Source organism: Phyllostomus hastatus, unplaced genomic scaffold, assembly GCF_019186645.2.
Source record: "Phyllostomus hastatus isolate PE091 unplaced genomic scaffold, TTU_PhHast_1.1 phas_contig_948, whole genome shotgun sequence".
NCBI classification, from domain to species: domain Eukaryota; kingdom Metazoa; phylum Chordata; class Mammalia; order Chiroptera; family Phyllostomidae; genus Phyllostomus; species Phyllostomus hastatus.
Window position 1 is genome coordinate 3243237 of NW_025333993.1, and position 120172 is coordinate 3363408.

The following is a 120172-nucleotide window of genomic DNA, read 5'->3' on the forward strand; positions in this document are numbered from 1 at the left end:
AGAGCACAAATACTGTGATCAGGAATGGCACTGCTCCTACTAAATAGTTTGAAAATATAGAATTAATGGGTCTTATAGAAACTAATGCCAGTGCAGAAACAAAAATGCATCCAAACACGGGTGCTAGATCATGGCAGTGGCTGCAGGCTGAGCTGAGACAGGGCGGCCAGGGCTCCAGACAGAGCTCCGGCTGCTGTGTGTGAGCTGGGGACGCCCCCAGCTCTGGGACTTCAGCTCTTGAGTCCGCACGGTGGGAGGATGACCCGCTGTGTGCGTCCCCGTCCTTGCCAGCGCGTCCTAATGGCATTGTCTCCCTCAGGACAGGTAGAAACAGCGTTTCTAGAACCATCCAGACTGTCCAGTAATAGATTCCGCCGCATGGATTTAAAACAATGAAACAAAAGCAACATCGCCTGAACGCAATCCCAGGAACAGCAAGAGCGAGGCAGGCCTTCCAGAGCCATCTTCCACGGTGACTGAGAGGTCAGACCCCTGGGCTTTTCCGTGAGCAGCCCAGCCCACGTTCTCCACCGGCCGCCCTAGGAAATCCTTGCCCGTGGTCTAACGCGTCTACTACAAGGTCTTCATCATCCCACCAGAAAAAGGGTGCCCTTTCCTGCTCGCGCCAGAGCACTGTTTTTGTCCTGAGGCCTTTCTTTACCGTGGCTAGAGAGTCCCAGGGTTCGGCTCGCCAGCCTCCGCAGGACCGAGGGGGAAAAGTGCCAGAGCATCCAGCCCTGGGGTGTCCAGGACCCCAGCCCAGACTCCGCCCTCTCTGCCTCCACCGGCCCGGCCTCAGCCAGCTGTCCACGCTGCATTTCTCTTCATGCTTCACAGGAGGAAAGGAGGCTTGCCCTGAAGAAGACTAGTGTGTATGCTTTGGGCTAAATGTTCGGTGTCCCCTCAAAGTTCATAGGTTAGAGCCCTGCTGCCCCCACCCCTCCCCCCCACACACAGTGTGATTATAGGAGGGGTAAGGAAGTTATTGAGGTTAAAGGAGGTCATAAGCTTGGAGCCCTGACCTGATAGGACTGGTGCTGTTATAAGAGGAGACACTAGAGCCCCCTCCTCTCTCTCTTGCTCTCTCTCGTCCCCTGGGGACTCAGAAAGAAGGAGGAGGCCCTATGGAGGATGAGAAGGACCCTCACCGGAAACTGACCATGCTAGCACCATGATCTTGGACTTCCTGCCTCCAGAACTGGGAGGAACACGTTTCTGTCGTTTAGGTCACACAGTAGGTGGCATTGTGTCATGGTGGCCCCAGCTGACCAGGACAGTGTAATTGGAGCTGGTGGCAGTAAGCACCCTGCACTATCTATCAGTCTTGCTGGTTTTGCAGACAAGGTCAGAGGTGAGCTCAGAGCCTCCTGGGTGACGGAGAAAGCTCCTGAGATCAAAGCCAGAGCCGGCCCCGCCAGACGCCTGGGCAGGGCTTCGCTCTGCAGACGAGTAGAACTAAATCGGGGCATGAGAAGGGGCTGTCCGGCCCCTGAGGACCCAGGTGGGTCTGTGTCACACCCACGGAGCTCTTCCTGCAAGCAGTGATCAAGGGCCCGCGTCCCAGGATGACACGGGATGACACAGGAAGCTGCTGGGGACGTGCGTGGGGTCCGAGCACAGGAGAAAGCCCCGTCACCACCTCTTGTTCAGGCAGAAGCGTGCCTTCTCGGGTGGGCAAGTCCAGCCCCGGTGGTTTCAGCTTCTGAAAAGGCTCAGACCTGGGGCAGGAAACAGGAAGTGAGGTGGAGGAGGGGTGGTGGGGGCGGGAGAACACAGAGAAGTCGCCGCTGAGGAAGAAGAATCAAAACAGAGAAGAAAGGAGAGGAAGAGAGAAAAATCATCAGCGCAAAACACATTTTTTTTTTTTGATGTCCAGACTTTTCCTTTCCGAGCTGTTTGCAGGGTCGGCTCTTGGCCGGCCCATTTGTCCATTCCGCATGCGCTCACACGGGCCTTCTGGGGCCTCGGCAGATGTCCCTTAGTTGGGGCAAGGTCTCGCTGGCCCTGAGTCCCATATGACTTGAATCCTTGTAAGAGGGCAGTCTGGGTACAGATGCACAGGGAGCGCAGGCCGTGTGAGGGGGAGACAGAGCCTGCAGAGCTAACAGCTGCCGGCCAAGGGCTGCCAAGGGGTGCTGGCCACCCCGGAAGGGACAGTGGCCCTGCGGACACCTGGATCTCAGACGTCTGGCCTCCAGCCTGTGAGAGAACACGTTTCTGTTGTTTTGAGCCCCCCAGAGCGCGGTACTTGGCCAGAGCAGCCCGAGGAATCGGACGGTGCCGTGGAGGAGGCTGGCGTTACCCCTCATCGCACAGCCGACGGTGGCATGACGATAGGGTCCGAGGACGGAGCTGAGACCTGCAGGCGGAGGGCACTGGGCCCGGAGCTCGGCTCCTCGACGGACTGGTGGCGGGGAGGGACCCCGAGGCTCAGAGGGGCCCCCGTGTGGCCATGCCCCATCACATCCCTCCGTTCCTCCAGCCACATCTCAGGTTGGCGGGTGCCTGAGGGCCAAGTCTCCCCTGAAACAGGCATCGGTGCAGGGCGCCAGTGAGGGTGGGCTGGGCCATCTCCTGCCCCCCACCCCTCAGGTGGGTGTGACGGGGCCTCCGTGTCACTCGGGGCCGGGGCCGCAGAGGTCGACTTCAATCGCAGCGGGAGCCATTTGGGTCAGATAGTAAGGGCTGTTAAGGGCCGGAATGCCTTATCTAGCGTGCCGTGACGAGGAGAAGCTGGCACTGGGTGAACCTGCTGGGGGCAGGTGGGGCTCCCCACCCACATCCCATCCAACCTCTGTGTCTGAGATCACAGCCTCAGAGCAAGGTACCCTTCACAGGTGGGTGGCTTCAGCGGAGAGTGAACAGGCTCTCAGCTCCCGAAACTCCTGGCCCTAGAAGGGTCATGCTAGGGGCCATTGTAGACGGGGCAGACCCTGAGCAGACCAGCACCACCAGAACACAAACGGAGACCAAGATGAGTGGAGGAGCTGAGTCCAGGGTCCAAACCAGCCTGAGGTCGAAGGCCAAGGTCACGTATCACCACTGGGGTTGGCCTGAGAGGCTAATGCTTAGGAAGGACATGAGGGCCATCCAGACAGAACTGGAACAACAGGGAAACAAACACTGGTCCAATCAGCACCGGCTCAAATGCTAAATTTATCCCCATCCTTCCCTGCCGTCACCAGCCCCATCCCTCTGCCCTTGACCTCTCTGGCCCCTTTATCCTTTATACCCTTTGGAGCGTGGGCTCCTCTTCCTTGATAGACACAGGCCAACCCAACAGGAGGAATGGGGGCTGAGCCACCCCTCCTGCTACCCAGCCCAGTGTCTGGCATACAGTAGCCGCTCAATAAGTGCTTGTTGACTGAATGGCCTGGGGCCAGCGCGCATGCACCTCAGGCTATCACCAAGCCAAGCGCACAGATGAGAGGCTCCACCCGCTGCCCGAGGACACCTCATTTTCAGGTAAACCAGCAGGCCTCCCAGAACGACAGCCACACCTCCCAGAACAGACACGAGCCGACAGGAAAACGCTCCGTTCTGGTGTGGAAGGCCGGGGCTGGGGGCGTCCTCTCTCCCACAGGTGTCACCAACAGGCGGAGTCACTTTCTCAGCCGAGTTCTCCACCGCCCTCTTGGAGAGGGAACCCGAGAGTGAGAGGAAGTCATGCCAGGGGAGAAATGGGTAGTGGTGGCACACTCGGTCCGGGCAGTGCATTTATGCTTAGCGTTGTTATGTGTTTAACATGCATAGACGGGCAGCGGTCCCCTCTCATTCAGACCACTTTCCAAATCACTGGCCAAGAAAGGACGGGGCGTCTCACCGCAGGGTGGAGGATGGCGGGCAGGCGGGCCTTTCCGCTTCATCGCCGGCCCTGCTGAGGTGCCAGGCGGCTGGCGTGGAGAGCAGTACGGGACGGGCTACGAGGGGGCGGTGCCTGGCGAGCAAGAGGACCCACTGGAGGACCTCGGCTGGGCACTCAGACCCGTGCCAGCCTTACCACGCAGCACTTGGAATGTCTCCCTGGCCGGTGGAGCCTCGGAGAACATTTTTCCATCCCAGAAGGAGAAAGGCGATGCAGTGTTTCCAGCGCCACTGCGGGGATCTGCTGAATGAGGCAGGGAGAAACCCTACCTGTGCATCGGCTGGGGCCGCCGCTTCCTGGGAGTGCCCCGAGAGTGTCAGGGGCACCCCGAAAAGGCAGAGGTGCGAGAAAGGATAGTGGTTGCGGCAGGTTAGACCGCATCTCCCCGGAATTCGTGCCCACCCAGAAATTCAGAATGTGCCTTTATCTGGAAGTAAGACCTTTGCAGATGTGATGGAGGTGAAGCTGCAGAATGCGATCATCCTGGACCAGGCGGAGCCCAGAGTCCTCAGAAGGAGGCAGACAACGCCCAGATGTGGTGGGCACTGGAGCGAGGCAGCCCCAACCCCGGGAAGGTCAAGGGCACTGGCACCCGCTGGAGCTGGAAGAGGCAGGAAGGATCGTTGCCTGGAACCTTCAGAGGGAGTGAGGCCCCGCCCACAGCTGGATTCCAGAATTCTGGCCTCCAAGACCACGAGGGAATCCAATCCTCCTGCTTTAAGCCACACATTTTGTGGTCATTTGTTAGCAGCAGCCACAGGACACCATTACACATGGAAAGGACAGAACGAATCACACAGGACTCGGGCAGGGGCCTCGCCCAGGCCTCGGCTTGTCCTTCCTCGGAAGACATCCGAATGCGGAGGCTGGCGTAATGTTCGCTGGAGGCCAACCGCAGAGAAGGAAATTATGCTCCTGCTGAGACCCATTTGCTCGCCGTGAAGACGAGCCCCGTGGATGCTAAATCTGGCACACAGTGTTTGAGGGGTTGGCTCTGAGACTTCCTGGGCTGTTTGGAGCAGATTAGGCGAGGAAACTCGAGCAGGCCAGAGGTATTCTGAAAGCAGCCCCTGTCCCGCGCTGCAGCGGCTCTGCCTCCCTGGCCCGCGAGCCCGACAGAGGAACAGCACCTGGTCAGGACGCGCCGGAGGACGGCAGCGTGGCCACTGGGACCCCGGAGCAACCGGGCCGGGTCTGGCTGTGCCACAGCCTGAAGGGACTTAGACCCAGACACTGCCAAACGGGACCTCTGGGTCAAATTGGCTTGTCCACCCAGGGAGTCGGCCACACCCTCCAGGGCCTGCCAGAGCAAAGCCCAGAGACACACAGTCATTTCAAATTCTCCTTTCTCAGCTTTTTTGGTTTGCATTGATATTACTTTCTTTTCTATCATCACTGTTATTTTATTACCGTTGTCCCCGTTTTTCCCCCTTTGCCCTCCTCCACCCATTTCAGGCCGCACCCCCCACGCAGCCCCACCCCACTCCCGCAGGCAGTCCCCACACCCGTTGTCCACAGCCGTGGGTCTTTCATTCACGTTCTTTGACTAGTCCCGTCTCCCTCTTTCTCAACTTTTATAAACTGGAAAGAATGTAACTTCTTCTTCTCCAATGTAGCCTCTTAGAAATACCCTTTCTTAGAAGAATAGAAGGGGGGAAAAGAAGAGAAGGGGGAGGGGAAAGAGAGGAGAGAGGGAGGGAGGGAAGAAGGGAGGGAGGGAGGGAGGGAGGCAGGGAGGCAGGGAGGGAAAGAGGGAGGGAGTCAGAGAGGATTCCCAGAGGGAAGGGCATGGCCTGGGGTTAGGGCCACATTCTTGCTCTTTCCCTCCATTCCTCAAGCCACCGCCCCCTTCGGTTAGCGAGTCCAGCTCTGGCCTTGGACCGGCAGCTCTTTCACGTCCTCGAGTGTCTGGAGTTCCAGCAAAGGGCATCTAAGACGTTTCGCTGGGGCCTTATCTCAGTAGCAGAATCCAGAATGAGACCCTCCCACCTGCGACCAGAAACTCCAGGGGTGAGGGAACGGCAGGGGGGCAAGGCTCCCTCGGCGCTGCCTCTGCCCCCTTGCCCTGCCCGGGGGTCCTGCACGCAGGCAGTTTCCCGTGAGGATTTTCTGCCCTGTGCCCATGGGCCGTCCAGGATGGTGCCCAGGTGCCCCAGGTAGGGCTGCAAGGCAGGCACTACAGTCTCACTCTACCCTTTCTTGAGGGCCCCCCCACCCCCGTTCCTAGCCCTCTGGGGTGTCCTCTTGCTCACACCCCTCACCCAAGGTGGGGGAGCCAGGCCTGCCCACGTGCAGACGTGATGTTGGGTGAGGGCACATCAAAGGGGGGCCCAACTTCTGCCGCCTGTCATGCCATCCCCCACCCTGCCCCGGACACCGTGCCGTCCCGGATGTCCACTCCACTCTGCCCAACACCAGCGGGAAGTGGGTTTCTCCCAGGCCCACAGGCCCCGCCTCCAGTTAGTTGACATACATTCAGGGGCTGAAAATATTGATGGACTGGGGACCACCTGGGCGGGGGAAGGGCCTGGGCAGAGCAGGTCTGGTGCCCACAACCGAGAAGAGTCCCCTTGGAGGACTCCTGCCAGGCAGGATGGCTGATGGCAAGTATTTGGAAGGTCTGTCACGGGGAAAAGGTGCATATTTATTTGGTAGAAAGCTGAAAGTTAGAACAAGGGACAATGACTGGAGGTTATCCCCAGGTGGGTTTCAGCTCAATAAGAAAGAGGTTTCTCACAGTTACAGCTGGGCAGTAATGGCCACCTTGTGTGGTAATGAGCTCCCTGACACTGGGAGTATTCAAGGTGACCAAAGGCCCATGTAAGGTCCTATGAGCTGGAGCATTGTGAAGGCATGCCTTGTGTGGCTGTGGACGAGCTGAAACCTTACTGGGGGTATAACAGTAGGAAATGGTAACCCCCCCCAACCATTCTTCTGACATTGTGTCTGTGTGGACTCTAATATGTGGTTTGCAGATAAGCAGCATGTTTGTATAAGAATCCTAGCTACTAACTTCAAAATATACAGACTCCGACCTTCAGGCGTCCCAGCTCCGGGAGGTTTGCTGACCTTCAACTATGGAGCCAGGATGACGTGGAGCCAGGATGAGTAACCCAGGGTGACGCACGCCGGCCCATCACTCGCTTATCGGAATGAACTGTGCTAATCTGCACGTAGAGAACTTCTCAACCCCTTCCCTTGATTTCTTTGTTCTGCTCCCCTCTCCCTCCTTACAAAAACCTCTCCCTCCACCGAGAGGGGGAGATGGGCTTTGAGACGTGAGTGCCCCACTTTTCAGGTGGCCGGTACCTGCAAACAAACCACGTTCCTTTGCATCAGCACCCGCCTCTCGAGTATTAGCTTTCGTAGCGGCGGGCAGCCGGCCCTGCGCTCAGTTACAAGGGCAGCAGGGCCAGACTGGTCCACGGGCGGAGACGCTGCCAGCCTGTCTCTGCAGCTCCATCAGATCTGGGAGTCTGTGAGTCAAAGCCACAAAGAATGCAAGAGGGCCAGGGGCCAGCGGGGCAAGAGTGGACACAGGGTGAGCTCTCTCTGCCTGAGCCTGCGTCCTCCACACCCCAGCCATAGGAGGGCTTCTGCCCGCAGGCTGCATGCCAGTGGGAAAAGCCAGGCTCGGGAGCCGGCCGGGGCTCAAGCCTTGGCGTGGCTGCACAGCACTCCCAAGACCTGGGCCTCCGTGTCCCTTTATGCCCAATGAAGAACTGAGGAAATTCTGCCCCAAGCAGAGGAGCGAGCCAGTGACAAAGCTCATTCACACCAGGTGATGGGAGCACCTGGTCCCTGACTCTTTCCTGGAAACAGTGGGGGGGATGACAGCCGACATCCGTGCCTAAAGGCAGACAAGTGCCAGCCAGGGGACCACGGCCGTGGTGCAGGTACATGTCAGAGTCTGCGCACAACTTCGGCCCTCGACCTACCAATCTGGACAAAGTTTCACAGGCCTTCGAAAATGGGTGGAGGCAAAACAGGCCTTGGGTTTTTTGAGAGGCCCTGGAAGTTGCTCCCCGGAGTGGCCGACATTTAGGAAAACGACACACAGCGCTGACAAGGACATGCAGGTCACACGCATCGTGGGCGGGAGCGTGGAAGGGGGCAGCCGCTTAGGAAAGGGGCTGGAAGATTCTCACCTAGCAGAACGTACACCTACCCTGGTCCCCACGATTCCAACCCTAGACACTTAACCCAAGGTGAATGAACATGAATGTCCTCAAAAAGCTGTGTTCTTTGATGTTCATAGCAGCTGCGTTCGCCATAGCCCAAACCGGAAAGAGCTCACGGGCCCGTTAGCGGGGCGGGGGGTGGATAAACAACCGTGCTGTGTCCTTGCAGCGGGGCACGACTCAGTAATAGGGAGGACACGAACCACCGCTGCATCACCAACAGCACGGGTGCCTCACAAAGGTGACACGCCGAAGGGAAGAAGCCGGAACGACGGAGTGCACACTGAGCGTTTGCATTTATAGAACGTTCTGGAATGGGCTAAGCCAACCTGAGGTGAGAAGAGCTCCGAGTATTGATCCTGAGGGATGCGCGTGGGTTCCGCTTGGGAAGGAGCATTCGGGGACTTTCTGGAGTTCCGGTAGCGTTCCTCTGTTCCTTGATGCAGGCTTACTTGTTCGTCAAAGCTCAGTGGGTGCACCCTGGCTGGTGTAGCTCAGTGCATTGAGCTCGGGCTGCAAACCAAAGTGTCGCAGGTTCGATTCCCAGTCAGGGCACATGCCTGGGTTGCAGGCCACGGCCCCCAGCAACCGCACATTGATGTTTCTCTCTCTCTCTCTTTCTCCCTCCCTTCCCTCTCTAAAAATAAATAAATAAATAAAATCAAAACAAAAACCACTCAGTGGGTGTACACGTAACACTTGTGTCTTTTCCCGTATGCAAATTTTATCCCGAAAAAGAAAAGAACACGAAGCGATGCTGAACTCTGAGGGATGTTCAGCATGGTGAAGTATTTATTTAGAGTGACAGGCACGGATGTCTGCAGGTGACTTTGAACTTCATCAAAAGCAAGAAAGCAGGGGCTAAAGGGTGCGGGCGGGGCCAACAGAGGGGCAGACATATGATAAAATCAACATAGAAAAGGTTCACTGTAGAATTCAGGGTGTTCACCTTCATGGGGTTTTTTTCTTTCAGCTTTCCTGTGGGTTTAAAATTTCTCATAATACATGAAAAAAAAGCTGGCCACTGGGGAGCCCTTGCCCGGGCGGCCTCTGCCGCTTACAAAAGGAACCCCAATTCCCGCCGAGGCGGGGCTTTACCGTGTTGACCGCAAAGATCCTGCTTTTATATCCGTGACGTCACGTGCCCTTGAAACAGCTGCCAAAGTCGAGCAAAAAAGCCGCCAATGCTCGCTTCCCGGTGGGAAGTGGGGTCTCAAACTCAGGTCATCTGAGTCCAGCCCCAGGTCCTGACTCAGCAAGAAGTGGGCTGCTTTACACAGGGACATCCGTCCACTCGAGCAGATGTCTTTTTGGGACCTGTCAGCTGTTAGTCAACGTCGTGACAGTGCCTGGGAGGTCAGGGCCACCGGCAGAAGGCCCTGCGGCCACTCCCCAGCTGCCCCAGAGCTCCTGCTGGAACTCATTTCCACCCACACAGCACCCGGGCAGCCCTCCGTGGCTGGTCCCACTGTGGGGACTCCTAAGGCAGTGGCCTCTGAAAGAGCCTGGCTCCGCCCCTTACCACCAAGTCCTCGTGTGCAAGCTTTCTGCAGGCCGTGAGCTTCTTCGTCCTCCGCTGCAAAGGGAACGGGTTTTCTAGAAACGTATATTATTTTTTAAAATATTTTATTTATTTACTTTTAGAGAGGGAAGGGAGGGAGAAAGAGAGAGAGAGAGAAATATCAATGTGCGGTTGCTGGGGGCCGTGGCCTGCGACCCAGGCATGTACCCTGACTGGGAATCGAACCTGCGATGCTTTGGTTGGCGCAGCCCGCGCTCAATCCACTGAGCTACACCAGCCAGGGCTCCAAACCTTTTCAGCGGAATAGAAACAGGCAGAGAGAACCTCCCTTATTCGTCCCAGGGGAGGAAATTGTGAGGATGACGGCAATGGGCCAGCCCACCGGCAGCCCTGACCCACCAGGAAGATGCCAGGGGGAACCTGTCCCGTGTCTTGCCACCCTGTTCCTGGGCACCGTCTGCCATCATGTTTTATTTGCTCGAGTGTGCTGATGGTGGACTTGATAACGGAACACGAGATATGGCAGTGTTGGCTCCTGGTTCTGATCAATGCACTCCGGCGATGGGAGAGAACGCAGTTCACGTGTGATGAAAATACATACACAGACAACTGTGCACATAGAAAAAACATATATACAGGCTTTGGCAGAAGGAAGGCCTGCTGGAGAGTGGTTGGTAGAGTAATAGCAGGGGTGCAACGATTTATAGCTTTAATTTGAACATTTCGCCTAAAATGTCACATGGTGCATTTGAGTGTGACACTGTTATGTTACCGAGTTACACACTTATGATTTCGTAATAAAAGATGTTGTAATAAAAAAGGGGCGTTGTTTGTGCCAGACCTGTATGCATGTGTGTATATCTCCGTATGAAAAAACAGAGAGAGAGAGAGACAGAGTGTCTTCGTCCATTTAGGCTGTGATAACAGCATGCCATAGACTGACTCACAGACAAAAGAAATTCATTTTCACAGTTCTGTTGGCTGGGAAGTCCAGATCGAGTCTCTGGCAGATTCGGCGTCTGGTGAGGACCCACTTTCTGGGTCGTAGGCAGCTAGCTGTCTTCTCACTGTGTCCTTGCACGGTGGCAGGGGAGGGAGCTCTGTGAGCTCCCTGTCCCCCTGGGCCTCACCTGTGCACAGCCCAGCACCCGGCTCACGGTGCGGGCTCAAAAAGCGCAACACTGTAGCCGGGGCGGCGGTTCCGCTCTAACTCTGCCCTTGGCAGCAGCCAGCCGGTGACCTCACACCTGGCTTCCGTCTGAGCTCTGTGGTAATGACTTAAAGCTGGAGTGCAGCGTCTCTGCCTCCGAGACGGGGCACATCGCTCAGAAAATAAAGCACGGCGGTGATGACTTCAGAATCTTAAAATACATTGCATTCGGCCACAGTCAAGTCCCTAAGGGGCTAGTCTTGCATATCCTGATACAACTTTCCTTCTAAGTTCTACGATGTGCGCGGGGGTATCTTCCGCGTGGATAAGAAATAGCGAGAATTTCTCCCCCCACCTACAACCCATCCCCCTGCACAGCCGCCCTGGCCTTAGCACAGTGAGGTCATCCGGTTCCCCGACAGACGTGGAAACCAGCGGCTCCCAAATGTTTGGACTTGAGATGCTTAAACCCAATGTTGGTTTCCCAGAATGCTTCCCCCTTCTCTCCCAGCACAGCGCTGGTAAACCCAAATAGTTTTCGTTTCACTGAGACATGTTTTGAATAAAGGCTGCCATCGAAGATTCCATCGTAGTTCAAATAAACATGGAAAAGCCCGTGGCTGATTCCTGCCTCATTGTTTCACAAACACATTTGAAAGGCGACGGTCCCCGACCCTGCCTTGCCCCGGAATCTGCTAAATGGCCCGTCTTTTTCCTTTGCCATTTGGGACACAGAGAGAAGACACGTTGTGCGTGCCGATCTCCGTCCTAAAACGATGCTGAGCCAGGGAAGCGGATGTTTCTTCTTCCCGTCCTGTCCGTGGTGGGGACTCGGGCGGATGCTGAGCAGAGGTCAGACTCCGGGCCAGGGGGACGGCAGGAAGCGCCTGAGATAAGCTCCCAGATGCGCCGGGCGACCAGCCTTGGGTGGCTTAGGCCAAAGTGGACGTGGGGACTGCAGTCGTGTAGGAATAAAAGGGTCCTGCCCCACCTGAAGTCGCCTGGCAACTCTGGGGCCTGGACTCTGGAGCCACCTGTGCATCCTTTGGGAAGCTGGGGCAGGAGTGGGGACTATAAATATAATCCCATTCTGTGCAGAAAGCAAACACCTCCAGTTCCTCCTGGTATTTTTGAGCTCGTGTCACTGTTATCTTTCCTACTTCCAAGAGGAAAGGGCTACTTCCAAGCCGTGCAGAAACCTGTGATGCCAGTCACTCATTCAGGAGTCTGCTGAGGTCGCCCTTCCCCAGCTGCTTCCAAGCTGGGTCGCGCCGCCCTGAGTCCCCAGGTGGCACACTGGGCAGATGCCATCCCCTCCTCCCTCTTGGGGGTGTTCGGGGAGGGAAAATCGGGGTCACCCCGGCCTAGGCTACGGGGGCAGGGGGAAAGCCTGCATTCAAACACAAACCCTGAGGATGCCCAGACTGTCCTCTCTGCTGGATTCCGAGAGTGAGGAAGGCGGCTGCATTTGCAGACGTCCATGTTCAAAGGTGACAAAGCCGACTTTGGACTCTCAGCCCCCCCACCTGCGAGGCAGACCCAAGCCCTGGTTGTGGGACCCCAGAGACCACACACACAGCAGGAAAAGGGCTTTTTTCTCAAGGTGGGCATGGGGGTGGGGGTCGGGGAGGGTGGTAAAAGCAAGGACACGTACGTGGGATCCACAGGTCTTAAAAGCCTGAAGGTGGGAAAAGACGCTTGCAGGCACCTGCTTCCCACCTCCCCACCTTCCCCGTTTCACTCACGTCAGATCTCACCGGCCGACTGGGAGGGAGGGAGGGGTCGGTCCTTGGCTGGAAGGTCAGGCTGTCTTCTGGGGCAGCCACAGCCCACCTGATGGGGCCTCACGAGGCTTTAAGACAGTCACCCTGCCCCGGGGTTCATCCCTGCTGATCGGTCCCCTCCTCCCCTTCACAGTCAGACAGGATGGCAGTAGGCAGCAATGTGTCAATTTCACAGGGCAAATGAACTTCGAAACAAGTTTGGAAACATCAGAAGAACCTGGTGCCAGATGCTCTGTTATTACCCAAAGACCATAATGAGTACGTTGGGCTCTGACAGAATGCACCATCTCATACAGCAGCACTCCCAGGATCCTATTTTTTCATGCTAAAAAAAAAGTTTCCTTATTGATTTTTCAATTACATGGACACAATACACCCTTTTCGTTTCCCAAGTAAATGGACACAGCGGACCTGGTGTGTCAGCAGGACTTGTCCAGTGCCTGCATCTGGCTTCCTCATGACAGACCGTGAGACGAGGAGGCTTCGTGTGTGAGTCATCGGTTTGGGGGGTGGTCCCCGCCTGCACAGGGGAGGGGGAGGACGGGGACCCTAACGAGAGGGCCAGTGTCTCTGGGGCCCACTGAGCGGCCAGGCAGAACACGCGGCGCAGCTGCCCCACGGAGTCAGGAGGGAGCTGCGGCATCTCTCCAGCCCCTGCCGGGGGAGCGTCCCTGCTGCCTGGGACCGTGACATCCCATCCTTTGGCCTGTCCCGTGAGTAAGACAGGCTCTTGCCTCAGTCCAGAGGATGTCCTCATCCTTGGCAGGCAGACACAGGCAACAGCCCACTGGCGTGCGCCGCACTCCCACGGAGCGCCAGGGATGTCAGGGGAGGGGACCCTGGGACGTGGCTGGGGTGCAGGCGGCCTCCGAGGGGAGGCGTGGTATTTGGCTTTGTCCTCTGCAAACTGGGGAGCTTCCGTCTGCGTGGAGGGTTACAGGACTTGGGCGCTGCTAACAGTCCCACCGGGGCTTTGCCTGCCCTCTGCCCCCTCCTTCCCACGCCCCCATCCCACCACGGGTGTGTGTGTCCACAGAGGGACCAGGCCTCCACGTCCCCTGAACTCCCCTCTTCTCTGAGCTCACTCCCCACCTTAAAGGACCCCACGGTGCCCCAGTTGTCCACGCCAGAGGTGGCGTCCCCCCGTGGTGCTCCCACGCCCACCTCCCCCATTTCCCGTCAGCCTCAGTCCAGGGAAGTTCCGCCTCCCGAACCCTCCCCTGCCCGGCCCGGCCTGGCCTCTCCTCTCCCTGCCGCCCTCTGTCCTAAGCTACCACCTTCTCTGCGCTCTGGACATGAGTGGCCACGTGCCAGTGTTCACGGTCCCCGTAGTCCGCACGGGGCACGGTGGCTCTAGATGCTTTGTCCTCTGACCTGGCGTCCATGGGTAGTTCCCGAGAGAAGAGACAGAGGAGTGAAGGAATGCTGTTCCTTTCTAGCATATGTGCGATCCGCCCCTTCCCCCACATGCATAGACACACCCCCCCCCCCGCCCACTGCCACTCGGCTTTCAGCCCTCGGCCTGAACGCCACTCAACTACAGTAGATGCTACTTGTGGCTCTGAGGCCAGAGGAGGTCCAGGCGTAACAGCCCAGATACTCTCATCACACTCCTTATCACGAAAGAGTCAAAGGTTTGTATCATTTCGTGTTTGGTAATCACTTGTCTCCTCCCGAGACTGGGAACCCCCTGGAGGCCAGAATGACCCCGGCGGGTGGTCTGCAGCACAGCCGGGGAGTGGCACGGGACCGAATCAGATCTGGTTTGAGGTGGCGATGCCCCTGTTTGTCTGGCACTCGCCGGACCTGGGCGTTCAGATGAGCCGAGAGCTCAAAGTCACGGTCAAGCGGGGAAAAAAGGACTCAGCCGTGTTGGCTTTGAAGCCGAAGGGATGGGTGTCTGCCGGAGGGGGCTGGGTGCAGGGCGCTTGGCTCCTGCTCCGCCACCCGCGGGCCGGGGAGGGCAGCTTGGTGGATCCGTCTGCTTAGGACACAGATGACCAAGTGGAGGCTCAGCTGAGAAAACGTCCATCCTCTTCACCAGGAAGCCAAAGGCCAGGAGAGTCGCCAGGGCCGGAGCCATGACTCCCCAGGAAGGAGTGGGGGTCCCATGCTCTGAGAACAGGGCTGGGAGGCACCTTCTCAGAACAGGTAGTGACGAGTCTGAGGATGCCAGCGAAGACTCAGAGAGACTGCCGTGTGCCCAAGGCCAGCCGCCTGGCCCAAGCTCCCATCTGGCCGTAGTTGGGCGAGACCGATCCCTCTGAAAGAATCGGGAACAAACTCCTTGGACAAGCTTTAACAAAAGACTCAGACACACAGCCGTGGACAGCAGACCTGGACAGCAGACCTGGGCCTGTTTATGCAGGGGAAGGCCAGGGTCCGCTAGAACGGGCAACTTTCAGGAATGTTCTTTTTTGTTCAGCCTCGCCTGGTTCCCTGCCTTGGCCCGTGGTAAAACCCGTGTATCAGCTTCCTGTCATCGCTGTGACAGTCACAGTGGACTGAGCTGGCAGCTTAACGCAACTCAAATGTATATTACCTTCAAGTGCTGGAGGCCAGCAGTTTAAAATCAAGGTGTTTGGTGGGGCTGCATGCCTCCCCGAGTCTCTAGGAGAGGATTCACTTCCCGCCTTTTCCAGCTTCCAGAGGCCGCCTGCTCCCCTGGATGGGGGCCCCTCCTCCGTCTCCACAGCCAGCGGCTCAGGCTCAGCGGCTCAGTGCTTCCCTGCTCTCTGACCTCTGCACCAGGGTCACCCACACACCCCTCAGCCAGTCCTCAGCAGGGTCTCTTTAACGGCCCCTCCCCAGCCCACCTCTTTAAAGGTCCCATCTCCAAGTAAGGCCACGTTTTGAGGTTAGGGAGGGGTCAGGACTTCAAAAAATACAGCTTTGGAGGGGAGGTGCATGACTCTGCCCATAACACCCCTCAAAGCCTGACGATTGTCGCCATTCTCTATTTAAGACGGTGTTGGTCATTTAATGGAACTATGCTTCAGTATTTCTACAAAACATTCCCTCTCCTCACTTCTAGCTCCCCAGCGCAGAGGTACGGTAATACCTGTCTCCAGTGATTGGTTCCTGAGAGTTGTCGTACCTGACTTCGGTACCTCGAAAGGGGGTTGTGTTCCACTACCAGGCTTTTGGTGGTTCTGGAAAAACTATTTTATCCTTAAAATAAGGACAAAATCTGTAATTTTCCTAGATGAATGAAGGAACCCCCATTTTGGGGCATGTCTCCTGGAAACCAGTTTATTCCTGACCTTGAGTTTCACCTTCGTCTTACCACTTTCAAACCAGCCCCAGCCCCAGCCCCAGCCCCAGCCCCAGCCCCAGCCCTAGCTCCAGCCCTAGCCCTATGCAGTTTGACTTTATCTTGTCTGCATTCCTCATGCAGAGCCAGCTGAGCAGGTGGACCTCAAGTTTACCAGAGTAGGGACACACCTGGGCAGGTCCTGCAGATCGGATTCCACGAGGCCACATGGAAGCCTGCTGCTGTTCCGTGCTCTGCAAACATTGGGAAGGACGTGACCAGGAGCAGCGTCGTCAGTAAAGGAGAATGCTCTCCACTCCACGACTTGGGGTAGGTGGCGCCCGGACCAGTGTCTGCAAAGACATCTGGAATGGGGGCGGGAGGAGGGAAAGCCGACTGCAGGACCAGGTAGTCCCACACCTGGAGTTTAGCTCCCCGTGTGAAGGCTTTGATCTTTCCAGCTGTTCCATCGCAGAGTAGAAGAAGACGTCTCCCAGAAGACTGGAGACCGGCAGGGGGCTCTCTCCTGGCTTCCCGACCCTTGGGGCCCAGAGCCCTGGAGTCCAAGGTCTGAGTCTGGACTCTGACCCAGCCCCTGGGCTGCGTACTCAGGTGTCCTTATCTGAGAAGGGGGTGCATTGAACTTGGAGACCTCCAGGTTCCTTCCCATCTCCGGAGACCCGTGACTTTCCTGGGAACCAAGAGGAACTGGTCTGCTAAGCAGTCTGTGGGATCCATCTGTGCCCTCTGACCTAGGAGTCCCACAGCCGGGGCTTTGTCCAGCGGGACTCTGTCCCTGTCCCACACCCCAGCCACAGGGAGGACTAAGACGCCTGGCTCTTGTCTCCGTTTGGCCAGACACAGCTTCTTTCCTTTGTCCTCAGCCGTCTGCAAACTGTTCTTTGTGATATATTAGCTCCCACGGGAGTTTTGGAAGAAGATACCTTTCTTTTCTCTTCTTCGAACATACATAAACTTAAACATGCTTGCTTTAAAAAAAAATCTTTCTTTAGCTATCTTGGTTCAAAAGAGACTAAGGAACACGTGTGCCTTGCACTTTTTGGTGGATTAAAGAACAGCTTGACCCAATAAATGGAAATTCGAAGGCACTTCCAGGGCCGAGAGAGAAGCCAGAAGCCAATTCAAGCACAAAATGAAAACACCATCTGGGTTTTGGTGACAATGAGTAACAACACTGGCTTTTCTGAGCTCAGACGCTTATTGTATGGAAAAAGGTTTGTTTTCTTTTTTTAAAAAAAAGCCTGCACAGTTAAAATGGTAAAAGATGTTGAACGATGACTAAAAAGACAAAAATAATCCCAGTAGTCATGCCTCGCACACCCTCAGACACGGGGCGCGTTCATCATGTCTGGAAACAGAAGCTCAGGACAGAGAATGCCGTGGAGGACACCTCGACCTGTGCAAGTGACGTCATCTCTGTGTGCAGAGTTCATGGTCGCCCCATACACCCAGGAATTGCAGAGGAGGTCGGCGGCGGGGGTGGGGGAGAGATGGGAAGAATTCCGTTAGCCAGTACTATGGCATTTTGTCCAAATATTTTAATTCAACTTAAACCAGCATGCATGAGGTGGGGGGGGCCTTTTGTTTTGTACCCCATGGCTTTGTTTTCCCTGAGACTCTGTCCTGTCCTTAAACTGGCCACAGGCCACTAACCTCCCCCACTTCTGGGACCTCTGGCTCCCCCAGCCCAGACCTAGACCAGCTCTGAAAGCACAAGCCGTTCTCTCTTCGAAAATAAAAGCCGCATTCCGTGGCTGGGGGCCACGGGAAAGGCTGCCACCCACGGTGAGTGAGCACGAAGCAGGCGTGTTGAGAAACACGGGCTACTCGGGGCTGCTGCGCTCTGTCTGCGGCACGCAAGCGAGAAAGGGGCACGGGCACCTTTGCCGGTGCGGCCGGAGTCGCACACAACAGCTCCCGTTCACTGAGCCTTTCTAGGGGCCAAGCACGTGTGGGAGCGTATTCACACCTCCTGGACACGTGCACTGCAGCGTTTCGGAGTCGGGCCCACGGCGTACGTGGTGTGCTCTCACGTGATTCAGGTCCACATACATGCACCTGCAGAGAGGGAGCGCACGCTCAGGCAAACAGGGCCAACTCGGTGGCAGGTGGACTGGGCTCGGAGGGTCGTGGGAATTATCACACGCTTCCTGTGACTGCGGCTTTTTGGCAAGCTTCGAGGGACTTCCATCTAAAGCAGGTGGGGGGAGGGCAAGGAGGAGGGATTGAGCATAAAGGGAAAAGGACCCATGAACATGAACAACAGTGTGGGGATTGCTGGAGAGGAGACTGTGTATAGGGGGACTAAATGGTCATGGGGAAAAGACAATAAACATATAAAATGCTCTTTGTAAAAAGCACCTAAAGGCAAAACTGCGCGAGGCCATTGTGAAGCCATCAGTGGCTGCTGGGGTTTGGAGGGGTGGGGAGGGAGGGAGGAACAAACAGGCAGCCACAGAGGGTGTTCTGGGCAGTGAGGCTGCTCCGTACGCAGCAAAGATGGTGAGCACGTGTCATGCATTGTACAAACCCACAGGGGGGGTGACCCGAGAAGCACACCCCGGACTTGCGTCCCTGACGTAAGCTGTAGACTTTGGGGGCTGATGACGTGTGGATGCCGTTCACTGACTATAGTGAGGGCACCACTCTCAGGGGGGCTGCTGACCGTCGGGGAGGCTGTGCCTGCGTGGGGGCAGGAGGTACACGGTGGGGGAGTCTCTGTACCTTCCCCTCAATGTTGCTGGGAACCCCAGACTGTTCTCAAAACAGTCCTTCCAATTTTAACATGCAGCAGCCTCTGAGCCTTTGTGACACCCAGGGAACCTGAAGAGCCCATCTTCCCGAAACCCCGAGTGGACAGCGGTTCAGGACCTTGTTCTCACCACGACCTGCCCCAGCAGATCAGCTCCTCAGCGGTGCAGGCATCCCTGCCAGACTCCTCGCCTCAGTGCCCCGACCCAGTGTGGGGGCCTTTGGGGCGGGGCCTCGCGGTCGGGAGGTGCTCTGATGGACGGGCACCAAAGACCACCCGTGTAGGTGGGAGCTGCGTGCAAGGAACCAGAGCCAAATGCCTCTGTGTCAACACTGGGAGAGACACCATTGGCAGCCCGTCCCCACGGGCAGGGTGCTCTGGGGAAAACTGGTCGGAGGCCACAGCTGAGGTCTGGAGGCCTGACTGGGACCGCCCACTTCCTCCCCAGACCCCCACCTCGGCTCCCAACATGTTCAAGTTCATCTGCAGGGAGAAGGAGCTGACCAGACCCCAAGATAGCACCTCCTGCCTAACCCAAGACAGCCTGACTCCACCTCCGAAGGAAAGATCCAGAAGGTGGCAAGACCCTGTTGGGGTCAGTATGACGGGACAAGCCCACACAATGTGAGCACTACCCAGAGCAGGCTCAAAGCTCTGGGCTGAACTCCGGGGCCTTGCACCCTGATTTCTCGAGGTGCCCGTGGCCCACGGCAGAGGCAGTTCTCCATGTGGGCCTGGGACTAGGGCTGCTGGGAAGAGTGTGGGCAAAGGAGCCAGCCCACCAGGGGAGGTGCTGGGGCCGGGCACCCGCTCGCCCCACAGGAGCACAACCAATTCATGTTCCCCCTTCTCAGGACTCAGCGCTAAACCTGGGCTCCCAAGGGATGAGCTTTCCCAATTACTGTTTTATTCCCGGGTGTATAAACGTCATAGCATCGGGCAAAGTTTTGACTCTTCACTTCAGAACTACTCACCAAAACTCCAGACTGATTTCACCATTTACATTCCTTCTGCTAATAGAAGTATCCCAAAGAAAACCATTCTCCACAAAAATGCTTGCCAAAAGTACTGTTTCCTAATGTCCTTGTTTATGGAAAAATAAGGTGCCCGGATTAAAGCATCAGCGAAGAGTTGGAGGGATGAAGGAAGCCAGCAAGGTTTTATTCCCTGTGACTGTTAGAGAGACTGTGTGGGTCGTGCTCCAACCAAAAACCCAGAAATAAGAAGATTCGGGGGGAATTGCTCTGAAATTCTGTCCTCTGGGCCTCACAGGAGGGCACAGCAGGGTGTCAGAAGACGTCAGAATCTTGTGAAGTTGAACTTGCAGACCTTGGGAAGGAGAGCTTGTTTCGCCTTCTTTGTGTTTCTCTCTCTAAGACAGATTTATTGAAGTGAAATGTACATGCGGTAAAATTCATCCCTCTTGGTGTGCAGTGCCGGAAATTCCTGTCACATCGGTCACCAGCACCACAGTCAAGATGTAGCACATTTGCCCTGGCTGGTGTGGCTCAGTGGACTGAGCACCGGCCTGCGAACCAAAGGGTTGCCGGTTTGATCCCCAGCCAGGGCAGATGCCTAGATTGCCAGCCTGGTCCCCATTGGGGGCATGTAAGAGGCAACCAATGGATGTTTCTCTCCCTCTCTTTCTTCCTCTTTTCTCCTCTCTCTAAAAATAAATAAATAAAAAAAATCATGTTTTAAAAAGATATAGAGCATCCTACTACCCAGCCCCCAAATCCCTTGTGTCCCTCTGTGATCACTCACCACCCCCTCATTCTCAGCACCCCTGACTTAAGTCCCTGTAGTTCTGCCCCTCCCAGAATGTCATATAAACAGAGTCGTACAGCATGTAGCCTTAGGGTCTGGCTTCTTTCACTCAACATGATGCTTTTGATGTCATCTACACTCTCGTGTAATTGCTTATGGCTGAGTTGTGTTCTGTGGGATGGACATGGCACTCTGTCTTTGTGCCAGCACGGGTTCATGGCCATCTGGGTTGTTTCTGGTTCGGGTGACAAAGCCACTGGATGTTACTTTTCTCTTGGAGAATGTCACTGCAGGAATGACATTGTTGCTACACACAAAACACACATACCCTGACTAATGTGCTATATTTATTATTTTTCATATAAAGTGGCAGATGTTTTATGGTTCACATGACATTGGCATTTTTTCCTTCCCTTCCCAGTGATTTTGAATTTAATTGGTGCCTGCATCACCCATGGGCACCATCCATCCTTATCTCTACGTCCAAAGAACAATGGGAGACCACGGTCCTGCCCACCCAGGGTGGGGATGGATAAGCACGGGGGAGCCCACAGGTCCAGCCACAGGCCAGACCCAAACAGGAACTCAACCACCCATGTCTCCTTCCTGGGTATGGGGATGAGGTTGTGGGAGGCCACCCTGATTTGGAATGGAAAATGGGAGACTTAGGGGAGAAAAAAGTTCAGGATGCACTTCAAGCCAGAGCTACAGGTGGACCAGGGTCAGGTGAAAATTTGGGAGAGGCACGGGGAAAAACAGCACCCACTGCTTGACACTGACCAGAAACTCCGAGGAGATGGTGGCAGGGTGGGGGCCAGGTCCACCTTCTCTTTCATGGATCTTAGGATGCAGCAAGTACTTGATGAATGAGCAAATGAATGATTAATTTCCATACAATCAAAATGCAGGCAGTTCCTATGCACATACAGGGGCTTTGCTCTCTCCACTCTCCCAGATCTGTTCGTGAAGCCTCGCCCAGCTGTGGCCGACGCTCGGAGACCGTTTTAACATCGCTTCAGTCGCCACTCAGTCCTCACTTGTGAAATACATTTTTAAAGAATCTGTTATTGGAAGTGCCTGCAATGAAAATACCTACCCACCACGTTTAGAGGTTTCCATAAGAGACACTGCTATGGGTTGAATGTATTCCCCAAAAAGATACATTGGAGTCTGACTCCCCCAAACCCATGACTGTGACCTTATTTGGAACTGGGGCCTTTGCAGATGTCACCAAGTTCATATGAGGTCACACTAGAGTAGGGTGGTCTCTAACCTAATGCCTGATGTCCTCATATGAAGACACAGAGGAGACACAGGGAGAAGGCCATGTGCAGGCAGGGGCAGAGACTGGAGCGATGCAGGCACAAGCCAAGGACACCAAGGGGCGCTGGCAGCCAGGGGAGCTGGAAGAGGCAGGAAGGAGTCTCACTTGGAGCCTTCGGAGCGAGGAGCCTCGCCCTGCGGACCCTGTGATTGGGAACTGCGGGCCTCCGGAACTGTGAGAGAATGAGCGCCCCTTGTGTAAGCCCCCAGCCTACGGCGCTATAGCAATGAGCACAGGTGAATGGCAGGGAATGAGGATCAGTGCTGAACGGGAAGCTTATGTTCTACAACATGCCACCTTGCACACACAGCTGGCGCTCCCGGTACCGCTACAGCACAGGACCACAAACCACATGGCTTAACGCCTTGGTTAGTTTTTACTGGTTAAAACAATGAATGGTTTGTATGATAGCATCATTGTCTCGGTAACCACTTAGCCTTTTTTTTTTTTGGCACCTGACCCCAAAACAGGTCACTCACTCTACTAGCCAGTAAAAAGTAATGCAAGCAGTGAGGGCCCCCTTTCTTGCAGCACTGGGAGAGGATTTTACTTTTAATACTGAATTCTGATGTGCTAACTTCAATCCCAGGAGAGAGAGCGCAGGGCTTAATTTTCGAATAGTTATCCCACTGCTGGTAGCAGCGGTACTACCGTGTTAACAAGCACGCCGTGATGCTAAGGCTGCCACTCCAGCCCCCTGACTGCAGGGGGAAAGGGGGCCTGAGAAGGAAATTCAGAGGGATGCCCACACATTTCTTCCCATCCTCACTTCCCTGTCACAGACTCCAAACACCTTATTTTTGAAACGTACTTGTTTTTAAGTCAAAAATTCTTGGGAATCTTTCCATCGTTATTTTGAAAATTCTAGACTTCTGACAGCAACGGATATGTCAACTGAATCACATACGCAGACGTGGTCGAACCTCTGAGGACATTACTGTGGTCCTCCGCCGCTGGCCAGCACCACCTGTCACTTTCCAAAGCGTGGGAACATTGACAATAACTGGTGAACCTTAGGGGGAAAGGAAGCATCGAGGGAACGGGGTGTCTATTTTTAGGCAGTCATTTCGCAGATATCAGGGAACCAGACGGGCACCAGGTCAACGGAGTCGCACGGCGGGAGGGCCGGTGGTGGGGGCGCTGCTCCGTGAGGGAGAAAGCAGACTGAGTCGTGGGACCCAGTTTTCGTGAGAGTGTCGCAAGCAAGCTTCAAGTTCAGAGTGCTTTATCAAGTCTAGTTATAAAATCGCTACTTCAATATAAAGTTTTGGGGAAATACTGGTGTTTAAATGTGCCAAAGTTACAGCCTAAAACATGCCAAATACCCACATGAACTTCGGAGGTGATTAAGTAGCAGGAGGTCCTGTTAAAAGGTTAAAATGAACTTCGAAGGCACATTCATTGCTTTTTCCAGTAGGCTGACGCACGATCCGGACCAGGGCGACGAGGCTGACTCTTGTTAAGAGAGAAGGGGTGAAGCTCTAAAGTCACCACATTTTTTTAAAAAAGGAAAGGAAAAAGAAACAGACAAAACACTGTCACGCCTCTGCTCTTTTTAAAAAAACCAGTTTCAGGATCAGATACATCTCGTCAGCATTTTCTTTTACTCTAGTCAGCATTTTCTTTTACTCTAGTCAGCATTTTTCAGCATCTCCTCTTTGTGCACACACAACCGCATGAGGCTGGATGTCCGAAGACAATGAGCGTGCTCGAGCTGTTGTGAAACGTCGTGATGAGAGCCACCGCCGTGGCGCTCGTCCACGCGCAGTGGAACTGCTGCTTGCAACGGGCTGTCTGGATCAAGGCCCTGTGCTGAGTGTATCACTTCCTCCTGCAACCCGGTGTCTCAGTGTAGAAATCCAGACTGACAGCGGTCAGTCCCTCCTGGCTGTCCCCGAACCAGCACAGCCGATGTCAGGGACACAGCCGGATCCCCTGACGTGCGTGTGGCCGTTGTACCGATGGATTCCAGAGTTCCCTTCCCGGCACTGAGAGCACCGGGTCACAGAACCTCCTTCCCTCGCGGCTCACAGTCCCGAGCACACGAGCCTTGTAGCTTTTACCACTTGGACTGATGGCTCAGGTCTGTTTCCCTGGAAAGAACGGCAGTCCCTTTGGGGGCGGGGGGGAGGGTACTCACCTTCCAGTCCCAAAGCCTGGGCCACGCCAGGCACATAAATGTAATGCTGAATGGCCAAGAGACAGCCGTGGACCGTATCCCCTCACACCCCTCACTGTTTCTTAATCCTCGCCCGAGGACATTTTTACTTTTCATTGTATTTAGGGAGAGAGGAAGGGAGAAAGAGAAACATCAATGTGAGAGAGAAACATCAATTGGTCACCTCCCACATGCACCCGGACTGGGGATTGAACCCGCAACCTTTTGGTTACGGGCCGGCGCTCCAACTAACTGAGCCACACCAGCCGGGGCACACCTCACTCTTTACGGCGCAGGTAGCCCATCCTCTCGCTCAGTCACCAAACAGGCCGCGGAGCATGAATCCCCGGCCTCCGCTCTCTTCCAGCGGACCCCCACCTGCCCACGCCTCCTCCTTTCCCGGAGCTTCTCACCAGCTCCACGCTCTGGACGCCCCCTCCCCACTCGGAGAGAAAGAAGACAAAAGACTGACCAGCCAGCACATTTCTATCCAATGCTTCAGAAACCCTGTCAGAGCAGCTCATTTGAAAGGTCAGGGACTCTGCCGTCAGACCTGGTTCCCGTCCCCGTCCTCTGCCTCCTCCCCTTAACAGGCCTCGGTTTCTGGTGTGTTCCGCGGGGTTCACTGTTCCCGAAAAGCGTGGTGGCGTGCGGGCTGAATCACGGTTGAGAGCAGACGCTTGTTCCGCAGTAGCTGTCGGTCTTCACCCCATTTCTTGGCCTCGGGAGGGTGGGTCTTCCTTTACGCAAGGAATCCCATGGTGCAGATTTTAACGGAAACGTAAGAAATTTTATTCCGCGCCTCCTTTCATGATAGCGATTGACGGATCACTACCTAAGAAATCCCATGTGAGTCCATTTTCCTATCGTCCAGTTCATAATCAAACGTTCAGAGTTACTACTGCGATTACACGCGCACGTAGGCACACGGGCAGTCCTCCGATCTTGCTTACAGCAAAAGGGCTGCTAGAGCCTGGCACGGAGGAGTTGGTGCGATCCGGTGACTGCCCGCGGCGACTGCCTCCTGATCGGGAGGACTCTGAGGTGTCTTCGGTCTTAGAGGACCAGGGTGGTGAGGAGAGACTGGAAGAGGTAACCAGGCCCTTCTAAGAAAGGGAACCACACAGCAGAGCATTGCTTCCAGGTGGGGAGGCACTCCACCTTGGAACCCCTCTTTTCTGACGCTGATGTTTAAAGACAAGGCTTCTCGCTGGTGAGAGCGCGGGGCCGGCCCCACTTGAACCAGGCTGACCAGCGAGCCACGCCCACCCCACTTCTGAGCCCGAGCACTTCCCTTGGTGCTCACAACGGAGGCGACAGTCATAACCCACCGCACAGCCACCTAAACTGACATTTCGCCACTTCCCAGTCCCGTTCCCTTCTCTTCTTTTGTATCATATGCTTTTCTAAGACCCCCTCCCCCCGCCCACTGCTAACATGTGATCAGGAAAACTGTCTCACCTGTAGTAGTTCGAAAACTCGCCTCCAAAGACGTCAGGTCCTAACCCCTGGCCCTGTATCATGACCTTGATCATGTCTTTGCAGATGTGATTAAGTTAAAGATGTTGAGATGGAGAGATTATCTCTGATTATTTTTGGGGGGGGGTGGAATAGCTAAATGCCATCCCAAATGCCCTCATAAGAGAGAGACAGAGGGAAGAGTTAACACGCAGAGAGAAGGCGATGTGACCACAGAGATCGGAAGGATGTGGCCACAAGCTAAGGAATGACAGCAGCCACCAGAATCTGCAAGAGGCAGGGGGGCTTGCCCCCGAGAGCCTCGGAGGGAACAGGGTCCTGCAGGCACCTTGTTTCAGCCCAGTGATACCGACGCTGGACTTCAGGCCTCTGGACCCACAAAAGAAAAAAATGTCTGCTGTTTTACTCCACCATAATTGTGGTCATTGTGATGCCGGCAATAAAAAACTAATATATCATCCTTTACCACAACCTAATTTTTAAAAATATTTTATTTATTTATTTTTAGAGAGGAAAGGGAGGGAGAGAAACATCAATGCGCAGTTGTTGGGGGCCGTGTCCTGTAACCCAGGCATGTGCCCTGACTGGGAATCGAACCTGTGATGCTTTGGTTCCCAGCCCGCACTCAATCCACTGAGCTACGCCAACCAGGGCTGCAACCTAATTTTTTAAAGGGGCAACCTTCCAACTGACAAGCTGGGCAGATTTGGACGTCTCAGTACATCTTCAGAGGAAACAGATGGTTAAGAAAACTGCAGCTGATTAAAATTTTCTGCTTCCAAAAATGGAGAGGCTTGGGCTTGTAAACCTGTATAGGTCTCCCTCCCCCAACTTATGAAAGGGCTGTGTCTGTTTGGTTCAGGAAATGCGAACAAACTAGGTTTTGTAGTATTACCAATGCCACTGAATCAGAACCTGGGTTCTGAGGGGAGACTGGCCGTACCAAAGAACAGCCCGAGCAATGGGCCCGAAGCTCTGCCCAAGAATACGCAGGTTCTTAGACAGGGTCTCTGTACTAAGGAGCCCGCAAGCTAGTGCAGAGGCTGGCTAGCAAGCAGCCAGCCACAGATGAATGGCAGAACCACGGAAGCACAGAGGCAGGAAGCCTTGGGCTGGCGCTGGGAGGAGCCGTCTGATCTGCCCGAAGACTGAGTAGGCAAAGGGCATCCTAGTTTGTGCCACTCCTTGCCGTGCGTGGCTGAAGCTGGTGAAGGGGAGGAGCAGAGAGAAGCGGTCTCACCTGCTCAACAGAGGCCATCCCAGCAGACACGAGATTTGCATCTAGAAAGATAATCTGACTGCAAACAGACTGACTGAGAAGGGAAGGAGCAAAACCAAAGCAGGCACTTGGTTGGGGAGCTACAGTGATTAGCCAGAGACCAGGAGCAGGTGAGGGCAGATTTAAGGGGCCATATAAAAAAATAGATGGATAGAACTTAGTGACAGCTGGATGCAGACTTTGAGAGAGGTCCTCCGAATAACCATCAAGCTTCTGGCTTGGGTAATGGGACGGACAGCAGCCCCATTCAGTGGGAAGGAAGAGCAGGTCAAAGGAGGCGAGCAGACAGGAAGTGTAGCCATGAGTCAGCTGGGTGAGCAGTGTGGGTTATCCAGATGGACTGTCCAACAAGAAGCTGGCTATATAAATGCTGTGAACTGCGTATGAATAAAAGTATACACACGGCGCTAGCGAACCTCTGGGATGCATCCTGAGTATGCATGAGTATGCATAATGAGTATGGATAATACTCAATAAAAATATGTAGCGCTCCTACCATAGGCCAGGCGGCGTGCTGGGTTCTGGACTAGCCGAGGGGGATGAGAGGGTCCTGGCAGGCTGGGGGAACCAAACAGTGACTTTGAGTGTCTGCCTCGTCTTCTTCCTGTACGACAACCCTACTCACACCCAGAGTCCGGACATTTAGATAAGGACCTAACTTTAGGATTCCACCCCACAAGTTCCCACTCTTATTTTCTCGGGACTCCTTTTAAATGAAAACACCACTTAGAGTTGAGCCCATGAAAAGTCAGTGACCTCCACCCCTACCACCTTTTAAGTAATGGGTACTTCCACCCAGCTATCTCCATAGGGCAACAGAGAGCCAATCGAAAACTTAAGCTAGGGAATGGCATACGTTTTACTATCTTTTTAAAAATTATTGACTGCAGTATGAGGGTGGATTGAAAGGGAAAGACCTGGAGATAGGGGGAGTTACTAGTCACAAAGTTGTCGGAGTGGAAAGTGGCTACGTTATCGAGAAACACTCAGGAGGTTGGTGGACAGAACTCGGCGATGGGCGAACACTGGAGAAAAAGAGGGATGGAGATGGTCCCCAAGGCCCCTAGCTCAGGCAGCTGGGCTACCGCCCCAGGGATGGCTGAGACTGTATCACGTGATGAAAGGGCCAAGGCAGAACCTTGGGAAACCCCAAGTGTGAGGCTGGACTCAGGCAGAGGAAGCCAACACGGGAACCAGAGAACCAGGGTCAGGTAAGAGGGAGAAAATCCAGGGGAATGAGGCATCACTACACTGGCAGATTTGAAAAAAGAATTGGTACAGAGTCACAAATCAAAGAGGCCAACTGAAAGTGAAAGGTTTCTGCTGAATCTAGCAGTCAAGTCCCTTTGAGCGGAAATGGTAAGGGCGAAAGCCTGATCACATGGCTTGAAGTGGAGACACCCACGTGTATCTTCCTGAGGCAGCCAGAAAGCAATACAGGTGGAGTCCGGCTCTCACTACATGGCTTGGTATTGACCTTCTCAACTGTAACATGGGGATAATCACAGGCACCCACCCAGCCTAAACACAGGGGACCCCCAAACCCAAAGTTCTTTGAAAGACAACCACTGCTGCATTCTGCTTTCTTTTTTAAGTCAAAGCCACGTTTTGCTATACCACCTTTCATTTCAAAATAGGCACTTTTGAAAGTGGTGGGGGGAAAATTGGGGTGCAAGCTTCATCCTTTGAGACAAGGATAGTCTTCAAATTAGTGAAACTATAACAACTGATAACACAGCTAGTAATTTTGAGACAAGTTGCTAAAACCTGATCCATTATCTCCTACACCTACTTCTCCAACATGTCATAAAGTACTTTTTCTAGGGTCATGTGCATGAATTCAACTTTAAAAATGTAAACAACTTATTTGAAAATTAAAACATTTGAAAAACATTAGGCAACATGATGTTCTATTTAGCTTATCTAACAGAATCTCCCTTTCGTGTTTACAGTCTGGCATTTGTTACACTAATTTTCTGGCTTAGATTGAAAGAGAGGTGAGTTTTCTGATTAGTGGACTTGTAATATTCATGCAGAAAAACGAAGAGACATCGAGTTAGAATTGATACATATATGAGAGAAAGTTAACTGCTGCGTGCGTGGCCGCTCAGTGCTTCAGCTGGGTGCCTCCTAAAAGGGTAGGTTTTGTCCGTGAACACGCAGTTGACAAGCATTTCCCCTAAGGCTTAATGGAGTAGTCACCCTACTCTGTTCACGCAGAGTGAACCGGGAGACCCTGTTTACTCCAGTTCACTATCAAGCGGTCATCCGCGATCAGGTCTTTTCAGTAGGAGACAATGTTAGCGCTCAAGGTCAGCAAATCCGTCTCCGGTGCACCTTCCACGCGCGCTGTGAAGCTTCCATGTTTCTGGGCGACCCAACGCAGAGCTACCACGAGCCAAGCATCACCGGCACGGGTGCCCACGGCCGTCGGTGACGCCACACCCCACTCCGCAACCCCGGGTCGCCAGCTCGGCTCCGGCGGACGCGCTTCCGCTCGGGAAACCGACCTCCGAGGGGCGTGTGGGTGAGCTGCCGCACACGCCGGGCCGGGGGCGGGGCGAACGACCAAGACGAGCCCGCGCGGGGCACGCATCTCCCGCCGCTGCCTCCCTTCACGGCCGCCCGGAGTCCGCCTCTCGGAGCGGAAAGAAGGCAGGCAGGCGCGGGGGAGAACCGCGTGGGCGCAGTACCGGCAGAAGCCCGGCGCGGCGCGACGCAGACTGCGGCGCCGGCGGCGTCCCGATCGGTCCCGCCCTCGCCCCGCCCCCGGCGCCGCGCACCTCCCTCGCTCCGCCCCCGGCGCCTGGCGACCAATCACAGCACCGCGCACGTGACGAGCGCTGCCTGCGATGACCTCATCCCTGGTGTGGGATGACGTCAAATTCAAGATGGATGGAATCACAGCGGCAGCGGCGGCTGCGGCGCGCGCGAGCCGAGTGTGAGCGGAAAGGGACCTGGCGTCTGCCTCCGGGCTGAAGACCGGTGAGTAACTGTCACGGCCCTCGCCCTAGGAGAACTGCGGGGCTCTGTGGGAGGCCCCAGCCTCCCCGCAAAACGCGGCCTTTCCTGACGTAACTCTGAGGTGATTTCTCTCCTCTTTTTTCTACCAGTGGGTTGCGGGTTCCGAGTGCTTCTGCGCGTGCGCCGGCTCCCGTCTCTCACCGAGCATGCCCCGGGCTCCCACGTAGCCCATTGTGCCTTCACATTGCGCATGCTCCTTTCCCGCACTTGGCCTCGCCCTCGCCACTGCGCACGCTCCGTCCCTCACTGGGCTTCCCTCGTTCGGCCAGGTGGCCCTGGGGGCGGGCGCGCCCGGCCTCGGCGAGAGCTGTGGCGCGGAACGGTTGGGACGCCTTCCGGTCAAGGGCGCGTGCTCCCGTCCCGCGCAGTCGCGGATGCTGGTCACTGGCCGGTGTCCGCCGAGGGCTACGCGAGCGTGCGCGGAACCCGGAGGGACAGCGGGACGCCGCACCTGCCGCGGCCGGCGCCCCTTCCCGTCGTCCCCTCGGGCCCCGCCTGGCGGCTGCCGGGATAACCGGCCAGTAACCCAAGTTAACCCCGTTTTCCGCGCTCTGCCCCCTGGCCGGCCCTCGGCCGGACGCCTGGACCCCGGAGCGCACTCCTTTCTCCGGGCCGTTTGGAAGACCTGTTTTCTCGGTTCTCTCCACTGCCCGCCGCGGAGCACAGCCCCCTCCGCTGGCCACAAGCGTTTCTGCTCGGCTTTAATGGTTTCCCACTTGAGAAAGCCCCGGTCCGAACTCTGCGGCCGGAGGCGGTGGGGAAGGGGGGTTTCAGACCCGCGGCGCTGGAGACCCCAGCCCAGAGACTTGCGCCGGTCTGAGTCCCCGTGATCTTGTATTGGGTTCTGTCCTAGCGCAGACCACCTACCCGGAACAAGTTCAGTAGCTGACTACAAGAGATCGTACCTTTGGCCGTAGGGGAGCCCCACGGTCCTAGCTCTTAACCCCGGTTACTGCGCCCTCCAGCCACAGGGCTGCGTGGTTCAGGAGAGTACTTCTGCAGCGGCGTGTTTGGAGGTGGGGTGTTTTTAGGGGGGGTGCAGCGGAATTGCCCGACAGCGGAGACGGGGGGAACGTTCATCCAGCTCCGCACAGTGTAGCAGCTTGGGGGTTTTAGTGCAAGGGCCGACAGCTCTGTCGCATCCAGCATCCGAAGCCATAGTGTGTTACAGTATATAGCCCAGGGGTCGTTCCTCATGAAGGCCCTGAGTCGTCAGTAAGGAGCCTGCATTGTGTTCTGTGTACCTTGTTTAAAACAAGAAAATAGGTTAATCAATTTTAGAAAGATTTCTTGTTGATTATTTTTAAAACTTTCTCCCTCCGATGCTTGGAGTCAATTCCTCGTTCATCTTTAATGACTAACAGTCTTTACATTTAAATTTAAGTATCCCTAAGTATTGCTGTTAAAAAGAAAGGAGAAATTTGGGGCATTGGTTTACTTGAAAAGGTTATAACCCTTGCCCTCGAGAAATTTATAGTGTTTATAGCAGGGGGCATTAGGTGTGTAACAAAAGAGTCAAGTTACTGAGGGAGTTTCTGGGAGAAGAGATCTTTGAAGGGACCGTTTTATATGTCCCCAAAGCGAATGGGGATGGGAGAGCAGATTCTTGAGCCATCCTTGAGCAAGGCCTGACAGGTGGTAGTGGCACGCTAGAAGGAAGAAGAAGAGGTTTCAGGTTTGCAAGACCTGGTGGCTGGTAGCACACCAAACCGAACAGGGACCATGTGAGGACAAGCAGATATGGGGGTCGGCACTAGGGGGTGTGGGTCATACCTACCGTCCTGGACACGTGGCATACCCTGTGATGGGCGTCTTCCTTGGGCACCTGAGAGGCTGGATGGAGTTCCAAGGAGAAGTCCAAGCAGAGACACAGATTTCAAAGTGATTACCCAGTGGTAAATTAACGCCACAAGAACTTACGCACAAAGCAGAGAAAGCTGCCACGTGCTGAGCTCTGTAGCAGATGGCTGGAGCAATGAAGGTGAGCGAGTCCAGGTCTCGAGCCTTGAGCGTGGTGACTTCTCTCTTTGCCCAGGAGATAACCTGCCAGGCCTTGTGCTAAGCATTAGGGATACACAGGTGGAAACAAGGGTTCTCCCTTTCAGGGACTCTCCTGAAGGAGATATGAAAGCATATCGCTCAGAAATAGTTACGTTATTGCAAAGAGATGAAAGATGGTAGTTCACATGACTGAACTACCAGCTAGGTACAAACTATTAAACTTTATGGGAACAGTGACATTTGAGCTGGATCTTTCTGTAGAAGGTGACCACGTAAAGGAAAAGGAAGACAACTATGTTTACCTGGTAGAAATCAGGGGTGCAAGTTTGTAGAGTGGGTAGTACGGTGTGTCCAGTAAGGGTGGAGAGAGGAATTGTGACCAGAGTCGGAAGAGTCTTGTGTGCCACTCCAGCATTTGGGTCTTATCTAGGAAGTGGTAGGAGAATCAGGGTAATATTCCAAAGCAGAGCAGTGCTGGGCCCGGCTTCATGTTAGGAAACAAAGGCATGGTTTCCACTCCTGCATTGAACTGGGGTGCCAGAGTACTGAAAAATCAATATGGATTGTTGTGCAAGATAATACGTTGAGCATTGTGAAGAGCGTCAAAAGATATTAAATAGATTCTCGGTCCTTAAATGGCTTACAGTTCTGTCGGTGAGACAGACGGCTAACAGTATGAGGCAGTGAATACACGCTGTGTAAATGGTGCCACTCTGTGTAATGCGGGAGTTGAAAGGTGCGTGCTTGTTATAGACCGAAGTAGTCAGGGAAGGGGTATTAGTTTTCTTAGGCTGCCATGAGGAAGGACCGCAGACTGGGTGGTGTAAACAACAGGAGTCTATTTTCTCACAGTTCGGGGGGCCTAGAAGTCCAAAATTAAGGTATCTGCAGGGTTGACTTTTCCTGAGGCTTCCCCTTGGCATGTAGATGGCTGTCTTCTCTGTCTTCACATGGCATGCCTCTGCGTTTGTGTCTCCTTATAAGTGTACCAGCCGGATGGAGTTGGGCCCAAAGACCTCATTTTAAATTAATTAGCCCTTTAAAGACGTTCTGAAGTACTGAGGGGTTAGGACTTCAGCATGTGAATGGGTGGCAAGTGGGGGGAGTCACTTGGGACTTGAGCTGAGCTTTGAAAGATGATTAACGTCAGGCTGAGGGGCGTGCTGGGGAGGGGTTAGGTGAGGTGTAGAACATCACAGATTAGGTGACGGAAGAAGCGAGAGGTGCGTGCGGGTTGTGTCTCAGAGACGAAGTTAACCTTCTGGATAACTAAGGGGAAGAAAATCTAAAAAATAGTTGGAAACCAAATGCACAGAGCCTTGGAGTACAGGTCTTTAAAAGTTTGCCTTTTGACCTAATGGAGAACCATTGTTTTTAGTGTTTTGTTTTTAGAGCCAGGGCTGGCTCATTTCACTTAGATCTTACCTCTCAGCTAAAATGTCACCTCGGCATTTCCTGACCATCCTCTCCAAACCCCTATTTTCTCCACGTAGTCACAGCACCCTGTTTATTTCCATTATAACACTGAGGACAGTCTGTATCATGGTTTTTGTTTCCTTGATAGTCATGATTTACTTCACTGAAACATGGGGCCTTGTCTATTTTGTGCACCCCTGTGTTTCAGGTATATCTTACCATGCCTCGAGTATGTAGTAGGAGCTCAAGTAAATTGCATTAATAATAGTAATGCGCAATGTGTACACCTGGAGAATGATTACAGCTTTGTTGTAGAAAGCTCAGTGGAGCAGCAATTTAGCAAGGATGGATCTGGAAGGTATGACAGAAAAATGAATACCACTTAGAAATATGTTAGAGACATTTAATAACAAGAACAGAAACTGACTGGTTAGGCTGAATAGAAAAAGGAATTTATTATAAAGATACAGTGTTGCTCATGAGGTTTAAGGAAATCTAAAGAATTGGACTGGGAAGGACAAAAACCATGGTAACCGCAGGAATCGGTGTAGCCAGGCACGGGTAGGCTGCACTTCCAGGCTGCTGCGGAGATAAATCAGCTCCACTCATTTACTGCCTTTGTCGCCTCTGCCGGGCCCATGTTCCAGAGGGAAAGTTTCCGATCAATCGGCTTGGCTTCGGTTGCATGCCTGCCCTGCACAAGGGAGAGCAGGCCTCAGGCTGTCCCTGGGAGTGTGTGCGTGCCTGCGTGCAGCTCTTCCAAAGCCAAACCAGGGCGCCGCCTGCAGCAGGAGGAGTGGTGGCTGCAGGCAGCCGGGCCCAGAGAGGCTCCACTGGGCCTGGACTCCGTTACAGTGGGGCCATTCAGCTGGAGGTGCAGAGAACACACCTGCAACCAAAATCAGACCTTCTCTAGAGACCAAAAATGTGGGGAGGTGGAATCCAAGGGAGTGCGTGACGTTACTCTCTTGAAGGATCAGATAAGCAAGGCTGGCTTTGAAATGTGAGGAGCTTCAGAAGTTTCTGGATGTCTCCATTGTCCCAGAGTGAGTGACGATAAGAACTAAACTCAGAGCCAGCTCCCTGTCACCATCTAATAGTAAAATCAAGTGGAGAGAATCGGGGCTAAACCCAGAGGTGAGGTTTTGGGGCGGAATGGCGTGTGTGTGTGCATGCGTGTGTGCGCGTGTTTATATTCCAGTCAGCTGTAGGTGCATGGCTTCTCGGACTGTGTGCTTCCCTTTTGTGACATGCACCCCTTCTTCTTCCCCACTGCCATTTCAGGACTGTATAAGCAGCCCCCAGCTTCCCCAAGGATCCCGTGCCCAGGGTTCAATTTTAGGTCGATGTTTCAACTGGAGAGAGACGGTTCCCCACAGAACTGGTGGGAAGGATTTGTGTGGTGGTCTGGAGCCAGTCTGATTGATAACGTACCTGAGCTCCAGTGCCACCTGAGTTTTAGTCTCTGGAACTTGAAGGTTAGCGAGGAGATTATTCCGGCTCCTTCCCATCTTCCTTTCTGAGCCCCTTTCTCATTTCCATGAGTCTTTTTACCCACGTGCTTTTCCATTTCCTGTTTCTATCCCCAGAATGTTGTGAATATCAAAATTGCCTGCCTTCCACCTACCCCCTTAAAATTTTTAACTTCTTGCCACTGATCTAAATTTGGTATAAAGAGAAAATCATTGGCATTGAATTAAATTATATTAAAATATGAATTCCCCGCTCCTCTTAGCATTTAGTATCTGAGGAATTTGAGGTGATGGTGTGAATTAATTTTCTGGGATCTAGTTGTGAAGGGCTTTGTAGCCATTCTAGGGAACTGGCCGCACAGGCCGTGGCTAGCCTTCTGGGAGTTTTGGAGTCCTGGTAGGACCAGATGAGTGAAGTATCTCTGGACAGGATCTGCAGTGGGAAGTGAAGAGTGGAACCTGTAGTGTTGTTGTAGTAGTCAAGTGAGCTGTGAGTCCCGGATCTTCCTGGTGTCCCTGCTGCTCACCCAGCTGTCCTCCCACCCCGGCCCAGTTAACTGCTTCCTGCGGTCAGTATTACCGTCCACTTTCTGTACCCGTCAGCACGCGTGTCTGTCCTGCCGCGGGGACGTGTGCTACTGTAGAACACAGAGCCAGCTCCCTCATCTGCCGTCACAGCGCCTCCTGTGACACAAGGCTTCTCACAGGCCCACGTGACCAACTAGGAAAGGGAGAGAATAAAACGCACCCTGGCTGTGTCAGAAATACTGTGTGGTGGGGACTTTCAGACGTGCTGCGTCTCGTGTTCATCGTGAGAGGCCTTTGTGAATGGGCAGTGTCAGCCCCGCTCATCAGGTTAAGGAGACCACTTGTACTTAGAAAGGTTGAGTGACCTTTGCAAGGTTACACGTCTAATAGGTGGCAAAGCCAGGAGTTGAGGCAAATGCACTGATTTGAAAGTCCCATGCAGCTGTGACTTCCGTGAATTGTTAATCATAAAGGTTCTCTTATTTTGAAATTTCAGGAAACAACATGAGATAGAAACAATTCAGGAAGAGCTGGGGAAGATACTTGTGTGCGGGGCTCCGAGTGGTAAGCAAGTCACAGCCCTGTTTCAGAATCTGGTTTTCCTGGGGATTTCCTCCCAGCCTTTTCTGCCACTCACAAAGGGCCTTTTCTTCACAATTCACCCACTTTTCTTTTAAGAGTGCTGAGGTTTTTCCACCGTGACTAAAAGTGGTAGCAGGAACACCTGCACTGATGAGTCAGGTGGAGATGAGCAAAGGAAAAGGTACAGGACTTGGATGCAGGTGGCAAGGTGTGTACATGAGAGCTTTCACACTTATGGTGCACTGTCTTCTGTGAGGCTGATTATTCATAATTAAAACATGCATAAGAAATTGGACTTTGATGAGCCAGCAGGTCTGTGGTGGAGAAAGTATACCCAGTAGCAAAGCTGGCCTCATCTGGGGGCCAAAGAGCAGAAAGGGCAACAGATTTTGAGAAATCAGATTGCATGCACATCCACCAGCCACAAAGAGTTTTGCTGGATTATCTCATTACATTAGCAGGTGTGGTTTTCCCCCCTTTTTGCCCGCATTCTTGATGTAGCATTTTATGTTTTTAGTTGTGAAACTCCATCAGTATACCTACTGTCATAACATACAAAAGTTCAAAATGTTATCTGTCTGCAGCCCCACCAGGAAAGGGGCCATTGTTTTTAAGTCTTAGTAATTGAACTGAAAGGTAAAAGCAAGGACCTCAACCTGAAGGTGAGGGGCCTGCGCTGCCCTGTGCTCTCCATCTGGTCGCTCCGGATATCTAGAGCCCCCGTCCTGGGCTACTGGGGAGGCAGGAGAGGTCGTGGTCCTCTAACAGCCCTGAGTGGAGCCCCAGGGCCCTCGGGCCTCTGTCCCCTCTCCAGCCTCCTTGCCTGCCTTCCCCTACATGTATCCTTTGCTCCAGCCCAATCCTCTGCCTTGTCTGTGTGATTTTGGGCATACTGCCCCAATTTTGAAATGCCTTTCACTCTTCCTTCCCGACTCTTCCCACGGCCTTAACTCCTGCTTGTTCATGAGGCCTCATCTTGAATGCCTTCCCTGGCCTCCCTCTCACGTGGATCAGTGCCCATCACCTGTGCTCCCTCTCTGCTCTGTACACACCCGTCTGGTGCTTCACATATTGGAGCACGACGATGGATTGCCCTGTTCCCAGGCAAGACTTCAGGCACCGTGAGGCAGGATCGTGCTTGTCAGGTTGACATCCTCCACAGTTAGCAGGTTCTGGCACATACTAGACAGGTGTCCTACTACGAGAAGCATGTAACTTGATGACTAACACTCCAGGCTCTGGGGCCAGACTCCAGCCCACTGCTCACTGACTGGGTGGCCCGGGGCACACTACTCCTCTTCTCAGTGCTTCCGTCCCCTAATTTGTAAAACAGGGATGGGGACAGCAGCCAGCTCCAGTGTTTGTGTGAGCACTGACTGAGGAAACCAGAGGCGGTGGTGTAGGGTTAAGAGCGTGGCCTCTGACGCCAGTCCCTCTGTGTGAGTCCTGCTCTGCTGCTTAGTCCCGGTGACCTTGAACACGTTGATTATTCATCTGTGTTTTGTTTTCTCATCTGTAAAATGGGGGTAATAATAGTACCTACAGCCTAGGGTTGCTGTTAATGTTGAGTTAATGAATGAAAGTGTTTACAGTAGTGTGTGGCAGTAAATGTTCAATTAGTGCTTGAGTGACTAGATTGGAAATAGTCTCTCACTTCAGAATCTCTCAGTTCTTTCACTGTGTGACTCTCTCTTCAAAGTTCTTTCCAACTTTCCCTTACGGTTCTTGTTTATCAGGCATATTATGAATTTGGGCGTGTTTAGCCACTTCTCGGGCAAGCAGTCTCATTGATACTCTAAATGCAGTATCAGATAAATACTTTTAATCCCTAAGTAATTTTCAGGGACAGTGACTGTTTCTCTTACAGTTTAGTTCTGAGTGACTTAAGGTTCTCTAATTCCCATGTGTTCTTGTTCAAAGATTATAGGTGCCTGTGGTTCAAGGGGTGGGAAGTGCCTGCTTAGAGCAAAAGCGGGGACGATAATGTGAAGAAAGCAAAGGAAGGAAACTTTCTGAACCAAGTTTTCTGAAAAAAGAAATGTCGACTTTCAGCATATAGGGATAGGGTACAGATGGTATGTGGAATACCATTGGCTTCACGTTCAAGGACGGACGTCACGTTCTTGGTTTAGTCTTCACGCAGTTCCTCAGCCTGTACTTACAGTGTCAGATTCCCTTGGTGTCTTATTGTGGGTTCCCCAAAAGCAGACCCTGAGACATGGGTGGAGTTGATCTAGACCCTTTTTTGATACTGAATTAAATGCCTATTAACCCTACAAATGAACTGCACAGCGTTTGTAAAGTCCTTACTGCACAGGACGCTGTGTCACCTAAACCGTGAAGCAGCCTTGAAGGAGGGCGCAGTTCCTGCCGTTTGACGGGGGGGGCCCGATACTCAGAGAGGCTGGTCATCAGCAAGGGAGGAGCCAGCACTCCAGCCCCAGTGTCTTGGGCAGAGCCTGCACCCCGCCACTAGGTTGTGTCTTACCTTTAGATTTGAAGAGACTTTCGGTGGAATCCCAACTCAAACTCTTTAATTTAGAATTAGCAATTTTAGTTTAGACCCAAGCGAGAGTTTTCCTTTGTGCTATTGTTGAACATGTGATTTGGTAAGAATAAAATATTCAGAAGATTGCAAGATGTTTAGCATAAAAAAAAACTCTTACTCTTTAACATTTCTAACCTTTGTAATATAGTAATTAGGATACAGTGGTATTTAGCAAATGGTTTTCACTTTCAAAATTCATACCTATTTTCAGTTTTTATTTTTATTTTATTTTTTCAATCCTCACTCTATATGTTTTTTATTGATTTTAGAGGCAGGGGCCAGGGAGAGAGAGAAAAAAACATTGATGTGAAAGAAACTTCGACAGGTTGCCTCCACCACATGCCCTTACTGGGAATCAAACCCGCAACTTTCTGGTGTATGGGATGATGTTCTAATCAAGCGAGCCAACTGGCCAGGGCCCAAATTTGTGCCTTTTTAAAAATTTTTCTGCGAACCAAAGTGTCGCAGGTTCGATTCCCAGTCAGGGTACATGCCTGGGTTGCAGGCCATGACCCCCAGCAACTGCACATTGATGTTTCTCTCTCTCTCTATCTCCCTTCCTTCCCTCTCTAAAAAATAAATAAATAAATAAAATCTTTAAAAAAAAAAATTTAGGCCTGGCTGGTGTGGCTCAGTGGATTGAGTGCCAGCCTGTAAACCAAAGGGTCACAGTTTGGATTCCCAGTCAGGGCACATGCCTGGGTTGCAAGCCGAGTCCCCAGTCAGGGGCACATGAGAGGCAACCACACATGGATGTTTCTCTCCCTCTCTCTCCCTCCCTTCCCCTCTGTCTAAAAGTAAATAAATAAAATCTTTTTTAAAAAATTAGTTTATTATTTAGAGAGAGAAGAAGGGAGGGAGAGAAAGAGGGAGAGAAACATCATTCAGTTGCCTCTTGCACACCCCCAACTGAGGACCTGGCCTGAAACACAGGCATGTGCCCTGACCTGGACTCAAACTAGTGACCTTTATGTTTGCAGGCCAGCACGCAACCCACTGAGTCATGCCAGCCAGGGCCGTACCTATTTTTACAGGCCTGGTAAGATCTCTACTTTGCAGCCCACTGTGTACCATTCACATTGCAAGTAAATATACTCAATTGTGGGGGAGGAAGAAACTTTCCTCTACCCTTCGAGGCTCTTTAGGGTGATCTAATAATTAAATCTACATAAGACAGATTAACAAGAGAAAATAGTGAAATTTAATTACATATATATGTCTGGAAACCCCGAATACATGAGAGGTTCAGAGATGGGAAATGAGGTACATGTGACATGCTGAATTTCAGATGAGGTGAGGCATCTTGGGGGCTTCAGAGCAGAGGACAGCCATTGTAGGACAATAAAAGCAGATGTTCAGTAGTTAGTAGTCCGTCCTGCCATCTAGGTAGGTCCAAAAGGTTATCTGATAATCTTATTATGGACAAGGTCCCTAATTCAGTTCCTCTGGGTTGTCTGAGGGCCAGGTTTCTCTCGAGCCCACAGGGTCTCCGTTGCCTTTAGCTCAAAATAATCCTCATCCCACAGAGACATGTCTTGGGCAGCTCGTTGGGAATCCCTACACAGTAATAAAGTAGATTTCCTCTCAGAATTACAGACTTAAGGCAACTCAGGACTTATTTATACTTATTCCCTAAACTAATAATAACAAGAATAGAACCAAACAACAGATAGGCAAAGACCTAAATAATAAACCCTCATTTTCAAACATTGCTTCCTTACATACCTGCTCAGTTCTAGCAGCCTTTTTGATGGCATGAAAATGCCTGTGTCATAGTCTTTAGTTCCTAAAAATGCCTAAATTTTAACGCTTACTGATCTACTTACACCGTGAGACTTGTTTCCTCATCTTTTTTGTTATTTAAATAAGATTATTCATCCAGAAAGCTTTTGTGTGCCTATAACCTGCTAAATATTGGCACCTCTGAAAAGACCTCGAATAGCCCTGCCCCTGAGGAGCATTTTGCCTGGTGGAGACTGTTTACTGCATCGTTCATAATAATTTCATACTTTGTCTTTCAGATAACCCAAGCAATGGAGGGATTACAGCATTACATCAACCCAGCACACGCCATTTCTCTCCTGAGCGCTCTCAACGAGGAGCGCCTCAAAGGGCAGTTGTGCGACGTGCTTCTGATTGTTGGAGACCAGAAATTCCGAGCTCATAAAAATGTCTTGGCTGCTAGCAGTGAATACTTTCATAGTTTATTCACAAATAAGGAGAATGAGTCACAAACGGTATTCCAGCTTGACTTCTGTGAACCGGATGCTTTTGATAACGTTTTGAACTACATTTACTCCTCGTCTTTGTTTGTCGAGAAAGGCAGCCTTGCTGCTGTGCAGGAACTAGGCTACAGCCTCGGCATCTCCTTTCTGACTAACATCGTTTCTAAAACACCTCAAGCCCCCTTTCCAATGTGTCCCAACAGGAAAAAAGTATTCATGGAGCACGATGAAAACAGTTCTCAAAAGAGAAGCGTCATTGTCTGTCAAAGCAGGAACGAAGCACAAGGAAAAGCTGTCAGTCAGAGTCCGCCTGATCTAAGCCATACCTCTCGGCCTCCCCCAGGCACTGCAGTCAAGGCCAACACCAGTAAGCCCCATGTTCCCAAGCCCATCGAACCCCTTCACAACTTGTCACTGACTGAGAAGAGTTGGCCAAAAGACGGCTCAGTGGGATATGCAAAGCCTCTCGAACGTTCCGGATCTCTGGACGACACCAACAGAAGCAGTCTGGTGAAAAGGAACGCAGTCCTGCCTTCCACGCCGCTACAAGACAGGCAGGCAGTGGACGATAAACCGGGTGGGAGCGGTCAGCTTCCCAAAGGAAAGGCTATAGAGCTGGCTCTGAAAAGGCCACGGCCGCCTGTTTTGTCTCTCCGAAGCTCGTCGGAGACTCCTTATCTGTTGAAAGAAACTAACAGAGGAAGTGGCCCAGGCGAGGACAGAAACTTGTTGTACTATTCAAAGCTAGGCTTGGTGATCCCGTCCAGTGGGTCTGCTCCTGCAAACCAGAGCATCGACAGGAGCGGCCCGCTCGTTAAGAGCCTCCTGCGACGGTCACTGTCGATGGATAGCCAGGTTCCTGTCTACTCGCCCTCCATAGATTTGAAGCCTCCCCAGGGCTCGTCCGCGGCACCCAGCGACGCACCCGGGAGTGTCTTCTGTGCTGTGTCTCAAAAATCATCTTTAAAAGAGGGCGGTGAAAAACCAGCTCTGGACGACGGGGCTCCCCAGCCGCACCGTCTCAGGTCCTTCAGTGCTTCTCAGACCACGGAGAGGGAGGGCGCCCCCGCCGGCTCCGAGGTGCGAATCAAGACGGAGCCCTGCAGCCCACTGGCGGACCCCTCTGACATCATTCGGGTCACCGTGGGAGATGCCGCCGCGGTGGCGTCTGGCACGAGAGACCAGTCTCTGAAAACGGAAGATGACCAAAAAGACATGAGCAGACTCCCAGCCAAAAGGAGGTTCCAAGCGGACCGCAGGCTGCCGCTGAAGAAGTTAAAGGTGGATGAGCATGGCACTCTGGTGTCAGAAGATAATCTTGAGGAAGGCTCAAGCCCCACTCTCAATGCAGATTTTCCAGATTCTGACTTGAATAAAGATGAATTTGGTGAGTTGGAGGGAACAAGACCAAACAAAAAATTTAAATGCAAACATTGCCTTAAGATCTTTAGATCAACAGCAGGTCTTCACCGGCACATTAACATGTACCACAACCCAGAAAAGCCCTACGCCTGTGACATCTGTCACAAGCGGTTTCACACAAACTTCAAGGTGTGGACCCACTGTCAGACCCAGCACGGCATAGTGAAGAACCCGTCACCAGCCTCTAGTTCACATGCCGTTCTGGATGAAAAATTCCAAAGAAAGTTGATTGACATAGTGAGAGAGAGAGAGATTAAGAAGGCCCTGATCATTAAGTTGAGGCGCAGCAAGCCTGGTTTTCAGGGGCAGAGTAGTTCCCCAGCTCAAGTCATCAAGAGGAACTTGAGGTCGCGAGCCAAAGGCGCGTACATTTGCACTTACTGTGGAAAGGCCTATCGCTTTCTCTCTCAGTTCAAACAGCACATAAAGATGCACCCAGGAGAGAAGCCCCTTGGAGGACACAAGGTCGCTAAGCCGAAAGCGCTCGCTCTTGACGGTGCGGTAGAGAACAAGGAGGTTTTCCAGTGCCGCCTCTGTAACGCTAAGCTCTCTTCTCTCCTAGAGCAAGGCAGCCACGAGCGACTGTGCCGAAACGCCACCGTGTGCCCCTACTGCAGCCTTAGGTTCTTTTCGCCCGAGCTCAAGCACGAGCACGAGAGCAAGTGTGAGTACAAAAAGCTGACGTGCCTGGAGTGCATGCGCACGTTCAAGTCCTCCTTCAGCATTTGGCGGCACCAAGTGGAAGTCCACAATCAGAACACCATGTCTCTCGCTGAAAACTTCTCTTTACCCATCCTGGACCACAACGGTGAGGTCACCGGCTCTTCCAGGCCCCAGGCCCAGCCCGAGCCTCAGAAAGCAAACCACGTGGTCACTCCAAAAGATGACAACACATTCAGTGACTGTTCAGAGCAGGTCAACTTCGATTCAGAAGATTCCTCCTGTCTCCCAGAAGACCTTAGCCTTTCAAAGCCACTGAAGATCCAAGTCAAAGAGGAGCCTTTGGAGGAAGCTGAGGAGGCGGTGCCCGAGGCCAGCACAGCTCCCAAAGAGGCAGCTTCGAGCAAGGACTCTGGCCTGTGGTCCTGCGAAAAGTGCGGCAAGACGTTCACAGCGCACAAGCAGCTGGAGCGGCACCAGGAGCTGTTGTGTTCCGTGAAACCGTTCATCTGCCATGTTTGCAACAAAGCTTTTCGCACCAATTTCCGGCTCTGGAGTCACTTCCAGTCCCATATGTCTCAGGCTACAGAGAACTCAGCACACAAAGAATCCGAAGTGGGCCCTGTTCCCACAAACTCTCCGTCGCCACCACCGCTGCCCCCGCCCCCGCCGCTGCCCAAGATCCAGCCCCTAGAGCCTGACAGCCCCACGGGTCTGTCTGAAAACGCGGCTCCCGCCACGGAGAAACTGTTCGTGCCCCAAGAATCAGACACACTTTTCTACCACGCCCCGCCCCTTTCAGCGATTACATTTAAAAGACAGTTTATGTGTAAACTTTGCCATAGGACATTCAAGACTGCGTTCAGTCTTTGGAGCCATGAACAAACCCACAATTAAAAGACCTACCCTTTCAAAATGGGGGTGGTCTCCACCTTGCAGCCTACATGGTGAAATGTGTCATATAAGAAGCAAAATATTTTTTACAAAAGAATAATAAAGGTTGGAAATTGTTATGTTGGAATATAAGTTTGAGGTAAACTGATGTTAATTAGTAATGTCTTTACCCAAAACTTTACTCCTCTACTTAGGAAAGCTGTAAAAAATACAGTGCTTCTGACCTTACAGTCACAGGACATTTTTACTTCATTAATGTTGAAATTTGATTGCTTTTGGTTGTTTGCATGTTTCGTCATTCCACAGTGTCAGTATAATCTTTTACTTGAGGTGGTTTTGTGTTTTATTCCGCTGATTTGCAGTTAGTAAAATACTATTAAAAGATTTCTGTTTTGATTATATCAGACACCTAAGTTTTAGTTAAATCTTAGCCATGCTCTTAAGTCCAAAACTTACCAGGAACAAGTGGAGTAGTTTGCAGCATTAATTTAGGACTTTAGAATACTCGAGCAATAAAAAAAATGATAAACCTCAACTTTAATAAGTTATCCTGACACTTGATAAAAAATATTTGGCATTTTGTGGTCACGTAGAACTTTTTTGTATGAAAATTGTGAGAAATTTAAATCAGCAATAGTAATACTTAGATTTCTCTAAAATAAAAACTTGCTCTTGGGTCATTTAATATAATTATTGATAGAAGATGGGAAATGAAAATAAAAAGATTTTTGGAAGGCCCCTAGAGTGCATTCATGGAAGCTGCAGCAGCGACCGGCATTGTATCCCAAACGCCGCATCGTGCGGTGTGCGCATCACCGGTCCAAGTTCCGCCCGGCGTCGGAAGGACTGAGTGTTGGGTTTCCTCTGGTTTACGCTGCCACACATTGAGAACTGGGTGCATCTGGAAGAAAGGTAACATGGCACTATTTTGAAATTAACAACATTAGCATAACAAATAAGGTCAGGACCTACATTCACAGAGTCAGTGTAGCAGCCCTGAATCCCGAGTCACCATTCACTTCTGGAGACTTGAAGCAGAGGGAGGAATGCCATACTGCAGTCTCACGTGCTTCTCAAAACCAATATTTACAATATACAGTTTCCTACCTCTTTGTCCTGTGAAAAGTTCTGTTAGGATTTGTTGGAGGTTGTGGTAAAACATCCGTAGCCATCCTGCTTTCGGTCCCCACTCAAGTGTTTCATAAATAGGTGTGAAAGCCGGCACGGTCAAGGGTCCAAGGTCAGTTTTTCTTCTTTCGGCCCATAGGGTTTGGGCTTCTTTTCCTACTTTGTATTTGAAATTAAATTGCAATGGAAAGCCTTTCAGTGGGTGTTATCCAAAGTTCAAGGAGCTGGTTCAAAAGGTAAAATTTTTTATTTCACTTGGGTGGGGTAGATATACAAAAGGAGAAAAATTGAAATTACAAATGCCTTTTAAGGTAGTGATACGGATTAAGACTCCCAAGTTTACTTTTTTTTTTTACAAACTACTCTCTCTAAAAAATCTACTGTGACTCAGAAATCGTTGCCTGAGCACTTAACCCCGCGCTCCGGCAGCGCAGGGCTGTCTGTCCTCGTCGGTCTCAGTGCCCACATTCCGCACCAGTGCTGCGAAAGACGTGCTTATTTCTTACTTGAAATCCAAGTGTTTTTATAAAATACTAACTGACTTTATACATTATAGAAATTACATGGGAAATTTCCCCTCGTATTCGTTCATTTGAAAACTTAGAAGTCCCCAAATATGTGTGGTTACTTCCCATTTCTGTTCTTACCTACATGTGATGGAGAAAATAAAGTCAAATTAAGTTACAGTGAATGATTATCACCATCTTTATATTTTCTTGAAGAAATCTGCATTCCAAAGGCAAAACTAAAGCATATGATTTTATGTCAGACATTAGGATGGATTGTTGTCCATTGAGTTCATCCCCTGTATGATTGGGTATTTCTTACCCTGACACCTGGTGGCTACCACTACAGAAGCTTCCCTCAGAGTAATCATTACTTACAGCTGTTCAAGTATCCCTACTAATTCCATGGTAGACAGTCTCTTGGCATTGTAAATTTAGTATCCCAGGACTTGAACCTTTATTCTACTTTTTTGAGGTTTTTTAATAAAGTGAATTAGTAACAAATATTTTTGATCTAACTATAGGCTCTGCAAACCTGTTAGGTTTTACAAATTGCCAGTGGTTTGTCTCGTTAGTTCACATTTTTGTCGAAGCAAGGAAGGTAAGATTTCAAATAAAATTTTGAACCAAAAACATTTATAACGCAGTTCTGGTTTTTCTATTACTTTTTATACTGTACCTTAAAAGCATTAGGCTGAGAGTTTATTTTGGTGGTCAGAAAATAAAATATGCTTCCATTCATGTAACTATTTTAAATGTTAAGAAGTAAAGTAATGAAAGACGAGTTACTTGCTTTATTCAGCAAACAGGTTTTTGAAAACTTGATCTCAGACAAATACTTGGTGTAGGACAACTTGGTCTTTCATTGCAGCTCTTTAGCTGGCAAATATATTCTTGAAAAAGTTTTTTCCAATTGTAATTTTTGAAAATGTAGAAAATTCATTATTCCTTGTAAGTATTCAGGATGCCTGCTTTTTTATGCAGTTGTGGAAAGAATGTAAGATGTTTTAATATATTCTTTGTTAATCTGAGAACTTGTTATTGAATCATTTTCTTCACGTTGGGGAGGGAGGGAGGAACACCATAAAACACATGTCATTATCAAGGTAAGCAATGGAGGTAACAAGTAGTGCACATTTTTTATAGTAGTATCTTCAAGGGTTACAGAATACTTACCTTTAAAACTGGTAGGATTAGTATGCATTTATAGTTTTACCAAAATACACAACTAACACTTCAACAGTGAGGTCGTGTGCGTTTGTGGGAAGATTCTGCGCTGTTACGGGTCGTAATAGCCTTCTCTTTAAAAATTGGCCCCCGCACTTGACTGGTGATGCTGTGATCCACACGCAGCACCCACTGGTGCTGAGAACGGAAGCGGGAATACAGCCTGCCCTCCCTCTCACGGAGGCAAGGGGCGTTTTCATCTACAGGCCGACAGGACGGGGTGCGCGAGAGACAGGAAACTCATCCGACGTCGGCCTTTGTTCCCTCAAATGTGTGTGTGTACATGTGTGCCACTGTAATCTGGAACGCTAGGAAATACAATTATTTGAATTTTCTTACTACAAAATAACTAGATGTCATTCATAACAAGTTTCTCTATAAATTGCACTAATACCAGAATATTACAAGTCAGTTTCATCGGTTTCTGATATCCCAAATGTTTTTGCAATAATTGTGAAAAACATTGTTTTAAATAATAGACATTCTTTAATAAGCTCTTTAACACTGGTCTTTTTTAAGTTTTAAAGATAGGTTTTTCTCTTGTGGCTTTAGCACTTTAAGAAATTTGAGGTTTGCCTACTTTTTAGTACGTTCAGTGTTTCTCAGTGTCCCTGGCTGTGGCACTGCCACTCGACCAGGAGGAAGCTGAACAGTGAGTTAATGTCAGGCTTTTGAAAAATGCCTTTTAGAGACAGTCATTTGGGAACCAAAGTATTTTACTGTAAATCTGTAAAATAATTGAATTCAGTGCTTTTGGTCATTTCTTAGTGCTGTCCAGATTTTCCACAGTCACACTTGGTTGATACTGATTTCCAAAAAGGGATAATTTCTTAATTGAGATTAATTCAAGACTGTTTCAAAACTTTCGTTAAATAAATGTTTTATTGATAAAAGGGAAAAACGTGGTTTTATAATTGTGTATATTTTGTTGTTATACCTTTAGCAGAATAAATCATTTGGTTTTATTTAGAAATAAGCTTTTTTGGACTGAAAACTCATAGTCAAATAGGATTTCTTGTGGAATGTTAATCCATTGCTTATTTGTATCCAATTCTGTTGTCTGTTTCCTTTGCTTAAATCTTGACTAAAAATGATGGGAGTCAATAAATTTGTACTGTATTTTGTTTTGAGTCTCCGTCTGATTGGAATGTTTTACACTTTGATAATAATGATTAATAGCATGGACATTTAGGAACGTGAAGATGAAACCCTTCTGTTTGGCTAACAGGAATAGCCACGCACAAGCCGTAAGAAATTTAATTTTCCCCGACATTTCCAGGGTGCCCATAGAATTGTTTGCACCACAGCCTCACTGATTGGGGCACCACAAATAAAACCACATAAGCAGCAATCTGCCTACCCACTTTTTCCTTTACTGTTCCAATTAGTCTTTTTTAAAACGATGGTGGGGGTAAATGCATAAAAAAGTTTTTAAGCACCCTACATCAACATTTCAGCGTAGCCAATCGGTAACTGGTTTTCTTTCATAATTTCAAGGCCTCGTGTGACAGCGTCTCTCTTCCTTCTAAGTAGCTCTTCGTGACCCCAGCACACGCTGACTCGGTTACAGTGCGTCGGCTTGCCCTGTGAGGGGAGGCGGGAGCTGCAGAATGCAGCTCACCACCAGCAAGCTGGCTGGGAACTAGGGGAGGAAAGATGGGCTGGGACGGTCATTCCGATTTCCTACCCCTGGGTTTGCACTCGCCTCTTCAGACGGCTGCCCGACACCCTAAACTAGTCTTTCTGGGGATCCCCTGGCTAAAAGTTTCTTGAAAACACTGCACCAGGAATACGTGGCAAAATCTTTATTTGAATCTCCTTTAGCCCTTCTATTCAATTTGCCACCAACTGATTTTGTCCTGAAAGTTTACATCTGCCCTTTCTTCTGAGTGACAAGCTTTCCGAGGTTTGGGGTTATGTTCCTGTCGCGTCCACCCTGGTCTCAGACAAATGCACAGGACGGTGTGTTCGGGGTGTGTTTACGCAGCCAGAGAGCCTGCCTTGGCCCCGCAGACATCAGCTCTTGGAGCTCAGTGGCAGGTATTCTTCATATAAAGCTTCTGTCTGGAGGGAAATGTTCCCCCTGTCGTCATAGAAGTACTCACAAAATAAAGGACAGCCGCAGCCCTGCTGTGCATGCCTTGGGGTGTCACGCTCGGCCATGGGCCCCCTCCTCAGCAGTGGGCTCCTCTGGTTGGTTAGTCAACCTCACGATCATGCAAACCTGCGTTTTGCCCAGCTGAGCGTCAACATGGTGGCATCTATCTCTCTTCTCGGAAACACTTCCCAGCGCCTATTCACCCGCTCCTCACCCCAGCCCAGAGTAATGACCCCGACCACGTGTTCCCAGAAATCCCTGGCACGGCCTGGTCGCTGCTTTACTCACGTGTAGCCTAAATGAGAACGGGATGGGCCCACGGGCAGGGGCTGGTCCTCGGCCTTGTGTTTCTGAGGCCAGGCCGAGGGAAGGGGCCTCGTAAGTAGTTTTCCCAGATTTTGATTCAGCTGCTCAGTAAGAGACCCGGAGTGGTTGGATTCATATATGGTTCTCCGTGAGTTCTGGGAGGAATGGAAGTGTTCAGGTGGCCGGTCTCAGCTGGGCGAGTCCCTTGGCCGGCAAGGGCCACGCACTCGTTTTGGGTGTGTGCGTGCTGTGTTGCTGGCACTACTTAAGTGCCCATTACACCACCCCAGTGTGGTGGGTTTTCTCAACAAACTCATCGGTCAACCTAAGAATAGCAGTAGCTAAGTGCCAGTCATTACTAGGATCACAGTGACGGCGAACACGAGTGCTCACCGTGACGGGAAGCATCGGGCACGCGTGTATGTGGTATCCGTAAAGGAGCAACAGGCTGGTTTTCCTTATTTTTCACCTTTCTTCTCCCCACACCTTCCCGGTTCACGGCTCCGGGATCCCTTCTCCCCTCAGGCTGGACCACCCTTGGTCTTCCCGTGACTTTTCTGGCCTCCATCATTTTGGAGATTATGGACAGCTCACCTTATAGAGTGTCCCTCAATTTCAGTCCGTCCGTTTCCTCGTGATTAGACCCAAGTCGTGCGTTTTTGTCCCAGGGCGTCACAGAGGCCGTGTGCTTTTCCTCCCCCGACGGGTGGCACGCGGCCCCTGGCTGTCCCCTTGTGGATGGTGCTAATTGTAAGCCGTTGGACTAAAACCGTTTCTGCCAGCTTTCTCCACCATGCTTTTCACCCTTCACAGTTAATAAATATTTAGTGGGGAGATATTTTGAGACTATATTCCTTATCTCAGTTTTATCCATGAATTTTAGCCTCTGGTGATGTTTCGTGGCTGAATTGTTTTTATCATCGTTGCCTAGTGGAGATTTCTCTCATACCTCTGTTCTGTCTTCACTTATCTGTGGGCTTTCTACTGCAAGAGAAAAGTATCCCGTTATTCTCGTTGGTTGATTCATTTGTTTGAGCCTTGTGGGTCCTGGAGCCCTAGTCTGTTCTATGGCTTGTAATCAATCAGTTGCCATTGTTTTTAAGTTTTGATTCTCAGACTCTCCCGGATTTAGCCAGTGAGAGCGTTTAAGTGGCCTCTCCGACGTTTGACAGGTCCCCTTTATTTTTTTGAGTATTTTCTTACTTTCTCACGCAATAAGATGCTCTGGGCTTCTCCTGATTGTTCCCTGCCAGAGCCCTGAAATAAACCCTTTCTCCAAGGAATCCGATTCCTTTCAGTGGAGACTGTTGTTGGAAAACTAACATATGGGCATGAAATGTTCTCCCAGGCCCTACAGGAACAGACTTAGAGGGACAGCAGACACACACACACACACACACACACACACACACACACACACACACACCCCCCTGGGTTTATTTGAATTGCCTAGACCCCTCCTACCACGAGTTTGGCTTGGATCTTATTTATATCATATTCTGTGCCTACACTCATCACATTCGGTCTTTCCTCCAGCTTCCTGAACACATGGAATACGGTTATGACAACTTCCATTTCTCAGTTGCCTTCAATTTCTTTCTTTTCCTCCTCGTTCTGGGTGACATTTCCCTGCCTCTTGGCATATCTGATAATCATTTTTTGTTGAATGGCAAACATCGTGAACTTTACCTTGGGGTGCTGGCTACTTCTATGTCCCTATAAATATTCTGGAGGTTTGTTTACGGGGCATAATGAACACACTGGGAACCAGTTCTATCCTTTTAGGTTTTGCCTTTATTATTTATTTATTTATTTATCCTCACCCCAGGTTTTATTCATTGATTTTAGAGACAGAGGAAGGAACAGAGAGAAAAACACTGATGTGAGAGAGAAACGTCAATCGGTTGCCTCTCGTATGCACCCTGACCGGGGACCAAACCCACACACCAGACACATGTCCTGACCGGGAACTGAACCTGCGAACCTTTCTCTGTACAGGACGACACTCCAATCAAATGAGCCACCTGGCCAGGACTAGGTTTTGCTTTCAAACTGTGTTAAGTGGGATCAGAAGCAACAGTTAATCTAGAGCTAGTCTTGCTCCCTTACGGAGGCAACAACAATCTTTCTACCCGTGTCCCGTGAATGATTTCAAGCCCTGCGTGAGCTCCAGGGAGTGTTCATTCTGGACGCTTGCAGGCGGTCCTTCTCCTGGCCCCAGGAAGTGTCCTCACGCGCACACGTGCCGGCCGGTCCTCTGCTGAAGGGTCCAGGGGCCGCTCTCCGAGTGGCATCCCCCTCCTCTCGGGCTGTCCAGCTCAGCTCCTCGGTCGGGGGGCGCCACCAGTCTGCCTCCTTCCATCCTCGCCCGTCGGTACTCTCCGTTCTCTGGTGTCTGATGCTCGGTGACTCAAAAACCATCCTTTCGTGTGTTTTGCCTGGCATGTAGCCGTTTCCTGCAAGAGAGTGACTCCAGCCCTTGTGACTCTGTCTTGGTCAGGAGTGGGACTGAAACTTATTTTATTACCAATGGGTTAGCGAACGTGTCCTGAGCATGGAGCACTGGGTGTTTGTGGATGTTACACACACACACACTCACACACACACACACACACACACGAACTTGCCTGCGGAAAAATTCCCCAAATTCCAAGCATGGCAGGCAGGAGTCCATAGAGGTTTTCTCAGGCCTGACCAAAAAAACCACATACACGGCTCACTAAATCCAAACTAAATGTATCTCCTCCTCTTCTCACCTGGAGTCAGGTCTCAAAAAGGCTGCATTCACCTCAGTGCCAACCGTCTTGAAAGAAATGTTGGCGGAGGGGGCGTTAGCTCGGAAAGAGACAGACCTGTCTCTCGCAGTTGGATTTTCATCAGACTCGCCGCCCTGAGACATCCCCGGCTGGGAAGTGGCCTGGCTGTCTGTACAGGGGAGGGCCCCGGAGCCCAAGCTCCGCTAGCTTCATGGTAAACTCACCTCTGTCTGTGTTGCTCATTTACGGTGGGAAGCCTTGGCCACACCCTGTCCCTAGCCTTTACTTCGCCCTGGTCTTCAGGCCGCCCCCCCCCCACCCCGGGGCGGCCAGGACCTGCTCTGCAGCAGAGGCTCAGCGGCCTCCGACTGGATGGCCGCAGGGGGAGCCATCGTGTTTGAGTCTCAGCGTCCTGGGTGACGGAGGACATGTCGTCAAAATGGCAGGCACACTAAACCTGGTTTTTTTTTGCGTGCGTGATAAAGAAGTCGGGAAATCAGGAAGAGACCTTATCTTGCACTAGACACAGGAGTCTGGTGCGCAAGGAGGCAGAGGTTTGCTTCTAATGGTCTCGGTGATGAAAAGGAGGTTTTCGCAGGCAGTGAAGTTGGGTCTCAGGTTGAGTTCGTAGAGCTTATGAAGACCAGCTCTGTGCACAGAATCGAAGACCGATGACAGAGGATTAGACAGCGTGTAATGTTTGATGCTATTTTTGTCTGATTTCTCAGAAAAGAAAAGAACCTAAGGTGGAAAACTACCCTACTGGCCCTTTCATTAAAAATCAAATAATGTAGCCCAGGCCAGTTTGCTCAGTTGGTTGGAGCATCATCCCGTGCACCAAAAGGTTACAGGTTCGATCCCCAGTCAGAGCACTTACCTAGGTTGCCAGTTCGATCCGCGTTCGGGATGTGTATGGGAGGCAGCCCATCGATATTTCTTTCTCACATGGTCCTCCCTCCCTCCCTCCCTCCCTCCCTCCCTCCCTCCCTCCCTTCCTTCCTTCCTTCCTTCCTCTCTCCCCACTTCCCCTCTTTCTAAAACCAATAAAAACATATCCTTGGGTGAGAATTGAAAAAATAAAATAATTTACACCAAGTGCTGTTGGGTCTCCTTGAAGGGCTGGCCTCTGCCTTTAGCCCCTCACACCCCTATTGTAGGAATGTCTAGGGAATGTTTCCTGAGGGCTTTTTGTTTGTTTGTTTGTTTTGTTTTACCGAACAGCTGGAAACAACCGTGGCCATCACTAAGGAAAGGCTTTACACAAGTCAGGAGCTGAAGCTCTCCCCCTGGGAGCCTACGCTGACGGGTCCAAAGAGTTCCAGTCCAGAGTTCTCGAGCTGAGGAACGGTCTCACGCCGTGCACAACTGGGGGGATTCTGTTCACCGGAACGACCGTGTCTCTAATGGCACTGCTAGGACAGAGCACTAAACAGACCATGTTACCGACAAGTGGTGTTTTTTAACATGCGTGAGAGGCAGGGCCGTGTTATAATTCTTGCGGGCCCTAGAACTTTGGGGGGAATTTTCTTCCACAAAAAAATATATACATGAATTCTACTGTACAACGGCATTGACATCGAGAAAAATATAACCCCGGCTGAGTTAAAAATTAGAACATTTTCTTCGACCCTAAAAGCACAGTTTCTTCTTTCTGGTTTTTTCAAGAAATGAAAATACTCTTGTGGTCTCCCAGAAAAACATTTCTGTGGTTCCCTGAAAGTACCATAGGCCCTTAAACACGGTGCTTAGTGGGCAAGTCGGCCCCGATTAAAGGAAGAAACGAGGCGGGCAGCCGTGCACACCAGCCAGGAGACACAGACCCCAGGCGGAGAGAGGGGAACTCGGGCTGCCAAACCTCTGCTGGGACAGCTGTTCCGTGGCTGACAGCCTCCCAGCATTTACGTGTGTTTATTAGCCTGATAGCGGCGATTAGGAATTCTAGCAGGGTTTTGGACACTTCTTTAAAAATAAATAGAGAGTACTTTCATTTCTGGCACAGGATGAGTTAGTTGCTCCAAGGAGATTCCTACTTTGGGAGCAGTTGGATTCCGAACAAGACACCTTTTCTGATGAATTACCAGACCGGTAAGAAGGAGGAAGATTCTCCGACTGCGCCCCGCCCCACCCCACCATAACCCACCCCCAGGAAGCTAACAAACCCTGAGCGAGAGCAGGGGCGGCGGGGCTACCTGAGGGCGGAGGTCGTGGGCAGCACTGAGGACACAGAGCCTCGGGCCAGTGACAAGTGTCCGGGCACTGAGCGTGGCTTCCACATGGAGCCGGGACTCTGCGGGGTCGGGGCTGACATCGTGTGCAGAAGAGCGTCGCCACGACCAGACTGCTCTCCTAGAAAGCTGCAAGGGTGGCCCCCAGCTCGCGTCTGGGAGCCTGGACGTGCGGAGGGTCCTCACTGATCCCCGGTAACGGGGGCTCGCTGTGCCTAACCCGTGTGTACCGAGCACACGGTGTGTGCTGAACACTCCCCATCCTGAAGGTCCGGGCGGAGGTGCCTACCGGCTGCTTCATGGCAAAGGTCACACTTGTTTCCAGCCCAACAGGTGTGGTGGCATCATGTGGGCCGGTGGCTCTCGAACCTGGCTGGACATTAAAACCACCACGGGAACTGTTAAGAAACACAGGTGCCATGTTCACCGTAGTGCCAAACCGGAAGCAACCCGAGGCCCATGGGCAGCGGAAGGGCGGAGTGGCGGGTCCACACCGGGGACTTCTGCCCAGCGGTGGGAGGGGTCAACCACAGCACGCCCAGCGCTGCGGGAACGCACACCGGCCGTCGCCAGATGCACGCACCGAGGAGGACAGACCGTCGCAGAACCCGGCTGTGAGAAGCCAGTGTCTGGTTACCTTTGGGGGGCCGAGGGGTGGTGACGGGAAGGGAGTCTGCAGGGTCCTGGGTGCTGATTGCGCTTCGACCCCCGGTCTGGGTTGCAGGGGTGGGGCCCAGCGGGGAAACCCGGGGAGCTGACCGAGATGCGAGCACTTGTCCTTACGTGCGTTAAACTTCAGCAGACACCCAAAGTCAACATGAAGTACACAATGCCGGGGCCCACTGTGGGCCCCTCAGAAGCCCTCCCTGAGCCCCAGGCATGAGGGGGTTTGCTGTCTCTTCTGAGGACTCTGCTGGACCCAAGCATGCAGCCAAGCTCCAGAACCGCTGCTGGAGAGCGGCGCCTCCCAAACTGTTGTGGGAGGGCAAGTCCCCAGACCTGTTGAGAAAATGCAGGTTCCGCCTTCCCGGGGCTGGGCAGGGCCCAGGCCTCTGCATTCTTGGCTCGCAAGAATAAGCTCCCAGCCTGGGCGGACGCATTATGACACAGAGCAGTGAGGCTGCACACCAATCTGTGTCAGTCCCTCGGGGAGCCTGGGAACCTGCATTTCAACAAGCACCCGGGATCCTTGGGCGAGTCTGGAAACTGACAATCGATGTCCCAGCATCCTAGTCAGACGGGAGCTCCACGGAATCCACTGTTTTTCTTCCAGTGAAACGGTTGGCTTAAGGAATCCCAGAAGGTGCTTTTTCACTGAACAACAATGAAAAAGATAAAAAAATTAAAACACTTAAAAATTAATTTTAAACAAGGAGGAGAAATCAGCCAGGGCAGGAGCTGCCTACTCCACTCCGGTAGGGGGCTCAGAGCGGCCGCTGTGTGGCCACTGTGCAAGCTTGCCTGAGGGCCGCAGCAGGAATGGGGAAGTGGACACCGGGACCCCTGAGACCTGCCCCCACCCCGCCCCATCTCCAGGAGGTTCCACGGAGCTTCTGAGGACACACGACCAGCTGGAGACAGACCGGAACCTCCAGCATGTCCCTAAGTGAGGCCGGGAGCTGGGGGCCCTGCTGCTCTGTGGCCCCACCTCACTCAGCAGTATGGATTGGGGGGCAGGGGGCAGGGTGTTGTAGCCAGACCACATGACGAGAGCCCTTGCGACTGCATTGGGGGCCGGAGGGGCGGAGCCAGGTCTTCAGGCCCAGGTGAGCCAACACAAAGATGCCCAGAGCCTGCAGGTGAGCAGAGCTAGCTGTGTGGTGACCCAAGTCCTGTCTCCCTCCTGAGATGGAGCACCCCAACAGCACCCTCCTTTACCCTTTATCTTTCCCATGCTGCCCCTGGGCAGGGGGCATGGCCCTGTGATTTGCAGATTCTTAGAAGCAGGTGCCTAACTAGGCAGGAGCGGCCTGCAGGATGGGGGGCCTGCCCTGTCCGTGCAGCTGGGGTTTGGGTGCCTGGATCTACCTGGTCTGAGGGTCCAGCATTAACAAACCAACTGGGCTGAGAAACCCCCGGCCAGCGGAGCCCTGAGGTGACAGTCTGCACCCTAGTTTACTCACTACTTCACTCCCAACCTAGCGCCCCAGCTAGCAAAAGGGGTGCTATCTGGGGGGAGCACTCTGAGGTCCCGATATAAGGCGCAAATGAAAGGAGCATTTTTTTTCCTAGAAATTTCAGTCTGGTCATGCGGACCTTGACCCCTGACCCCAGTTTAGAGTGCATCAGTCAGCAGACGGGTTGTGAAGACTTGGAACGCAGCCAGGACCCCAGGCCGGCAGTTGGCCCAAATCGGCCCCCAGAGAACCCTTCTGGTTTTCAAGTCCCAGACCCGTCATCGCTGGGCACCCGGGATGTGGCTCGTCTCAGCGGAACTCACCACCCACCCCTCCTAGCTGCTCTCACCCTGCGTTTCCATGAGGTGTGTCACCCCGCCCTGGGTGAGGCCAGCAAGGTGTCCCGCATTCTTTCCTCCGTGTCACCCTGCCAGATTCCTGAGCAGGTGCCTCCGAACCCTCTGCCCCTTGCGTCTCCCAGCAGAGCCCTGACGGAGCTCCAATGCCCCACCCCCACCCGAGCTCCACCCCACCCCGGCCCCCACCCCAGTCAGAAGCACATCGCCTGCAAGGTGGCCGGGATGGGACTTCTCACATTTTAACGTGCACTGAGGTTCCCCGGGCCCTGATTAAAATGCAGGTTTTGGTTCCTCGAGTCTGGGGTGAGCGAGGCCTGAGTCGGCCTTTCTGACAAGCTCAGGCGGCGCCAGAGCTCCCTGACCTGGACCACACTGAAGCGCAGCTCCGAGCGACGTGCAGACTTGGTGGCGCCCCCTCTGTGCCCAAATCCTGGGGCAGTTCCCCTTCGCATGAAACCGAACTCCCCGTGGTCACTCTGGGCCAGGCCCTGCCCTCTGTTCCCGAACTCACTTCAGCCAGGGCCGGCAAACCCTTTCGCGTGGATCCGGGCCCCGGCCAGAGCCTCCGGCACCGCGGGGGCTGTTTCCTGGCCTTTGAACGCTCGGTCCAGAATGTCTGTCCCTCCCAGCCCGCTTCCTCCTCACCTTGGCCTCTGCTTCCACTCAAGACGCAGGCCCACGACCACCCCTGACGGAATCGGCGTCCCTTTCCTCTGTGCCCCCAAGGCTGTGAAATTCTCCCGTCAGCACATGCTCGGTAAGTAATGGTTGGGGGTAACTCTGTCTGTCCCACTGGGCTGTGAGCCCCTTGGGAAGGCCTTAGCCACCTCCCCATAGAGCAAGAGTTTGCTCCCCTGTGATTTATTCCTGGAGGCAGTGACGGGGAACAGGTGGAAAAGCAAGATGGGAAGGATGCTGCGCTGGGACCCTTTGTGGTCAGGTGGAGGGGCATCTGAGAAGGGAGGGTGTGCCCTCCACCTCCTGTCACCCCTGGTCAAGGCCTGGCCCAGGGCACGTGAGTGGTCTGTCATTTGAAAGTTTGCGTGTGTTCTAGATGGTTGTGACAGTCCCCTGCAGAGGTGACAAAGAAACTCAGGGCAGAGACACCCGGGGCCACTGAGGCAAAGGGTGGCCAGGTGCCACCTGGGCACAGCTGGCTGCCAGAGCGGGGCCGAGGCAAGAAGGAGGTCAGGAGGATCGGAGGTGGGGCCCCAAGCGTGTGACACCAGGTGGGGACTGCATCTCTTCAGGTGTGGCCCAGGACAGAGACGGCAGGTGGCTCCTGACACAGTGTGGGCGGCGAGCCCAAGGAACGCTGAGTAAATGAGTAAGCGAACCAGCGAGTGAGTGGATGAGTGGATGGATGACAGTAAACAACCTCATTTTAATGGTGGGTCGTGTTGTCAGAGTGGTAACCCAAGAAATATGCAAGCGAGGACAGCGCTGTGCCCCGTTGCCATTTGGAGGACCGGCCTCAGGAACGGAGGCTGTGGCCCCCAGCCAAGGCGGGTGCCAAGGCAGGGCCGGCGCCACCTCTCCCAGGCCCTGGCCGATGCCCGCTCCCACTTCTAGAACCGAGACTTGGACGGCGTTCTGGTATTGATCAAATCTGCAGACCGAACCAAAGCTGGAAGAATCGAATCGACCGTGGGCAAGGCCAGAATTAGGAAGAGATAAACTCAGCGGGAGCAGGAAAGAGAAGGGCCCTGCGGAACCACGTTATGCATGCCCACCCAGGGGCGTGAGGACGGGTCCACAGAGGTTCTAGAACCCCACTGACCCCCTGGGTCAAGGCACCGTGTGGGAAACGACACCTGGCAGTGTGCCAGGGAGGCTGGCCGGGGGTGACAGCTGGAAGGGACGCAAAGATGAACAACATCGCCTGGCAGAGGGGCTTCTGAGGGTGCACCTGGTGTTCCTGGTGCGACACCCCCTTCTGTGGGAGTGTTTGCATGACCTCCTGAGACCATGCAGTTGGTGTAAATGCAGACCAGCTTTCCTGACTCCTGGAACACTCTCGTCCTGGGTTCCCTCGAGGGCTCTGTTCCATACGGGGTGTGGGGGGGTCTCATTTTCACCTGCTCCCCATTCATCTGCTCCCTGTGGCTTTAAATGCTGCTCCTTGGTGACCCAGGCCACCCAGCCTGCCCTACCCCCGTCCTGCCCCGGAGCTAGGGAGGCTCATACCAGGAAATCACCCGGCCTTCTTTTTCCTGTTCCGGCTGGGCTGGCCCCGAGACCCCTGCCGCTCAGCGAAGCCTGGCTGTCTGTGTGGAAGGCTGTCCCCTGCCGCGGTCTTAGAGGTGCGCCCCAGGGCTGTCCCCGAGGGGAGCTTTGTCCCCCTCTCGCTGGACAGAGAGGTGTGGTGTTAAAACAGTGTGCACGAGTTACCAGGTGCTGGGCATTCAGAACACACGGGAGGCAGGATCACCAGGTGCTCGTGCCGACTTGCCAGGGTGGGGACAAACAGGGACTTTTTCTCCCCCTGGGACCCATCTGCCTTCATGGTGTCACCTGCAGAGGAGCCTGAGGGCCAGGCCTGGGCTGCTTTCCTCCCAAGAGCTCCCAGCTTCCTCTCCCGCCCTTTAGCTCCAGGAGAACCAGAGCGGAATGGACAGGGAGGGACCTGGGGTCCCAGGTGGCTCCTCCCTCTCTGGGGCTCCCCAAGCGGGGGTTGGGGGGGAGCTGGCAGAACGTGCAAAGGTGACTCTGCCCGGAAGTGCTGCGTGAAGAGAAAGCCCAGGACGACCTCAGGGGTTCCCAGGCGCAGCCCCACCCTCCGCCTGGAGCGGCCTGGGGGCTGACGCTCATTGGAATCAGTGAGAAACAGAGTGTGGCAGTGTGTTCCTGTGTGCACTTGCACTTGGCTCCCGCAAGGACGTCATCTCATGCCGCAGGGACGTCACGCCGACTCGCTGCAGGGTAGCAGGGGGGGTGGCGCGAGCAGCACCTGGGCTCAGGTCTGGCTCTACCTCTCGGAAGCCGGATGTCCCCGGTGAGTGTCTATGAGAGGCATTCTTGCCCGGTGCTAGGCAACACAGAAGGTACCCGTGTCTCCGCTCCTCGTCACGACCCCAGTTGTCCCCAGGCTGCGGTATTTCCCGATCCGGCACGACTGTTCCCTCCGTCTCGCTGGGCGTGCCGGGGAGCCGCAGCAGCAGACGGTGGTCATCTGTAATGAGCACATTAATTATTTGTAGGGAGGCGCTGCTGCAGGGCTATTTTTAAAGCCCTTTCATAGGCATTTCCTTTAACTCTTAAAGAGACTAATATCCCCCCAGGTATTCAGTTAATTCCACCCTTGTGCCCAGAAAGGCTTTTTAAAAAAAAAAAACAACACATAACACAACGGTGGTATGCGGGGAAAAGGTTGCTCACACAGAAGGCACCTTGCAGGGGCCCGCACTGGGCGCTGAGATGGGACCTCCCCTTGTGCTTGACCAGCAGGGAGCACGCCCGCTCTAGCTGAGCCATCCACCCGCCCGTGCTGTTCTGAAGTGGGCGCCGGAGTGGCCAGATCAGTGGGAATGAGCAGGTGTGTGTATCCAGCCGGTGCTAAGAAGCCCGGCGTGGTGCCCCTTGGTGTGGCCCCGGATCCATCCCCGGCAACAAGGCCCCACGGCAGACACCCCCGCTTGGAGCCTCCGGTGTGGCCGCAGCAGAGTCCCAGCAAGGGCGGGGGCTGGGCAGGGACCTGGCCTCTGCCCCTTCATCGTGGTCCCCCTCTGAGTGCTCTCCTGCCAGGACCCCGCCACCACCACAGGAGTCCCTAGGACGGCGACTTCTACACGACTCGGTGGACACACGTGCCTCCAGCAATGTGTGTGTTCAGGTATCAGGGACAAAGGGCACGGCCAGCATCTCTCTGTGTCGGGAAAACACGCAATTTAGATGACAGCCTCCTTAAGGGCCCTTTGTCGGCAGATAGAAAACACGAGGTTAAATATTCTCATTCATAAGGCTGGTGCCAGCCTTGGGTGCTGGCAGCATTGCCAAACCAGCCTGCCCTTGGGCAATCCTTTGGGAGGGTTCCCTGAGCCACCTGGTGGGGGCAGAAGCTGTCATCTGGGTCACATTCCTCCATCTGCCTGGCGTGGGCCCTGAGTTGCAGGGGCTGCGTCATCGGGTGGCCCGGGGCAGGCCCTTGGCAGACTGGCTGGGCCGCAGCAAGCTGGCAGCCCTGCCTCTGACCCTGCCCTGCAGCCTCCCTGCAGCCACCCTGCAGCGAGGCGAGGCGTGACTCAGGCTCCTGGAGAGGGAGGGGCCGGCCTGCAGGCGGTCTGCTCTCCTGGGGGGCAGGGTCAGCCTGGGGGGTCCTCTTCGCCAGGCACCTGCGGGATGGTCCTCTGATTGCCCAGCCATCTCCACTGCAGGCAGGCACGGGGGTGGGGGGACAGAGACTCACCTCTGTCTTCCCCAGGCAGGGCTTGGGGCTCAGCGGACGCCCCATCCAGGTCCCTGGAGGGAACTAAGTGAACTTCCTTCCCCTCTGGGCTGAGAGACTCCGTGTCTCCTGGACTCCAGAACACAAAGGGCAATTCGTCTTCTTCCGACAGATCCCTGCTCCAGGACATGAGAACCGGGACCCCTTCGTTTCCACCTTTTCACATGTTTCTCTTTTTAGTAGAGTTTGTTTGCTTCATAAAACTGGATGGAAAAAAATGAGGGCGTTGGGTCCACATCCCCTGGGGTCCAACTCTGTCTCTGCCACTTTCTCACTGTGTGGCCTTGGACAGGCGACTCAGCGTCTCTGAACTCAGCTTCCTCGTTTCTAACACAATGTCATGCTCTGAGTGTTGCCATAAACATTAGGTGAGCCCATCAAGTCCAGACGTCCCGTGTGTCTGTTGGTGCATGCACACACACACACACACACACACACACACACACACACGGCCGTGACCTCCGTGCCCGCTGCCCGGGTTGTGCCTATGGGGCCCTCACCGCAGGGCCGTGCAGCGCTGCTGGGGCTGGCAGGAGCTGGCTGGTTGGTGACCCCCATCGCTGTGGTCGCACTCGCACCAGGGTCAGCTGGCCCGTGGCCCAGCCCTCAGGCGCAGCGGCTTCCTCCCAGCCCTTCGGAGGCTGTGCCTGTGGAGGTTCCGCAGTTCTGAGGGATGGCTGCTTTTCTCCCAGGGAGGCGCCGCGGACAAGGTCTCAGGAAGTCACGGGAATGGTCAGTGGGGAGGCTCGGGGCCTCTCCTGGAGCCCGCTGTTGCTGCTGCTGCTGCTGCAGCAGCTCCGGCTCTGGCCACAGGTGACCTCCGACCCGGTTTAAGGCTCCGGGAGTCCACCCGCAGGCACGACAGGAAACTGGCCCAAAGTGCAGCCGGCCTCGGACAGTGGAAATGACTAAGCCCCTGAGATCGTCATCAAGGAGATGGGCCCCAGCCTCTACTACACAGACCCCACTGTGGAGGGGGGAAGGGAGGGCATGGAGCCAAGTCTCCACGGCATTCTGCTACCAGGGAGTTCTCGGAATGTCTTCCCTGAAGGACCCCGGAGGAGCGGGGGGAACCGGCCATCTGCACTCACAGGTCCTCCGTCCCAGGTCGTTCACCCCACGAGCCCTGCAGGGGCCTGGGGCGCTGCTCCATCGAGGCACCTGGCGCAACTGGGTAATTCAAGCTACGCCGCCACCACCACCACCGTCATCGTCAGCAAGCAAACTGCTACGGGGTAAAGAAGCTTCTCTGCCAAGTCAGAGACAAACCACAAACTCCCCTGACGCCTTCCTTTCCTCTTCCAGAAATTTACACTACTTTACTGGAAATGTAGCAAAAGTTTGGACAAGTGTTTATGTATACATCCCAATTTTGGTTCAGCATTTTATAAACCCTTTGAGACTATCTGGTTCAATGGTGACTACTTTCTAGTATTAATAAGTATAGTTTTGATTATAGATATGAAGCCTGGATGACACTTGAGCATATTTCTTAATCTTAAAACATGTAACATTGTCCCAGAATCTCTTGGGCCAAGTTGGGGAAGACGTTAAAATACTCCATCTTGGAAGCATGGAAGAGTCGTCCAGGGATGGGGTGACTGGGTGAAGATCACCCAGCAAGCAATACTTGTCTCCATGAAGAGCATTTTAGAAACATTTTATTTATTTCTTAAAAGGTTTTATATATTTATTTCTAGAGAGAGGGGGAGGGAGGGAGAAAGAGGAAGAGAAACATCGATGTGTGAGAGATGCATCTATTGGCCACCTCTCGCACGCCCCCAACTGAGGACCTGGCCTGCAACCCAGGCTTGTGCCCTGACTGGGAATCAAACCGGCAACCTTTTGGTTTGCGGGCTGGTGCTCAATCCACTGAGCCACACCAGCCAGGACCCGAAACATTTTCAAAATGAAAACCAGAACAATGGAGCATTTACTCCTGTGCCCAGTCTCACAACCAGTTACCATACAATATTCTGAAGAGAAATTCGGAAATACAGTTTCTGCTGTTTCCTCTCCATCCCCAGGGGACCCACCTGGTCTGAGGTTCCGGAATATTCCAGGAAGGAGGCTGCTTCTGGTGGGTCCTGTAGGTTGATGTGAAGTTGGGTTCCCTGTGCGCTGGTTTCAGCACCCTCCCCTGTATAAGACCCAGGTTTGGGGGCAATGGCCAGTGCCCAGACCCCCCAGGCCTGCCCCACCTGCTCACAGACGCTCAATGGGTGCGAGATGCAGGATTCAAAAGACAGGAGTTACCTTCTAGGAGCGCCAAAGCCAGCAAACGACCTCTGCAGAGCAGAGTGGGGAGGACTTGACCCATCGGAAGGTGGGGTGGGCCAGAACCAGTGTCCTTGGCGGGCGGAGCAGCAGTCTGGCCCCTTGGGCTGGAGGGATGCGGAGTGCGGGGGAGGGCCGCATGCTGGGAACAGGGAATGCCAGCACATGAGGGGGAAAGGCTGCCCTTACAGAGAGCCGAGTCATCCAGTGTCCTCCTTGCCTGGGAGACCGTGATGCCGGGCTGGGAGAAGACGTGAAGGTGGCCTGGCTTTTTCCACAGACTTACAAGACGTTACTGGTGCATGTTTCAGTCAACTGCGTTTTCCTGTAAGCCCAGGGGGTTCCTTGTTCTCCCTCCATCTGGTTCTGCGCAGAAGTGATTCAGTACCTAAATGTGTACAGCCCTTTGTAGAAACCCCAAACCAGGGGTGGTTGTTAGTTTACAATTTCTTACCAGCCTCTGGATGAGCCGAGGGGGTGCGCACCCCTTGGAAAGTGGCCGTGAAGAATGAGACCGGTTCCACCAGTCACACAGGACAGGACGGGCCCTCTCCTGCCCGCCACCCTGGCCACAGCCAGTGTGCACGCATGCACGTGCTGGAGTAGAGGGAGACGGGGAGCCGAGGTATCTGGCGACCCCTGGTAGGCTGGCAAGGGAGCCGGCAGGGCTGGAGTCCTTCAGCTGCAGATCAGGAAATAACCAGAGGCTTGCTCCAGTAAGAGGAGGTTTCTGGGCAAGGGAGAGCCACGCCCCCAACCTTGCAGGGACTGTGGGATGAAGGGAGAGCCAGTGTTTAATGACCAGGTGGCTTGCGGAAAGCTCAGAGGATCGTTTTAGTTCCACTTTCTACAATCAGACCTGCCTGGCAAGGGCTGGTTCTCCCCTGCTCGGCTCACCTGGGCGATGCAATGAGTTCAGCTCCCCGCCAGCTTCCTGTTCTGTTTCTCACAGAGGGTGCTTGGTCCAGCTGTCTCCCCATTCTTTCCTTTTGCTCAAAAGAAAATCAGGGCCCTCGAAACTTCTTTCACCCTCCTGCTGCCACCCTCTGTCCCACAATTTCAAACTCTCTCACCTCCTGGCCTCCAGCCTTCAGGCAAGGAACACCCTCTGCTGTGGGGGCCTGCCCCCTCCCCCCTGCCATGCTCTAGCCTGACTACACCCTTCTCCTGGACCCTGGGGTCACCCCCTAGCTGGGCTTTCTTCCCCCTGCACTTCTTTCAACCCAGCCTCCTCTACCTGCTGCGGGGAGTGATCTTTTTGTAAAGTGCAATTCTTTCACTCTGTGCTTCCAACAGTGTATGGCTTCTCTCTGTCAGTGAGTCAGTCTACTACCCCGTCTTCCAGTGGCAGCCTCCAGCCCACCTCTGACCACCCCCAGCCCTCACACCACCCCCTTGCACTCTGCCTCAGGGGTAGGGAGCTACACACAGGCCTCAGGGCCTTTGCACACGCACAAGCATGCACACACACCTCTGCCTATGTCATCACACCAACCTCTCCTTTTTAGAAGGTACCTCACTCCCTGTCTTTAGTACTTGGTATCCAGGGCAGAGCCATCACAGACCTATGGTTCTCTCGAAGCTGTTCCAGGGATTTTGCATAACAGGTGGCAATAAATGCCACTAGCCTGGGAACCAGATTTAGATCCTAATCTCAGAGCTGCCCATCACATCTGCCCGACTTGCCTGTCTTCTTCAAACCCCCCCACCCCACCGCCGGGTTCTAAGGCATCCTGTGCAGTGGCCTGGAGGGGCCGAGGAGGAACCAGGGAGCACCCCTGGGCTGCTGGGGCACAGCCAGAATCACCACTGGGCTTACTCATGAGACAGGCCCATCGGCAGACTCTGGCCAGGTAACGAAAGGCTAAATGTCAGATCTAGCCAACCCAATTCAAGGTCAAATCCCCTTAATACAGCTGCAGAAAGTATCAGTGAATCACTTTTATGATTTAGGCCTCGGAGAACTTTAGGCTAGGATTTTGTGGCATTTCCTAATGATGATGCCTGACTGCAAGGTGAGGGGCGCAGGGCGGGGCTGCCAGACCGTGGAGTGCCTGCACGCTTCTTAACAGATAACACATCCGGGCGCAGATGACGAGTCTCCAGGCCCTCCTGACTCGGGTGCGAGTCCTGGATTCCCAGGGACTTTCCACCTATGTCAAACCCAGACACTGTCATGGTGGAGGACACCTGGCGATGCTAGAAATTACCTTTCCACATGCACAGGCTCAAATAGGCGTGCACACACATGCACGTGCACGCGCACACGCGCAGGGAAGCCGAGTCACCAGCCCCACAGCATCCCTGGAATCCAGCTAATTGGAAAGTCCCGCGCACCGCGCTGCCGCGTTGCGTCGCCACGCCAGGAGCATGTCAGCGCTGGAGAAAGCCGCGCCTGGCTTCCCGAACAGGGCCACCGCTCTGCGGTTGCCCGCGGGAAGGGGCGGGTGGCGCGCGCGTGTGGCCAAACCAAAGCCCAGAGCGGTGGCGGGGGCGGTGCCCACAAGGGTTGGAAGCGCGGGGCCTTTAAGGGGGCGGGGATGGCGCTGGCGCCCGCGACCTAGGCCCCTCCCCCTCGGCCCCGGCCCCGCCCCGCCCCACGGCCCCGCCCCCCAGCCGGAGTCTCTCCGGCCACTGCTGGGCAGCAGGCGGAACGAAGGGGGCGGCGCGCGCAGGAGGAAGCGCGCCGGGCTGCGGCCCCGGGAACTACACCGACGCCGAGTCGGGAACGCCGGTCTCCGCGTCACCATTGCCAGGTGCGCGGGGTTGGGGCGCAGTCCCGGACTGTGGCCGCCGTGCGCGGGCCGGCTTTTCCGCCAGCTCGCCCCGCCTGGTCTCCCGGCTCCCGGCTCCCGGCTGCCGGCTCGGAGCCCCGCGCCCAGGGCCCCAGGCCCGCGCCGCCGGCAGCCCAGATCCAGCCCGCTGCGCCCCTCCACGCCCCCCGCCGGCCTCTGGCTGATGTCCTGAGCTCGCCACCGCGGGCTACGCGCCCCGCCAGGGGCTGCCCTGGGAAGTTGTGGGGCGAGGCGCGCCGGGTATGCGCCATCACCATGTCCCGCCCGGACTCGTGGTTCGGTGAAGTCCAGTGGCTGGTCTTGGTGTCGCTTTTCGTTGTGGCCTTGGGCACGGTGGGCCTGTACTTGGCGCAGTGGGCGCTGGCCAGGGCGCGATCGCGGTCCCCGCGGCGGGCGGCGGAGCCTGGCGAGGACCGGCGCCCGGAGTCGGACGTGCTGCTCTCCTGGATTCTGACGCTGAACAGCTGGAGGAGCCAGTGGCAGGCCGCCTGGGTGGCCGCCCTGAATCAGGAGGCCGGACGGAAGGGGGTGAGTTTCTGTGAGGGCGGCGGTGGTGCCGCGGGTGGGGTGCGGCGCTCGGCGGGGTGCGGGCTGTCAGCGCTCAGCCTCCTCTGGAGCCTCACGCAGCCCTCGACTGATCCTCAGTGAGCCCTGCCCGGGGACGGCATCCTTGAAAGTTAGGAGAAAGACCCTGGGGAGTCAAGACGAAGTGACAAGACCCTATCCACCACACATGAGGTGTGTCAGGCACTGGCTGTTGGAGAGACGCGTCCGAGGGGCCCATTCCCTTCCGGGTCCCCTCCGCCCTCCCAGAGTCCCAGGTGGATTCCGGCTCCTGGCTGGACACTTTCTGCTTTCGCACCTGATGTATGAATGACTGGGACCCGAATGCGCTCCCATCAGTAGGGCTGTATCCCACCGAGAATGCATTTCTCCAAGGTGTGCTTGCGTTTCCTGGCGTATGAAGTGGGTGGCCATTTGTCGAGAGCCAGCCGCTTGCCAGACATTGTGTTGAGGGTTCTTGGCGCACTCATGGGAATCCTCACAACTCCTGGGACTGTCCACACTTCCCAGGCGAGGAATAGAGGTCTGGAGAGGTTAGGTGACCCGCCCAAGGTCATGCAGCCCGCGCTGGGCAGAGCGGGGATTGGAATCCAGCTACCTCCCGCCCCAAACGAAGCTCAGGGGCCTGTGACCTAACCCATGCCCTGATGCCGCACATTCCTGTGGTTTTGTTTCTTCCGGAATTAATGACAGGGCGACTTATTTTTACTTTTAAGATATCTTAGTCTGATGACAAACTCCTGGTGTCTCCTAGTTCCGGGCAGGAATGGGGGCCTGGTGGGAGTGCGGGGATGGCCTCCCAGCCTTTGTGGGCCCTCCTTGCTCTCAGATCCTGCCCAGGTGTGAGCTGGTGTGTGTGTGTGTGTGTGTGTGTGTGTGTGTGGAGGGGGGGCGGGGCAAAGCCTGTGCCACTGGCAGCGGGAACAGCGAATGCGGTGTGCCTGGGCCCACCAGCCTTCGGAGTGTCCCCGCGTGGCCCTGTGCCTGGACTCTGGGCCACGGCCTTGACTCACACGGCCGTGGGTTTGAAAAACAAAGCGGTACGTACACATGAAAAATAAATGCTTCGAGGTCAGTTGACGGCCGTCTGCCCTGGCGCCTACAGCCCGTGTCCCTGTTGTCCACAGCTGGACATTTCCTGGTCAGGGGAACCACCCCATCTCTTGTGGGAGCCCTAAAGGACTCCCACCCCATGGGAGGCCACCCCATGTGGCCTCACACAGGGGGCCAACACAGAATTGCGCCCCCCCCCCCCGGGCTACCGTCATTGACCCTTGATTGACCTGGCGTCACAGGCCAGGTTCTGGGGCCAAGCCCACCTTGGCTGGTGGTGTTGCGTGAGTTCGTAAGAGCCTTGTCCCTGCTTGCTCCCAAATTCAAGGGTGTGTCGGGTGAGCAAGCTGCAGGGTCCGTCACTCCAACCCTGGGCCTCCCGACGGAGTTCCGGGCGCACAGGCTGGGTCCTGCCTTCCGTGTGTGAGTTGGGGTAGCCCTGCGCAACCCATCCTGCTCTCATTTCCTGCCGTTTCTGGAGTGGCTTCGGGAAACGGGATTCCTCAGACACCACTCCCAGATTGCCCTGGGGCGTCGGAAATTCCTCCCTAGAATGTCTGGTTGGTCAGGTGAAGCTGAGAACCCTAAAGGAACCCAAGGTTTCGAAAGAAAACCTTTCACCAACTTGCTCGACTTGGTGGGAGCAGGGAAGAAGGGCTCCGTGTTCAGGGAGTGGAGAGAGAGCGGGCTCTGTCTGCTCTTGCCCATGCACTGCAGTCACGGGCATCCGTGTCTGCAGACTCCTGCCTGGAAGGGGCCGGAGTGCACAGGGGTCAAGCTCAAAGCAGTGCAGACGCGCCCCTGGCAGCCTTGGGTGGCCGTGGATTGGATCGGATTGTGCTCCCCAGTGCCTGGACGTGTTGCTCAGTTTGAATTCAAATGGAAGGTTCTGCAGGCGGACAGGACCTGGGGAACTCGGCCCCTTCCTACTGACTTGTCACAGACCCTCCCCTGTCTGAGGCCCTCACGGGTGCAGCACCGATGGCAGCATGGCTGCCAGCAAGGCTGGTGTTTCTCTGGGTGTCCTGACCCCGACAGCCAGCTCTGCAGTTTCTCTGTGCCCTCCCTCCAATGCGATCCCCACTAATCCCGGATTAGGGGTGATGCTCCGTGCCCGCTAGGCCCAGAGAGCCACAGCTTAGTGCCTGTCCCCCCCCCCGCCCCCCGCCTGTCCTGTTATCTCTCTGCCCTGGCTGGGGAGGAGACCACTTCTCAGCCTGTCACTGGGGAGGTTGGGGACACACCGGACATCATTAATCATATCCAGCATCTTTGTGAAAGGTGGAATTCTCTGTTGAATGGAGACAGTAACTCCTCTCATTCTAAGTCTTACCCAGCTTTGTATTGTAAGAGCAAAAGGAATCCCAAACTCTTCTAGCAAAGCCCCTTCCTTCTCCAGAGGGGAGACTGAGGCCCAGGAGCCGGAGAGCCTTGCCGGGGCTGACCTGGACCCTGGCCGTCACAGTCCATCCGCATCTGCTCACGTTCCCCCGTGGGCAGCAGATTTGACTCGGAGACCCATGTGTCTCCTTAACTGAGGTCCAGCAAGAAAGGATACGAAGGGGCCCTGGCTGCAGTGGCTCCGAGGGTTGGACGCTGTCCCACAAACCCAAAGGTCACTGTTCCGATTCCTGGTCAGGGCACATGCCTGGGTTGCAGGCCAAGACCCTGGTTGCCGGGGGGTATGAGAGGCAGCCGATGGATGTTTCTCTCCCTCTGTTTCTTCCTCCCTTCCCCTCTGTCTAAAAATTAAGTAAATAAAATCTTATTTTTTAAAGAAAGGATGCAAAGGGTTTGATTGTTTAATGTGTCACCCCCAACTACGGGACCCCTTTCCCCTGGAGACCTGAGGATTGAGTGGTAGCTCGTGGAGCCTCCTTTGACTCTGGGTGACCCGTGACTGGGGCAGCCCCGTGAATCCCGACCCTCACTCCGATACTGTTCTTACATTAGACAGGGTGGCGGGCAGGAGAGGCATTGGGGGAGCCATCACTGCGGCGCCAGCTGGCCGGGCAGATGCCAGGTGTTCGGGAGCGCAGGTGAATTGTCTGGAGAGCTTCGGGAAAACGCACACGCCTTCCCCCTCCCTGCAGTTCGGGCTCAGCAGGCTGGTGGGGGTGCAGGGAGCTTCCCCATGCCAGCTTCTCACTAGGGAGAGGCTGCTGGGTCCAGGCCGGTCCTGACGCCAGCTATCAGCTGGTCGCCCAACACCGCCTGCCTCTCCGCTCTGGTGCATCAAACACCGAATTCCGGTCCATCTGACCACAGTACCATCACGGAGAACAGAGACCCCAGACCTGCCTTTCTCTCTCAGGCACTAGATTTGGAACAAATGCCCTGTCACCCAAAAGCAACAGCTGAGGGTTTCCCTTCAGTTCCCCTGCATAACACTGATGTCTACAGAAGCGTCTGCCAGTGACAGTCAGGCAACCTGGTGACGGTCCACACCCCCGCCACCCACCTGGGGGCCTCTGGGTTGCCGTTCCCGCAGCAGCTCACTGGCTGTGGAAGCCAGGCCTTGTGGCCCAGGGACCCTTGCAGGGAAGCTGGACCGTGCTTCCTTCCCTAGGTGGACGCCCACACGTGGGGAGTCCTGACCCCAGAGTGGGGGCTGTGTCCTGGACGTGTCCAGCCATGGGCCGCCCTGACGCTTTTGTTCCCTCAGTCCTTGGCCTCGGGACATTTTTCAGATGGGTGTTCCAAATGCAAATGACCAAGACTGGGACAGTTTGTGGTTTTCAGGGGAAGAAAACAGGAAAGATGCTGCTTGAACTTGGAGCAGGTCATTCACAGCTCAAACTTGCAGATGAGCTTCAGCGATTTAAAATGCAAACCAAGTGACAAGCCTTCATAGCTTTTTTTCCAGTTACATAGTGGCCACAGTATAAGAAGTCAGTTGGCTGGCCCTGGCTGGTGTAGCTCAGTGGATTGAGTGCAGGCCTGCGAACCAAAGCATCGCCGGTTTGATTCCCAGTCAGGGCACATGCCTGGGTTGCAGGCCATATCCCCAGTGTAGGGTTTGCTAGAGGCAACCACACATTGATGTTTCACTCCCTCTCTTTCTCCCTCCCTTCTCCATCTCTCTAAAATAAATAAATAAAATCTTTAAAAAAAAGAAGTCAGTTGGCAAGAATATGAAGGCAACCTTGGGTAAGGGGGGGCACCCTTCACTGTGAGCCCCACCCCCAAACTGGTCTCATTTCTGCTGCTCAAACATTCAGGGTTCTGCCTGTGGGGGCCTTTCCAAGGGTTATTCCTTTTATCTGGAACACTTATTTCACCTTTGTCCTTATTTAACTTCCGTAAACCTTCCAGAAAGAGATCCCTGGTCCTTCCATACTTCCAGGATGCTGCCCCACCCCCGCCCCCACCCCAGCAGCCTGGGCTGGTTCCTGAATCAAATGGCAACTGGTGGTCACTTGTGTCTCACGGGATTGTGAGCTAGTCCAGAGCCCTGTCTGTCTGGGCACAGCCCACCTGGTGCCCAGTGTAAGGCTGTCTCAGAGCAGGCGGTGGGGGGTGGGGGTGGGGGTGAGGGTGGGGCCTGTTAGAAGCTTGTTACGGGAAGGGGGAGACATGGCGGCCAGGCGCGTCTCCCCAGCTGGACGCAGGCCTTCCCCGCTTGGGAGCCAGCCAGGCCTGGGGAAAACAAGCTGTTTAATGTGCTTTGTGTTCTTCTGAAGAATCAACATGAAAGGAGGCTGGCTCACTGATGACTCTGCAAATTGTCCATAGGAAACCCAGGAATAGGCACCAGGTCAGGTTGTTTCTTGCACCCTCAACCGTTCAGGGAAAGGAAGAGTGGGTGCAGTGTTTTCACTGAAATGCAGCCAAAGCTAACTTGACTCCTGCCTGCTCCTCTTGGGCTGCTGAGTTGGGAGGGGACTTCTTGAGCCGCTTGGAAGAGCTGTGTTCACTGCTCAGGCCAAAAGCCCTGGGGCTGTGTGCCTTTGGGCAAAACCTGACCTCTCTGTGCTTCATCTGCAGAAGAGTAGGTTCAATATGGAAAACAGAATCCGCTCTGCATGAGAGGATAGATATCTCTGTGAGGCTTTTAGCAAACAGAGTCAGTAAAGGTGGGCTGATTTCTTCCAAGCTCCCTTTAAAGAAAACTTTATTTCTTATTGCTCTTAGATTTATAGAAAAGTTGCAAAAGTAATTCAGAGAGTTTCCATATATTTCTTACCCAGTGTCATATCACTGTAGCACAATGTTACTTTAATTTATAGTAAAATGATATTAACATTGTAACAAGACAAGAAACTAACATTGGCACAATGTAACTAATTCACAGTACAATGATATTAACATTGTAACAGTATAAGCCATTAATATTGGCACCATGTTACTATAATTCATGGTACAATGATATTAATGTAACAGGACAAGAAATTAACATCGGCGCGATGTTACTATAATCCATGGTACAGTGACATTAACATTGCAATAGTAAGAGATACTAGCATTGATAGTGGTCTTTAACTAAACTGAAGACCTTATATGAATTTCATGGGTTTTTTCCACCAGTATCCTTTCCTTGTTCCAGGGTCCCATTCAGGCCCCCATGACGTTAAGTTGTTGCTTCCCCTTAGTCTCCGGAAGTCAGGAACAGTTCTGTAGTCTTTCCTTGTTTTCCACAACTGTGGCAACTCTGAACAGTGTCGATTATTCTTTTGCCAAATGTCCCTCAATTTTGTGTTTTTACCCAATTGCCCTGAGGTTCTACCACAGAAGCGATGTGCCCCTTTCCATGTAGTTTGTCGTGGGGTTCATGATGTCATTGTAACTTGCCGCTGGGGACGCTGGCCTGGATCCCTTGGTAGAGGTGGTTTCTGTTGGCTTCTCTTCTTCTGTCTTATGTCTCTGCTTGTGCCATCCATCCCCTCTGGAGTCGAAGGGACCCTGCGGAGATACTTCGAGACTTCATACATCCTGTTATCCTTACTCTCTGTGGATGGATTTTGGCATCTGTCTGCATGATGAGTCTGCAACAATTACTTCTGCGGAGTTTGCTCAATGGTGATTCTTTTTTTGTTTTTGTCTCTCCCACATTTATCCACTGGAATTCTACTGCAAGAAAGAGCTGCCACTTCTCTTCCATCTGTATATTTAGTTGATTATTCACATCAGTGTGGACTCGTGGGTATTTTATTCGGGGTGCTACATGCAACACTGTCACTGTTTGTCTTGTTGCTTCGGTGGCACAAGCTGTTGTGTTCTTCCATCAACATAGAAAGTCGTGTGTGTGTGTGTGTGTGTGTAGCACTTCCTTACTTCCTGGTCCCACAGGTGCTTTTTCTAGACTCTTCTTGTGTTTTTCCCTTTTGTGGCCCCGGGTTCGGCCACTTCTCCAGGTGCCCCTGATCCCTTCTATCGTCAAGGCCGTTCGAAGCCAAGGCCTGAGCATCAGGTGTGCTCATTACTGCTGGGGTCTCATTGCTTTTGCACCTTTTTAGTGGGCAGAGCTGGGAAACATACGTGTGCATATAATACACTCATGCACACGTCTGTATTTCTCTATGTTTCTGTCTGTGCTTTCGAAACCATGACTCGATGCTGCTTGCTGGGCTTCCGGGTCAATAGCACAGAGTTCATCTCATCTGGCCCTTGCCCTGTTTTGAACTTCCTTCTCCAGCGGGGAGGCATCAGGGACTTATCATCTGGGACGTGTTTACTTATTTGGTCGAGTCTAGCATTCACGTAGAGTAGCTGCTGAACTGCTGACCCGTGCCCCAGCGAGAAGCGCGCTTACTGCCCAGATCACGGCGTCTGTGTTAGACACAGCGTTAGGTTCGGCCTATTAGACCTGGGTTTTTGCACTGCCTCGGTGGTCATGATGTTCATTTGTAATGCATTGGGTTCGTTTATTAGTGTTTGCCTTCCATGTGGGGTTCCTCCCACATCCTGATCAAAGAGAGTCTGTATTTACCCAGTGACCTGGGATGCCGCCCTTGTCCACGTTAAGTGTGCAAAGGTATCTGGGTCTGTTTGGGACTTTCTGCTCCTGTCCCCTGGTCTATTTGCGTGTTCGTGTCCTGTCCCCCTCGTCTGGAATGTAGGGGGTCTGTAGTGGGTGCTAACGTCTGGCAGGGCTAGTCCTCCTCACGGTTTTCCTTTCCTAGTGTTTTCCTGGTGATTCCTGTGTGTCGCTTTCCCAGGTGGACAGCAAGTCTGGCCTTAGTCTCCGCAGGGTCGGGAGCACCTGGAATGTGAGTTTGTGGTTGAGTGCTGTGCACACGCTGGGCTTCCTGGAACTTGACAGTGAGGCAATACGAAAGGGAAAGGAACCTGTGTCCTCGTTTTAACCTAGTAATTTATTTCCTCTGTGACACCACCCATTGACGTGAGCTTTCCCGGCAGGATCTTTCCAGGGTTTTAATCCTCAAGGTTGCAAGGTAAGAGGGCGTGGGCTGCACCCACCGATGCCCAGGGCCGGAGGCTGTGTCCAGGCTGCTCACGGCACCGGTGGCTCTTGCGGCTGGGACAGAAGGTGCATTGTTTCACCGTGCTATCGGCAGCTGTCGGCAGCTGTCGCAGCCCCTGCTGATGGGTCAGTTCCCTGCCTGGCACTGGGCTTCGTGCTGGGGGCTGCTCTCTCAGCCAGCCAGCCTGGTACACGGACCGTGTCCTTCCCAGGCTCACGGCGTACCCCTGGCCATAGCAGAGCAAGCGCCAGCCTTGGAGAATGTGGCAGAACAGCCCCCAACTGTGATTTCATCGCTCTTAGGGAGTGGATTTACTTCCCTGATGGTGAATTTTGGGCAGCGAGGTTGGCGGGGTCGGCACAGGACGAGGTGTGATTGAAAGTGTTCTGTGTCTGTTTGCTCTCCTTTGGACCACACGGAATTCTTAAGACGTAGCCCCCAGTGATGCCATTGCCTGCTTATTTGCGCCATGTCTGCCAGAAGAGCCTGTGTGCCTCTTGCAGAATTTTATTTTCCCGCCCCGATCGTGTCTTGTAGCCGGGACCAGCTCCCTGCAGTGGGAGCCCCTGAGCTGGGCGGGGAGTGGGGGGAAGCTGTGGGCACATGCTCTCCTCACAGCCCCCAGTCGGAACCTGCCTGAGCACAATGTGCATCAGGAGGTGTTTTTTTTTTGTTTTTCATTTTTTAAAAATTGATTTATTTTAATTGCTGTTCAAGTGCAGTTTTCTGGCTTTTACCCCCATCCCAGCCCACCACCCCAGCCCTCCCTACCTCCCTCCCTTTTCCACCCCCCTCCCCCCCAGTTTTTTGTCCATGTTTCCTTTACACTTGTTCCTGCAAACCCTTCCCATTTTCCCCTGAAATTTTCTTCCTTCTCCCCTCTGGTCACTGTCAGCCTGTCCTCTATTTCAGTGTCTTTGGTTATGTTTTGCTTGTTGGTTTGTTTTGTTGATTAGGTTCCTGTTAAAGGTGAGATCATATGGTATTTGTCTTTGATCACCTGGCTTGTTTCGCTTAGCATAATGCTCTCCAGCTCCATCCATGCTGTTGAAGAGGGTAGGAGCTCCTTCTTTCTTTCTGCTGCAGAGAATTCCATTGTGTAAATGCACCATAGTTTTTTGATCCACTCATTTACTGATGGGCACCTAGGTTGCTTCCAGCACTTGGCTATTGTAAATAGCACTGCTATGAACATTGGGGTGCATAGGTTCTCTTGGATTGATGTTTCAGGGCTCTTAGGGTATAATCCTAGCAGTGGAATTGCTGGGTCCATTTTTAGTTTTCTAAAACTAAAGATTCGTTTTCAGTTTTCTGAGGAAATTCCATACTGTTTCCCACAGTGACTGCGCCAGTCTGCAGTCCCACCAACAGTGCACTAGGATCCCCTTTTCTCTACAACCTCACCAATACTTGTTGTTTGTTGCTTTGTTTATGATGGCCATTCTGACCTGTGTGAAGTGGTATCTCATTGTGGTTTTAATTTGCATCTCTCTGGTAGCTAGCAATACTGAGCATTTAAAAAAATGGGCAAAGGACTTGAACAGACACTTCTCCAAGGAGGACATACGGAGGATCCAGAGACACATGAAAAGATGTTCAGTATCGCCAGGAAGCATTTTAAGAAGAGTTTCATTCCAGGGTCGGGCTGTTGGCCTAAGTGTTCGGCCTCTCAAGAGAGTTTATTTTAAAACAGACAAGACCTGGTTGGCTGCGCCAGCCCTGGTTTGTTCTCTCCCAAAAATGGCAGTCGTGTTGCCTTGGGGGTCATATTAATTTAATTGCACATCTCTTTCACTTGGAGATTTTGAATGGCAAGAACCTAAACAGATGCAGGCGGATGAGCCACGGGGGAATTTGCAGGGAGGGTCCAGGAGGATGGGCAGAGCCGAAGCAGGGCTGGACCAGGAGGCCGTGGGGCAGGAGCATGCTCCTTGGGCTCCTTTCCAGCCAAGGGTCCCGGCTCCAGGGAGAGGCGGCCGGCCCTTGGGGGCTCCTGCCTACCCACCTCCGGGGCAGTGGGAAGAGAGAAGGGGGTACCTTAAGCACAGCGCCAGGAACCAGGGATCAGGGAGAGGTGATTCTTTAAAAACAATGGGGTTTTCCCCAGAAGAAGGGGAGGACACAGATATGGTGCTGCACCCACGGACCTACCGACTGACACAAGCACCTCCCAAAGAGCTTGCCTTCTTTGTGTTGTGAACGTGAGCATTCAGAACACCCTTCACGACCTTGACTGTGACGGCTTTGCTCTCGTTCCTGTGTTTCTCTACTTCCCATCCATGTCCCATAACCAAATCCAGCCTGAGCCGGTCCCCCCGGGAGCATGCACTTACTGACTTTTGACCATTGCCGCCCCTGAGAAGCATGGGTTTAACAAAAACAAGCTGTATTATATTTTCTCAGATTTGCAGAGCTTTATAGGAAATACGTAATTTTTTCTAAAAAGCAGGCATCACCGTCGTGCATCTGCTTACTGTGCTTTTCTGTCCCAGGGCCCGCTGTCCCTGTCCTTCGAGGAGGACCCGCAGCAGCCGCCCCTGGAGCTGGCAGTGCAGCAAGTGTGGAGCGCGGCCAGGTCCGCCCAGGAGAAGGTGAGCCGGGAGCCGTCACCCGCGTGGGCCTTTCCTTCCCCAGGAAATGCATGTGAAGCGGGTGGGGGTAGTTTATTCTGCCTTAGAATCATGGAAACTGCAGACTCTTTACATGAACAAAATCTGCTCCACCAGCTGGTGAGTGGATAATAAATAAAAGGTGGTATATCCGTACAATAGAATATCATTCAGCCTTAAAAGGAATGAAATTCTGGCCTACACTCTAACGTGGATGAGCCTTGAATACGTGCTCCATGAAAGAAGCCAGATGCAAAAGGCCACGTATTGTGGGATTCCACTGATGTGGAATGTCCCGAATAGAAAAATCCATAGACACAGAAAGTAGATGGGTGGTTGCCAGGGCCGGCGGGGGGGTGGGGGTGGGGCGTGGGTCAGAGTTCAAGGGGAAATGGCGGTGTCCGCTGTGGGTGCCGGGCTTCTTCCAGGGGTGACAAAACTGCTCTAAAAGTGACGGTGGGGTGGTTTAGACACCTCTGTGAAGTGTGGCTTTAAAACATTTAATTCTGTAGTTTAAAAGGGTGAATTATAGGGTATGTGAATTATCTCAATGAAAATATACATTTACATGTATGTGAGTATATATGTACATATTCAGCAATGTGGTGTATTGATTTAAGCCATTAAGGTATTATGTAGAGTTCATTTTACAGTTGCTAACCGGTCACAAGCTGAAATTACTTATTGTTAGTCAAATACCATAAATAATTTTACTGATTTTCTTAAAATGGAAAGTATCTGTAAAAGATCCTACAAAACTTTCTCTTAAATACAAGGCTTACTCCTGTATCTTTCTGCGTTTTATTCTCCAGTTAGAAGCGCACCATTAGCAGACGGCAAGGAGGGGACCCCTCTGTGACCCCAGGTGGAGAGGCAGAGCAGGGCGAGTCCCAGACCGCTGCCCCCCGTGCGTCTCCTCCCAGTCCCAGCTGGAGTGTCGTTTGTGCATTTGAAACGTTTATCGTTTTGTGTGTACAGTTTTACCGTGAGCTTTGTCTGTGCCGGACACGGCAGTTCTGAGACTCATCAGGGCTGGTTTGTGGAGCTCTATTTGTTTGCTTCAACCACCGTTCAGGGTTCTGGGTGGACCAGCACGTCTTTCTCCATCCTCTGTCCGTGGGCAACTAGGCTGTTCTCTCTTTTTCACAAGTGCCACACAGCTGTGGTGAGCTCGAATGTGGACAGTGTCCTAACCCCTCAGGTGCAAGCACCGGACTGTGCGAGGGTAGGCGTGGAGTTGCCAGGCTGTAGGTGTGCACGCTTCGGCTCAGTTGAGTGTTCCAGAACAAGTGTGTGTGTGCGGTGCGGGGGCGGGGGGCGGTCTCTGGAAGTCCTTGGGTTTCCAGCCCCTGTAGAGCTGGAAGGGGCTGGCGAGCAGGGGTTCTCATGCCCGAGTTTCACAGACGGGGGACTGGGGCGCAGACCCCCGCCAGCCCAACCTACCCGAGGTTGTCACGTGGACAGTGCCCCCCAGTGACGCAAGCAGGCCCTCTGTGTTACAGGCACTTAGGGATCGCATCCCTGTGGGGTGGGCAATTCCTGTTTGGTGTTTTCTGCCACCCTCCCAAGTCAGAGAGGGACAGAGTGCTCAGGGCTGGCCCGGAGGTGACGAGAAGGGAGCAGACACTGGAAACCACAGTAGGCCGTGTTTAAAGGTCTCGCTGTGTGTGTAGTACCATGGAAAGTGGGTGGTTAGTGCGTGCTTGTTTGAATACAATCACAGAACTACTGCCTGCCCATTAAAAAGTCACAGGCCGTTTAGAAGGGTAGAAACTTTCCTTTTTTAACGCCTGCACTGAGCCCTCCTCCCTCGGCTGCGCCGGAGACCTTTTACCTTCCTAGGCAGATGGCGAAGTGTCTACACGGTCCTGTTTTGCTTTACAAGTTTCTTCGTAGTGCTTAACTTTTACGTGTTCTCAGCCCGACGAAGACATGAGAATCTGTCATTGCCTTGTGCCGTGGCTCACGCTGCCTGCCTCGGACAAGCTGGCCGGCCAGCGGGTGGACAGGCCCCGGGGCCCTGAGGACAGGGTCTGGCGGTGCAGTGTGTGGCAGGAGGGCTGGGCGGCCCGGGTCCCGTGCACGCCCACCAGTGGGGACACCCTGCCGGGATCTGCCTGGCTTCCGGGAAGCTGGGAGCAAGACCCACCTGGGTGCTTGGACCCTGTCCGTGGCCTTCTCCTCTCTTGGACCAGCATCTCGGCTGACCGCAGCACGCTCCAGGGCGTCCCTGGGCAAAGGGATCCAGCCAGGCTCCTGCAGGTTCCTCCCGTAACAGTCCGCAGTGGGAGGTTCCTTCTCATCCCTGCATTCAATGCAGGTGAGCCCACAGCGGCTAACGTGCCCGCGCTGCCTGCTGGGCAGGGTGCTGACCTGCACAGCTGGCCGCCCCCCCTCCCACTGGACCCCAAGTGTACGTTGAAGCCTATGTCCACATTGTTGTGTGTTCTCTCGACGTCCTGTTCAGGGTAACTCCCGAGAAGGAAAATCGACGGAGCCCGAGGCCCTCGAGCAGCTGTTGCAGGAGGAATACGGGGTGTGATTTTAAGGACGTGGCCTCCCCTTTTCAGTTCCCTCCACACTGTCAGGCTGCATCTCCCTCGTCTCTCACTCAGCCCTGACACACATGGATGACATCGAGCTCATGACAGAGACAAGCCTGCCTGGCCCAAGGGGGTCTGGCGTGTAGCCACGTCTGTGCTCCCTTAGCGGAGGATGGGGGCTCTGGTCTGCCTGTGGGAGCCTCTTCTGGGTTTGTGCTTGGTCTTAAGCCTCCCTGCAGCCCCCCAGGGTCGGGACCTGCCCTGCGCTGCTCTCTGGGTGCCCTACACCTGGGCTTCCCTCCTGCAATCCCCGAAGACCCCCCTGTGCCAAAGTCATCACCTTTGCAGACACCTGGCTCCTCGGCAAACCTGCCTCGGGGTCCTGCATGGAAAGTGGGGTCTCGCTATGGAGCAGGTGGAGCCGCCCTGCAGGAGGACCCCGGCACCTGCAGCCCGGCCGGGTCGGGCAGGCGGAGCTGCGCGCTCATAACGCTCCTGCCACCAAGTGCATGGGTTTTCCCTTCTGCCCAGCAACCAGTCTCCGGCTCCCTTGGGCATTCAGCAGTTCAGCTGGACTCGCGCAGGGACTAGCGCAGGGCTCACACGCAGGTTAAGGGCTCTGCCCCACAGGTCTGTCCCCACAGAAGAGGCCAATCCCAAGCCAGAGCCACCCCTCCTCTGAGTGACTGGCTATAAAACTGGGGGTTCCCACTTCTCCTCAGGGTCGATAATCTGCTAGAACAGCTCACAGAACTCGGGAAACCCGTTTGCTTCCTGTTGCCAGTTAGTTTGTAGCACAGGACACAGGCTCGGGAGCAGCCGCGTGCAGGAGACACACGTGCAGGGCCCGGTGGGGACGGGGTCGGCTTCCAGCTCCCTCTGCGGGCATTGCCCTCCCGGCGCCTCTCATGCTGACCGACCCACAGCCTCTGGTCCCCTTGTCGGGGGCATCTTGTGGTGGTTCCATGATGTAGGCAGGATTGGTGAAGTCACTGGCCATTGGTGATTGAATTCTGTCTCTGGCCCCTCGCCCCTCCCGGGAGGTTGGGAGGAGGGCCGGAACTTCCAGCCCCTCTAGTCCTGTCTGGGTCTTGCTGGTGACCAGCCCTCCTCCTGAGCTAGCCAGTGGCCCCAGCCACCAGCACACAAGACACGTCACTCGGGAGACCCCAAGGGTTTTTGGAACAGGGTGCTAGGAACTGGAGACAGGGACCAGATATTTATTACGAGCAGCAGCCTTGCTGGGCTCGTGACATGTTCCTAAGAAAAGTCTCCCCTGCGGGGAGCCCGTGCTGGACTGGCCAGCTGGGCACCTTTTCAGAGGGCCTCCAGCATCCCTGTCCCCTGGGTTCACCATGTGTGGGTCCACATTCTCTGCCTGGGCTGCCCAGGCCCAGTGACCTGCGAGGGCTGTATGGGGAGGCCACCCCTCTGCCCCGGGGCATTCTGGGGGAGCCGCCACCTTTACACTCCCCTCCGGGGGCTCCCTCCGCCTCCTGTCCAGGCCCCACGAGCACCGGGCGCTCTTCTCTGTCCCAGACCGTGACTACGTCCTCACACGGAGCAGCAACTTTCCACCTGCATTCTCTTTCCTCACCTCCTGGGAGAGGCTCGCTCCAGAATGTGTGACCCAGAAAAAGGAAACCTTGATTTCAATATCGCCCGTGGCTTACGAGCCAGCTCTTCCTCCGCACGGTGCGGCAACTGCCCTTCCTGGCGTGTCCCTGGGCCCCCGAGTCACGTCCCTGGGCTGCCAGTCCTACAGCTCCGTGCAGGTGTGAGGCCCAGGGGCGCGGCATGGACGCTTCTCGGAGTGCATCAGGGTTTGGGCGCCTGCCCTGTGACGGGCACTCTGCTGCAGTGGCCATGGACTTCTTTCGTTTCGGAAGCAGACTAAATGTCTCTTTGAAGTAACGTCTGTTTGGAAAGCTTGTCAGTTAACAGGCTGGAAGTGATCTTTAGAGATCAGCAGTGTTGCCGGCTTTCTTAGGGTGAGGCCAAGTGTTACGTGGAAAGCGTTATGTATCCTGGATTTCGGTACCATTCATAAATACATAGAGGCTTCTAAGGAATGACCAGCTGTGGGTCAAAGTTTTAGGTAAATGGAATAACCCAGCAGCACAGGGGGCCAGCCATGAAGCCAGGGAGACGCTGGTTGGATCTGGGCCTGTTTTGGGTGCTTCCTTCTCTCCCGAACTGCAGGTGCTGTGTGTATGTGTGAAGGGTTAGTCCGTCCCTGGCGGGGCCGCGAGGGCAGCAGCCTGCGTGGTGCTCTGCGGGAAGGCAGGATGCCGCCACGTCTCCACTCCTGATGCTGTAGGGTGTGGCCAGCCCTGGGCCATGGGCCGTAGTCCATCCTCATGGTGCTAGAACACTCCTCTGCCCGAACAAGTGTTGTGCCCACTGTACAGAGGGGAAAACTAAGGCAAAGAGGGTCCAAGTCACTTGGCCAAAGTGGCCAGGAGCGATTAAGTCTCGGAGGCTGGATTTGAACCCCAGTTGGCCCCCAGAAATGAGCTCCCACCACCGCACACCGTAAGCAGCCCTGTGACGATTGTTTTTGCATTTTTGTAGTATTATTTCACTTAAGCCCTCACTCCCACCCTCGCCAGGAAAGAGATCACGAAGATAGGAAAAGAGAACTGAAAGGCATTAATCAGCTTTCGTTTCCATAAAGCCAAAGCAACACAGAATTGGGCAATCGCCTGGGATTTCCCCCCAGATCATTTCGCATTGCGTGTCGGGGAATCCCACAGCTGACACTGGGTGTGTATCGTGTATTGTGGACACATGTTTGTTTTTTTTTTTCTAAGGCTAGCTGTTATACATTTATACACTGAAATATACTCTGCGAGCTTCTGGAATCTCCACTGCTCTTTCCAAACCTCAGTGGGTCCCCTGGTTTGCAAAGGTTCAAAGTCGATCATGTTCGTCTCTCTATTGCAGGGAGGATGTTTGGTCGATTTTTTTTTTTTTTTTTTGCTTTTGCTTTTGCTTTGCATGACTTGAAATTCCAGGCAGTCCATTAACCTGGAATTTATGCTAAAATGCTAACAGGTTGTGAAATTGTTTTGAACTGGGTCTTTCCAAGGCAGGGAGCGCTTCCTCGGGGGTGGGGAGGTGTGGGGGGAGACACCTGTTTGTTTGGGCTCAGGAACGGTTGGGTGTAGCCTGACTCCGCCGACCGGAGAGAATCCGGTGAGAGGACCCTCGGGCCAGTGGTGGTTTTTGTTTGGGTGTCGGTGGTTTTTGTTTGGGTGTCAGTGGTTTTGTTTGGGTGTCGGTGGTTTTGTTTGGGTGTCAGTGGTTTTGTTTGGGTGTCGAAACAGAGCGTGGGTGTTAGGGCTGGATGTGACAGAGTGACCTGGCCCCAGACCAGAGCACCCACAGCCAGCCTGGAAAAGAACCAGTTTCTTGCCCTTCATCTTAAAGGGAATGTATGGCATGTGTTTCTTTTTTTTTTTTTTAAGTTTTCTTTTGAAGATTTTATTTATTTATTTTAAGAGAGGGGAAGGGAGGGAGAAAGAGAGGAAGAGAAACATCATTGTGTGGTTGCTGGGAGCTGTGGCCTGCAACCCAAGCATGTGCCCTGACGGGGAAATGAACCTGCAATGCTTTGGTTCACAGCCCGCACTCAATCCACTGAGCTACGCCAGCCAGGGCTGGATTTTACTTTTAAAATGGAGCCTCTGTTCCAGAGTAGAAACAATATTTTATATCAGATCCATGCTGTATTTTTAAAAAATATTTATTTAATTTTTAGCAAGAAAGGAAGGGAGGGAGAAAGAGAGGGAGAAAAAAGAAACATCAGTGTGAGCCACTCACAGGCACCCCCTACCAGGGACTGAACCCACAGCCCAGGCATATGTCCTGACTGGGAATCGAACCGGCGACCTTTTGCTTTGCAAGATAATGCCCAACCAACTGAGCCACACCCGTCAAGGCTCAAGCCATGCTATCTTCAGGAATCTTTACAGAGCTGAAACTCAGTCACAGAGTTGGGAATGAAACCTGATTGGGAACTCCAGATGATTAGCGAAGGATTTTTCCTTCCATTTTATTTCGGAGTTGTCTTCTCAGGATGTTACACAGGATGATTCAAATGAAAAATATTCAATGACATCAACCTTTCTGGATGCGTTTTTTCTCGGCTGTGCTCCTAGTTCTCTTGGAGACAAAAGTAATTAAATTGTTGCCAGTTCTCCCAAGTGTTCTCTGCGAGAAGAAGCTGAGGCAACCGTACAAAAGGCTGAGTCGGAAGGGGAAATGGGAAGAGGGGGGCGCGGGGTGCGGGGGGAGGCATCAGGGGACACTCTGGTTGGTAAGCAGCAGCCAGACTTGGGAGTGCCCGGCCTGGCCTTCTTTGGCCCCGCGCTGAACAAGGGAACACAGTTTCAACGTGACAGCTGTTTGTGCAGGGTTGCGAGGGTGCAGGTCTTGACGCGGGATCCTGTTGTGCGTGTCGTGGTGCAATGTCCTCGCTTTCACATTCTGACGGCGCCTCTGTCTGCTGCCTTCTCTTTGCATCCCGGAAGTGGACCAGGGATGCCCTGACCGTCACCTGTCCCGTAATCCGGTCCAGGTATTTGTGGACCGAAAAAAAAAAAAAAAGGTTCTATAGGAAGTAACCTCCCAGGGTGGTCTGATCTTGAATGCCTAATGGGTCAGGTCATCCTGAGAGATCACACCCCAGGCACGTAACTTCTTTAGGAAAAGGCTTATCCTTGCCTTCATCAAGCCCTATTAGTTCCATCCACACCTCTAGGTTAACACACCTTTGAAAAGCCCCCTGTCAGACCCCTCCTTCCAAAGCCTGATGCCCCTCAAGAGAGCACACAATCTTCACTGTCCCGTAATCTGGTCCCCGCCTGGCTTTCTCCCGCCATCCTGTGCTCTTCCTTATGGTCTCCCCTGACCTCCAAATGCATAAAAGAAGCACTTTTCTGAGTCTGTTGAGATCTTGCTTCCAGGTGCATCCTCTGTTTGGCTCAAATATGTTTTTATACAAATTCTCTGCAGGTTTGTATGTTTTTATGTCAACATGCTCCTTGAGTTCAAGACTTCTGCCTTTGGGACCTTTCCCACGCGTTGCCCCCGCTCCCTTTAGTGCCTTCCTGAGTGCAGAGGAAGGGGGTTTTTTTGGGACACTCAGCCCAGCCTTCTGTTACTGGACTTTGGAATGGTTTGTGGAGCCGAGCAGGTCCTTGCTGGCTTTGGGAGAACGATCTCAGAATAACGCGGCACGTTCGTGGTGTCTGTTGCCACAGGCCCTCATTCCTGTGCTCTTGGCCCTGTGGGGTCTGGCTCTGGGGCCCGTGGGTGCGCTTCTGTTCTCGGACAGGTCCTCGGCCCTCTCACCGATACGAGACCTTGATTCTCTTTAGCTTGAAAGATCCAGCGTCACTCTCAGACCGCTCCGTGGGGAAGCCAAGCCTCGAGGCTGGAAGAGCTCCAGGCCACTGGGACTCTCTGAGGAGCTAACCGGGAACCCGCAGCAGGCTGGAGAGTCTGGGGCAGACCGAGATCAGGGCCTCCGTCTGCAGTGGCTGTCAGCCCTGGACCTCCTGGCCACGCAGGGCGGCTGACTGGCTGGGGTCTGTTCCCCGGGGACCCTGCCTTCTGCTGTTCCATGAGAGGGACCCTCCCGGTGGCGAGGCCTTGCCCCTGTCCCCTGGGCTGACAGAATTTAATCCCCATTGTGGATAACACCTTAATGCACTAAAAGGAGATCACTTAATTTCTAAAAGCTCCTTTGCGTGTCATTCTCATCCATTTGACAAATGGACTGTTGTTATTCTCCGGGTGGCGGGAGGGCAGAGGCTGGCCTGGAGAGCATGTGGCCCGATCGTTGTCCCCGCGCCTGGCCTCGTGGGAGCAGTGGTAGCGCTTTGTTTGGCCGCTGTGGAGGCGGGATCGGTGGTGGTTTTCATTAGCGTCCCAAGCAGAGCGCTGCAGGGAGGCCGGGAAATGGTTGCTGTGCGGGACTTGGTTTTATTTAGAGGGTTGGACGGAGGCCGTCAGCTGGGAGGGCCCTCCAGCGGGGCTTCTGGGGAGAGCTGTTCGGCCCGTGGATGCGTGCCTCACTCTCGGCACAAATCTCCTTGACACGACTGGTGCGGTGATCGAGTCTTCGGGGCCTAACCTTCCAGGAATTCTAATGCCTTTTTTTCCCAAGATTTTATTTATTTGTTTGTTTGTTTATTTATTTATTTATTTATTTATTTATTTATTTTAGAGAGGGAGAAGGGAAGGAGAAAGAGAGGGAGAGGAACATCAATGTGTGGTTGCCCCTCATGTGCCTCCAACCCAGGCATGTGCCCTGACTGGGAATCGAACTGGTGACCTTTTGGTTCGCAGGCTGGCACTCAGTCCACTGAGCTTCACCAGCCAGGGCTCTAATGTCTTTTCAAGTTGTGTGTGTGTGTGTGCATTTATTTGGTTGTAATCAAGGGCCGGAGCTGTCTGTGTATCAAGGAGTGGAGCTGTGGGGAGGCTCCTTGTAGAGCTGGATCGAAGGAAGCCACCTCTTGGTTGCTTGAGTCAGGGTGCTAATAAAGTTGTTGGTTTTCTTTTTTTTTTTTTTAAGTTTTTTTTTTATCCTCACCCAAGGACATTTTTTCACTGCTTTTAGAAAGAGAGGAAGGGAGAAAGAGATAGAGAGACATCGATGTAGGAGAGAAGCATCGACCCATCTCCTCCCATAAGCACCTGGACCGGGATTGAACCCACAACCCAGGCATGCGCCCTGACCTGGAATTGAACCCACAACTTTTCAGTTACAGAAGGACATTCCAACTGAGTCACACCAGCCAGGGCTAAAGTTGTCCGTCTTCTTGGTAAAATTCTAGTTGGCTTAGTATCGAAGATCCCAAAGCTATAGGAGAAGTAAACCAGTCAATTTATCTGGTTGTCTGCTTTCTACAGAAAAAAGACATGGGTGCTGAGACAAGGGACAGTGAATTTTCTCTGCGTCATGTCGGTTGTGTGCAGAACTCACTTGGCATCAAACCATGTGCCTCCAAAAAGGACAGTTTATAGGGCATTTATTTTTGAAAAATGAATAGATGACATTTCTTATACAAACATTTTCTTGTTCCAACCTCCCGTGATCTCTGGAGATGCCATAGTATGATGAGGATACTGTAGCTAATCCACGTAAATGAGTCTTCGGGAAGTGACCTTCCAAGGATGGGCGGAAATAAGGGCTGGCAGTTTCCTGCCAGCACTGAGCATGGGCAAGATTCCCTTCTTTGGGGTCTGTGCCTGGAGGTCTTCTGTGGTAGCTACAGGAAGTTGATCCCTTGCTGGGGGGCCTGGGATACAGGTGTGTTTTTGTTGGTGGGGGCGGGGCAGGTGGGCTTGGAGCAGAGAGACGCTGGACGTTGGGAGGAAGGAGCCAGGGACCAGGAAAAGGAAAGAGGGGACGTTCTAGCCTGAACTTTGTGAAGGAGTAGGCTCTGACCAAAGGACTATTTTGATCATCTTTGCACTGGTATTTTCTATTCTGATAAACCCCTCAGAGAATGAAAAAACATTCTCTTTCTTCCCAAGTAGCAGCCTCGCATGTGGGGTCAGCAGGTCCCTTGGGACGTGGAGGGGGTCCCGTCCTGTGCCGTCTCGCTCTCAGCCCTCCGATGGCCTGGCTTTGGCCAGACATGCCGGTCACCGCTTAGCCTCCCTCCCTCCTCCACCACCGCCCCGTCTGCCAACGGGCGTGCGCCGGGCACCTGGCCTGGAAGTCACCCCACCCTGGGCCCGCTTGACATGCTGCCAGCAGGGTGGCTGAGCCCTCATCCCTCAAGATCTGCTTCTGCAGAGGAATTCTGGGGCAGGAGCTGGATATTTAACCACTGTTGAAGTCATCCCTCTAAAACATTTTGTGATTTACTTTTTTAAAAGATTTTATTTTCAGAGAGAGGGTGAGAGAGGGAGGGAGAGAAGTATCGATGTGCAAGAAGTACATTAATCGGCTGCCTCTTGCACCCCCTAAATCAGGGACCTGGCCCACAACCCAGGCATGTGCCCTGACTGGGAATTGAACTGGTGACCGACCCCTCAGTTTGCAGGCTGGAGCTCAGTCCACTGAGCTACACCAGCCAGCGCAAATGCTTTGTGATTTACATCAGGAGTATGGCCTGGTTTATTCCTGGTGTCATTACTTGTCTTCCTAAACGAGCTCATTTGATAATTCTATTTTTAAAGCTGTATAATTTCATAGCTGTTTAATATTTCATATGTTCTTTGAATTATTCCCCCATCTTTGAAAACCATGATAAGCTAAAATTGATTTAGATAGGAACAATTTCTTGTGTTCTGGATACATTAAAAAAATTTTTTTTACTTGTCACACGTATAACTTATTTTCTTTTTAAGGCTCATTTTTTAGTGAGAGCTGATGGCTAATGGGTTTCACTTTTGTGACTGTGGAGCCGTCTGGGGAATTTAAACCGCCCCCCGCGTGGAGAAATAGGACAGAGCGGTATCTAGAGAAAAGAGTCTTTACATGTGGAGGGAGCCCAACAACGAGATGTGGGGAAGAAAGACGTTAGCTCCCGAGAAAGCCATTGGGAAGAGAAGATTTGAAGTATTTTTTCCAGTTTTCTGAATAATAGAAAAGATGTGCATCTGGGTATTTCTCCAAGTTTGAAACTCTAAAGCCTCATCCTTGCTGATCTCTCTCTCTCTCTCTCTGTCTATCCCTCTGTCCCCTAAAGTTCCATTAAACTTCTCTCGTCCCCCTCAGGTGGTGTCTTGTCATGTGGTGGGCAAGACCATCCAGTTCCTGGTCAGCGCGGGGCCGGCCGAGCCCGAGGACGCGGGGCGCCAGCGGTACGGCGTGCAGCTCACGCCCCTGCATCTGCAGGTGAGGTCGGGTGGGCTGCGCCGGCCGGGCTATGGGAAACCGTTCTCAGAAACTCACAGGGCCCGTTTATTAGTTGCCGTTCATTTCCTAACTTCCCAGCTGTCCCCCACCCTCCATATCGACTCTGTGGATATAAAATAGTGCGTGTGATACGTGTGTTATATACATACACATTCACACACGTATACATTCATGTAGACACACATGTACAGATGCACACATATGTGCACACGTGTGTGAGGAATTTAGAGGTTGCTCACACTCAGAATGGGAGGGGTGGCGTGGTGCGAGGTGCTGAACAGCCCAGGGCGCTGCCGGCGGGCAGGGCCGGGTGAGCGGCTGTTTCGGAACCAGCTCTGGGCCTCGGAGGGCGGCCGCCACTCGGAAGAACAGCTCGGGGGCCGGACTGGGGCTTCCTCGTTTTAGTTCCAGACGGCGTCAACTTTGAAAGACCCCTTATTGTTTCTGTAAGTTGAAAAATGAGGATTACCATTATAATTTGGGTAATAGACATTATAACTATTATGATAGACATGTAACTATTGTATATGTCTACTCATAGCCTAGGAATTGAATAGTCTATGTAACTGAATTATAGAATTCAGTTACGAATATATATATATAATTCAATATATAATCAAATACATAATTATAATTATATATGAATCACATATTGAATTATATTTACATATTTGTATTCATGTATATTTATATATGAATTATACATTCATATAAATAATCTCTGAATATTTATAATGATATATAGCGATTATGTAGAGAGACGTATATAATAATTATAACAGACTCACAGGTGACACTTCCGGACTGCTGAGCGGCCACATAACTGCGCGTCCCTGACGTGAAGCAGCAGATCACGGAAGCCCCCTGTTCAGGAGTGTGTGACGATCGTGAACTTCTGCGTGTTTTAACAGTCACTGCCGATTCAACCCTGTGTTCCCTCCCCTCTGTCCTTGTGGTTGGCTGCTAATTTGGGGGACTGAGCCTAAGTCACCCAGGATTCTCAACCGGAAGGGAAGATGATACTCCATAGGCTTTTCTTACAAAGCCACGGTTTTAAATACGCTGGGCGAACAAGATTTTCCGGCCACCTGAATAGTTTGATTTTCTGAAATCTAGCCCCCCTCCCCCTACAATAACACCCCCTCTTGGAGTTGAAGAGGTTAAGTGTTGGCCTCATGGGCTTGTCAGATATCAATGCCTCCTACTCCCCCCCCCCAAATTTATGGGGCGGTGTGTCTAGAAAGCAACTTCCGAGTGTGGGGACTCACGTACAGGGCCTCTGACACGTTTCAGGACTGAGGGAGTCCAGCAAGGACCCGAGACGCGAACAGAGCAAGCGTGGTTTCTGAGATGGGTTTCCGTGCCATCGGAGAAGCCCGGACACCAGTAGCACAATTGTATCTTTGATCCCTTAGCACGGTGTCAACGCTGCCCATGGGTTGGTCCCCAGGCGGAGGCGGCTGCCTGAGATGGGTCCATTATTAATGAATGCTCAGGGCCGCTGGCTCCTGCCTGTCTTCCTTCTCCGGATGAAAGGGGCACACAGGGGCCCACCGTGGGGCCCGCTGCCACGCCCCCCCTCGCCCCCCGGCCCGGCTCCGGGACCTGTGTTGATGAAATGCAAGTGCACCTGTTCTGGATTCACCAGGGAGGGTATCCCTTCTCTTGCCCTCTCCCTGGCACAGAGGAGGGTCCCGAGTGTTCAGAAACACTGGAGCCATCCTTTCCTCCCTTTGGTTGGGGGCTGTGGCGGAGGTTGGAGATGGGAAGAGCCGAGATTTTTGTCTCCGGCTGAAAAGCGAGAAGGCTGGCGTTTTCGTTGGCTGCGGCCGTGAAAACAAATGACCGCAAACTCAGCTTAACGCAGCACAGATTTGTGATGTCCCTGTTCTTGGGGCCTGGTTCCAGCACAGGCTACAATCCAGGTGTTGGCGGGCCTTCCGGAAGCTCCAGGGGAGAACCTGTTCCTTGCTCGTTCTGGTTGTTGGCAGAATTCAGCTCCTTACGGTGGGAGGATGGAGAGCCGGTGGGAGGATGGAGAGCTGGCTCTGTGCTGGCCGTCAGCCGTGGGCAGCTCCCGGCTTCCGGAGCCAGCCGTGTCTCTGGGCTCCGGGCATCTGTCCTCCATCCTCACGTCACACCTCTGGCGTGCTCTGCTGCCTTCCTATTCCATCTGTAAGGGCTCATAGGATCCCCCGGGCTCCCCAGGACAACCTGGGACCACCTGCCCATCCCAGGGTTCTTCCCCTAATTGCACCTGCAGCGTCCCTTTGGCTGCGTGAGGTCACATATTCACAGGTGGCAAGGATTGGGGTGTGGACATCTTGTGGGGGCCACGTTTCTGCCACAACGGATGGGGAGGGTTGAATGGGACACGGTGAGAGGTCAGAGTCCGGGCAGAGGTTGTGTGGTGGTCCGGGCAAGAGAGGACCAGAACGCCAGCATGCTGTGAGCACGGCCCTCAGGGCGTGGGGCTGGCCCGGGCAGCCTGGTTCCTTCCCCTTGACCTCTTGCTGATGCTCCCGGAAGAGAAATGCAGAGTGCAGAGACTTTGAAGTAGCCTGCAGAGCCTCCGTGACATCTGGCCGTCAGCCACCAACCCCGAGGTTCCTTGCTGAGTGGCGGGTGGAGGCAGAGGCGAGTGCGGGTAGTGAGGGGGAAGGTCGGAGTGTGGGACCCTTCGCTTTATTGCGAGAGCACCTGGTGCGGCACCGGGGGGCGACGCAGTTGCCTGAGGAATCAGCGAGCACACCCAGACGTGCGCACACACACACACGGAGGTGCACGGTGAGGCCCCGGGGCAGGCACAGCCCTCCGATAACCCCTGTCACTTTCCTCTTCAAGCTGGAGCTGCACATGAAGGAGAAGAGGGAGGACATTCAGATCCGCTGGTCGTTCGTCCGCGTGCCGGAGATGGCCATCTCGGTCCAGCCCAGAGCACCGGGGGAGGTCAGTGCGTGCGTTTGTGTCGGGGCCCCCGCGGCGTATCGTGAACGCGTGGGCGTGGTGGTGGGTTCCGTGCCTGCTCTCGCCCCGGCTGCACCTGGATTCCCCTGGCAGCTGCTCAGGATCCTGCGGGCTGCCTGCCACCCCCATGTGGGCGCAACTGGGCTGGGAAGTTTGTAAGCACGCGTGTGTGGCCGAGGTGGGGAACCACCGAAGGGATGAAACCTCGGTTTTCCTCGGCATTCTGTCACACCTGGTTGTCAGGCCCGCTCTCCTGCGGCCACTGGGGCCGAGCCCAGCCGGCTCCGTGGGGGGAGGGGGGTGATGACTATGTTTTGGAACCACGCAGACATGATGGTGGTACAACTCTTTGAATGCAGGAAATGCCACTAAATGCGTACTGTAAAATGGTTACTTTTTTTTTAAGATGTTTGGGGTTTTTTAAAAATATTTTATTTGTTTATTTTTAGAGAGGGAAGGGAGGGAGAAAGAGAGAGAGAGAGAGAGAGAAACATCAATGTGCAGTTGCTGGGGGCCGTGGCCTGCAACCCAGGCATGTGCCCTGACTGGGAATCGAACCTGCGATGCTTTGGTTCGCAGCCCGTGCTCAATCCACTGAGCTATGCCAGCCAGGGCTAAAATGGTTACTTTTATGGTATGTGAACTTTACTTCAATTAGAAGCTAAGGTGTCGAGGAGCGTTTGAAGAGAGAGGGGTGGCAGAGCGGTTGTGCGATGCAGACCCTGGAGCCTTAACATCTGGGTCTGCCTCCCGGCTTGGCCGCTTCTGAGCTGTGTGACCCTCCCCTCTGTGCCTCACCTCTCTGCGCCTCAGTTTCCTCGCCTGTAAAGTAGGGACAGGGATATTCAAGGTGGTCATGAAGATTAAACTAGTAATAGTAAGTGTGTAAGATCAAGCCTGACACATCCTAAGAGTGATGTCAGCAGTAGCTATTTTGATTCTTATTCGTTCAGAGAGTGGATTTTCAGTAAATGGCAGACTTGGCCACAGTTTGCCGTAACAAGGCCCGGCCAGCCGGTTGTCTTTGGACACTGCCGACCAGTCTCTGAGGTCACTTCCAGACGCATGCATTGAGAGGTTTGCAGGTCTGTAGTCCTGGGTAGGCTGCAGCCCCCCCCAGCGAAGGTATTTACACCAGAGGTGACAAGGCACACCAGGGGGCCCCAGAGTCTTCAGTGGCCGAGCTGGGATCGGGACCAGGGCTGCCAGGCGCTGGCAAACACTGCACTGCAGCTGCTGTCCCGAAACCACGAGCAACGGCGTGGACGCCTGCGCAGCCAGCCGCACTCTGTTCAAATCAGAGCCTGGTTTTAAGAGTTCACAACGAAAGCTTTAATTAATATTTAAACAGGAATTTAATTGAAGTTTTTAAAAATAGATCTGCTTGCTTAAAGATTGCTCCTGAGAGCCCTGGCTGGTGTGGCTCAGTGGATTGAGTGCTGGCCTGTGAACCAAAGGGTCGCCGGTTTGATTCCCAGTCAGGGCACATGTCTGAGTTGCGGGCCAGGTCCCCAGTAGGGAGTGCTCGAGAGGCAACCACACACTGATGTTTCTCTCCCTCTCTTTCCCTCTCCCTTCCCCTCTCTAAAAAAATAAAGTAAGTAAAATCTTTTTTTATTTTAAAAAAAGATTGTTCCTGAGATACGATATACAGAACAGTGCCCATGTTGTCGGCGCCCAGCTTGGGGCTTTCACGTACCACACACTCCTGGGTGCCCAGCACCCAGCTCAATAACTAGGGGAGCAGCTCCCCAGGGACCTCCTCTGCCCTCTTCTACTCACTGCCCCCGGCCCCCACCAAGGGTAAACCGTCCTCCTGACTCCACCGAGTGTGAGTTATCTGTGTGTGTAACTGATTACCACAAACCTAGCAGCAAAAAACAACACGGGTGTATTATCTCCTAGTTTTTGTCCGTCAGTCTGGGCAGGGCTGAGAAGGGTCTCACAGGCGGTAACCACAGTCTCGGCCACACTGCACCTCTCCAGAGCTCAGGACCCTCCTCCCGGCTCGTGTGGTTGTTGGCAAAACTCAGTGCCTTGTGACTGTAGGACTGAGGTCCCAGTTCTTTGCTGGCTGTCAGCTGTGGGCTGCTCTCAGCTCCCAAGTCCCTGCCCTGTGGCCTCTTCACATTGTGGAAGCTTACTTCCTCAAGGTCAGCAGGAGAAATCCCTTCTCCAGTGTGCTCAGAGGAAGTCTTATATAACACACAGGTTGTCATTGTGTCACCTGGGCTGTATCCACCGGCAGAGGGCGAGCCTCAGGTCCCGCCTGCACTTGAGGTGAGGGGTCATCTTAGAATCCTGCCCGCCTTGTGCAAACAGCTCAGGCTGGTTGTGCCTGTTTCCGTCCTTTATGTACAGGGAGCACACAGTAGGGCTTTTCTGTGTGTGGCACCTCTCACTCCCCATCACGTCTGCCGGAGCCATCTGTGTCTCGTGGGTGGTTTCTTCTGTTTGTGCTCATCGCCCCGAAGCATTCCATTGTGTGACGGCCCCATGATTTGTGGGCCCATTTAGCTACGGGTGGACACTTAGGTAGTTTCCAGTTTGGGGCTGCTATGAATAGTGGCACTGTGAACGTTCTGGAATGTGCGGACACAATTCCGCTGGGTATTAATTACTGTCGATTTACAGATCTTGACATCTGGCTGTGCAAGTTTCCAACTTCGTTGTTCTTCTAAGAGCCTATCTTCATTCTTATCAGGACGTTCCATGTGTTTGGATACTCTTTAATTAAAAAAAAGTCAATGTCCAAGAAAGAAAAAACACATGTCTGTATGTTTGGGGGAAAGGACTGAAAAGGATATGCATGGAAATATTAGAATTTCTATGGTGCCCATGATTAAATTTTTTAAGGTGAATTGTTTCTGAGATCGGTGAAAAGGACCCCCTTTCCCAGATGCCTCCCGGGTCCTGGTCTGACCTCCCGGAGCCCCGGCCGGCGACACCCAGTGTGTTCATCCCAGGGACACAGTGAGCGGAGCCGGCGCTCACCTGGCCTGTCACGTGTGTGCATGCGTGACTCTGACATGATTCGGTGACTTCCTCCTCTCTCGGCAGGCCCAGGAGGCCGAGGTGAATGTCATCTGTGAAACTCTCAAGGACATCCTGAAGTACCTGGTCAGTTCCGCCTGCCCGTCGGTGGTTCTGAGCACCAAACCTGTGGACACGAGGGAAGTTCAGGTAAACCTGTTCTCGGGGTGTGGGCCCCCATTCGGGACTGTGGTCCACCTCTGGGGAGAGACGGCGTGCGTTTGCCACACTCCTCCCCTCTCGGTGATAGAGCCAGGTTGCGCCGGCGCCTGCCCTCTGGTCACTAGTAACCGTGCTCTGGGGAGGCTCTGTGGTCAGGGCTCAGGCTTGCAAAGCCCCATGGGATGGCAGGAAGAGGGCCACTCAGCACAGTCTGACCCCGATGAGGCCTGACCCTCCACCTTTTGGGAGCTCAAACTTGACTCTTGACTCTCCATTCGGAGCCTGCATTGTAGACCTGGTCCTTCCAGGGCTGAGGGACCTGGGAAAACGACTCAGCCCTGAGAAGGTGCCCCGGTGCAGGCAGAGCAAGGCGCACTGGATAGGCATGCTGTCTGGCCCAGGCCGAGGACAGCCTGGGTGGGGACCCGCGGCCTGGGGACCCGCGGCCTGGGGAGGGCAGCCACTGCCTCTGCAGTGCCTGGCCTGGGTCAGCCCTGGGCCCACATGTTCATTCCAGCATCCGCCCACAGCACGGTTCTGGGGAGCCCTCCCTGGCTGAACGCGTTGCTGCTTTGGGGATACAGATGGCTCCCAAGCAGGGGCACGGTTCTGGCGGATGGTGCCCGACCCTCCGGTGAGGAGGGCAGCTGTCACTGGGCAGACCCCGCTGCCCACCACCCCACCCTCCGCTGCCCCGAGGGTCACGCACGGCTCCTTCTCTTCCGGCAGAGTCTCCGGCGCACCCCGTCTGCCTCTCAGGAACCCTGCCCCCCCAAACCTCCAAGGGCTCACGATCTCAAATTACTGGTGAAGAACATCCGAGCCTCGCTGCTAAACGATCCTGGTGCTTCTTCAGGTGAGTGGCGGTCGGCCGGAGCGCTGGGTGACGACGGCAGGTGCCTGGCCTGCCGTGGAAGGGGCTGTCCCACAGCTTGGGCAGGGGGAGGGGTGATCTGAGGGTTCTTGGTGGCTCCCTCCAGTTGGGTCTGCAGTGTGATCCTGCCTCTGAGGAGAGAGCCCCAAAACTGTAATAATAATGCAATAGTCCGCCAAGTGACAACCTGGATTTTGGAAACAGGAAGGAAGGAAGGAAGGAAGGAAGGAAGGAAGGAACGCAATGGTAGCTTCACCCTTTTCCCTGAGCCTGGAAGGCACTACCCTTCTTTTCTTCCCCCTTGTCCCCCACTATCAAACCCGACAATGCACGTTAAGCATCCCTGACCCTTCTGCTGTCCTGGAAGGTGAGGCGCCACACGAGTGGTTTACGGGTGCAGACAGCCTGCCGTCTGAGTGAGGACAAAAGTGATCCCCAGAATGGACGACTTTTTGGGGGGTTCTGGGTCACCACTGAGACCCCAACAGTGTGGTAGCTCAGGACAGGACTCGGCTCTCCCCTTCGATTCGGTTTTGCCGAGAGCAGGAGGAACTTCTCTTGTCTGAGACCGCTGGGGGTTACTTCTCTCTGCCTGCAAGGAGTGTCCTTTTGCTCCAAGTGCAGACAAGCCGTGTGTAACAACCAAGACCCTGTCTGCAAAGCTGGTGTGGGAGGTAGTTTTGGTGACAGCGGTTGCGTGCTTCCCTCTGAAGCCCCGCGCTTACTGACTAAGAGGGGACTTCCTGGGAGTTGGTTGGCCCGGGTTGGGGTCCCTGTCGGGGTCTGAGTCTCCCTCAGAAGCCGACGGTGAAGACTAATGAGTCAGGCTCTGTGTGTGAAACCCCTAACGCCACCAGGCACGTGGGATCAGTAGATTCCAGTGACTGTCAGTCACGCACTGTATTTACGGCCATGCGATGGTGGATGGGCAGGCCTCGCCTGGAGGCAGAATCAGCAGCCCGAGCGTGCCTCCAGGGGCTGCCTCATGACCCGGAACTACACCCCGGGAAAGGTGTGCAGTGAGCAGAGTCAGGTGTGAAGAACACACCCGTTGTTTGTTGTACGCCGGGCGGTGGGTTCTGGGAGTCATCCCAGGTGCCCTGCCTTTGGCGAGTGCTGGGTCTTGTCCAGAAGTGGGGGCCGCATCCCTGCTGCAGTCAGGTCGCCCCCGGGAAGGGTCCCCCACTGCGAGGCTGTGCCTGCGGCCAGAACCAAGGGGCGAGCAGGCAACTGGGGTCCTTCCAGCGGGGGGGGGGGGGCTCTGCATGTGAAGTGGGGTGCCAAATCTTTAACCCCAAATGAAGCAGGGTGCTTTGGGAGCTCGTACATGGCCAATGGAAGATGAAATGGCCCCGGAGAAGTGTGAGCGAGCCCCGACCTTAGGCATTTTCATGGAGCCTTTCTTTGATACGCAGAAGTGTCTTGAAGCAATGCACAGACGAGAGTAAAAGGCCACGCGGTGCCCCTTTGCTTGGTTACAGGCAACCGCAACCTCCGCTGTGCCGCTCGGCTGAACCAGCCCGTTCAGAAGTTCTCCAGCGCCCTCCTGAAACACACTGCTGACCTCACTTGGGAAGGAGAGTTCACCTTGTGCGTGCAGCTCGGTTGCCATGGGCCTGGGTTTCCATGGTGACACCTACTCAAGACTGCCAACTCCTGCGATCATTTTGTAGCACCAGAAAAGTGTTTTGGTTTTTTTTATTTAAAAAAAGTGTATTAAGCATCCGAGGTAGCTTTAAGTCAAACATAGATTTCTTTTCTTTTTTTTTTTACTTTATTTGTATTGGTGACACTATGACAGATGTCCCCATTCTCCCCATGTCCCCCATCCCCAAACATAGATTCCTTTTTGAAGACAGCTCTGTATATGGCCCAAAGATATTCAGTGACATTTAATATCCACTTCTCATGTTAAAAATCTTAATGAGAACAAGATACATGGGCATGTTTTTAAAGAGATCTTTAAGAAGTCACTGAAAGGGATAAACACCAGAAGCAGTCCCACTGAAGTCAAGAGACAGATACCCACTGTTTGTTCTAGAAGCTCTGGTCAGTGCCATTAGATAAGATAAAGAGACTACCCCCCCCCCACCCCCCCCCCACCCCCCCAGCAAGGAAGGCAAAGTGGTCATTAGCTGGAGCTGTTACTGTAGGTCTAGACGACTCAGGCAAAGCCGTTAAAACCGTGAGAAGTAATAGTGGACATAGGATAGAAGTAATAATATAAAAACTAATATAAACAATATTTCACTAAAGTGAAAAAATAAAATATATAAATATTTTGTTTTAAAATATATTTTTAAAAATATAACATATAAAGTATTTTTTAAAATATAAAAGTCACTTTCTGAGGCTTGAACAATAGACAAATACAAATATAGAAGAAGAAAATATTCCATGTATAATATAAAGAGCTTTTATAAATCATTAACAAAAATACAATGCTCTCTTAGAAAATTGGTCAAAATTTTCAAACTAGAAAGAAAAAAGCAAGAACTGTAGATAGAAACTTACGAAAATATGTTTAATCTCAGAACTAGTGAAAGTAACGCAAACTCACACGAAAGAGACAGCTTTGCACCTTTCCAGTGTCTGAAGAGTAAGAGTGAGAATGGCCGATGGAAGTGTGAATTGGAATAACCATGTGGGCGGTCATCAATGGGTATAAAATAAAGAAAATCTCAAATGCACACACCATTCGACAATTACTGTTTTCTTAAGGAAGTGATCACGCAGTTGCATGAAGATGCGTGGATGAGAGTGTTTAGCTCAGCGGGTTTATGATGATGAAAAATTAAAACAACCCACCCCTTACTAAGGGTTGGTTGTTAATTGGCTAAGGACAATCTCTTAAGGCCAAATAGCGGGATACTAAACACCTATTGACAGTAACCATTTCTGGATAGTGAGGTTGCTAATAATCTTCATATTTTTGGTGAAAATATTGATGATGCCTGAAAAAAATACTATTTCAGAAAAGCAAGAAAGCATGTGAAGGACTCACAGCTGTTTTTCCCTTGCACAGCGAGTTGAACGCCAAGTCGAAGGAGCTGCACCTGCAGATTTCCGAGGATGGGCCGGCCTCAGAAGGTGGGTGGTGAGCAGGTGGGTGGAGACGGAGGCCCTGCTCTCTGGGAGGGTCATCCAGCGCCCCCGCCAGGGCCCTGGGAAGCTGGGGAGGGCGGGGGACCCCGAGGAGGCCCGCCCCTCCCCCCAACCATCTGGGGCTTCCCAAGGGAATGTTTAGTCGAAAGTCCATTTCGGTTATTAACAAAGTTGTACATTTTGGGAAAGAATACCATATTTTGCTGCATATAATGCGCGCCTACATTTTACTACCATCTATGTATAATGTGCAGCCTTATTTTTCCCTCAAGAACTTGAGCATTATACATGGCAAACTACGGGATAGTCATCTGGTTTGGTTTTTTATTTTGGCTTGTTTGTTTTTTTAACAAATAACCGAAATTTTTTATTTAACAATTCTTGGCTCAGAGGATCAGTTCTCAACCCCTTTAGGCTCAACAGACCTTTTTAAGAAAACCTCTTAATTGTGGTGAAATAAATGTAACAAAACGTATCCTCTCAACCATTTTTAGTGTAGTTCGGTGGCCTTCAGCACGGTGGCATGAAGGTGCGGTCATCACCGCCCTCTGTCGCCAGAAGTTGTCCATCCTCCCAGGCTGAAACCCAGTCCCCATCCCCCTCCAGCGCCCCACCCCTCCCCCGGCCACGGTTGCCTCTCTCACCTGGCTTTTTCTTGTAAAATAAGCTACAGTAGCTCGAGTGGAACACCTGCTTTAGATACAAGAAAGCAGCAATTAGAGGTAAAAAAAATCGCTAAAGTGAACGTAAACCTGTGGGAAGGAAAATGCCTGTGTACAGATCAGTAGTTTTAATATTTATTGATTTTTTTAAAAAATCCCCATAAACACACCAAATCCAAGAAGTGGGGAGGCCTCCTGGGGCTTGTCCCGGGGTGAACCCAGGCCGTTTGCTTATCTCCTAACAGCGCAAACACACAGGAAGAAGCCATTGCTGCTTCGAGAGCATTCTGAGGCAGCCCCGTTGGCCTGCGGCCTCGAGATAACTGGGCCGGGCTGCTCGCGAGATAAGAGGGGCCCTATTGGCCTGGAGACGGTGACTCCGAGTTGACCCTGGGCCTGCTCCGCTGGAATTCCAGCCCAGCCCCGCGGGGTGGGGCCTGAAATTCCAAACTCAGACAGACACACACACACAGGACAGAGCAATATGGAGCCTTTACTCAGACACACATTTTAACATTTGCCCTGTTTCCTTTATTATTATTCGTGCTCACACTTGGTCACTGTTGCTGGTGCACGTGGTCTCTCTGTCAGCCCCCACGCGAGCACACACATTTGGGCAAACGTGGGGACCGCCGGGGAGCACTTCTCTGCATCTTGGTCTTTTTACCCCTAAATTCCTCAGCGTGCATTTCTTGCGGATGGGGCGTTCTCACGCGTCTGCGGTGCGCTGAGACCAGCCTCCTGCACCAATGCCGACCCCGTTCTCTAATCCAGTGTTGTCCCCGACTTCTGTCGTGGGACCCACGGCTGATGCTCACGGCAGCAGCGGCCTTCCACTGCAGCACGGGTTCAGACGCTGCCAGGGATCGTCACGCCTCTCCTCCTCCTCTGTTGCTCTGGCCCTGACATTTGTCAGAGGTTCTCCAGGGAACAGGACGGGACCGGGAGCTGGTCCGGTGGCAGCGGCGCACGCCGACCTCTTCGCCGTCCTGGAAGCACGCACAGTGCCCATTGCTCGTGTCCTGTCTTTTCAGCCCCGCTGGCGACGGCCACCGTCCCGTTAGATTTGTTCAAGAAGCAGCCTTCCGGGCCACAGAGCTTTACACTGACCAGCGGGCCCTCGGCGGGCAGTTCGGTGCTGGGCTCGGTCACCGCAGAGGTAGGTGGCCAAGTTGCCCCTTAGGATGAGGAGCATCTTCACTTGTGTCCGTCCGTCTTGCTGTGGCTCGAGCGTGAAATAAGGAGTTCACCTGAGAAGAGCTGTGCATTCCTAGACTTGACTGTGACCCTTGCTGCCCTTGACCTGGTCGAGGTGTCTGCCATGTGAAGTAACTTCCTGAGGCTGCTCCCCGTGGGCCTAACCCAGAAAGGGCTGTCATTTCCTTTGTCCCTTCAGCTCGTGTCCCCATCACACGTGTTGCACGGCTGGGTCTCAGCAGGGGTCTCATCGTCCTTGGTTGGTTCTGGGGAGCCCTGGGTTCGCTCCGATACTAACCGCAGTTCACTCCGACACCCACTGGGGAGGCCAGGGGTGGCCTTCGCACCCCCACCCACGCATGGCCTGCCTTCCCCGCAGTTCTGTTACGTGGAGCCCGCTGAGGCAAAGTCCTGGCAGACCCCTCTGCCCGCGCCCGCTGCCAAGATAGAAAAGGACCGCACGGTGATGCCTTGTGGGACTGTGGTCACGACCGTCACCGCCGTGAAAACCAAGCCTCGCTTTGACTCGGGGAGGGCGTCCCCGCTGAGCTCCGGTGAGAGGAGACACGGTGTCCCTGCGACACGTCCCCCACGCCCTGCGACCCCGCTGCCCGCGGGCGTCTGCCCCGGGCTGCAGCGCTGTTGCTGGGGTCCTCTCGTGGCCCGGGGAGCGTGGTGGTTGGCGAGACGTTCGTGCACTGTTTTTTGTTTGTTTTTTTTTTTTAAAGAAAACTATCTTCCTATTTTGTCAAGTAAATGACAAGCTGAAGCAAGGGTCAACCCTGTAGTGTATTTTAAAGCTAAAATTGAGGTAATTGGGTGAAACAGCTGGTTACATTAAGAACTCCGTCACATTTATGTGGGGACAGCATGCGCTCTTGAAACACAGGATGTATGGTCAGTGTGGAGTGTCTCGTGTTAAGAGTCACGGATCAGAAGGCTTGATGTGCGGTCCTGTCAGACGAGGCCGAATTCTGTGCCTGTCCCCACAGACACCATCTTGGCCACACGTCTGTATGCCTGTGTGACTTCTTATTTTTTATATATATATATATATATATAAAATTTATTTTTTTTAAGATTTTATTTATTTATTTTTAGAGAAAGGAAGGAAAGGAGAGAGGGAGAGAAACATCAATGTGTGGTTGGCTCTCATACGTCCCCTACTGGGACCTGGCCTGCAACCCAGGCACGTGCCCCAGATAGGGAATAGAACCAGCAACCTTTCGGTTTGCAGGCTGGCACTCAATCCACTGAGCCACACCAGCCAGGGCTGATTTCTTATTATTTTTAAAATGTATGCTGTCTATCTGCCCATACGAAAGTATAATCTTTCCAGAATAGGTTGCTCGACACAGTTCTTGAATGCAAAACAGAACGTGACATTCTCCCTTAATTAAAACCTTTCTGAAATTTTGTTTAAACTTGAGCTTCCGTTTTGGCACTGCCTGTTCCTCCAAACCAAAAGAAAAGAATAAGAGAGGTTGTTAAAAAAAACTCTTGGGGTCCGTCCCGTGCCTTTCCCAACGACACGAGACGGAGCTGAACTCAGGTGTGAGCTCACTCCCCCTACCTGGATTCAGATGGCGTGGGGGGGCCATCGTAACCAGGACCTGTCCCTGGCAGAGTCGCCCCTGCGGACGCCCGTCAAGGTGCGGGTGATCGAGAAGGACATCTCCGTCCAAGCCGTCCCCTGCCACGGCGCTCCCGTCAGCAAGACGCTGTCGTCCTCAGACACAGGTAAGGGGAAAGCGACCCCTGCGGCACCCGCCCACCCGCTGCACCCCCCTCGGTGCGTCTCACGGCCGCTCACCTGGGGAGGGACGAGCCTCCCCTTGGGGAGCCTGGGAAGGTTTTCTCAGTAACGAGGAGAAACCTGGAAGGCAAGGAGGGGAATGGAAGTTGGTCGGGGGCTGGGAACGGCGGCGGCACCCTGCTGTGGCCGAGGGGGTGCTGTAACAGAATAAACGTGAAACCCAGTTTCCGCCTCACGTTCTGAAGTTCCTGAACGTTGTTTTTTTTTTTTTCTGTTGCTCAACACACCGGTTGGTCCATGGGTATCATACGGTTAGGGGGACTCGGGAGGCACCATCCTAAGGCCACCTTCGTTTTTGTCTCCACGGTCCTGTGAATCCTGGGGAGTAGGAGGGTTCCCCCCCAGAACTCTGGGTTCCGATTTCCCGTGTTTATGGTTACTTTCAGGTGATAACTGTCTTGGAAGAGATGTTACTGTCTCTTTAAATCGCATCCCAATCTAAATGTGGGAATTACATCCACCCCCACCTCATGCCACTGCCCCCCACCTGTGGGACCTGTGGTCAGAGAAGGGGCATGTGGGCAGCTTTGTTCTGGCTCTGCTCCCTGCTCACTGAGCCTGTTTCTGGTCTTGCCAAGGTCAAGGGTGGGGCAAGGGGGAGCTGGCAGGGCCGGGCCAGGGGTGGCAGGAATTCTCATTTGACAGGTGCTGTCTTGGGGTGGTTCTGCAGCCCCTCAGCCCGGTGGGAGTTGGACACGGTTGATTCCCACCCCTGTGGGAATGTTTGTGATTCTTGGGGTACAGCCTTTCAGGGTTCCCCTGAGTCACAGCCTCCAACACACGGGCAAAGTCCCGAGGGCTGTCTCTCAGCTCCTGCCCGTGGCAGCACACCCCACTGCCCCATACTGCAGGGTCCCTGCCCCCAGGCAGAACCTGGGGCTGGCGCTCCCTCCGTGAGTTCCTCATTGGTTCCTCATGCAGTGGAGCCAGCCCCCGGCATCAGCTCCCGCACCATGCAGCCAGGGCTACAGCGGCTGTCTCAGGTCCGCCTGCCACCTGGGCAGGGCCTTCTGGGGGCAGCACAGCACCACCGGGCTTGGCGTGCGGAGGCGGCCCTCCCACACCTGCCCCTCGGCATCACTGGGGCTCACGGCACGGCTCTCTCCTAGAACGTCCTCCCCGCGCCCCTTCTCCTGACCCTTCTCTCTTCTCACCGGGGGCGGTGGCCGGGCGGCTGTGGGCTGCATGCATCCTGTCGCCGCACCCTTTGCAAAGGCAGCGTCTGCCATCCGCAGACCTGGAACACGGCGTCATTTTAATTTTACTCGAGCAGCACGGCGTGAGCTGGTGGCGTCAGCTCTGTGCCCGAGACACCTGGCTGGGCCTCCACTCCCCTCTGCCGCCACCTGGCTGCCTGACCGTGTCCCCCTTTCTCAAGTGAGGGTTTAGAAGGTGCCTCTTTCAGGGTTTGGGGGACAGCTGAACGGAGTGATGTGCACAGAGCCCGTGGCTCGGTGCCTCGTATAGGTTGCGCGCCCCCAGATGGCGGCCTCGGTGGCCGTCCCCGTGGGAAGGAAGGAGCCGTGTATACGCCCTGGCCCTTCGTAGCCTGAACGCTGGTGTGCGCTTCCCCAGTCTGGCCAGGGAGGGGGTGCGGTGCTGCCCCTTAAAGATCAAAGGCCCCCCAAAGGTGAGAGGTCTTCTGTTGGTTCACCAGCTGTCGATGTCACCCCCCCCCATCAAGGAAAAACTCACACCCACAGGGCATCAGCTGTACACCACGGGTGCACAGAGTTTCGATTTTTGCTAAGGTGTCAACGCTGCCCCCCCTCCCCCCGCAGAACTGCTGGTGTTGAACGGCTCCGACCCAGTGGCTGAGGTCGCCATCCGGCAGCTGCGTGAGTCCTCGAAGCTGAAGCTGAACTCGCCGCGGAAGAAGAGCACCATCATCATATCAGGGATCTCCAAGGTGCGTCCTCCATCTGTCTGCGCCGTGCCCTGTCTGTCCCTGCCCGCTGGCCCTCCCCTCGCAGGCGCCGGCCCGAGCACTCCATCGTCATCCAGGAAGTTCTGTGTGTCCAAAAGTCAGGGCTTGCCCCTCACCCAGCCAGGGGGCGATTCGCGGTGTCCCATTCCCACAGCTGATCCCGTGTGGGAAGGAAACGAGACCGTTTCTCACCGGGGGTGCTGCGGTTGGCGAGGGCCTGGTGAATCATTTGAAGAAAAGCTGCTGCAAGAGAAAGGCAGGCCTGATGTCAGCATGTCAGCACCCCCCCTTGGGGACAGAACCTCCACCCGATTGCGGGGGGGGGGGGACTCTCACTTTCCACATGACACATCTCCAAACCACTTTAACTTGGTTGCAATGAGCGTCTTGTGCCTCCTGCAAAACGAGAGGGACACGCTCGTTATTAAACCCGTCCCGGTCCCCTTCCTTCTGCTCTGTGACGTTTGTCCAGAGCTGATGGTGGGCGTGAGGCCCGCCCCTGGGGGTGAGGGGCCGTGCGGTAGTCCCTTACTCTTTTGGACATTCCAGAATGAGGGAGGAGAATGTGGGCGATGGAGGGACAGCTGGGAGATGTGACGGTGGGAGGAAGAATGGTTGAGCCCTGAGGGCGCCCAGAGGGTGGGACGGGAGTGTGCGGGCAGGCTGAAAATGGACCTCTCAGCGACCAGGAGAAAGGCCAGGGTGCGTCACGGGAGGCGCCAGAGGTGGATCGCCGGTGTTGACATTAAACTAGGGCGTGGGTGGCCCGTGCTCAAGTCCCAACCCGCTCAGGCAGGCATCCCCCCCGGGAGCCAGGTCATGCCTCTCTGGGCTTCCTGCATGCACTTCCAGCAACAGCCTGCAGGTGGCGATGGCATCTCCGGCGGCTCCCGGACACAAGGGTTGTATTTTTTTTTTTTTTTTTTAAGTTCTGAATGCACACGAATGAAATAAGGATGAGACTTGTGAATCCCCTGTAAGGATTTATTTCAGAAGCATTAGGAACTCATGGATCTTAACATTTAATGTAGTTGCTATTTCTCCTGGTGCGCTAATTGTCCAACCTTGAGTCAGGGGCACTTTTGCAAGGTAGCACTTGAGTTGGAAAAGAGCAGCTGCCCGTTGTCACGAAGCAGATGCCACTGGGCAGCTGCTCGAAGGTCAAGAACCCGAGACCAGCCCTGATGGAGCCCCCCTCCCCGGTGCCCCCCGTCGTCACTTCCCACCCCTAACAAGCCCCTTTCCTGACTGCCAGCCCTACTGGTCAGCTTAGCACCTGCATAGGTTTGACACACAAGTGTGGTTCTTAGGGTGCACAGTGGGTGCTGATTAGTTTCTGCTGCAGAAAATATAAAGGTGCTGCAGAAACAAAGATTCAGAAACGAACCGAATCTGGGGTTCCGAGGTCACGTCCTGGGTCACGCTGCGTGATCTCCCAGACTTAGGCGGATGAGCTCACTTCTCCATCTCACGTGGCTCTGGGGCTTCCCGCAGGCCTTCCAGGTGGTGGCCCGTCTGCTGGGGGACGGATGTCATCTCTCCGGCTCCCTCCCCCGTCCCACCCCCCACCACCACTGTAAGCTGAGGCTGGGCCTCTACTCCCGGCGTTGGCTGAGTTTCAGCCCCACTGCCATGCAGCTGCCATGTTAAACGACCATCCCGTGGGGGCTGGGGCCGCTTCCGACACTTGGAAATCAGTCGGGATGCTTGAAGGGGGTTTCCTCCCATGAGTCTGTGCCCCCCTTCCTCACGCCGACCGTTTCTCTCTCCCCGGACAGACCTCCCTGTCTCAGGACAGTGACGCTGCCCTCATGCTGGACTATGCGGCCTCCATGGACGGCACCCACGAGGGGGACACCGCGTCCCAGTCAGAGATGGCCTTGGCCACCGCCCCGCCCGAGGAGGAGGCCGAGGCCCCGGCCCCGCTGGCCCTGGAGTCCCCGGGTTGCGAGCTGTCCTCCTGGGACTCGGAGAAGGAGTCACAGGCTGAGGCCTGGGACGGCCAAGCCTCGCTGGACCCCGACGGGGACGGGCTGTCGGAGAGCTCCCTGAGTGCCTGGGAGCCAGGCGCGCCCAAAAAGCATAAAGGTACCCAACCCCTGCACCCCCGCCGCACCCCCGCCTCCCAGACGATGGCTTTGCTCCTGGGCCAGCCCCCAAGCTCTCCGTCTACCGGTCTGCTCCCTTCCCCCCCTGCGTGGTCCCTCCCACCACAGTGTCCCCGCCCCGGCCCAAACCCCTCACTGAAGGTCTGAGCCCACTGTGCATGGGGGACAGGGGCACTTCAGAGTCCTTCTGCGTGGGCGGCAGGGTCGTCTGTCCCCGTTGTCGGGGAGTTTGTGCTCATGCCCAGAGGCGCCCCTCCTCTGTCTGCGCCCCGCCCCCCATCCAGAGGGGAACTGTCCAGAACAAAGCCAGGCAGAGACTGGCCCCGCCCGCAGTGTGGAGACTGGCACCTCTACTCACTCGTTTGTGCCTCTCAGACTCCCCCTTCCACCCCGAAACGAACCGCCCCTGACCGCGGGGACCCGAACCGCTCCGCACGGAGCACGGAGAGACGCTCCCCAGAGAGTTAGCCGATGAGCTTAGGACGCGTGTGGTGCCCAGGTACTCATTCCATTAGAGCAGTCCCTGGCTTTCCACCCGCGGTAAATCAGAGCTTACAGTCTGCGGATTTCCTCACTTAGTGAGGGAGCGGCACATCAGGGCCGCGTTGGTTGCAGTGAGACGTCGGGACTTACGGAGACGCAGCTTCCTCCTCCCACCAAACCCCTCCTGCCAGGCAGGGAGGGGAGCCCAGTGAGGGAGACAGCGTTGGGGACCTGAGCCCAGCTGGGAGTGACGGTGGGACCAGCTCCCCGAGCTCGTAGAGGTCAGGAAATCCCAGTCGGGACCCTGGTCAGCTGTCCTGCCCCTGCTGCTCTGCTCCTTTTGTTCTTGGTGTGCTGGACCAGGGGTTCTCAGATGGGGCCACTGCGCCCCAGGGGCGTCAGCAGTGTCTGGAGACAGTTCCCAAGGCCACAACTGAGCGTGCTCACCCCCCACAGTGCACAGGGTGCCTCCAGCAGCAGCCCGTGGCCCCAGGTCCTTGGGAACCGGTGTCCCTCCTCAGCCACTTCCGTCCCATCTGCTTCGTGTCTCTCCCTCGTGACCCACACCCTGGCCGGAGCAGAGTAGGGACAGATAGGCAAGGAGTTGCAAGTCGGAAGACGAGAGAGAGAGAGAGAGAGAGAAAGAGAGAAAGAGAGAGGAGGACAACTCCTGGGCATGGTGTCTGGACCTCGTGATGACGAGGGGACCACAGGCCTCCATCCGCCACTCGTGCCCCGGGGCGTGTCATCCCGAGGACCAAGTCTGATGACCTGGAGCAGCTTGGGGAGCTGTGACCTGCACAGTGACCTCTGGGCCCAGGTTTTGGAAGAGGCGGCCCAGCTGCCAGCCCATGGGACAGCACACCCCTCTCTAGCCTAGTTTTTGTCCAAGGCCAGGGCATCCCCAGGGAGCTCACCTGGACCCCAGGCAGGCGGGTGGGTGCCCCTTCCCTCCCTTCGTTCCTGCTTCTCCTCACAGAACCCAAACCTCCCACCCTGCCTTCCTGGTGCATCTGTACAAGCCAAGCCTCGCTGACCCCTCGTCCACTCAGGGGCCACTGTGCATTCACCCTCCTTTCCCCTCTGCTTCTCCCCCCCTTGGGTGTCCGTCCTTGCTGTGTCATGGCCATCCTGCCCCTTTCCCGCCACCAGCCCGGTGGATGACACCCCTCCAGAAGGGCAATTTTGGGGACCAAGGTGCCAGGCAGGTGTGGTAGGGGCACTTCCAGCTCGTGCTCCAAGTCCCCCCCCTCCCCACTGAGGGTCAGCGTCTGGGGCCTGCTGTGAGGGTGTCAGGCCTAGGGCTCTGCCGACCTGAGGCTTTAAAAGGGACAGACCCAGCGGTGTTTTGCAGTGGCTTCTCCATCCCAGTGCTTTCCAAGCGATGTGCACGCAGCCTCTCTAGGAGACGGCGTCGGAGGAGTCCTTGCCCATTGCGTGCTCTGGGTGCCGCACCGTCTCTCTTTCCCGCCCCGGGTGTTTTGAGCTGGCGCTGCAGGGAGCTCAGCTCTGGGGCGCGTGCTCTCGCTTTGCAACACGGGCTCACAGGGTGGGCTTCGGAGCCCCCTTAGCGAGCTTCCTGCCGGGTTTCCGAGAGTGGCCGCCCGGGTAGAATTCTGGAGTTCTGCTGTTTGCACACGCACATACCGATACGCTGGTTTTCCAGCCAATACAGGAGATTGACTCCCCGCAGTTGGGCTTATTTTTAGCTCGACTACATATCGGTGGGTGTGGTCGCACAGCAATGGGAATGCACCGCAAGCGACGGGGCCGTGCCCCTAGGAAAGGCTGAGACGGTCGGTCCATGCCCTGTGCCTCCCCGCCATGCGGAGCACACGGACCAGTGAGTTCGCAGAGGCTCGCCCCGTGTCCTGCCCAGTAGCTGCGTGTGTGTGTGTGGAACGCCGTGCCCCACAACTTACTGTCTTTCATTCTTATTTTGCTCTCGTATACTTGTCACCTCCTCTCATCTCCTGCTCATTTCCTTTTCCTTAAGAGGATCGCTATGCCAGCCAGAATTAATTACCTACACAGTAAGTTATTTTTGTCTTCTATATTTTTTTCTAAAAAAAACCGAAGTGTGATCTTGCTATAAGGGAAGCATATATGATATAACATGGCAGGAATCGATCCCTGACCCTTGGTGTTTTCCCTGCCCCGTTATAATTTTACTCCTCAGGGCGCTGGTCTTCCCACGGTCCTCCAGAAAAGGGCCTGGGCAGATGGGCGTGGCAGCGTCCTCTCGGCCAGTCCGGGAGGGCCTGTCTCTGTTAGCGGATGGGACAAAACGACGGTGACACACATACAGACCGATCTTTAGTTGTCCCCCAGCAGTCCCTGTTAGCACCGGGCCGTCTGTGGCTCAGCCTGAAATCCAAGCCTCTCTCTGGGTGGCTGACGGCAGTGTGTAAGGTCGCCTGCGGTCCTGCTTCCTGCCCATCAGGTTTCACGGCAGATTCTTCAACGAACTGTGTACGTCTGGGAGACCCTCTGCAGACAAAGAGATACATTTATTCAAGCTGGGTTTAGAAGAATTTTCAAATTCTTTCGTAGATTGTTTATTCTTCAGCCTCTTCTGTGTTTTTTTTTTAACTTGGCTGAAACCAGGGAAAGATAGATGATTTTTTTTTTCTTTCTTCCTGTCCCCCATTTGAGATTTTGGTTATTGGCCTCAAAGGTCACATAACCTGTCTGTCTCCCAGTTTTGCCTCAAGGAATCTGTAAGGCTGTGGGTGAGCCTTGCTGCTTGCCCGCTGGCCTGTGCAGGAGGGAGGCTGGAGTACAGGGGTCAGGCTGGCAGAGCCCATACAGCTCGGCGCCCCCTCTCGTGGGCCCCCCAGTCAGCGAGGGTGGCAGAGTCTGTGGGCGCAAGGTCAGGTGCGGCACTCCAGCCCATCGGTTACTGTCTAGGTCCCCAGTCAGGGCTCCCCGAGAGCCAGAGCCGATCGGCTCCGTGTTTCGTATTTCGGGGACCTGGCTCGCGTGACGCTGGGGGCTGACGTGCCTCCGGGAGCTGGCGACGCAGCCTGGCGGCGGGACTTCTTCTCCAGGAAACCTTGGTGTGTGCGCTTTCGGCGTTGAGTCGGTCGGATGACGCCCACCCACAGCGTCCAGCGTCACCTCCTTTAGCTCGGGCCGCCCGGTGTGGACGGCCACCCGGTGTGGACGTCCACCCGGTGCCTTCGCAGCAGGACCGCTGCGGTAGGGCTTGGTGGAGTCACGGGTGCTCGGGCCACGTCGACCCAGAAAACCGACCACACGGGCGTTCGTCCGTCCGGGCGGCTCTGTTCAGCGTGGCTTCCCCGCTGCCAGGGGCGCGTGCTCGCCTGCCTGCGCTTCGAGCCCACGCCCACCGTGCAGTGCCGAGTTCCTCCGGCACCGTTGACCCCGAAGGTCGCTGTGACGTAGTGACCGGCCTTACGCACGCTCACCTTTTGTCTTCGGAAATGATGATGGAGTCGCCTCTGCCTGTGCTCTTTCTTCTTCCTGCTTAATGAGTGAACAGTGGGCCCCGGAGAAGGGCCGGTCTCCCTCGGGTGTCCTGTCCTACCCACGCCACCAGCATGCCTCTTGCGTGACTTGCCTCGTTCCAGAAAGCCTGTCCACGTCCACACAGGGTGCAGGGCTCTGCTCTGTGGCGGCCTCTGACGGTCGCCATCCACCGGCCCTCCAGTGGCCTCCCCAGTGGCCGCCCACAGACGTGCCCCTTACAGATTCCCGGTGGCCACTTCTCAGGGGTGGGTCCCGTCCACTTGCAGCTCAGATGGGAGCCAGAGCACAGGAGGAGAAGAGCAGGCATGAGAACCCAGGCATCCCACACCGGGCCCACGTTAGCAGGAGAGAGCTCGTCACCAGAACTCGTCACCTCGGACAGCTTCGGCTTCCTCGTTCGCCAGCCGGGGCTAAGCTCTCCCTCCTGCAGAGGTTGCCGGGAGGTGTGTCCGGGGCTCCAGCCTTCAGAACTGCAAACCTCCCCTCTGTCCAAGAAGCGGGGACACGGAATGTTGTCCCCACGGAAGCCACGCCAAGACATGTCATGTTGGGGGAAACACAGGCCGGGCGACTCGTTGGTTCTTCCTGAGGCCGTGAGGGAGAATCCGTCCAGGTCTCCCCCAGCTTCTGGCGGTTGCTGGCCATCGCTGGTGTCCCTTGGCTTGTAAATGGGTCACCCCGCTCGCTGTCTGTACCCCTCACGGGCATCTCCCTGTGCTGGGCCCAAGTCTCCCCTTTTTAAAAGGACCCCAGTTGTACTGGATCAGGGACCCTTCAGTGACCTCACTGCAACACAATCAGCTCTGTTTTGACCCTGTCTCTGAATAAGAGGATTAGGACCCCAAGACAGGAAATTTGCAGAGACGCAGTCCAGTCCATAACACCGCCCCTGCTCGTGCGCCCGGCCCGGCTCCAGACCCCAGCGCAGTTTCAGTGCAGGGACACACGGGAAAGGGGCCTCGGAGTGGAGATGGGACCTCTGGGAGAGACCCTCCGACTGCCCAGACCCCAGGCGTCCAGCTGGCCTGGAGGCGGACCGGTCTGCTCCCCTCCCCACACTTCCATCCCCTGGGGAGACCGGGCTGGGGCGTGGGGTTGGAGAGTCCGGGCTCACCGAGTGGGCCCCTCAGCCCCTCTGCCTCCTCCCGACTCCGGCGTGAGAGCCCCACATTGCATGTGCTTCTGGAATGCCAGGCTTAACCGGAAGCAGGGGCCTACTGATCAGGAATGGCTCATACGCCCCCAGCCTGAGGTTGCCTGGTCAGGCTGGGAGCCCCCACACTGCACCTGGGCGTTTGCTGCACCAGGTGATTAACCAGTGGGCACTCTGCATGCACCCCACCAGCCGGACTGCAAAGTCAAGTGCACTTGGTGGTGGTGACCTCCCGTGATGCTGCCTGTCCTAGGGGTTGGAATGGCTGCAGGAACGGACACAGGCGGCCCACAGATGTCACACCTCAGGCCCGGGGGCCAGAGCAGAGCCGCGGGCACACCTGTATTCGCCTCCTGCTCCAGCGCCCTCCCAGCTGTCCTTGAACCCTGACCATGGCTCTCCACTTGCAGTCATTGTAAAAAGTGCCCCAATGATTTTTTAGAATTGACTACCTAGTTGGACCCAAAGAGGAAAAAAACCTTTTTTTTTTTAAGTCTTTTCAGTAGCTCTGAGCAGATTAAATCGGTCCACTTCTTGGCGTTCCCAAGCCGCTCTGTTCTGCTGCCTAGTGAGTCTGGGCAGAGCACATGGGACATGGGGTTCATCCTCAATGTCAGGTCCAGCAAGTGGCCTCTTAAAGTCCCGGGCGTGCCGCTTTCCCCGTGGGTGAGTGTTCATTGTCCAAAGTCTGCGGACGGAGCCTGGGGAGGAGAAATCTGACGCTCCTCCCCTCCCCGCCCGTTTGAATAGGCGTGGTGGGTGTTTTCGTAGGTCAAGGCCGTTGAAGAACTTGTCAGATCTGTCTCTCAGGAAAAGGATGACTTGCTAAATTCATGATAAAAGCTCCCTGTGTGATCTGCAGGTCTCTCTTCTTTCAAAGTCCCTAACACCTACACACAAGTGGTAATGCATTTCACAGGCCAGCCGGACAGGCTCCCGGACCGGACCGCGCTGGACCTTGGCTCCAGGACGTTAGGCTGTGAAAGTGAACGTGTAAGACTAACGAGTTCTGTTGCCGTGTGAGCTTGCATCTGACCTTTAAGGAGCCTTTAGAATGGAAATGACTGTTGCTGCTGCTCATTTGTTTTTCATGCCGTGTTCTGCTACCTGACCTTACGTACACACAGGTCGATTCATCTGAAATTGAGCTTCGGTGGGTCAAAAACGGTCAAGCGACAGATACCTCTCAGGACTTAGCCTGATGTGGAGTCATAAAAAAATCTGTTCCCCCCCATACACCGTGTTTTGCCGTGTACAATGCGCACCCACATTTTGTGTGCATTATACACGGGATTATTATACCCATGTAGAATGTGCATCTTTATTTTTCCCTAAAAAACTTGGGCAAAAAAAGTGTACATTATACAAGGCAAAATACGGTAAATATTTAACTTTTCCAGGAAAGGGAGTACCGTTGTTCTCGGGGTCCTTTGGTTTTGGTGGCAGGACTGTCCTTTGGGGGGGACCCAGGACTGCTCTGCCATCTACAACCCCCCTAATACAGGGGCGTCGGGGGTGGAGGGCTGAGGGGACCCAAGGGGCCAAGCCGAGGACGGCCTGCCGCCACCGGGGCTGACCAGAGTCAGTGATTTAAATACCTGTCCTGAAAGGGATCCCAAGGGGTAGTCCACTCACTGCTTCTGCTTTCATAACCGCCTCTCCGTTCCATCTTGAAAACTCAAGTGCTTCCCACCAGCCAGACTCCAGTGCTTTCTCCTCCCGCCAACAGCGGCGGCACACTGGGGGAGTAAGCTGCTGCTTACTGTCACTCAAGTTTGCTCTCTCCTTTTTCAACTCGGCCTAGGCACGCCCTGTCCCTTTGCGTCCACAGCCCTGCTGACCAGCCCCCTGTGCTTCGCTCTTCCAGGAGGCATTTTAAGGAAAAGCGCAAAGCTGTTCTTCCGCCGGCGGCATCAGCAGAAGGACCCCAGCCTGAGCCAGTCCCACAACGACCTGGTGTTCCTGCAGCAGCCCGAGGGGCCCCGCAGGAAGGGGGTCACGCTCACCAGGATCCTCAACAAGAAGCTGCTGTCCAAGCACCGGAGCAAGATCACCATGAACGGCGCCCCCGGGGACCCTGGGGTGTAGGCTGAGGGTGGGGGCGGCCTCCCTCGCAGCGATGCTGGAGGCGGGGACCCACTAACGGCCCACCTGTACGGAGTAGGGAGTGCCTGTGAGCCGTCAGGCGCCCCTCTTTTCTAGCCGGGTTTTCCCCGACAGTGCCGTCTTTTAAAGGGGAAGGAAAATCGGGGTCTCCAGCTGGGAGTTTCCCCACAGAGAGAATGGACTAAACCTGTTTACCGCCAGACGTCACAGTGGACCGGAGGCCTCTGCCACGTGGGCTGTGCTCGAATCTAATAGGCGCTGACGTTCAATATTAGAAGGAGAGTTGCCTGCGAACCAGGGAGCACACCACACCAGGCGTGGATGGGGCAGGTGTGGGGCCTCGGTCTCTCCCACTCTGTGCTCTGATGGGTATTGTTTTGGGTCTACACCTGGACTGGGCACCCCCAGGAGGAGACGACCCTCCGTGCTGTCACTGTGAGTGGGATGCATAGGTCACCTCTCCTGCGTGGCTGCCCCGGGTGCGCGGTGCGGCTGGCCCTGAGCGCAGAGGCGGGACCCAGGCAGACTTCTGTGAACGGGAACGCGCTGGGAATGGAGACGCGACGACAAAACGCGGGAAGACATTCGCCTTTGCTGTTAGCCATAGAACTCGGAAAAGGATGCGAATACTAAACATATCCTATGCAGATGATGCCGAACACTTTTTTAAGTTTGGTCGGAGCCTGTGTGCCGGTGGGAACTACACATACAAATTCTTCACATGGTTTTTGCATTTTCGCTGTGGCGTCCAAAGCTCCTGCGGCGCCCATGGAGCAGTCAGCGGGAGGCCTTGTCCCCATCGGGCTCTTGCGAGACAGGAACATAGCAAGCCCCTCCAGGGCACTGAGGGGCGGTCAGTGACCGCCGAGAGGACGTGGCACCCACACGTGCGTACCTGGATTTTTCTTAGCCCGAGGTTGGTTTGCCAAATATTGCCAGTAGCTGAAACAAAGTACTTTCAGGGCAAAAACTCTTTTATGTCTCAGGAACGGAGGGTTAATAAAAAGTGGCCCGAGCGGGCATCGGATTCCTTTCAGGAGCCTGTCTGAATTCCACTTGGACGGACTTCAGGGAGTCTGGATTCCCGGTGGAAAATACAATAAGCTTGACATATGACTTGCCTGTCCCAAGGCATCTTTCCGAGCACTTTGCACCGGGCTGCGCACCGCTGAGGTTCATCCTGAAGCGTCTCACCGGCCCCTCCTGCAGGTGCCGCTCTTTGGAGGTGCGCTTGTGGGGCGGCACCTGTCCTGCGCGTGAACGGTTCTGATGGTGTAATAAGATCCATTTTCCTCCAACGAGGTTTAGAAGGCCCTTGTGGAAACTTGACTTTGGTCAGGGATGAGACATGGGGGCCTCTCCTTCCTTCAGGCGCTTTTGTGAATCCTTAAGCATCTATTTCAGGGGTAGTGGAGCCGTGGACGAGCAAACACTTTTATAAAAACCAAAATTATAGACTTTGTTCCCCCCCTTTTTTTTTAATTTGGAGGGAGAAATTAGATGACCTTAAGGATTTTATCTTAAGAGGCACATTTAAAAATCCTCAGTGTCCCAGGAATTACCAAGCAAGGGTAAAATGACTTTTTTGCTATTCTTTGTTGTATAGATTTTATTCCGATTTTAATCGTTGTAAAGTAGCACCTGGCATTATGAAATACATTGATACCAATTGAGTCCCCACAGGGCAGTGGTCACTACAGGTCTTTTTGGGACGATGGCCCCTTTAATGTTTTGTTCTGCTTGAAGGATTTCTGTTCCTTCTCGCGGCGGGCAGACGTGTAACACGCAAGGATTGATTCCAAGAGGACATTGTGTGTCCGCAAACAAGACACTGGTCAGAAGTTTTTAGTACAGTTTTTGTGTTTGTTTAATCCTGAAATTCAAAGGGACTCTATTTATTCCAGTGTGATTTTATCAGAATTTTAAATTGGGTTTTTCTCGTTCTCCCCTCTCCCCTGGGGAAAAAAAAAAAAAAAAACTTTTTAGCCATGGACCCCAGGAGTACCCTGTTCCCTGCTGCTGTCTCCGTCAAGGGCTCTCTCTGCTTTCTCAGCTTCTCCGTGACTTGAAATTTCCCCCGGACCCCGGGAAAGTGCCCCGTGGGCGTCACCCCGCCCTTGTCTGCGAAGCGAGTGTATTAACACGGGCGTGGAGAATGTTGTCATGGAGGTCCACGATTCTTTGTGTCTGTGGGGTAGACGTGAGACCCCTGCCCATTTGCCCGTGACCCAGGAGCCCGTCCTCCAGATACACACACTTTGTCTCCATAATGGCCTTCTCCGAAGTTACGGAGGATGAAGAACAGAGCCGGGAACAGCAGGAGAAAAGGCCGTCAGGGGAGCGCCGCGAGACAATGGGCTGCATCGATACTGTGAATGTTTCTTTTCCAAGCTGTGTGTCCCGGTGTGCTTTTTAATGGTGCAGGGTATTTATGTTAAAGCCGATGTCACGACGGTGAAATATCAATTGCGATTATACACCAGATACAAAGCACGCTAATTTGCAACCTACCGATTCCCTGACCTTTTTGACACGCTTTAGTAGCTCCAGGGGCTTTCCCGTCTGCTTTTTTTGGTCTTGATGGAATTTTTTCAGGATGGTATTTTAGTAGTGATTCCTCATGCACACTAATCTGACATGTGTCTGGAGCCAGGAGTGTGGGAGGGTTTTAATGGGCTGGCAGCGCTTCTGGGCACTTTGCAGAGGGTGTCCTGTGGTCTTCGGGGAGGCAGGGAGTGGAGCTTTAAGTAATGTAACATCAACAGAAGTATCTATCTCATTGTTCTGTTCAAAACCAGCTACTTAGACAGAGTACTTTATTTAAGCCACGTCTCAAGTTGAAGTTCAAAACTAGCCCTTGATTCCTGGTGATGGCTACCTGGCCAGTCACTGCCAACCAATCACAAATTAGAAGCCTGTCTAGATCTTTGACTGGTTCTCCTAGCCACATCCATAGGAGAAAGTGGCAAATGTTCTTCTTGAGCAGAAGGTTTGCTCTGCTGTCACCAAATGTGGGTGCTTCCCGAGTAAATAATCTCACGGTCCTTGGAAACTCGGCGTTCAAGGCGGTGGGCGTCGGCGGTCAGACCACTTACCTCTCCCAGATGGGAAGCGGGTCTCGCGTTGGCGCAGACCCTGAGGCAGCCCACCGCCCCCAACTGCCACGGCGCGATCACCAAAGCAAGCGGCACGGGACCCACGCGCCGCCCAGTCCTGCGAAGCAAACTCAGGTCACCTCCGGTTCCTTTTCTTCAGCACTTGCGCTTTACACGTGAACAGGCAGATGGGTTTAGCACTCCCGCTGATCAGTGACGTACCACTTATCATTTAGGCTTGTACTTGTGTTTGCCCAGTGTCACACTAAAGCTACATTTTTTGTTTGTTTGTTTTAAAGAAGAAACTGAAAGGTTTTCTAGGCATGTGGAAAGGTTTGGCTTGCGATCCAGTGTGTTGATGAATTTATATGACAATGATTGTATTCCTTGTTGGCACTTTAAAACCCGATGCCAGCCCCGCCCAGCCCTGTGCGGGGGGTGCGGCTGGGGACGATGGGGCTGGAGCGTGAACAGTCTTTGAAGAAATAAATGTACACATGGAACACTAAAACCGACTCGTTTTTGCGGAGCCTGCGCTGGCCCGGAGGGGTTCTCTGAGGGCCTCAGACCTGGGCTTTCCTCGGTCAGGTGCGTCAGCAGCCACGGCACGTGACTGGCCTGGTCACTGGTGTAAGGGAAGAGGCTTCCTCCTCGCCGGTTCCCAGCCAAGGGCCTTCCTCCTGACATCCTTCTTATTGGACTTTTAAGTCACTGAGTGCCCTGGTTTAGGGCTGGGGCCAAACCACGTGCTAGGGAGTCAGTGGTAGCATGAACTCTCGGGTCACGGTACATCCTGGGAGCTGCCAGTCGGGGTCTGTCTACCTGGACTGGCCCCTGGCGGCACAACCTGCCACAAGGTGCCCTCGGGACCCTTCGTGACCCCCCAGAGCCCTGAGAGGCGCCTTCCCCCTGGGGTGGACGTTTTTATCCATCCATTACCCTCCGTTATGAACGCTGTGCCCGGCCGTGGCCCACGGGTGAGTGCAGAGCAGGCGGGGTCAGCAGAGCAGACGCCTGGTGGGGTCACGGGGCGGGTGGTGTCCGCACCTGCGCGGGCCTCGCGGCCGTCACTGGGTGGGGCAGGGCCGCTGGGTCTAGAGCAATACACGGATAGCCACGTCCCGTGCAACCCTTGCTGGCAGCTCTCCATGCTGTTATCAGTTCCTCCGCTTCCTTCGACTTCGCTCCCCTGGCTGTGCCCAAGCAGGGGAGCGTTCAGAGACCAGGTGCACTGGCGGAACAACCAGACTCCCCTGGACTAACCCCCCTGCCCCTCAACCTTCCTCTCAGCTGTTCTGAGCCCACCTGCCTGTTTGGGTGTGGAGTGCTCGCTCCAGAGCCCAGATGGAGCCCCAGCTTTGCATTTCAGGGTAAGAGTTCGCCCATGCAAAGCCCTAGTCATCACAGGGCTCAGATTCTGGACCCTCAAGGTGAGAAAAGGTGACAGCACTGCATTTTGTTTGGGACTGAAGGGTTCCAGGCTTGGGATTGAACTGCTTCCTGTGTGACCTGAAGTGCACTTGGGGCCGACACCCCCACCCCCACCCCCCCCAGGAGCCTGGATGGGCGTGTCCTAATTTACCAGCTTCCCGAACCTGATCTCCTCCTACCTGTCACCTCCCGTGGACACTGAGTTCAGCCGGTCCCGGCTACACGGCCCAAACTAGTCTGCTTTCCCTGTGGCCACTCTGGGAGGTGCGCCCAGCACACACCCCTTACTTTTCTGATGTTCTCAATGGACTCAGGCCCTGCCTTCTCCACGAAGGGGCTTCGACCACCAAGGGCGGCCCTGGGCGCCTCTGTCAGCGCAGCCCTGGGCGCCTCTGTCAGCACGCCCCAGCCCTATCACATGGCCCATATGCTCTCTTCCACGCTCGCTCCCCAGTGAGAACGCAAGTGCCCGAGCTCCCTGGGCTCATAGCCGCACCCCCCTGACTGAAGTCAGCTGGTGGCACCAGATAAGCACAGGCAGCCGATGCCCATCCTACCAGGGTCAGGGGACAGGGCCCGACAGAGGGGATGCACATGGCGAAAAACACGCTGTCTTTGCCCTCAGTCACCTTGACGAATTCAGGGTGCTGCGCGTCCAGGTCAAGGAGTCATTTATTTAAAAGAGAAGGCAGGTCACTCTCCACAGAGGGCTGCATACCAGATGGATGACCTGGTTCAGTGTACCCCCTGAGGGGAGAGAGGGCCAGGCCAAACACTTCCCACCGTGACCTGGAAGCATCAGCTTCTCCACGAGTCCCCACTCACCCCGGCTCTCTGCCCTGACTGTCCGAAGTGCACGCTGCCGGGTTGTGCCTCGCAGGTGCCAGACATTCAAAACTATTGATTCTGTTCACGTCCTCAATATTGAAGAGGTCAAGTTAGATGCTTAGGTGCCTTACATGTAAGGTGTCCACTTGATACTTTTTACAAAAAATAGAGAAAGACTTGAGATCACAGCGATACTAGCTAATACTAATTGAACACTTACTATGCACCAGGAATGATTTCCAGTGCTTTACACATAGTGACTCCTGTACTCTTTGAGATAAGCCGGTGAACTATGATCTGGCCCAGCTTTACAGATGGGGAAATGGAGCGCAGACAGGTTAAGTAACTTGCCGAAGATCACACAGCAGGTAAGTGGCAGAGGAGAGTCTGAACCCAGGCTGTCTGACTGGAGAATCCATGGTCAAAGTCACAAGTCTCTGCTGCCTTGTGTCAAATGGAGAGAACAGGACTTACGGCATCATGTGGTCTTTTCTGGACTGTAAGTGTAATGCTCCCTGTGATGGGTGAGAAGAATATGAAGGGTGATGCAATGCTTTGCACATAGTAGGATTTAAATGATGTGCTAATGGCTTCTTTCTTTATCTGGATGGGGAAAATGAGCCAGACTGAAAACACAAGCTAGAGAGGATGTGAGAAGTGGCTTAGGATACATTATGTCTACAATGTACTAACGGAGTTTTATACTTAAATCAATAACCAGAGCTGATGAGATGGGTCAGACTAAGGTCATCACCCCCAACCGGGGATCATGCGGTGGAGTGGTTACTTCTTAATGCCACAGCTGGTCTTTGCCTGGGGAGAAGATGGTATTCTTAGGAAAACCCACTGGTAATAATGGAAGTTCTTCTGTTTATGTTTTTTTTTTAAATTACCCCAGCTTATTTTTTAAAATTTCAAACCTACAGAATGATCCTTTACCTAGATTCACCAATTCTGTGACCTTTTGAGGTATCACGTTTCACCCTAAATTTCTTCAGAATGCATTTTCTAAGAATGCACTTCCTATGACAGCCCCCGCCTATCATATCTGGCACAATGTCCATGCTGGGAAAACTTTTCATTGATTCAATGCTATTATCGAGTATCACGTCCATATTCAAAGTTCCCCACTAATATCTGTTATAGATGGCTTTTCTTTTCTTTTTCTGCCTGGGGCTCAAAGATTGTACATTCATTCCATCAGCGGTAATCACTGAAAATTTGAAACTTTAAGCAACCAAATTTTTTACCTTAAAATTTTTGGATATCAATCTGTCTTAAAAAGACACCATTAGACAAATACCACGTGATCTCACCTTTAACAGGAACCTAAGCAACAAAACGAAGAAACAAGCAAAATATAACCAAAGACACTGAGATAGAGGACAGGCTGACAGTGACCAGAGGGGAGAGAAGAGGGAATTTCAGGGGACAATGGGAAGGGTTTACAGGAACAAATTTAAAGGACACATGTACAAAAACTAGGGGGAGGGTGGTAATGGGAGGGAAGAGGGGAGGGTTGGGTGGGTGGGCTGGATTGGGAGTAAAAGGGAAAAAACTGTACTTGAACAGTGATTAAAAGAAAAAAAAAGACACCATTTCCAGCGTTCACAGAGGAATACACTAAACACGCTGAGAACCCGTCCGAGGAGACGGTGATATTGTGAGCCCCCGCCCTGTGCCCCGTGCATTCCCGCGAGAAATGCCTTTATGTGGGTTGAGCTCATCTACCTCTTCAGCCCTGCTGTGATCTGTCACTTTTTCCGTGAATGACCTGCTTTGATTTTGCGTGCTGATACCCAGGTAGTACAGAGAGGCCCAGAGAACCAGCCATCTGGGCATTCGGGAATTGTCATGCCACTAGAAGGGTGTGTGTGGGGTGGTGGGGAGGGGTGCACATGAGCAGTAGTGGTCATTTTGTGCCTTTAGAGGTTGGGGAGCATTTGTGCAAAGACCTGGGAGACCAGGGAAAGTGTTCCAAAACGGAAGGAGTGGGTACAAAGGACTCTGAGACCGTGTCTGCAGACCAGAGGCAGGCTCAGCTAGTGAGCCTGGCAGAGGTGACAGGAACAACATGGTCTGGGAGGCTGTGGTCCAGACCACTGGGAGG

The 120172-nt window shown here is 53.7% G+C and overlaps 2 protein-coding genes across 6 annotated transcripts; both read left to right on the forward strand.

Moving 5' to 3' along the window:
• Nucleotides 1-29243: 29243 nt before the first annotated feature.
• On the forward strand, nucleotides 29244-47293 carry ZBTB21 (zinc finger and BTB domain containing 21). 5 transcript variants are annotated; one of them, XM_045852550.1, is made up of 3 exons: nucleotides 29244-29520; nucleotides 35473-35540; nucleotides 40128-47293. In XM_045852550.1, the coding sequence occupies exon 3, from the start codon at nucleotides 40140-40142 to the stop codon at nucleotides 43308-43310; it is 3171 nt and encodes a 1056-aa protein (XP_045708506.1). In that variant the 5' UTR covers nucleotides 29244-29520; nucleotides 35473-35540; nucleotides 40128-40139; the 3' UTR covers nucleotides 43311-47293. The 5 variants fall into 5 exon arrangements, with proteins under 5 accessions (XP_045708506.1, XP_045708508.1, XP_045708509.1 ...); XM_045852553.1 differs by lacking the exon at nucleotides 29244-29520 and adding an exon at nucleotides 30563-31540; XM_045852554.1 differs by lacking the exons at nucleotides 29244-29520; nucleotides 35473-35540 and adding an exon at nucleotides 30563-31540 and having other exon boundaries at nucleotides 40128-41718; nucleotides 42316-47293.
• Nucleotides 47294-65403: 18110 nt separating this feature from the next.
• C2CD2 (C2 calcium dependent domain containing 2) lies at nucleotides 65404-116314 on the forward strand. The gene is made up of 14 exons (XM_045852487.1): nucleotides 65404-66073; nucleotides 76080-76178; nucleotides 87483-87602; nucleotides 90468-90572; nucleotides 93651-93773; nucleotides 94515-94641; nucleotides 96141-96249; nucleotides 97685-97749; nucleotides 99461-99585; nucleotides 100003-100177; nucleotides 101250-101363; nucleotides 103221-103348; nucleotides 105145-105454; nucleotides 112470-116314. Exons 1-14 carry the CDS (start codon nucleotides 65801-65803, stop codon nucleotides 112688-112690), a joined length of 2094 nt encoding a protein of 697 aa, XP_045708443.1. The 5' UTR covers nucleotides 65404-65800; the 3' UTR covers nucleotides 112691-116314.
• Nucleotides 116315-120172: the final 3858 nt, after the last annotated feature.

Coding starts and splice junctions, on each gene's coding strand:
- C2CD2 (XM_045852487.1), top strand. CDS start 65,801: ATGTCCCGCCCGGACTCGTGGTTCGGTGAAGTCCAGTGGCTGGTCTTG. Junction 94,642..96,140: donor CGATCCTGGTGCTTCTTCAG/GTGAGTGGCGGT, acceptor GCTTGGTTACAG/GCAACCGCAACCTCCGCTGT. Junction 96,250..97,684: donor TGGGAAGGAGAGTTCACCTT/GTGCGTGCAGCT, acceptor TCCCTTGCACAG/CGAGTTGAACGCCAAGTCGA.